The sequence below is a fragment of the Rhinopithecus roxellana genome, chromosome 13 (genome assembly GCF_007565055.1).
Source record: "Rhinopithecus roxellana isolate Shanxi Qingling chromosome 13, ASM756505v1, whole genome shotgun sequence".
Lineage (NCBI taxonomy): Eukaryota > Metazoa > Chordata > Mammalia > Primates > Cercopithecidae > Rhinopithecus > Rhinopithecus roxellana.
The window spans coordinates 46,949,068-47,093,246 of record NC_044561.1 but is presented as its reverse complement, the minus strand read 5'-3'; the positions used below and the strand labels follow the sequence as shown (position 1 = coordinate 47,093,246).

General features: G+C 41.5%; 2 protein-coding genes and 1 non-coding gene across 6 annotated transcripts; 1 reads left to right on the top strand and 2 right to left on the bottom strand.

Moving 5' to 3' along the window:
• Window positions 1-54,913: 54,913 nt before the first annotated feature.
• Window positions 54,914-117,593, top strand: SCAF4 (SR-related CTD associated factor 4). 4 transcript variants are annotated; one of them, XM_010366178.2, is made up of 20 exons: window positions 54,914-55,406; window positions 80,900-80,983; window positions 81,789-81,833; window positions 83,647-83,808; window positions 85,222-85,357; window positions 85,682-85,824; window positions 86,400-86,576; window positions 91,090-91,271; window positions 91,625-91,733; window positions 92,864-93,031; window positions 93,558-93,643; window positions 94,378-94,568; window positions 95,324-95,424; window positions 95,841-95,954; window positions 96,830-96,986; window positions 99,284-99,441; window positions 101,975-102,140; window positions 102,228-102,314; window positions 102,472-102,663; window positions 116,273-117,593. In XM_010366178.2, the coding sequence occupies exons 1-20, from the start codon at window positions 55,377-55,379 to the stop codon at window positions 117,229-117,231; spliced, it is 3,447 nt and encodes a 1,148-aa protein (XP_010364480.2). In that variant the 5' UTR covers window positions 54,914-55,376; the 3' UTR covers window positions 117,232-117,593. The 4 variants fall into 4 exon arrangements, with proteins under 4 accessions (XP_010364480.2, XP_010364489.2, XP_030771589.1 ...); XM_010366187.2 differs by having other exon boundaries at window positions 54,948-55,406; window positions 102,538-102,663; XM_030915729.1 differs by having other exon boundaries at window positions 55,102-55,406; window positions 86,406-86,576.
• A 2,053-nt stretch (window positions 117,594-119,646) lies between these two features.
• SOD1 (superoxide dismutase 1) lies at window positions 119,647-129,481 on the bottom strand. Its single transcript, XM_010366207.2, has 5 exons — window positions 129,242-129,481; window positions 125,263-125,359; window positions 122,027-122,096; window positions 121,174-121,291; window positions 119,647-120,095 (listed from the first exon to the last, which is right to left on the bottom strand). The coding sequence occupies exons 1-5, from the start codon at window positions 129,311-129,313 to the stop codon at window positions 119,988-119,990; spliced, it is 465 nt and encodes a 154-aa protein (XP_010364509.1). The 5' UTR covers window positions 129,314-129,481; the 3' UTR covers window positions 119,647-119,987.
• LOC115893097 lies at window positions 124,674-124,851 on the bottom strand. Its single transcript, XR_004053048.1, has one exon. It is a non-coding gene; the product is annotated as a small nucleolar RNA SNORA81 (small nucleolar RNA).
• Window positions 129,482-144,179: the final 14,698 nt, after the last annotated feature.

Genomic DNA, 144,179 nt, shown 5'->3' with positions numbered 1-144,179 from the left:
TTTTTCCCCAACATTCTTTTTTGTTTGTTTGTTTGTTTTTTGTTTTTTGAGACAGAGTTTCACTCTTGTTGACCAGGCTAGAGTGCAATGGCGCAATCTCTGCTCACTGCAACCTTCACCTCCCAGGTTCAAGTGATTCTCCTGCCTCAGCCTCCCGAGTAGCTGAGATTACAAGTGCCCGTTGCCATGCCTGGCTAATTTTTTGTATTTTTGGTAGAGACAGGGCTTCACCATGTTGGCCAAGCTGGTCTCAAACTCCTGACCTCGGGTGATCTGCCTGCCTTGGACTCCCAGATTGCTGGAATTACAGACATGAGTCACCCACACCTGGCCTTTTCCCCTAACATTCTAAAGTCACTGATTCTCTGAGTGGAGGGGGAACACTAACAGGTTGTGGCTATCTCTATTACAACACATGTCATTGCTTATTTTTTAAAGCATTTTCTGTATTATTTTCTTGTATTCTGAAATCCCAAAGAGGTATGATACACCATCTCAATGATCTCATTACTGAAATTATGTCACTAGATGAAATATGAATGTAAATGGTTTATTAAGGACATGATGCGGTTGGTGTGTAATACCAACTACTGGGAAATGTTTCATAGAGCATTCAGGTAGGGTGAATGAAGAAAGAGAGAATGGGTCACTGCTTTAGATTGGTGGACGAGGGAGAACCTATCTGAGGAGGTGACATTTAAGCTAAGAATGGGATGCATCAAAGAAATCAGTCATGAAAAGATGAGGAATCCATGCTGCTGCTGCTGTGTCCACAACATGGACAGAGGGGCTGGAGTAGGGTGGAGGACAGAGCATGGTGGGAGATGAGTCTGCAAATGTAGGAAAGGTCTTGACCAGGTGGGACCTTCTTAGCCAAGGAAAGGATGGTGGTTTTAATTTTAAGTGCAATGGAGAAGACCCGGAAGGGTTTTAAGCAAGGGAGTGGCATGATGTGATTTGTTTTGAAAGAACACCCTGCTGCGTTTGAGGAACGGATTGGAGGAGGAAGAGAGAACCATTAGGAGGCTCTTGGCAGGAGTCCAGATGAGCAACTGTGGCGCCTTGTGCTAGCTGGAAGCACAGAGGACGAAGAGAGAGGGCAGAGTTGAGATGTGCCTCAGAATGAGAGTGGGCAAGACCTACCCTGGATTCAGCAAAATGAGAAAAACAGTGGAATTAAAAATTTGATGCGTGTCCTGAGCAGCTGGGTGCCATTGACGGAGACAGGGAAGACCGGGGATGGAGTAATTGATTTTTTTTTTCTTTTTGAGGTAGGGTAGGGAGTGGATCAAGAGTTCAGTTTCAGCTCCATTAATTTTGAGATATCTATTAGACATTAAGAAGGGATTCCAAGCAGAACATTATCGATGCAGCTCTGGAATTTTAGAGAGAGCCCAGGCCCAGAAACAGAGCTGAGAGCCCCTTGCAAGCAGGCAACAAACAACAAGCATTTGTACCAGGTGTGGTGGCGCGTGCCTGTAGTTCCAGCTACTTGGGAGGCTGAAGTGGGAAAATCACTTGAGCCCAGGAGTTTGAGACTGCAGTTAAAAAAGCAGTAAAATAAATAAGCATTTGAGCAGCAGCTTACAGCTTACAGACACCTCTGTGTGCCTTAGCTCATTCATCTTACAGCAATCTTGTGAAGTTGTTATTACTTCCGTAGTTTTACTGATTAATATTTACCATTTGGATCTCGGTTTAAAGTTGCTACAATACTTCCCTACAGGCTGTTTGTCTCATTTTGCTCTTTCTAACAACACTGAGAAATAGAAAGGTATGAGTGATGGTGGCCGTGAGCGGTCATTACACCTGTTGACACTCGTACCTATAGAGGCACACAGATGAGAACATATGATTTGCACACCTGTGCTGATGCTCTTTCAAAGCAGTCAGATTTTTTTGTGTACATAAGAGCCCTCTGCTGTTCAGAGTGGGTTTATCCATTACTCGAGATTTTTCAACTCAACAGTATGAAAGTTATTGAATCAGACTTCTCTTTCACTTTTGTAAAATGCTCTTGGGGTAGATATCTTACATAATGACCAACAATTTAAAAAATAGTTTAACTTGTCATAATTAAAAATAACTCCAGCATGGTGGCTCATGCCTATAATCCCAACACTTGGGGAGGCCAAGGTAGAAGGATTACTTGAGTCCAGGAGTTCGAAACCAGCCAAGGCAACATAGCAAGACCCCCATCTCTACCAAAAATAAAAAATTAGCCGGGCATGGTAGCACATCCTGTAGTCCCAGCTACTCGGGAGGCTGAGGTGGGAGGATCAATTCAGCCTGGGCAGTGGAGACTGCAGTGAGCTCTGATCACAGCACTGCACTTCAGCCTGGGTGACAGGACAAATGAGACTCTGTCTCAAAAAAAAAAAAAAAAAAAAAAAAAAAAAACAGAAAAAAATACCACCTTCATATTAGAAAACTCAATATTTTATTTTTGAAGAAAACAGCATTGAGAGAAAGAAACAAAATGGTTTCATATTTGAGACTTAGTTTTTTCCACCTCTAACTACCCAAATCTAGATATGGTCCTTGCATCAACGTGGATGCCATTTCATGGCTAAAAGAAGGTGGAAGCATCTAAACCTTTATAATGTCTATTCATAGGAACACCACATAAAATCAGTAATTAATACTTTTTAAAAATTTTTGAGGCTGGGCGCAGTGGCTCATGCCTGTAATCCCAGCACTTTGGGAGGCCGAGGAGGGCGGATCACGAGGTCAGGAGATCAAGACCATCCTGGCCAACATGGTGAAACCCTGTGCCTCCCAAAAATACAAAAATTAGCCAGGCATGGTGGCACATGCCTGTAGTCCCAGCTACTTGGGAGGCTGAGGCAGGAGAATTGTTTGAACCTGGGAGGTGGAGGCTGCAGTGAGCTGAGATTATGCCACTGCACTCCAGCCTGGCTGCAGAGTGAGACTCCATCTCAAAAAAAAAAAAAAAAATTTTTTTTGAGAACCCTTATCATATCTATTAGTGTGCTTTACTGGCTCATGGATAGGGTGGCATTTGAATCAGTCCTTAAAGGATGGAGATGCACTAAGGGAAAGATAGGGGTAGGTCGTTGATGATATAGAGGTTGTGGAAGCAAATGGCCAAGGGTGTGCCGGGGGAATGAAGACCTTGAAACCAAAAGAATCATAGATTCTAGAGCTGGTACATAAAGCTGGAAGACCACCCAGCACGACTGGCTGAGGGTCTTCAGTACCAGCCAAGTTTGGCCTTCACTGGGCTGGCAATGGGGACCCCAAAAGACTCATTAACTGGACAATGACACACATGATCAGATCCGAGCTTGAAAGAATGTTCCAGAAGGCAAATGTAGAGCAGCTGATGCAATGAAGGGACAGGATAAAGAATAGTCATTTAGGGGCTTCTTACAACCATCCATGGACACAACAAGGACCCCAGCTAGGGTAGTCACCATGGAAAAGAAAAAATAATAATATTGCTAGTAGGAAGGGGAAAAAAGGAAGATGGTTGACAGAACCGAGGAAGCAGAACATAAATTACTACAAAAAGCCTTGAAAAATAAGTTCCATTGCATCAACACAAAACAACAACAGCGTCTCTCATACTTATGAGGCCTACCTCTATATACACATTTGCTTACTCCTAGGGCTGGCGGGTTATTCCCCAGGCTCACAGCTGCCCCTAGTCCTGGGATCCATTCCAACCTTAGGCTGGTCATATTTCAGTATGACCTGAGAGCATTACCACCCGCTAGGGAGACATTTGAAAATGTCTTAGGGCACTATCCCAAAATGATTGATAAAATGACTTAGGGTGATTACCAGTATTTAGTGGGTGGGAACCAGGGATACCAAACATCCTGCAATATTCAGGAAATAGCCACACAATGCAGAATTGAACCATCTGTAACCCCGCAGACCCACCACTGAGGAACGTTGCCACAATCTCCCCTGGATCCCAGTCTGAAAAATGGGCTGCTGCTGTGTTCTCTGTGCCCAAGTTCGTGTCTCAGCCAAGGGCCTTATAGCAACGTCCCTGTAGGTCTTGGGTGCCGTCTTGGTTTACTCCCTTTTGTCCTAAGGACCAGAGTCCTTCTCCACAGGCTTCTCCATGGCCTGTTGCCTGACTGCCCACCTGCTGGGCACTCAGTGCTCCCAGTGGCCCATCAGATACGCCAATCCCTGTATCATACTCCATGACCCATCTGCTGGCATTGACCACAGACTACTCTGCGCTACCCTTTGGCATTCTGGCCAGCCCCAAATACAGACCCTTCCTTAGCATCCATCAGAGAACTGCCTCCATCCAGACACTTCCGGTCTGCCCCACTCAGTGACAGTTAACTAGGCAAATTTCCTAGTTAACAAGTTAACAATACAAATTTCCAAATACTTTGAATGTACAGACCAACATTTCCCCTGAAAGAACAAACCTTCCATACTTAATGAGGCATCCGCAAACCAAGACAAGAGGAACAGGGCTCCTCCAAAATTCTGCTTTCCAACTGTATTAGTCTGTTCTCACGCTGCTAATAAAGACATACCTGAGACTAGGTAATTTATAAAGGAAAGAGGTTTAATGGACAGTTCCACAGGGCTGGGGAGGCCTCACAATCATAGCAGAAGGCGAAGGGGAAGCAAGACACGTCTTATGTGGCACCAGGCAAGAAGGTGTGTGCAGAGGAATTGCCCTTTTATAAAACCATCAGATCTCATGAGATTTATTCACTATCGCGAGAACAGCATGGGAAATACCCGCCCCCATGATTCAATTACCTCCCACCAGGTCCCTCCCATGACATGTAGGGATTATTACAATTCAGGGGGAGATTTGGGTGGGAACACAGAACCTAAACCATATCACGAACACTCCCCATGGATTTCCTTGGACTTAGGATTTTCAGGGTCTCAGAGTGAGCTTGAGGAACACAGCTGACTCTGCACCAAATTATGTTCCCTGGTCACACAAGGACTTCTGCTCACTCCTCAAAGTCTTCCTGAAAGTTGGGGTAATGTGGTAGACAGACTAATGGATCCCAAAAATACGGATGCCCTAATCCTCAGAGCCTGTGAATAGTTTCCCTTACACTGCAGAAGTGACTTTGCAGACGTGATTAAGGTAAAGGATGTTGAGATGGGGAGATTATCCCAGACTATCCAGGTGGACCCAATCTAATCCCATAAGCTTTTAAAGAAAGATGGCAGCATCAGGAATTGACTGGTCATTGCTGGCTTTGAAACCAGAGAAAGGGGCCAGGAGCCAAGGTCCCCAGGAGGCCTCCAGAGACTAGAAAAAGCAAAGGGGCACAGCCCCTCCTGGAACCTCCTGGAAGGAACACAGACCCGCCGACCCTTTGATTTTAGTTTCTGGAGGCCTGTGTCAGACTTCTGGCCTCTAGAACTGTCAGATAATAAATTGGTATTTTTTTAAGTCACGACATTTGTGGCAATTTGTTACAGTGGCAATAGAAGATGAATATAAGGAATCAGAACAGAGGAATGAATTATATTTTTGCACTGAGCATAAATTTGGTAGACATAGGAAAATCTTAGAGGGTGTAAAGAAATGAAGTTGAAGAAGTGTATTAGGGTTCTCTAGAGGGACAGAACTAACAGGGTAAATGTATCTATAAAGGGGAGTTTATTAAGGAGCATTGACTCACTTGATCACAAGGTGAGGCTCCGGTAGGCTGTCTGCAAGCTAAAGAGCAAAGAAGCCAGTCCTGGTCCCAAAACTGAAGCACCTGGAGTCTGACGTGCGAGGGCAGGAAGCATCCAGCGTGGGAGAAAGATGGAGGCCAGAAGACTCAGCAAGCCTAGTCTCTCCACATTCTTCTGCCTGCTTTTATTCCGGCCGTGCTGGCAGCTGATTAGACGGTGCCCACCCAGATTGAGGGTGGGTCTGCCTTTCCCAGTCCACTGACTCAAATGTTAATCTCCTTTGGCAACACCCGTCACAGACACACCCAGGAATAATACTTTCCATCTTTCAATCCAGTCAAGTTGACACTCAATATTAACCATCATGAGAAGGAAGATTTTTTCCCCTCACATTAGAAATCCAAGGAAGGGGGAGAGCAAATAGAGCACAATATTCAGTATTTCACCAAACCAAAATCTTTTCCTCACATATACTCTCTCTCTCTCTCTCTCTCTCTCTCTGTGTGTGTGTGTGTGTGTGTGTGTGTGTGTGTGTGTGTGTGTTTATTCTGCATGCCATTTTCTTTTCTTTTGTTTGTTTTCTGAAACAGGATCTCTCTCTGTCACCCAGGATGGAGTGCAGTGGTGCAGTCATAGCTTATTGCAGCCTCTAACTCCTGGGCTCAAATGATTCTCCCACCTCAGCCTCCTAAGTAGCTGGGACTACAGGTGTGCATGACCACACCTGGCTAATTTTTTAAATTTTTTTTTGTAGAGAGTGGGGGTCTCGCTATGTTGCCCAGGCTGGTCTAGAACTCCAAGTGATCCTCCTGCCTTGGATTCCTAAAGTGCTGGGATTAGAGGCATGAGCCACTGGGGCCAGCCATGCCATTGTCTCCTGTTGGGAGCAAGCCTCCCAAAAACTGGCCATAAACAAAATCTCTGCAGCACTATAACATGTTCTTAACAGCCCTAACACCCAAGCTGAAAGGTTGTGAGTTGACGGGAATGAGAACAAGGAACAACTGGCCCGCCCAGGTGAGAAAACCGCTTAAAGGCATTCTTAAGCCACAAACAAAAGCCTGAGCGATCTGTGTCTTATGGGCGTGTTCCTGCTGCAATGAATTCGGCCTGTCCCCTGGTTTCCCTTAAGGGATACTTTTATGAATTTAATATCTATAGAAACAATGCTAATGACTGTTAATAAATACGTGGTTAAAATATGTGGGTAATGCTGTTAATAAATATGTGGGTAAATCTCTGTTGGGGCTCTCAGCTCTGAAGGCTGTGAGACCCCTGATTTCCCACTTCACACCTCTATATTTCTGTGTGTGTGTCTTTAATTCCTCTAGCGCCGCTGGGTTAGGGTCTCCCCGACTGAGCTGGTCTCAGCAGTCTCCTGGGCTCGTTAGTGGAGAACATAGTGAGTTCACAGAAGCAGACAAGGCAGTAACAGGTGAGGTCTGTGTATCCACAAGAGGCTAAAGTTAAATACCATCTTCCACTGGGGCAATGCAATGTGTGGAACACGCCATTGGAGGAGGAGGGAGGCGGAGGTGTGACCCTAAAACACCAAAGGTATTTTTGTCTGACCCAGGTAGGTGTTCCGAATCTGTCTCCTTCAAGTGATGGGAAAGCATTTTCTACAAAGTGCTGTGTCTCTTGGATGTGTCCAGACACCCCTTAACACAAGGCTTTGAATGGTCAAGTTCCTTCACTAAACAGGCGATTTTCTGTCTTTGTTACTCAAGTCACTCCCATCTTTTTTCATGCTTTAAGAGTTTACCAGCCAAGTGCAGTAGCTCACGCCTGTAATCCCAACACTTTGTGAGGCTGAGGTGGACAGGGTCACGAGGTCAAGAGATCAAGACCATCCTGGCCAACATGGTGAAACCCCGTCTCTACTGAAAATTCAAAAATTAGCCAGGCGTGGTGGCAGGCACCTGTAATCTCAGAAACTCGGGAGGCTGAGGCAAGAGAATCACTTGAACCCAGGAGGTGGAGGTTGCAGTGAGCCAAGATCGCGCCACTGCACTCCAGCCTGGCAACAGAGCAAGACTCTGTTTCAAAAAACAAAAAAGAGTTTCCCAAGTGCCCAGCACTGTGGTCACGCCTAGTGGCAGAGAGAGGCAGAGAAGGAGCCCAAAATCTAGTCCCTGCCCACAAGGAATTTAATGTTTCATTGAGGAATAAGAGGCTGGTCTACCAGAGAAATCCTGAAACCAAACTGAACACTAGATAGATCAGAGCCAAGTTGCTTTATAATACAAACTAGAAGGGGTGTAGGATTTCAGAGGAGACAGGAATAAAGGAGGACTGGAAAAGAAGAGGGATGACTGGATAAAAGAGAGTGATGAAGACGCTTGCCAATATTTTCCAAAGTGGGTTCCTTGGAGCACTGGTTCAATATCAAATACTGTGGGGGGTGAGGGTGGTGAGGAGGAGTTTTCCATGATCAAACAAGTCTGGAAAATGCTGGGTTAAGCAAAGTTCATCAGGTGTCTTTACTCCAGAACATCTTAGAAGATCTAATCGCTGATGACCGCTGTAATTTTCTGAGAGTGGGTTTTACTTTTCAGTGTTTGCTCCATTTATCTGACTGTGACACTCCCATTTTTTCAAACAGAGGAGATCTCACGGTTGTGATGTTTTGTGGCATATACTTGAGAAAGACCATTCTGATCAAAGAGAACCAGGCCCTTGCAAGTATGGGTGGGAAAGGTGGGAATGTGCATGAAATAGTAAGAAGAAAGGCAAAACCAGAGAGGAGGGGAAAGCTAGAGGGAAATAATCAGCAGTATTCCTACTCTTCCATCAGACCATATAGGTTCCAATACTTTCTCTGCCATGAACTAACCATGTTAACTCGGACTGGTGACTTCACCTCTCTGGGCCTCAGCTTCCTCATGTATAAAATGCGGATAATAATGGCGCCTGTCCTGTAGAGTTGTTAGGATTGAATATGGCAATATGACATAGAGCACATAAGACAGGTCCTGGCACAATATAATACTAGCGTTGGCTGATGTTACAAGGCCGGAGCTGCCAGACTGGGAAGGATCTTCCAGTCAGACAGAGAAACGTAGGTGCTATGGGAAAAGGTAAGATTTCCTAGAGGTGGTTTATTTGTGTATTTTTTCATTACTAACTATGTCATGCAAAGTGAAGAATACTTATGTGTGCAGGTGTGTGTGTGTGTGTGTAGTCAGATGCAAGATTTGCAGGATAATAATAAAATGAATCCTTAGGGACCCATTACCCAGCTTAGGAAACTGAACATCACCAAAGCAGTAACCTCTTGCAGACCCCTCCCTGGTCTCTCTTCCTCCCATAATCTCAAAGGAACCCATCCAGTCTGATCTAGACACTCATCATTCTCTTGTTTATTTTGATTTGTGTATTTATTTTGCATTTGTCTGTTCCCCACAGATACTGTTTAGTTCACCTATTTCCAAACCTTATACAAATAGGATCATACTGTGCATATTTTTCCATGACTTTCCTTATTCATTCAACTTTGTGTTCTAGAGATTCACCCACGGTGAGGTGTTGGTTCAGGTTCATTCATCTCCATTGTTCTCCAGCACCACTAGAGAACATATCTCATACTTTTTCATACTGTTCAAAGTTAATGAAACTTTGGATTGATTTCCAAATTTCTGCTCTAATAAAAATGCTGCCAGGACATTCTTATGTGTGTTGTCTGTTGCGAATGTGCAAGGGCTTCTGGATAGCAGGGCACCTCCAGTTTTCCTAGGTTCTCTGAAATTGTTTTCTGAAATGACTGAATGGACTCACTGTCCCCCTCGTTGTGTACACATGTTCCCTTTATTCATATTTCTTACTCTGGAAACTTCCAAGCAAAGGACTGACCAGATAAAAGCTAGGTTTAAGGAAGGCCGGGCGCGGTGGCTGAAGCCTGTAATCCCAGCACTTTGGGAGGCCGAGATGGGTGGATCACGAGGTCAGGAGATCGAGAACATCCTGGCTAACTCGGTGAAACCCCGTCTCTACTAAAAAAAAATACAAAATAACTAGCCGGGCGATGTGGCGGGCGCCTGTAGTCCCAGTTACTCAGGAGGCTGAGGCAGGAGAATGGCGTAAACCCGGGAGGCGGAGCTTGCAGTGAGCTGAGATTCGGCCACTGCACTCCAGCCTGGGCGACAGAGCGAGACTCCGTCTCAAAAAAAAAAAAAAAAAAAAGCTAGGTTTAAGGAAGATCCATTAGGTGCGGGGGGGTGGGGTGTTGGAGGAGAAGCCCCTTACCAGGTAAGATGGACAAGAGGCCCGAAGACGTCAACAGGTGCATCCCTACAGAGACCCGAGGGCCTAGCAAGACACTGGCTCCTTTTTGGACAGAACTCCTATAGTTTCTCTTTTGTGTATGAGTTGGTATCCACCAATAGAATCTGCAATCTTTGGAATGCACCCAACAGGATGCATGGCTTGCAGAAAAGCAAAGAGTTACACACTTGAAAATTCTAACAGAGTTCCCTGTGTCTGGTAAAAGGATCTGGCCCCAGGAAGAATACTGTGCATCTTCAAATCTAATCCTCTTTGTCTATAAATTGGACATCATTATCTGCCTCCACAGAACTGTTGTCTGGCTTGGCAGATCATTAATGGTAATGGGTCCTTGGTCCCTATAAAACCAGATGTAACTGCTGAGTGCTGCTTGTAAGTAGGGACAGGTTATGCATATGGTAGGGTGGAAGCACGATCCAATGTGACCAGCCTAAATGCTACTTTTCCAAGACAACGCGAATCTCACTAAATTTTATTAAACAGGTTAGTTTTGTATCAACATTTCCCAAGCCATCAGATTCCTTTCCTCCTGCACAACCAAACAGGACTGACGCAGGGGAGGAAGGCAGAAATCATAGGCAAGTTTCCTGAGAGGCCACATCTGCCTGTTCAGGCCTTGCCACCCCACTGCACGAAGGGACATGGTTTCATGTGCATCAGCTGTCATATCTTGGGTTTCCTGGTATTCAGGAAATGCTTTCTTTTCTTTTCTTTTATTTGTTTGTTTGTTTGTTTTTTGATACAGTGTCTCTCTCTGTCACCCAGGCTGGAGTGCAGTGGCGCAGTCTCGGCTCACTGTAGCCTGTACCTTCCAGGATCAAGCCATCCTCCCACCCCAGCCTCCCAAGTAGCTGGGACTACAGACCCATGACACCACACCTGGCTAATTCGTAGAGATGGGGTGTCCCTATATTGCCCAAGCTGGTCTTGAACTCCTGGGCTCAAGTAATCTGCCTACTTCAGCCTCCCAAATTGTTGGGATTAAAGATGTGAGCCACCATGCCTGGTGTAAGAAATGGATCTACCAAAGTCAGGCTATTTTGTAGTAATTTTTAGTTGTGTATGTGTGGTTTTTGTTTTTTGTTTTGTTTTTGTTTTTTGAGTTTGGGTTTTGTTTTTTTTTTTTTTTTTTTGAGTCAGAGTCTTGCTCTGTTGCCCAGGCTGGAGTCCAGTGACACAATCATAGCTCACTGCAACCTCAAACTCCTGGGCTTAAGCAATTCTCCCACCTCAGCCTCCCAAGTAGCTGGGACTACAAGTGTGCACCACCATGTCCAGCTAATTTTAAACTTTTTTTGTAGAAGTTGGGGGTGGGAGTCTCACTGTGTTGCTCAGGTTGGTCTTGAACTTCTGGCCTCAAGTAATCCTCCTGCCTCAGCCTCCCAAAGCCCTGAGATAACAAGCATGAGCCACCACACCTGGCTAATTTTTAGTTGTTTAGACTGTCTGGTCCTGAAGGCAACAATCTATTGCAGCTGATTCATGAGACTCACACCTTTGTAAGTTTTGTGGTAAAAAGTGAGGGCCAGGTTGCAGCCTGAGGCTTCTTGGGTCTGGCTTCCTGTCCTTTCTACAGGTCCTAGGTGCCTCTCCCACCATGCACAAGGCCCTGATCCAGTCCCAGGACAGTTAGCTAAAGAGCCTGTCAGCTAATGCTCAGCCTTTTCCAGCTGTTTACCCATTTTTCTCGTGTGTTGACTAACACTTCCTGCCCCTCGAACCTGTCAGCTCCACGATGTACTCCACAACAGTTCTGTCTCCCATTTGTCCATCTGGGGCCCAGGAGACATAGCAAGAGTCTCAAAGGGCCCATTTGCATCTCACCCACATCAGTAGAGCAAAAAGGGGGCATGGCTGTAATAAAGAAATAATTGAAGGTAGGAAGCACTAAAGCAAAAGGGGAAGGGAAGATTATCCAAATGCAACTACATATAGATTCCACTGTGGGTCATGTTGCTGAGGTGCAGACATTTACAGCAGGTGTTCAGTTTTGCTTAACACAAGACTCTTTGCAATCATGTTTAAGTAGTACACTGAAAGGGCCCTTAGGGAAAGAGAGCTCCTTGTTCTCACTTTGCAGATGCAGAGGCCTGAGAAGCAGGGAGGTGAAGTAGCTCACCCACGGTCCCACAGCTGCTAAGTGCCAGGGCTAGGACTCCCTCCCAGGGCTTGTGACAGCCAATCAGGGCCTCTTTCAATAAACCCGTATTGTCTCTCAGCGAAGATCTATAAAAAGCTGGATAATAATAAAATAAGATTATACAACACTTTTGCCTAATGCAAATTAAGAAATTGATTTCGGGAACTGAAACTTGGGTAGGGTTTGCCCACATACAAACAGCACTGAAGAGAAAGTTGACTACTTAGAAGACACTGGTCTCTCATGGGACTAAGAGCATTATTTCTATTCTGAAAAAGTGAGAGGTTGCCTGTCATAAAGTCATATCCTCAAATTCAGAAACTTTAAAGTTTAATGTGGCCCAACGCATTGGCTCACACCTGTAATCCCAGCACTGGGAGCCCAAGGTGGGAGCTTGAGCCCAGAAGTTCGAGACCAGCCTAGGCAATATGGCAAGACACCGTCTCTACAAAAAAAAAAAAAAGAGAGATTTTAATAGCTGGGCATGGTGGTACATGCCTGTAGTCCAAGCTATTTGAGAGGCTAAGGCAAGAGGATCCCTTGAGCCCAAAAAATCAAGATTGCAGTAAGCCACAATCACGCCACTGCACCCCAGCATTGGTGACAGAGTGAGACCCTATCTCAAAAATTAAAGTTTAAAAATGAAGTTTTTTAAATAAAAATTTAAAAAACTCTGACGAGGAGCGGTGGCTCACACCTGTAATCCTAGCACTTTGTGAGGCCGTGGTGGATGGATCACTTGAGCTTAGGAGTTCAAGATTAGCCTGAGTAACATGGCGAGACCTCATCGCTACAAAAAAAAAAAAAAAAATAGCCAGGCATGGTGGCACACACCTGTAGTCCCAGCTACTCGGGAGGCTGAGTTGGGAGGATCTGACCTCTTGAGTCCAGTCTAGGCTGCAGTGAGCCAAGATTGCACCACTGCAGGTCCAGCCTGGGTGACAAAGCAAGATGCTGTATAAAAAAAAATATATATATATATATATATATATATATATATATAAATTTTTAAAAGTCTAATGTAAGTGTCTCCAGTATACTGTAAGTAAAGTGACTTGTGTTTGCAAAATTTCATCGCTTGCAAAACACATAGTCATCCTCTCATTTGTCTTCACAATAACCCTGTGAGGAGCTGAGAATCAATCGTGCCATCATTATCTCCATTCCACAAATAAGGAGATGGTGGCTCAGAGAAACTAAATGAATTCTCAGTATCATGCAGCTGAACTTTGAACCTCAGGCTGCTGAATTCTTTTTATAAGGTATGGTAGAAGGCAATTCAAGCTAGAAATCAGGAAGACAGATTGGGGTTCTGACTTGGCCACTTACTTGGTCTCTGTTGTTGAACAACTTATTTACTGCACAGAGCCTCAGTTGATGCATATGTAAAACAGGGAGATTCAACCTATGTGGTAGCTGTTACGAGCATTCAATAAGCAATGTGTGAAAAGCATTAAGGTCAGTGCCTGGTAGAAACCAGGTTCTCAGACAAGTGGTCCTTGCTATTGCTGATATATACAGCTTCTGTCTATTATACTATTTAGGAGCTTTTCCAGCTACTCAAGGCACAATACGTGACTTAAAGACAAAAAAGGGAGACTTCTTTTCCTCTGATCTCACTCCCTGATTCACTGGTCTGGCTCCTTATAAAGAAAGGTCTTGGCCTGGTTTAAGCAGAAATTCGTTTACCAAAAGAATTAGTTGATGAAGGCCAGGCACAGTGGCTCATGCCTGTAATCCCAGCACTTTGGGAGGCCAAGGCAGGCGGATCACGAGGTCAGGAGATAAAGACCATCCTGGCTAACATGGTGAAAACCTCGTCTCTACTAAAAATACAAAAAATTAGCCGGGCGTGGTGGCAGGCACCTGTAGTCCCAGCTATTTGGGAGGCTGAGGCAGGAGAATGGCGTGAACCCAGGAGGTGGAGCTTGCAGTGAGCCAAGATCACGCCACTGTACTCCAGCCTGGGTGACAGAGCGAGTCTCCGTCTCAAAAAAAAAAAAAGAATTAGTTGATGAGGTCACCAGAAAGTAAATGTAAAGCATTTCATTTATTCATACAATAAATGTTAATAAAGTGTCTACTATAACCCAAGCTTTAGGGAGACTATGCAGCACTTGGTGGGCACAGTCCCAGGCCTCAGGGAGCTTAAGTGAAGGGGAAGGCAAACATCAAGCAAGTTGGTGGCACCACCAACATGATTCAGACACCTCTGATCACCTGGCATTTTGAGGGCTTAGAATCAATAAACAAATAGAAACTCCTTACTTCCCTCTGCTTTCTCCACTTCTCTGTAAATCATCACCAATTAAATGAGCATTCAATCAAAGCAGAGAAAAAAATTAAGTCCTTAGTGATTCCCATCACTGTTGCCCACATTTCATTGCTGAGAACATGACCATAACTGGGCATGAGGAGGGTTGAGAAAATAGCCTTTGACTGGGTTGTCACTTTCCATGCTAGGAAAGGGAGGATGCATTGTTGGTAGCCAAATGGCATATACTTGGGAAAGACCATTCTGACCTTTCTGCCACAGCCAGAAAGAAGGCCAAACATATGAGCAATCCTAACACCTAATGAAAAGAACACAGGAAAGATGGAAACGACATTGAAAAAGCCATGCTAGGCCAGGCACAGTGGCTCACACCTATAATCCCAGCACTTTGGGAGGCTGAGGTGGGCGGATCACCTGAGGTCAGGAGTTCAAGACCAGCCTGACCAACATGGTGAAACCCCGTCTCTACTAAAAATACAAAAGTTATGTAATCCCAGCTACTCGGGAGACTGAGGCAGGAAAATCGCTTGAACCCGTGAGACGGAGGTTGCATTGAGCTGAGATCGCACCATTGCACTCACTCCAGCCCAGGTAACAGTACAAGACTCCGTCTCAAAAAAAAAAAAAAAAAAAAAAAAAAAAAAAAAAAAAAAAAAAAGGCCGGGCGCGGTGGCTCACGCCTGTAATCCCAGCACTTTGGGAGGCCAAGGCGGGCGGATCACGAGGTCAGGAGATCCAGACCATCCTGGCTAACACAGTGAAACCCCGTCTCTATCGAAAATACAAAAAATTAGCTGGGTGTGGTGGTGGGCGCCTGTAGTCCCAGCTAGTCAGGAGGCTGAGGCAGGAGAATGGCGTGAACCGGAAGGCGGCGCTTGCAGTGAGCTGAGATCGCGCCACTGCACTCCAGCCTGGGAGACAGAGCGAGACTCCATCTCAAAAAATATATATATATATTTAAAAAAAGAAAAAAAAATTAGGCCAGGCGCAGTGGCTCACGCCTGTAATCCCAGCACTTTGGGAGGCAGAGGCGGGCAGATCACCCGAGGTCAGGAGTTTCAGACCAGCCTGACCAACATGGAGAAACCCCGTCGCTACTAAAAATACAAAATTAGCTGGGGGTGGTGGTGCATGCCTGTAATCTCAGCTACTTGGGAGGCTGAGGCAGAAGAATCGCTTGAACCCAGGAGGCAGAGGTTGCAGTGAGCCAAGATCATGCCATCGCACTCCAGCCTGGGCAGCAAGAGCAAAACTCTGTCTCAAAAAGAAAAAAAAAAAAAGCAAAAGTTAGCCAGGCATGCTGGTGCAGTCCTGTAGTCGCAGCTACTCAGGAGGCTGAGGTGGGAGGATCACTTGGGCCTGGGAGGCAGGGAGGTTGCAGTGAACCATGATTGTGACAGTGCACTCCAGCCTGGATGACAGAGTGAGACCCTGTCTCAAAAAAAGAAAAGAAAAGAAAAAGGCATGCCAGGAATATATTAATAGTAGTCATCTCACACAAAATAAAATTCAAAATGAAAAGCATTAAAAGAATGTATCATAATCATAATATTATAATCCACAAAATATAAGTCATAAATCTTTATGTACGTACAACCTTGGCTTCAAAATCTGTAAATAAGGCAAGCCCTGATAGAAATGCAAGGAATCAATCACTGGTAAGTCCCTATCACGGGTGGCTTTAAACACATTTCTCAAAAACAGGCTGATCAACTACTACCCAAATGAATATAGCTCGAGAAGTCCTGGCTGACAAAACTAACATTTATAACCTCATAGGCATATGGAGAAAAACAAGTTTTTATCCAACAGACATTGCACATTTTTTTCCAACTCTCATGAGACATTCTCTGAATGTATTAAACCACAAAGAAAATCACAACAAATCCCCAAAAGTAAAACTGTGACAGCACACATTCATGAACTATAATGTAATAAAATTAGAAAATAATAAAAGATGGATAACCAACAAAGACCTATCCTCTTGCGTATTTTAAAACATTCCACTAAATAAGTCTTAGGTTTGACAGGAAATAAATGCAGAAATTACAAGCCATTTAGAACTGAATCACAGTAAGAGCAGTCTGTGAATATCAAAGCCCATGGGACACGCTAAGACAGCATTCACAGGGAAAATACATAGCCTTATGTGCGTATGGCAGAAAATAAGAAATGTTGAAAATAAATGAATCAACCAAGCTTTCAACTCAAGAAGCTTGGCAGGGGATAGAGAGAGACAAAATAAATCTGAAGAAAGTTGAAGGAATGAATTAAGAAAGATAAGAGTAGAAATTAATAAAAATAGAAAATAAAGAGGAGATAGCATTGGTGACTGGTTTTTCCAGATGCTGGCAAGGATGCAGAGAAAAGGGAATTCTTATACACTGTTGGTGGGAGTGTAAATTAGTTCAACCACTGTGGAAGACAGTGTAGCGATTCCTCAAAGGCCTAAAAACAGAAATACCAATTGACCCAGGAATCCCATTACTGGGTATATACCCAAAGGAATATAAATTGTTCTATTATAAAGACACATGCATGTGTATGTTCATTGCAGCACTACTCATAATAGCAAAGATATGAAATCTTAGCCAAAGGCTGAGAAGCCATACTACACTTAAAGATATGAAATCAACCTAAATGCCCATCAATGATACACTGGAAAAAGAAAATGTGCATAGATATACATATACACCATGAAATACTATGCAGCCATGAAAAAGAATGAGATCATGTTTTTTGCGGGAACATGGATGGCGCTAGAGGCCAATATCCTTAGCAAACTAACACAGAAACAGGAAACCAAAACCGCATGTTTTCATTTTTAAGTGGGAGCTACATGATGAGAACACATGGAAGCTAAATGATGAGAACACACGGACACATAGAGGGGAACAATACACACGGGGTCCTATCAGAGGCTGGAGATGAGGATCAGGAAAAATAACTAATAGGTACTAGGCTTAATACCTGGGTGATGAAATAATCTGTACAGCAAATCCCCATGACACAAGTTTACCTATATAACAAATCTACACATATACCCCTGAACTTAAAATAAAAGTTAAAAAATAAAAATAAACTTGTTTTTTGAGAAAAGTAATAGAAAGGCAAACCTTTGGCATACCTTTCAAGAAAAAAATCACAAGTCAAACACTAAGAATGTTTATCTTCATGGCCAGCATTTTGAAAAATACTGGATAAAGAGACTAATATCCTAGAAAATATTAATTACAAAGATTCATTCAAGGAAAATTAGGAATGTTGAATAGAATCATAACTATCAAGGAACTCAAAGAGATACTCAAAGATCTATCCCTAAAACAGACACTGAGTCCAGAAGGCTTTTCAGGTAGATTCTGACAAAGCTTTAAGGAAGAGATAATTCTATATAAACTATCTCTGAGCCTAGGAAAACATAGGAAGCTTACCTAACCCATTTTCTCATTTTAGAGGTTCAGTATAAAACTGATATCTGGCCAGGCATGGTGGCTCACACCTGTAATCCCAGTGGTTTAGGAGGCCAAAGGAGGAGAATCATTTGAGGCTAGACATTTGAGACCAGCCTGGGCAACAAAGTGAGACCCCTATCGCTACAGAAATTAAAAAACAAATAGCCAGGAATGTGCGGTGCATGCCTGTAGTCCTAGCTACTCAGGAGGCTGAGGTGAGAGGATCATTTGAGCTCAGTAATTCAAGGTTACAGTGAGCTGTGATTGTGCCATCATGCCACTGCACTCCAGCCTTGCTGGTAAGAGTGAGATTCTGTCTCTGAAAAAGAGAAACACTGATACTTTAGTATTAGTCCATTCTTATGCTGCTATAAGGACATACCCACAGGGCTGGGGAGGCCTCAGGAAACTTACAATCAAAGTGGAAGGCAAACACATCCTTCTTCATATGGTGGCAGGAAGAAGAAGTGTTGAGAAAAGGAGTGGGGGGAAGCCCCTTATACAACCATCAGATCTCGTGAGAACTCACTATCACGAGAACAGCACGGAGGTAACCACCCCCATGATGCAATTCTCCCACCGAGTCCCTCTGACCGCATGTGGGAATTATGGGAACTACAGTTCAAGATGAGATTTGAGTGGGGACACACAGCAAAATCATGTAATTCCACCTCTGGCCCCTCCCAAATCTCATGTCCTCACATTTCAAAAACACAATCATTCCCTTCCAACAGTCCCCTAAAGTCTTAAGTCATTCCAGCATTAACTCAAAAGTCCAAGTACAAAGTGTCATCTGAGACAAGGCAAGTCCCTTCTGCCTAAGAGCCTGTAAAATCAAAAACAAGTTAGTTACTTCCTAGATACAATGGGGGTACAGGCATTGGGTAAATACACCCATTCCAAATGGGAGAAATTGGCCAAAACAAAGGAACTACAGGCCCCATGCAAGTCCAAAATCCAATAGGGCAGTCATTAAACCTTAAAGTTCCAAAATGATATCCTTTGACTATATGTCTCACATCCAGGTCACGCTGATGCAAGAGGTGGGTTCCTACACCATTGGGCAGCTCTGTTCTTGTGGCTTTTCAGGGTACACCCCCACTCCAGTCTGCTTTCACAGCTGGCGTTGAGTGCCTTTGGCTTTTCCAGGTGCACCATGCAAGCTGTTGGTGGATGTACCATTCTGGGACCTGGAGGTCGGTGGCTTTCTTCTCACGGCTCCACAAGGCAGTGCCCAAGTGGGGACTCTGTGTGAGGCTCCAACCCCACATTTCCCTGCTGCACTCCCCAAGCAGAGGTTCTCCATGAGGGCCCTGCCTCTGCAGCAAACTTCTGCCTGGACATCCAGGCATTTCCATACATCCTCTGAAATCTAGGTGGAGGTTCCCAAACCTCAATTCTTGACTTATATGCACCCCCAGGCTCAATACCACATGGAAGCTGCCAAGGCCCAAGGCTTGCACCCCCTGAAGCCGTGACCCGAGCTGTACCTTGGCCCCTTTTAGCCACGGTTGGAGTGGCTAGGACACAGGGCACCAAGTCCCTTGGCTGCACACAGCAGGGGGTCCCTGGACCCAGCTCACAAAACCATTTTTTCCTCTCAGGTCTCCAAGCTGCCGTGAAGGTCTCTGACATGTCCCGGAGACATGTTCCCCGTTGTCTTGGTGATTAACATTCAGCTCCTCGTTACTTATGCAAATTTCTGCAGCTGGGTTGAATCTCTCCCCAGAAAATGGGATTTTCTTTTCTATTGCATTGTCAGGCTGCAAATTTTTCAAACTTTTATGCTCTGCTTCTTCTTGAACACTTTGCCCCTTAGAAATGTCTTCTACCAGACACCCTAAATCATCTCTCTCAAGTTCAAAGTTCCACAAATCTCTAAGGCAGGAGCAAAATGCCACCAGTCTCTTTGCATAGAAAGAGTGACGTTTATTCCAGTTCCCAACAAGTGCTTCATATCCATTTGAGACCACCTCAGCCTGGGCTTTATTGTCCATATCACTATCAGCTTTTTGGTCAAAGCCATTCAACAAATCTCTAGGAAGTTCCAAACTTTCCCACATTTTCCTATCTTCTTCTGACCCCTCCAAACTGTTCCAACCTCTGCCTGTTACCCAGTTGCAAAAGTGCTTCCACATTTTCAGGTATCTTTACAGCACTACCCACTACCTGGTACCAACTTATTGTATTAGTCCATTCTCATGCTGCTATAAAGACATACCCAAGACTGGATAATTTATAAAGGAAACAGGTTTAATTGACTCACAGTTCCACAGGTTCTGGGAGGCCTCAGGAAACTTACAATTATGGCAGAAGGGGACACAAACATGTCCTTCTTCACATGGTAGCAGCAAGAAGTCCAGAATGAAGAGATGGAAAGCTCCTTATAAAACTATCAGATCTCATGAGAACTCACTCAGTATCATGAGAACAACATGGAGGTACCTGCCCCACCAGGTCCCTCCCACCACACTTGGGGATTATGGGAACTACAGTTCAAGATAAGATTTGGGTGGGGACACAACCAAACCATATCAACCTTATATCTATCTGTATCTATCAATCAGCACACACACACATACATATATACACACAACATATATGGTGTATATATGCATGTGTACAAATATAGATATTTACGTATCAGTGAAAATAAAGATACTAAATTTCATATCCAGCAGTGTATTAAAGGTACAAAAAGATCATTCTGGGAATGCTAAGATGTTTCCATATTAAGAGTCTATTAAAAAGTTCAAAGTAGTGGCTGGGCATGGTGGCTCACGCCTATAATCCCAGCACTTTGGGAGGCTGAGGCGGGTGGATCACTTGAGGTCAGGAGTTTGAGAGCAGCCTGGCCAACATGGTGAAACCTTGCCTCTACTAATAATACAAAACTTAGCCAGGCCTGGTGGTGCATGCCTGTAGTCCCAGCTACTAGGGAGGCTAAGGCAGGCGAATCTCTTGAACCCGGGAGGCGGAGGTTGCAGTGAGCTGAGATCACACCACTGCCCTGCAGCCTGGGTAACAAGAGCAAAACTCCATCTCAAAAAAAAAAAAAAGTCAAAGTGGAAACACCATGTGGTGGTATTAACAGATCTTTTAGAAGCATTTGCTAAAATAGAACATCCATTCATGATAGCAACCCAGGAAAAGAAATGTCTTAAACCTAATCAAGCATGTTAGTAATCTAAGCAAGCATAATTTTATAAGTCAGATATTACAAATCCCTCCCATAAAAGTCAGGACTAAGACAAGATTTCTATTTGACATTCTATGGCAGGTACTCAATAATACATTAAGACCAAGAAAAGCTAATGCTATTCATTGACAAGTGTTTGGGTGAATGAAAACAGTCCTATATATCTATTTGCACTTTACAGTTTACAAAAGATTTCCATAAGCAGTATTCTCCTGTGACCTTCAAGAGGACCAAGGGGGATGAGGATAATTATTATCATCACAACTTTAAGAATGAGGAAACTGAGGGCCATAGGCATTTTAGATTTTCCTAAAGCTGGTAAGCAGTGATGGAGGAATAGACGTAGGATTTCTTTATATATATATATGTATATATATTTTAAGTTCTAGGGTACATGTGTACAACGTGCAGGTTTGTTATATATGTATACATGTGCCATGTTGGTTTGCTGCACCCATCAACTCATCATTTGCATTAGGTATATCTCCAAATGCTATCCCTCCCACATCCCCCCACCCCACAACAGGCCCCGATGTGTGACGTTCCCCGCCCTGTGTCCAGGTGTTCTCATTGTCCAATTCCCACCTATGAGTGAGAACATGCAGTGTTTGGTTTTCTGTCCTTGCGATAGTTTGCTCAGAATGATGGTTTCCAGCTTCATCCACGTCCCTACAAAGGACATGAACTCATCCTTTTTTATGGCTGCAGACCTAGGATTTCTTCTTATTTCCTCTTTGCCAGGCATCAACACATAACACATCTCATTACTACCAAGGACTGATACTGCCCAGGCCACTTCTCCTCTGAACAAATTAAGTGTGAGCCCCAGGAGCTAACTGGGGTGAGGATAGGGGGGTACGCACTGAACGGTGATTAAGAGAGTGGGGAAAAGAAGGAAGAGGGAGAGTACTGAAGATCGGTGCTCTTGCTGCTCTGAGCATGTGTCCCTAGATGCTGTTTGAGAGATGAGACTGGCCAAACTCAAGCTGTACTAGCATGTGCCAGGTACTCTTACAAGCACCTGTATATGTTCAATTCGTTCAATCCTCACAAAAAGCTTATGAAGTTGGTACTGTTATTAATACCCCCATTTTACAGATGAGAAAGCTGAGACGTAGCCATGTTGAGTAACTCATCCCAGTGAATAGTTAAGTAGTAGTGCCAGGATTCAAATCCAGGCGGCTTGGCTCCAGGGACTCTCCTCACAGCCACTGCATTAGAGAGAGGTTAAGCAAATAACTCAGTTCTGGGTGTGAGAGAGGAGAAGCCAACCTGCCACAGGTGCACGCTGGAGATAAAAATAATATCACTGCCAGCCTGGGCGACGTGGCAAAACCCCGTTTCTACTAAAAATACAAAAAAATTAGCCAGGTGTGGTGGTGCACACCTGTAGTCCCAGCTATTTGGGAGGCTGAGATGGGAGGATCACTTGAACCCAGGAAGTTGAGGCTGCAGTGAGCCGAGATCACACCATTGCACTCCAGCCTGGGTGACAAAGTGAGACCCTATCTCAAATAATAATAATCACTACAAGAAGAAAGTGTCAATTTGCTCACTTACTTTTTTTGACATTGCATGAGGCCAGGATGGGGTAGGAAAAGCTTTAAAGGACACACACACACACACACACACACAAATCTACTTAGAAACATCCATTTTTTATTATTTGTTGCACTGCTTCCTAAAATTAGACATAACCCACAGAAACAGAGGAAGCAGTGTTCTCCTTGGCTTGTTTCTTTCTGTCTGCAGACCTGTACACTAAATAAGGATCTTACCCAATAGAGCCATAGACGAAAATTAGAGAAAATTCTGATGGCCCTGTTAGAAACCTTGATGGGAGGCCGGGCGCCGTGGCTCACACCTGTAATCCCAGCATTTTGGGAGGCTGAGGCAGGTGGATCACCTGAGGTCAGGAGTTCTAGACCAGCCTGGCCAACACGGTGAAACCTCATGTCTACTAAAAATACAAAAAAAAAAAATTAGCCAGGCATGGTGGTACATGCCTGTAATCCTAGCTACTCAGGAGGCTGAGGCAGGAGAATTGCTTGAACCTGGGAGATGGAGGTTGCAGAGAGTCAAGATGGTACTACTACGCTTCAGCCTGGGTGACAGAGCAAGATTCCATCTCAAATAAATAAAATAAGATAAAATAAAATAAAATAAAATAAAATAAAATAAAATAAAATAAAATAAAATAAAATAAACCAAACCTAAATGGGAACCATACAGATAGTGCCAAACTACTTTTATCTGCAGCTGTGTTCATTGCTTACATCAGAGGTTTTTTTTTTTTCTTAATCTCTTCTAGTCCTTCTAACCTGCTTCTAGACCCATTGCATTGTCCAGACAAAGCCTGTTAACACTGGCTTAGTTCAGCTTTTCCCAAGCACCTACAGTTATGAGTATAGAGGTAGACCATCTCGACTGTGTCCTCGTGTGAACCTGCTGGAGCTTCCCCAAACAAAATTACCTTACTTTGTACAACCTGTTCCTTCCTCCTGGAATATCTTTCCCAAGCCAGTGACATCTGATGCTTCCTTTAAGACCTAGTTTACCTCTTCCAGGAAGCCCTCCCAGATGATGCCATCATATTTGCTCCAGTAAAGTATGGAGCAAGGGGACCCACCCAGAACCCGCCCAGAGCAGTACCTCCCTTAGCATTTCCCACATTGCGATACTTTTTAAAGTGTGTCGGACTCTCACCTGAAATTGCAAACCTCATGAGGGCAGGAACCCTGCATCATTCTGATGTACATCCCACTGCCTTTGAATTAAGACACAAATTAATATTTCAAGTTTAATAATTTGTCATCAAAATTGAAGATGCTTTCAAGGCTGTTAAAAATCGTCTCTTTTAAAATAGAGTTTAAGATTTTAAATTTCCATAAACATTAAACTTTAAATAGAAGCAACTTAGAAACCACTTATAATGTTTCTAATAGAGACATTATAAATAATATTTGTAAGGAATTTGTCAAACAATGGTCCTTTGTCTTCAGCAATATATTTGGATAATACCTTAGAAGTTTGGTTTAGTGGCCAGGCGTGGTGGCTCATGCCTGTAACCCCAGCACTTTGGGAGGCCGAGGCAGATGGATCACTTGATGTCAGGAGTTTGAGACCTGCCTGGCCAACATGGTGGAAACCCATCTCTACTAAAAACACAAAAATTAGCCAGGCATGGTGGTGCACACCTGTAGTCCCAACTGCTGGGGAGACTGAGGCAGGAGAATCACTTGAACCCGGGAGGCAGAGGTTGCAGTGAGCTGAGATTGTACCGCTGCACTCCAGCCTTGGTGACAGAGAGAGACTCATCTCAAAAGGAAAGAGGAGAGAGAGAGAGAGAGAGAAGGAAGGAAGGAAGGAAGGAAGGAGGAAGGAAGGAAGGAAGGAAGGAAGGAAGGAAGGAAGGAAGGAAGGAAGGAAGGAAGGAAGGAAGGAAGGAAGGAAGGAAGGAAGGAAGGAAGGAAGAAGAAGGAAGAAGAAAGAAAGAAAGAAAGAAAGAAAGAAAGAAAGAAAGAAAGAAAGAAAGAAAGAAAGAAAGAAAGAGGGAAAGAAAGAGAAGGGAGGGAGGGAGGAAGGGAGAGAGAGAGAAAGGGAGAGAGAGAGAGAAAGAGAGGAGAGAGAGGGAGAGAGGGAGGGAGGGAGGGAGGGAGGGAGGAAGGAAGGAAGGAAGGAAGGTAGGAAGAAAGGAAGGAAGAAAGGAAGGTAGGAAGGAAGGAAGGAAAAATATGGAAGGAAGGCCGGGCGCGGTGGCTCAAGCCTGTAATCCCAGCACTTTGGGAGGCCGAGACGGGCGGATCACGAGGTCAGGAGATCGAGACCATCCTGGCTAATATGGTGAAACCCCGTCTCTACTAAAAATACAAAAAACTAGCCGGGCGAGGTGGCGGGCGCCTGTAGTCCCAGCTACTCGGGAGGCTGAGGCAGGAGAATGGTGTAAACCCGGGAGGCGGAGCTTGCAGTGAGCTGAGATCCGGCCACTGCACTCCAGCCCGGGTGACAGAGCGAGACTCCGTCTCAATAAAAAAAAAAAAAAAAAAAAAAAAAAATATGGAAGGAAAACTAAGAATGATCATCTTTTCAGGGTATTCTCTGACTTGGACTGTGATATTTGTTATTTATGAAAGAGACATTTAAATACCCTTTCTGCAGTTGGAAGGTTTTCTTTATACACTATTCCCACCATGGGGAATGAAAACAAAAATGTTAAAATCACAAGCAATTGACCAATCTAAGCAGACTTTGCCTTTTTTCAAGAGTGGAGCATGAATAACAGAAGGATCCAGGATTCAGTCACTTAAATGAAGTCTTTTGGTCAGAAATTACCTTTTCAACACAAGCCTATTGAATGCTGTTTATATATTTATATATGAATATATATCTATTGAGTGAAACCTTGTAAGCTCTTTAATTAGAGTATTCTTGTATAGTGGCAAAGATGTATATTTCTGCATCAAAAGGTGTAATGATGTACTTATTCATGCTCAACTTTTTATAATAGTTTAGTTGTAGGCCGGGCGTGGTGGCTCACACCTGTAATCCCAGCACTTTGGGAGGCCGAGGTGGGCAGATCAGGAGGTCAGGAGATCGAGACCATCCTGGCTTACACGGTGAAACCCCGTCTCTACTAAAAATATAAAAAATTAGCCAGGCATGGTGGCGGGTGCCTGTAGTCCCAGCTACTTGGGAGGCTGAGGCGGGAGAATGGTGTGAACCTAGGAGGTGGAAATTGTGGTGAGCCGAGATCGCGCCACTGCACTCCAGCCTGGGCGACAGAGCGAGACTCCGTCTCAATAAATAAATAAATAAAAATGTAGTTGTAAACTTGGCCCTTCTATACAAAATCAATCAAGTGTATTTATTGAATGGTGATTGCCTGCTTTCTTTCAAAGGACCAGTGCTTTGTTTTTTTGTTGCTTTTTTTTTTAACTTTTATTTTATTTATTTGTTTGTTTGTTTTTGAGATGGAGTTTTTCTCTGTCACTCAGGCTGGAGTGCAGTGGCGCCATCTGGGCTCACTGCAGCCTCCGCCTCCCAGGTTCTAGCAATATTTGCTGCCTCAGCCTTCGGAGTAGCTGGGATTACAGGTGTGCACCACCATACCTCGCTAATTTTTTCTGTATTTTTAGTAGAGACAGGCTTTCACCATGTTGACCAGGTTGGTCACGAACTCCCGACCTCAAGTGATCCTGCCTGCCTCGGCCTCCCAAAGTGTTGGGATTACAGGTGTGAGCCACCTCGCCCGGCCTTAACTTTTATTTTAGGTTTGGAATACATGTGAAGGTTAGTTACATAAGTAAACACATGTCAAGGGGATTTTTTGTACATATTATTTCATCACCCAATTGTACAAATATTTGTACATATTGTACAAATATGTACAAGAAAAAATGGTACATATTTAATTTTTATTATGCTATGTTATAACTGAACCCAAATAAATACAAGTAGGCTGTGTAAGATTATAATAAAACATGTCTGAAGTAAAAAAAGAAAGAAAGAAAAAAAGGAAAGGAAGAAAGGAAGGAAGGAAGGGAGGGAGGGAGAGAGAGAGAGGGGAGGGGAGGGGAGGGGAAAGGAGGGAAGGGGAAGGGAGGGGAGGGGAGGGGAAGGGAGGGGAGTGGAGGGGAGGGGAGGGGAAGGGAGGGGAGGGGAGGGGAGGGGAAGGGAGGAGAGAAAAAAGAAAAGAAATAAATTTGGTTTTAAAAGCCTATAAACTGGCCAGGCACGGTGGTTCACACCTGTAATCCCAGCACTTTGGGAGGCCGAGATGGGCAGATCACCTGAGGTGGGGGTTTGAGACCAGCCTGACCAACATAGAGAAACCCCGTCTCTACTAAACATTCAAAATTAGCCAGGGATGGTGGCGCACGCCTGTAGTCCCAGCTATGCGGGAGGCTGAGGCAGGAGAATTGCTTGAACCTGGGAGACAGAGGTTACAGTGAGCCAAGATCGCGCCATTGCACTCCAGCCTGGGCAACAAGAGTGAAACTCCATCTGAAAAAAATAAATCTTCATAAATCAGGATGCAGACAGGGACTGGGAAAGTGGCTGCCCTTTAGGTAGTAATATCTCTTTAACAAAGTGATTACTAGAGAAAAATATCTAAGGAAATAGGTTTGAAAGAAAAATCTTTGAATTCATGCTCTGAGGCGGGAGGGAAAAAAGAAGGAGTTCTGAATGACTCTGATAAATGGATGGAGGAAGAATCAGGTATTAAATCTTTCCCAGACTGGGATGGCAATAATGTCACTTCGCAAAAGAAGTCAATGAAAATGTCATACATAATAAGTATACAATCTGTCAATCTGAATAGTAACATACATTAAGGATTTATTAAGCAATATCATTGCATTATAAAATGATAGGGATTATGTCTAGAGGAGACAGATTCTTAAAGCAGTGAGAATTGCAGGAGAATATTAGGATCATTTCAAGAAGCTTTAAAGACAAATTGCTCAAAGTGATCTGTATAGGCAGAGGCCCTGAGAAAAAGCAATTCCACTGCAAGAACTAGATGGGAGAGAACCGAGGCAGCCACTGTGTAAAACATCAGTTGTGTAAAAGAGCAGTTTAAAATATAAAACATCAGAACAGTAAAAATATACAATGATACAGTCCCATGCCAGGCATTTGATCTGGTCTTGTTTATGCAGCGGGTGCTTGTCATGTGCCCTGAAATGTTTTCCCAGGGAAGAAACATAATGGATTTGGTCTGATCCATCCCAATTCTTCTCCTGGAATTTCTCATCAGCTTAGGAGACAAATATTCAAGATTAAGGGGGTGACCAGCAGTCATGGCAATGTAGAAAGCTGCCTGGTGTAACCCAGGATCAAACTTAGAAGAAACTGCCCTCCTCCAGGAAGTATCTGTGAGGTGATGGGGGTTGGTCGGAGGACGACAGCACAAGACCTAGCGCTCCCAAGCTGGCTTTGATCTGATCTCAGGGGGAAATAAATCACTGCTTTGATCGCAAGGGACAGTCTGTAGTTGTAAATCATGTTTGAGGAGGGAAATGAGCCTCTTTAAAAGAGGCGAATCCACAAGCTTCTTGGCAGGCATGGGACTGGGCAAGAGCAATTTGCAATTGTTATAATGGTAACAGATTAATAATGATAATAGTAATTGCCCCTTGTCTGTGATGTAGGTAAGGTAAGTGGATGGTTTTGCAGGAATTATCTACATTTGTCCTTTGTTATTCAGTAGGAACCAGAAAGGAAATATTAATTGTCTTTGAATTTTTTTAAGTGTACAATTTCCTTTCTCTTGAAGAACTTAAAACTCCAAGTATTTCTCTAAAAAATAAGTATTTTAGGGCCAAGCACGGTGGCTCACATCCATAATCCCAGCACTCTGGAAGGCTGAGGCAGGCGGATCACTTGAGGTCAGGAGTTGGAGACCAGCCTGGCCAACATGGTGAAGCCCTGTTTCTGCTAAAAATACAAAAATTAGCCAGGCATGATGGTGCACGCCTGTAGTACCAGCTACTCAGGAGGCTGAGGCAGGAGGATCACTTGAACCTGGGAGGCAGAGGTTGCAGCAAGCCAGGATTGTGCCACTGCACTCTAGTCTGCGTGATGGAGTGAGACTCTGTCTAAAATATATATATGTATTTTTCTTGGGGGGGGGGGTGGGCTGGGCACAGTGACTCACGCCTGTAATCTCAGCACTTTGGGAGGCCGAGGCAGGCAGATCACAAAGTCAGGAGTTCGAGACTAGCCTGGTGAGTATGGTGAAACCCCATTTCTACTAAAAATACAAAAAATTAGTTGGGCATGGTGGTGTGTGCCTGTAGTTCCAGCTACTCAAGAGGCTGAGGCAAGAGAATTCCTTGAACCCAGGAGGCAGAGGTTGCAGGGAGCCAAGACTGTGCCACTGCACTCCAGCCTGGGCAACAAGAGCAAAACTCCATTTCAAAAAAAAAAAAGATAAGAAAAGATATATATCTCTTAAATAAGGGTTGGCAAACTGTGTTAACAGCTAGATAATATTTTAGGCTTTGAGGGCCATACGTTCTTTGCTGTAATTACACAACCCTGCCAATCGTAGCATATGAAAATATGTAAATGATGGCAGTGGCTGGGTTCCAATAAAACTTTATTTATAAAAGCAGATGGTGGGCTGGATTTGGCCATAATTCTGCCAACCCTGATCTAAATCCCCGTGTGAAAAGTAACAACACACTATAATGTAAAACATTATTTAATGCATAGTAGGCAAAAACCAACTAGATCAAGATAACACAAGTATTTGAGGAGAAATACTTGAAGGTGGGAATTAACCATGGTGATGATGTAGTAGCAGGGGATAAAAACAAATATTTATATATTATTTAAAAACACTTTCATGGTGCTTACTAAGTGCAAAGTTCTAGTCCAAACACTTTGCTCACTTAATTCTCATAACAACCCTATGCTATTATTATCCCCATTTTACAGATAAGAAAACCAAGGCATGAAGAGGTTACGTAACTTGTCCAAGGTCACAAAGCTAGTAGTCAGGGAAAAACATAAATGTGAAATTAGACTCTCATAGAAATATTACCAGAAGATAGGATTAAAATTTTACTTCTACCACTAACTAGCTATACAAATTGAGACACAAAGTTGTGATCATAACACTGTCCTCTTTCCCGACTGCAGAGTTCCTGCATATCTCAAATGCGATTATGTATTTGAAAGTGCTCTGTTACTTCTGCCCACTCTCATAAATCGTTATTTATTAATACTCAATTGTCTATCAAATATATGTGGAATACTAATTATGATGCCATGGGAAATGAAGATATACACCAACTGATTTGTTTTTTGTTGTTCTTGTTTTGTTTTTTGAGATATAGTCTTGCTCTGTTGCCAGGCTGGAATGCAGTGGGGTGATCTCAGCTCACTACAACCTCCACCTCCCAGCTCCAAGCAATTCTCCCGCCTCAGCCTCCTAAGTAGCTAGGATTACAGGCACCCGCCATGATGCCCAGCTCATTTTTGTATTTTTAGTAGAGATGGGGTTTCACCATGTTGGCCAGGCTGGTCTCGAACTCCTGACCTCAAGTGATCTGCCCGCCTTGGTCTCCCAAAGTGCTGGGATTATAAGTGTGAGCCACGGTGCCCAGCCTTGTTATTTTTTTCAAATACAAAAATCAGCAACCAAAATAGGAAACAAAGTATGTACACGAGAACTAAAATTGATTCATGATCAATGTGACCATCTCATTCCTCTTCTCTGCACTGTCCTCTTCTCTGCACTGGCCTTTATGATGATTTTTCACACATATGAACTAATCTGACACTAACAGAAATTGTTTTGCAGACTAGAAGCCTAAGATTGAGAAAAGCAGATTCACCTGCCTAAGGACATATTACAAACCAGCTCCCCTGACTTGCAATGCCTCAGAATAATGAAGCAGCTCAATGGGAGGGGAAGGGTGAAGAGAGATGAAAATAGGTTTATAATTTTACTTGTATAAGTATTTTCTAAACACTTAATGGTGCCTCATTTATTTGTATTATGTGGAATTGAATGGTCCGTATGTTTAAAAAGTTGGGGTCTGGGTGCAGTTGTTCATGCCTGTAATCCCAGTACTTTGGGAGGCCGAGGTAGGCAGATCACCTGAGGTCAGGAGTTCGAGACCAGCCTGGCCAACATGGTGAAACCCCATCTCTACTAAAAATACAAAAAGTAGCTGGGCGTCGTGGCGGGTGCCTGTAATCCCAGCTATGCGGGAGGCTAAGGCAGGAGAATCTCTTGAACCCAGGAGGCGGAGGTTGTAGTGAGCCGAGATTGAGCCACTGCACTCCAGCCTGGGTGACAGAGTGAGAGTCCATCTCAAAAAAAGAAAAATTTGGGTAACTAAAACTTATTTCTTTTATTATAAAAACTATACATTTTAATCATTTTCATTTAATTGATATGTATTTCCTTTCATATCAATATTTACATTTGTTATACTGCCATTTTAGTCCAGATTCCAGCCACTCCGATCTATCAGGACAGTAGTGATTATTATAAAGGAATACTAGTTCTGGAAGATGCCACTAGGAGCTATCAACACAGACAATTTTATATGAATCAAATTAGGATGCTTTCAATCACAAATACCAGAAAACCCAACTCAACTTGGCTTAAACAATGAGGAAATGTGTAGAAGTAAATCTAGCAATTCTTGAAGGAAATCAGGCTTCAGGGTTGGCTTAAACCAGAAGATCCAGTCTGGGCAGGGTGGCTTATGCCTGTAAATCCCCTCACTTTGGGAAGCCAAGGAAGGAGGATAGCTTGAGGCCAGGAGTTTGAGACCAGCCCGGGCAGTAAAGCAAGACCTTACTTCTACAAAAAATTTAAAAATAAAAAAGTTAGCAGAGTGTGATGGCATACGCCATTACTCTCATCTCCTCCGGAGGCTGAGGCGGGAGGGACTGAGGCCAGAGGGCCGCTTGAGCCCACGAGTTCGAGGCTGCAGTGAGCTATGATTGCTCCACTACACTCCAGCCTGGGCAGAGTGAGACCCTGTCTCTAAAAAAATAAATTAAAATAATACATAAATAAACCCCAGCAGATCCAGCTCAGTTCCTCTAGGATTCTCTCAGCTCTGCCCGCTGTCCTGCAGGAGCTCCATGCTGCTATCAAGATGCCTGAAGGGATCAAGTACAGAAGATACTATGGTCTTTCTCTGGCTCTCTGGAACGTGAGAAACTTTTTCCCAGAATCTCCCAGAACATGTCTTCTGGCGTCTCATTAGACCACAGTGTGTCAGATGCCTATTCCTGAACCCCTGAACCAACCCCCGAAGTCGGAGGCATGCCATGTGCCTAACTAGCTTAGGTCTGATTTTCTGAACAAATCACTGGCAAAGAGAATTGCATTATTCAACTTGGTTTGAATAAAACATGAGCTACCTTTGAAGCTGAGATTAATCTTCTAAACCTTACAGTTGTTAAATGACAGAAGAAGGTGAGATGAATTGTGGAAACGCATTTGTCATCATTTTTGGCTGAGCAACCTCTGAACCTTCTTCCTATGTTTAGAATGAAAATCTGAATTTATTTCCCCAGACTATAAATTCTGCTGAAAGGCAGACTATTTCCCGCAGTTGAAACTGAAAATCCCAGTTTCACAACTTCCCAGGATCTTCTGTTGCAAGGGTGTGGATAAGTGACCTACACTTGGCTAACTAGAAACCACCACCATCCCCAAACCACCCCCAGATAGCAAATACAAATCTGTATTTATTTCCGCAGCCCATCCTGAAACCACTCCCTAGTGCACAAGAAAGTAGGGCCAGAATAGAATCCAACTGGTCTGCCTAGCAGGGGTCTTTCACCATGATAACTGACCAAGGAATTTCTAGGACCAAGAGCATTAAGGAGCTCTCTCAGGCCTGATTAGCAAGAGGCATGGACTGAGCTTCTGGGGTAGACATTCTCAATTCCAAGACCTGAATTGTATCATAGACCCAGAGCCTCTTGAATGAAAAGAGACCAGGTGTTCTTGATGAAGAACCTTACAGTAAGATCACAGATATATACTCTAAATCAAGCCTGTGCAATCTGCGACCAGTGGGCCACATGTGGCCCAGGATGGCTTTGAATGCCACCCAACACAATTCTTAAAGTTTCTTAAAACATTATGAGATTTTAATTATTTTTTTTTAGCTCATCAGCTATTGTTAATGTTAAGTGTATTTTACGTATGGCCCAAGACAATTCTTCTTCTTCCAATGTGGCCCAAGGAAGTCAAAAGATTGGACACTCCTGCTGTACATCTTCATCCTCATCTGCCCCCCAAATCACTGCCACCATTAATCAAGGCAAATGTGTACTAGAGAAATGGAAAACCTAGATCTTTGAAGGATTATTGAAAACTGCATCCATTACTAATGCTAATTCCTATGGACCCAGATACCACTGTTGACCACCAGTCAGAGGAGGGATTTATGGTGAGTTAGGTAAGAAACTAAGTTTTAAGTTTGTCACTAGGCCCAAAGAGTCCCCAAATCTGTCTTTATTTCCCCAGCTCATAAGGGTGTAAGTGGAACATATACATGTAACAATAGCAAATCCCCACATTGATTCAAATGGCCAAGTGTAAACTCAAAGAGCTCTTCATGTACAAAATGGCACATCACAAGCGATACCACATGCCTCAGAGAATTTCAGAGATTAATAGACACGAAAGATCCAGAGGTGATGATTGCTATCACATTCCCTTTTAACTCTCTAGTTTGACTAGTGAAGAAAACCAGATGGGGCTGGGAGAATGACAGTGCATTATCATAAACTTAATCAGTTACATCTGCTGTTCCAGGTGGCTTCATTTGACCAAAACAGATACACAGAGACTCTGGCACTTGGTAAGAATCCGTGGATTTGCCAAATGTTTCTCTATTATGACACACGAAGAACACTAGAAGCAGGTGAGTTGTTCATTCATTTGTTCGTTCATTTGTTTGCTGTACCTGGCAAGGACAGTAGTACATCTTTTCCTTACTTGCCTCAGTATTGTTACCTCTCTGGTGCTTCTGTGGGAACCTGAACCGTCTCACGGGACATCAAGTTGATAAAATCTAGGGAGCTGAAGTAGCAGACACCAAGGATGCCTGGGTAAGAACATTCACACCAATGGGTAGAAGAGAAATCTCCCAAAGCTACAGAAGATGTGGGACAGTGGATTTGGAGCAGAGGTCAGGGAAGGTGTTCAGTGATCTGGGGGACTAGGGCTCTTTCTCCAAAATGAAAAGCAAGTTGCTGTGCCTGCTGTGCTCTATCACTAGGACTCAGGTGCAATGTTTGTGGGCCTACACAGGATTTTAGACTTGTGCCATACATTTGAGTATGCCACCTGACTCAGTGGGTGACACAATTGACTCTTCGCTTTGACCATGAGAAGTTCCAGAGCTGGTCCAGGCTGCACTGCAAGCAACTTAGCGCTTGTGACTCAGCTGATTCAATGGGGTCTCAAGGGTCTCTGGCCAACTCAGATACGATAAGGAGTCTGTGGCAGGCTCTGATGGGAGAAGCAAAGTCAGCAACCCTGGGATTCTAGGGGAAGTCAAGACCTCTCAGCCGATAACAAGCCTTTAGAGAACCAAGTCTTGGGTGGCTGTGCTTCCAGTCAGCATGACATAGCGATTAAGAACTCAGGCTGGTCTTGGGTTGCCTGGGTTCGAATCTCATCTCCACCACTTAATAATGAGGCTCTAGACCAGGGTTGTCCAATCTTTTGGTTCCCCTGGGCTACATTAGAAGAGGAATTGTCTTGGGTCACATATAAAATACACTAATACTAACAAGAGTTAATGAGCTAAAACAACAACAACAACAACAACAACAAAACACACACAAAGAAAACTCGTAATGTTTGAAGAAAGTTTGCAAATTTGTGTTGGGCTGCATTCAAAGCTGTCCTGGGCCACAGGCAGCCTACAGGCTGTGTGTTGGACAAGTTTCCTCTAGACCATAGCCTATCTTTGCTTTGCTTCGGTTCCTCTTCTGTGAAATTGGCTTAATAGTAGAGGCTGGCTGGGAGGTTTCATGTGTAATGCATGTAAAGGACTTAGCATGATGTCTAGCATGTGCTTAATAATACAAGTTGAATATCTCTTATGTGAAATACTTGGGACCAGAAACGTTTCAGTTTCAGATGTTTTTCACTTTTTGGAATATTTGCACATATATACCTTGGAGTTGAAACTCAAGTCTACACACAAAATTCATTTATGGTTTTTTGTTTATTTGTTTGTTTGCTTTTTTTTTTTTTTTTTTTTTTGAGACAGAGTCTCACTCTATTGCCCAGTCTGGAGTGCAGTGGTGCAATCTCGGCTCACTATAACCTCCATCTCCTGGGTTCAAGTGATTCTTGTGCCTCAGTCTCTCAAGTAGCTGGGATTACAGACATGTGCCACCATGCCTGGCTAATTTTTGTATTTTTGGTAGAGACGGGGTTTTGCCATGTTGGCCAGGCTGGTCTCAAACTCCTGACCTCAGGTGACCCAACCGCTTCGGCCTCCTAAAGTGCTGGGATTATAGACGTGAGCCACCACACCTGGTCATTTATGTTTCATATACACCTTATGCACATAGCCTGAAGGAAATTTTATACAATATTTTAAACAGTTTTGTGCATGAAACAAAGTTCTGACTATGTTTTGCCTGCCACCCCTCACATGAGGTCAAATGAGAAATTTTGCACTTGTGATGTTGCAGCAGTTCTCAAAAAGTAGTAGATTTTGCAGCATTTCATATTTTGGATTTGGGGATTAGGGATGCTCATTCTGTATCAGTTATTGGATCCAGCATGGTGAACAAGCATGAGTCATGCCAGAAACCAAACCTTAGTTCAGTGTGTTCCTCTCATCCCCCTAAGCTCTCCTTAGTGGAGGTGTCCTTCTCATGAGCAGGGAAACTCTGGCAAGTCCCAAACCTTTTCCACTCATTCCTTGGAACAGATGAGTCATATTAGGTCACCAACAGTTTCAATTTAGTAGTTACAATGTCAGAATGGGTTGGGTGTGGTGGTTCATGCCCATAATCCCATCACATTGGGAGACTGAGGCTGGAGGATTTATTGAGGCCAGGAGTTTAAGACCAGCCTGGACAACACAGGAAGACCCTGTCTCTACAAAAAAAAGAAAAAAATTGGCCAGGCACGGTGGCTCACGCCTGTAATCCTGGCACTTTGGGAGGCCAAGGCGGGCAGATCACAAAGGCAGGAGTTCAAGACCAGCCTGACCAATATGGGGAAACCCCGTCTCTACTAAAAATACAAAAATTAGCCAGCCTTGGTGGCGTGCACCTGTAGTCCCAGCTACTTGGGAGGATGAGAAAGGAGAATCACTTGAACCTGGGAGGCGGAGGTTGCAGTGAGCCAAGATCATGCCACTGCACTCCAGCGTGGGTGATGGAGTGAGACCGTCTCAAAAAAAGAAAAGGAAAGAAAACATTAGCTGGTTGTGGTGGTGCATGCCTGCAGTCCTAGCTTCTTGGGAGGCTGAGGAGGGAACATCGCTTGAGCCCAGGAGATTGAGGCTGCAGTGAGCTGCTAGTATCATGCCACTGCACTACAGCCTGGGCAACAGAGTAAGACCCTCTCTCTCTCTCAAAAAGAAAAGAATGTCAGAATGCCAAACATGATGATGTTAAATCTCCCTCACTGTTTGGCTGGAAGCCTGAAGCTGGCAAGGTACCATGGCCTTCTGGTCTTCCTCTTCCCTTACTCATGTGTCCCCCAACTTGCCAGTTGTTGGTACAGTCCCACCAGGTGCAGCAGGAGCACTGGATAGGGAGAGGGAAGGGTCTAGTCCAGCACCAACTTGGCAGCTGGTTTCATGCTGTCTCAGGGCTACCAGATGGTTAGAGGAGGTTGTCTCTCACTTTAGCAAGCTCTTTAGAAATTTCTTTTTTCTTTTCTTTTCTTTTCTTTTTTTTTTTTTTTTTTTTGAGACACAGTTTCACTCTGTTGCCCAGGCTGGAGTGCAGTGGTGCAATCTTGGCTCACTGCAACCTCTGCCTCCCGGGTTTGAGCGATTCTCCTGCCTCAGCCTCCCAAGTAGCCAGGATTACAGGCACGTGCCACCACGCCCAACTAATTTTTGTATTTTTGGTAGAGACCAGGTTTCACTATGTTGGCCAGGCTGGTCTCGAACTCCTGACCTCAGGTGATCCACCTGCCTCGGCCTCCCAAAGTGCTGGGATTACAGGCGTGAGCCACCGAGCCCTGCAACCTTTTCTCCCCCACTTCCTTTGACTGCAAAGAATGCACCTCTTTTGGGTGGTCTCTTGCGATGTCTTTAAGTCCACTCCAGCCTCTATCTGCTGAGGTCTCCAGGTGGCTACTCTCTCTCCCACTCAATCCTGAGTGTGGTCCTTGGGAAACACTCGGCGTCACACTATCCCAGAGTCCCAGCACGGGGCATGCCACCAAAGCAGGTCTTCACCCTTCCCTCTCCGTTGGGAGAGTCAGAGCCTAGCCCGTGGCCGCCTTAGATACAGTCTAGGTACTCGTCCTCTCTGTTGCCCACCTAGCAGGGACATATTTTAATACTCTCCTGGGGACCCCTGTGGTCTTCCTCATGAGGCATAAGGTTCAGGGATGGCAGACTTTTTCTGGAAAGAGCCAAGCAGCAAATATTTTAGGCTTTATGGGCTTTAGCCTGTCACAACCTTCCCACTGATACTTGAAAACAGCCAGAGGCCGGGCACGGTGGCTCACGGCTATAATCCCAGCACTTTAGGAGGACGAGGAGGGTGAATCACTTGAGGCCAGGGGTTCGGGATCAGCCTGGCTAACATGGCGAAACCCCATCTCTACTAAAACTACAAAAATTAGCCGAGCGTGGTGGCACATGCCTGTTATCCCAGCTATTCCAGAGGCTAAGGCACGAGAATCACTTGAGCTTGGGAGGTGGAGGTTCAGTGAGCTGAGATCAAGCCACTGCACTCCAACCTGGGTGACAGAGCAAGACTCTGTCTCAAAAAAAAAAAAAAAAGAAATGAAATGAAATGAAAAGAAAATAGCCAGAGACAATACTCAAACAAATTATGGTGGCAGCGTGCCAATTAAACTTTATTTGTGCAAATAGGCTGTGACCAGATTTGGCTCATAGGACAAAAGCTTGCTGGCCTCTTACTCCAAATAGAGGGGAGTTGGAAGCCTGAAACAGTCAACTCCTTTTCCCCAAAACTCTCACTACCAATTTCCTTGTCCCAAATTCTCTCTCTCTGCACCCTGATCAGGTTTATTATCTCCAAGTAGGGAAGGGTGAGGAAGAGCTGAGAAACACTTTCTCAGACATTTCCCTTGAAAATCTCAACACACGGATTTGCCTATCGCTTTGGTAGCCAATGACAACTTGGCACCTAAATTGGAAATGAGGCAGGAAGAGTTTAAAACGTGCTGAGCTTGAGAAGGCTGTGGAGTCCAGATGTGGCATCCAGCTGAGAGCTGAAAGTTGTGTCTTGAAAGTCACAAGGATGAACTGGGCATAGCCCTCACCCTCTGTTCTATCACACACCGCCTTGTCTTCTTAAACAGAGAATGTGGCGCATACTCTCCCATTCCTCGTTCACTGGGGCCTGATGTGTATATAGCCTTGTTGTGATTTGCTGTAAAACCAGTGCCACCGGGGGTTATGGAGGTGCCTGGAACGAGTTCCTCCTAAACAGAATGGGCTGACAGTGTTGTCTTTGTGTGTTCTTGCGTCTGCTTCCTATAGATTGCTGTCTATACATTGTGTGTGTTCTTGTGTATGTTCTTTGTGTGTTCTTGCGTCTGCTTCCTATAGATTGCTGTCTATACATTGTGTGTGTTCTTGTGTATGTTCTTTGTGTGTTCTTGTGTCTGCTTCCTATAGATTGCTGTCTATACATTGTGTGTGTTCTTGTATATGTTCTTTGTGTGTTCTTGTGTCTGCTTCCTATAGATGGCTGTCTTCTCCTTCACTGTCAACCTGTCAGCTGTTATCTCTAGTTGCTTGCATTTTCCCTACCTCCAGCAGCCTCCTTAACTGTTTTTCTACTTTTCGTGTGCTAGGACTTTAAAACAAAAAGAAGAAGATTCAAGATGTTAGAATTTCACTAGATAACTACACTAGGGAGTGAGTGCAGAGTGGCTGTCCCTCTAGCTGGTGGCATGCACGATTTTAATGCATGGACAATGGGATATCTATTGTGGCTGCTATGGACTTATTCATTTATTCATGTACTCATCATTCATTGATTTAGTTTTTTTTGCTTGAATGCAGGGGCTCAGCCAGGGTGCTGATGTAATGCAAAAAACTACCTGTATTTAGGATGGGATCAGGGTTATTTTAAACATTTTTCAAATTTATTTAGATATTCACATAAGTACATAATTGGACATAAATGCATAAACGTGATCACCATACTTTTAGGCCACTTTTTCTTTTCAGTTTTGCGTGCTTCCCCTCCTGCCTTCACCTGTATCCATGCCCCTTTTCCCACTGTGATGTGGCATGTGCTAACAACCGAGTAAACATCCTTCCACACTTCCTGCATGCTTACACAATCACACAGCCCACACTCACACTCACAATGTCCTGTCTGTGTGGCCGTTAGTCTTTGTTCTCGCTCATTAGCCATATGTTAGCTCCCTTCTTCCCTGTTCTTCCTTGCTAATAGAACTTACTTGTTCAGATAGAAGGCAAAGATCCCTTGTTCTAAAGGAAAGTTGCTCATATTCTAGTCCTAGCAGATGAATTCTGACTGGTGTTCATCCAATTCCTTTCTTCTTTCCATTGGTTTAGAAATGAGCACATGGCTCATTTCTGGTCAATAAAGAGGTAAGGAGACCTGTGGGGAGACATTTCCGGAATAGCCTCCTTTCTGATTTTTAAATTTTTGTTATTTTAGTTTAGTTTTTTTGAGGCAGAGTCTTGCTCTGTTGCCCAGGCTGGAATGCAATGGCATGATCTTGGTGGAATAACCTCCTTTCTTTATGTAAGTAAGGAGCAGACCCAGCAGATACCACCCTCTCTCCTGATTCACACTTTGAAATAGGTGTGATGGGCTGGGCACGGTGGCTCACACCTGTAATCCCAGCACTTTGGGAAGCCAAGGTGGGTGAACCACCTGAGGGGTTGGGAATTTGAGACCAGCCTGACCAACATGGAGAAACACCATCTCTACTAAAAGAAAAAAAAAAAAAAAATACAAAAAATTAGCCAGGCATGGTGGCACATGGCTGTAATCCCAGAGACTCGGGGGACTGAAGCAGGAGAATCATTTGAATCCAGGAGATGGAGGTTGTGGTAAGCTGAGATCATGCCCTTGTACTCCAGCCTGGGCAACAAGAGCAAAACTCTATCTCAAAAAAAAAAAAAAAGAGAGAGAGAGAAAGAAAAAGAAAAGAAAGAAATAGATGCGATGGCTGGAACTATAGCAATCATCTGGTAACCACAAAATAACAAAGAAGTCAAAAAGCCAACATGTTAAGAAAAGTCAAGCAGAATGAAAGAAAGAGTCTTAGTCCTCGGCTGCAGCATCGGAACCAATGCCAGAAACCACCTACTCAAGACTTTTTATGTAATGAGAAAAGTAAACCCCTTTTTAAGCTATTGATCAGGTTTTCTTTACTTGCAGCCATAAGCATTCCTACTTGAGGCAGAATTTTATGTTTTGAAGTGGTTTGCTATGAGGAATAGACTCTAAAATATTAATTGGCTGAGCAGAAGAGGTAGGATAGAAGGCAGTAAGATTAAATTGTTCGGCCGGGCGCGGTGGCTCAAGCCTGTAATCCCAGCACTTTGGGAGGCCGAGACGGGCGGATCACGAGGTCAGGAGATCGAGACCATCCTGGCTAACACGGTGAAACCCCGTCTCTACTAAAAATACAAAAAAATAGCCGGGCGAGGTGGCGGGCGCCTGTAGTCCCAGCTACTCCGGAGGCTGAGGCAGGAGAATGGCATAAACCCGGGAGGCGGAGCTTGCAGTGAGCTGAGATCCGGCCACTGCACTCCAGCCCGGGCGACAGAGCAAGACTCCGTCTCAAAAAAAAAAAAAAAAAAAAAAAAAAGATTAAATTGTTCCAGGTCAGTAATTTGGTGATGGCAAAAGATTTAGGTACAATGTGGCCAACTCTACATGCTATGCTATTGGAAGGAATGGTATGAAATTTCAGAACGTTGATTTTTTTTATTCATTGTTATAGCTCTGTATTAGTCTGTTCTCATACTGCTGATAAAGACATACCCAAGACTGGGTGATTTACAAGAGAAAGAGATTTAATGGACTCATAGTTCCACATGGCTGAGGAGGCCTCACAATCATGGCAGAAGGTGAAAGGCACATCTCACATGGTGGCAGACAAGAGAAGAGAGCTTGTGCAGGGAAACTCCCCTTTATAAAACCATCAAATCTTGTGAGACTTATTCACTATCACAAGAATAGCATGGAAAAGACCTGCCCGCATGATTCAATTATCTCCCACCAGGTCCCTTCCACAGCATGTGGGAATTATAGGAGCTACAATTCAAGATGAGATTTGGGTGGGGACACAGCCAAACCTTATTGGGCTCTTAGCAAAAGAGAGCCATGGTGAAGATGAGTGATTTTCCTCCCATATCCATTCAGACTTTACTCCCTTTAATGATAGAAGTTTTCTGAGATTCAGCAAGATACATGGTCAGTCAGTCCAAAAATACCTTTCCTAGCTTCCCCTGCACCTTGCATGGCCCTGTGACCAAGCTCTGACCAATGGGATATGAGTGAACACGAAGTACGTAACATCCTAAAACGGAAACTGCAGGCCTTCTACTTCCTCTTTCTCCATCCTGTGGCTAGAAAATCATGACAAATGGCAAAGTCACCCTGGAGTTCACCTGTGGGGGATGGCAGAATCACCTCACCAGCTCTGGACTGCTCACTTCTGAAGCATTACTTGAGAGAGAAATAAATTTTTTAAAACACAGTATTTGTGTTAGAGGGTGGGGGATCCCTTTGTTTCAGCAGCTTGTCTTATACCCTAATTTATCAAAAGAGTTTTCTTTTTTTTTTTTTTTTTTTTTTTTTTTTTTGAGACAGAGTCTCGCTCTGTGGCCCAGGCTGGAGTGCAGGGGCGTGATCTCAGTTCACTGCAAGCTGTGTCTTGCAGGTTCACGCCATTCTCCTGCCTCAGCCTCCCAAGTAGCTGGGACTACAGGCACCCAGCTAAGTTTTTGTGTTTTTAGTAGAGACGGGGTTTCACCATGTTAGCCAGGATGGTCTCGATCTCCTGACCTCGTGATCCACCTGCCTCGGCCTCCTAAAGTGCTGGGATTACAGGTGTGAGCCACCACGCCCGGCGGAGAGGAGATCTTAACTTAGAGACACCTGGTTTGAGAGGTGAGTGGGGGGAAAATCAGTTTTACTAAATGTGAAGTTCTTTTCCAATCCAACTTAACAGAGAGTCCCATAATTTTAAGCTTGGCAGGGTTAATAAAGGCAATTTTTCCTCTACTTCAGTTGAAGCTAATACAAGGGCATGCAGGAAAGTGACTATCTACGCAGAGGAGTTTGGGCACTTAGGCACCAAAGAGGTGACTAAGGGTAGTGTTCCCCATGTAACTCTTTTCTATCCAATTGTCTCATGCAATGGCCACTGAACCTATGGGAGAGGGGACTGGACAGGGCACGATGATCAGAAGCTTGGAGCCAAGAATTCTTAGGCTTAAAGGCCATTTCTCCACAACGCTTTTGGATGTGGTTACTTACACATGAAATTGTTCAGAAGCAAATAGACTATAAACATACTGTCCTGAAGGAAATGTGTTGAAAACACAAAACCACAAAACCACAAACCCAGTGGGAAGAGCCTAGGACTCCTCAACCCCTAAGACAGTACTTCTTAACCTTGGCTTCACACTGGGATCACCCGAGGAGCTTTAAAAATTACTGCCACCTGGGTCCTTGCGGCAAGATAACCTCAAAGAAGAGCAAAGTTGGAAGACTTCCTGATTTCAAAACTTACTATAAAGTTACAGCAATCAAGACAGTGTGGTATTAGTGATGAAAGGAACAGAATAATGAGGTCAGAAATAGGCCCACACATATGTAGCCACTTAATTTTTGACAGAAGTTCCAATGCAATTCAATGGAGGGAAGATGATGGATGATAAAGGATGATGAAATAACTTTTTAAAAAATGAACCTTTATTCCTGTCTCACGCACATACAAAAAAATTTACTTGAGATAGGCCATGGACCTAAAATCTGCGCATTAAAACTGTAAAGCTTTTAAAATAAACATAGAGGATATCCTCATGATCTTAGGACAGGCAAATAATTCTTAATTCTTAGAACACTAAAAGGCTCTAAATATAAAAGAAAAAAAACTAATAGATTTTACTCCATAACAATTAAAAACTTCTGGAAACTTCTGTCTCTCATCATGAGGTAGTAACAGGGTGCAGAATTACCATTTCGCCATAAAAAAAGAAACCAGAAAACTGGAAAAAATACAGGAAATAACAATTTTCAGACATTGGACAAAAGGCAATTATTTACAAATATAAGAATTATCTCACAGATTTCTCGCGAGAAACTATGCAAACCAGAAAACAATGGAATGACACATTTTAAAGTGCTAGGTAGGGGGCAAACCCTGTAAATGTAGAATTCTATACCCAGAGAAAACCCCTTTCAGAATTTAGGTAAAATATAGACTTTTTCAGATCAACAAGAACAGAGAGGTTTCACTGACAGCAGATGTGCACTAAAACGAATTTTTTTTGTTTTTTTTTGAGACGGAGTCTCACCCTGTTGCCCAGACTGGAGTGCAGTGGCGTGATCTTGGTTCACTGTAACCTCCCCCTCCTGGGTTCAAGCAATTCTCCTGCCTCAGCCTCCCGAGTAGCTGGGATTACAGGTGTGAGCCACCTTGCCCAGACAAATTTTTATATTTTTAGTAGAGACAGGGTTTCGCCATGGTGACCAGGGTGGTCTCGAACTCCTGACCTCTAGTGATCCACCCGCCTCGGCCTCCCAAAGTGCTGGGATTACAGATGTAAGGCACTGCGCCCGGCCTAAAACAAATACGAAAGAAACTTCCCTATGAGAAAGAAAATTGACAACAGATGGAAACTGTAATCTATACACAGGAATGAAGAGTGTGGAAAATGTTAAATATGTGGGAAAATATAAAAAGTATCTTCTTGTTTTCCAAATAATGGCTAAAGTAAAAACAACACTAATGTATTGTAGGCTTATAATATATACATGTAGAAGTAAAATGTAAAACTACAATAAGCACAGGATTGGAGAGGAAATAGAGGCATATAATAAGAATCACACATTATATGTCGAGTGGCATAAGTTTATTTGACAGTGGACTGTTATAACTTAAAGATGCATATCGTAGGCTGGGCACGGTGGCTCATGCCTGTAACCCCAGCACTTTGGGAGGCTTAGGCAGGCGGATCACAAGGTCAGGAGATCGAGACCATCCTGGCTAACATGGTGTGAAACCCCCGTCTCTATAAAAATACAAAAAATTAGCCGGGCGTGGTGGCGGGCGCCTGTAGTCCCAGCTACTCAGGAGGCTGAGGCAGGAGAATGGCATGAACCTGGGAGGCGGAGCTTGCAGTGAGCTGAGATCGCGCCACTGCACTCCAGCCTGGGCAACAGAGCAAGACTCCATCTCAAAAAAAAAAAAGATGCATACTGTAAACCTTAGACCAATCACTAAAGAAGAAGAGGTACAAATAGTAAGTTAACTAGTAGAGATCAGATAAAATACTTTACTATGCCAAAAGAAGCCAAACGAAGAGAAAAACAGTAGAGCAGATGGGACCAACCAAAAACAGACAGCAAAATGGTAGAATGAAACTCAACCCTATTGACAACTACATTAAATGTGAATGGTCTAAACAATTCAGTTAAGTCAGACATGTCAGAACGGACTGAAATGCAAGGCCCAACTATATGTTGTCTACAAAAAAATCCACTTTAAAAATAAAGACGCAGATAGATTAAAGGCAAAAGGATGGAAAAAATATACCAAGCAAGCATTAACCACAAGAAAGCCAGAGTGGTTTTATCAATATCAGATAAAAGAGAATTCAGGGCAAGGAATGTTACCAGAGAGAAAGAGAAAATTTTCCAATTGATAAGGAGTCTATTCATCAAGGAGAAATAATAATGCTAAATTTTTACATACCTAGTAACAAAGCTTCAAAATACATGAGTCAGCCAGGCGCGGTGGCTCACACCTGTAATCCCAACACTTTGGGAGGCTGAGGTGGGTGGACCACTTGAGGTCAGGAGTTTGAGAGCACCCTGGCCAACATATGAAATCCTGTCTCTACTAAAAATACAAAAATTAGCTGGGCATGGTGGCGCATGCCTGTAATCCCAGCTACTCAGGAGGCTAAGGCACAAGAACTGATTAAAACCGGAAGGTGGAGGCTGCAGAAAGGCAAGATCACACCAATGCACTCCAGCCTGGGGAACAAAGGGAGACTCCATCTCAAAAACCAACCAACCAAACAAAAAAATACATGAAGCTATTGAAAGGAGAAATAACTACATGCACAATCACATCAGGAGACATTAAATCTCCTCTCTAATTGACATTATAATAAGGAGGTAGAAAAAGAATAGAAATCTAGAAGACTTAAATAATACTATTAACCAACTTGATCCAAGAGACATTAACAGAACCTAACAAGAGCGGAATATATATTATTATCCTATCTAACAAGAGCGGAATATATATTATTTTCAAGTGCACATGGAACAATCATCTAGGTAGACCATGAGTTGAGCCACAAAACAAGTCTCAATAATTTAAAAAAACTGAAATCATATGAAGTATGATATGTGACTATAATGGAATTCAAATAGTATAATCAATCACAGAAAGATAACTGAGAAATTCCCAAATATTTGGAATTTAAACAATATTTCTGTACATAAGGACTTAGGCAAAAGAAAAACTCCCAAGGGAAATTACAAAATGTTTTGAACTAAATATTTAGGAAATACAACACACCAAAATTTGAGAAGTAAATTTAAAGTTTTAAATGCTTACAATACCAAAAGAAGAAAAAGTCTCGGCTGGGCATGTTGGCTCATGCCTAAGGTCAGGAGTTCGAGACCAGTCTGGCCAACATAGTAAAACCCCCGTCTCGACTAAAAATACAAAAAAATTAGCCGGGTGTGGTGGCATGTGCCTGTAATCCCAGCTACCCAGGAGGCTGAGGCAGGGGAACTGCTTGAACCAGGAAGGTGGAGCTTGCAGTGAGCCGAGATGGTGCCACTGCACTGCAGCCTGGGTGACAGAGCAAGACTCCATCTCAAAAAAAAAAAAAAAAAAAAAGCTCAGATCGATGACCTAAGCCTCCACTTTAAGAAACTGGAAAAGAGGCCAGGCGTGGTGGCTCATGCCTGTAATCCCAGCACTTAGGGAGGCCGAGGCCGGCAGATTATAAGGTCAGGAGTTCGAGACCAGCCTGACCAAAATGGTGAAACCCCCCCCCCCCCCAACTAAAAATACAAAAATTAGCCAGGCATGGTGGCATACACCTGTAGTCCCAGCTACTCAGGAGGCTGAAGCAGGAAAATCGCTTGAACCCGTGAGGCAGAGGTTGTGGTGAGCCGGTATCACCCCACTGCACTCCAGCCTGGGCAACAGAGACTCCATCTCAAAAAAGAAAAAAACAAAAAGACAAAAAACTTGAAAAGAGCAAATTACATATAAAGCAAGTAGAAGAAAGGAAATAAATAAGAGTGAAAATCAATGAACTAGAAAGTCCACAAACAATAGAGCCAATCAATGAAACCAAAAACTGTTTCTTTGAAAAGAACAACAAAATAGATGAATCTCTAACCTCACTGAACAAGAAAAGAAAAAAAAGAAGATAGAAATTATCAATATCAGGAATGAAAGAGGAAATATCGCTACAGACATTAAAAGGGTAATAAGAGAATATCATGAAAAAACTTTATGCAATAAACTGACAACCTTTAAATGGACGATTTTCTGAAAAAAATACAAATTATCAAAACTCACTCAAGAAACAGAAGACCTGAAGAATACTTTATCAATTTTAAAAATTGAATTATTAATATAAAACCCTCTCATAAAGAAAACTTTAGGCCCAAGTGGCTTCACTGGTGAATTCTAACAAATCTTAAGAAAGAAATATCAATTCTACACAAGCTATTTTAGAAAATAGAGAAGGAGGTTGGGTGTGGTGGTTCACGCCTGTAATCCAGCACTTTGGGAGGCTGAGACGGGTGGATCACCTGAGGTCGGGAGTTCGAGACCAGCCTGGCCAACATGGTGAAACCCCATCTCTACTAAAAATACAAAAATTAGCTGGGCATGGTGGCAGCCACCTGTAATCCCAGCTACTTGGGAGACTAAGGCAGGAGAATCACTTGAACCCAGGAGGTTGCAGTGAGCCGAGATCATACCACTGCACTCCAGCCGGGTGACAAGAGCAAAACTCTGTCTTAAAAAAAAAAAAAAAAAAAGGTAACAGAGAAGGAAAGAAGCACTTATCAAATAATTTGATGACAGCAAGCTACCCCGACACCAAAACCATTACAAGAAAAGGAAAACACAGACCACCAATACCACTCATGAATATAGAAGGAAATATTTTGGCAGAATCTTTGCAAATTGAACCCAGCAACATATAAAAACAGTAATATCCCATAACCAAGTGGATTTTATTACAGGAATGCCAGGTTGGTTTCACAGTCAAAATCCAATCACAGTAATTCATTAATATAACAGAATAAAATAGACAAAAATCACATAATGATCTCAGTGAATATAGCAACGGCATCTGACAACATTCAACACCCACTTGTGATTTTTTGTTTGTTTGTTTGTTTGGCTGGTTTTTGAGACGGAGTTTTGCCTTGTTGCCCGGGCTGGAGTGCAATGGCGTGATCTCAGCTCACTGCAACCTCTGCCTCCCGGGTTCAATCAATTCTCCTGCCCCAGCCTCCCAAGCAGCTGGGATTACAGGCGTGCGCCACCACGCCCAGCTAATTTTTTGTATTTTTAATAAAGACAGGGATTCACCATGTTGGCCAGGCTGGTCTCAAACTCCTGACCTCGTGATCTGCCCACCTCGGGCTCCCAAAGTGTTGGGATCACAGGCGTGAGCCATCGCGCCTGGCCAGCATACTTCCTATTTTGTCTTGTTTTCAGTTGTGTGAGTTTCTTTTTTTTTGGAAATTAACAAGTTGATTTAAAAATTTATATAGAAATACAAAGATCACAGCATAATGAAAACAATTTTTAAAAGAACTATGTTGGAGATTTTAACTGATTTACTTGAATTACTGGAGAAATTAAGACAGTGGGCTATGTATATGTAAGACAGGTATTTAGATATATATAAAGAAACAGAGTACACATATGTGGAACTGGATCCACACACATATGGTCAACTGATTTTTAACAAAGGAGCCAAATTAATTCAATTGGGGAAATCATCGTTTTTTTTTCAACAAATAGTGCTGGAACAACTAGATATCTTAACGTAAAAAAATGAAGCTTGACATTTACCTTATCTCATACACATATATTAATTCAAAATGGATCACAGTAAACATAAGTGCTAAACTATAAAGAGTCAAGAAGAAAATGGAGGAGAACATTTCCATATCCTGGGGATAAGCAAAAATTCTTCAATATGACAGAAAAGCACAAGCCATAAAAGAAAAAAAGTAATAAATTATATCCGTCAAAATTAAAAACATCTGCTTTTCAAAAGAAACTGAAAAGGAAAGCCACAGACTGTGAGGAAATGTTTACAACACACATATCTGACAAAGGACTCATATCATTCAATAGCTTCCTATTGAAGCTTCCAAATGATCCATTTTTTTAAAGGGCAAATGATTTGAACACTTTACTAAAGAAAGTATACATGACTGGGTGCGGTGGTTCACGCCTGTAATCCCAACACTTTGGGAGGTCGAGGTGGGGGGATCACGAGGTCAGGAGTTCAAGACTAGCTTGGTCAACATGGTGAAACTCTGTCTCTACTAAAAATACAAAAATTAGCTGGGCGTGGTGGCATGTGCCTGTAATCCTAGCTACTCGGGAGGCTGAGGCGGGAGAATCACTGGAATCTGGGAGGCAGAGGTTGCAATGAGCCGAGATCCAGCCACTGCACTCCAGCCTGGATGACAGAGCGAGACACCATCTCAAAAAAAAAAAAAAGAAAGTATACATATGGCCAATATACACATGGAAAATACTCAACATCAGGGCAAGGTGGCAGACTCTGGAGGAATAGTTCCTCAGGGAAGGAACTTATCTGTGTTTGGGCTTATCACAGTATTCCACACACCTAGCACAGTGCCTGTCCACAAGAGATGTACACATTTATTTTGTGAATGAATGAAACAGCAAATGTTGGATTGGCGTGGCCCAGTCCTAAAAGGTGACATTTCACTTCAGATGAGGCTGGTTTTTAATACCTTCCACTTTGGAAAGAGAATCTTGGATTCCTATTCCTAAGTAAGATAGGAAGTGATGAAGAGAAATTGTTTTCCTTTATTAGTTACTCATATGCTCACTGTTGCAATCATAGCTAAGATGACAAATACAGAACATTTTAGGTTTGCTGCATACTTACTTGTATGTTTTCTTTTTTTTTTAAGGAGCTTACTCTTTCTGACAATAAAACTGGCCTGGTGTGGTGGCTCATGCCTGTAACCCAGTACTTTGAGAGGCCGAGGCAGGTGGATCACCTGAGGTCGGGAGTTCAAGACCAGCCTGGCCAACATGGCAAAACCCCATCTCTACTAAAAATACAAAAAACAAAACAAAACAAACAAACAAAGCAGTTAGCCAGGCACGATGGCGGACACCTGTAATCTCAGCTGCTCAGGAGGCTGAGGCAGGAGAATCGCTTGAACCCAGGAGGTGGAGGTTGCAGTGAGCCGAGATCATTCCACTGCACTCCAGCCAGGGCAACAGAGTGAGACTGCGTTTCAAAAAAAAAAAAAAAAAAAAGGCCGGGCGCGGTGGCTCAAGCCTGTAATCCCAGCACTTTGGGAGGCCGAGATGGGTGGATCACGAGGTCAGGAGATCGAGACCATCCTGGTCTACATGGTGAAACCCCGTCTCTACTAAAAAATACAAAAAACTAGCCAGGCGAGGTGGCGGGCGCCTGTAGTCCCAGCTACTTGGGAGGCTGAGGCAGGAGAATGGCGGGAACCTGGGAGGCGGAGCTTGCAGTGAGCCGAGATCGCGCCACTGCACTCCAGCCTGGGCTACAGAGCGAGACTCCGTCTCAAAAAAAAAAAAAAAAAAAAAAAAAAAGAAAAGGAAAGAAAAGTGATACAGGCCTTCTGTAAGGAGTATGAAAAATGCTGAAAAATTAAGAAGAAAATGAAAATTCCCAAAAATTCCATTGCCCGACTGCTGTTGGGCTCTTCCTTCTTGGAGTTCCTGCTTTCCACACATTTCATTCCATTGTTTTGGCCCCAACAGCATAACGGGCATGAAGACAGAGGATGCACAAAAAGGAGTCAGGTGGGTCCCTTGGGGATGGAGGGATACCCATGTGGAATTCCCCAGCGGGCAGTTGCAATGCAGTTCTAAACCAGGAGAGAGTTCAGTCACATCCCTAAGTGGGGAGGAAGGATCATAGAGGTGTCAGGGAAAGCTTCAGAGAGAGGAGCAGGCAAGACAATGAAAAGGCAAGCCATAGACTGGGAGGAAGTATTTACAATACACGTATCTGACAAATGACTTGAATCCAGGAGGCTGGCCAGAGAAGGAAAGCAGACCAAGGAGCAAGAAGTCTCAAATCATACAGCCAGTTCATACTCGCTCCAGAAAGTAGATGGCATAAAGCATTAGAAAGAACTCATTTTCAAGTCTGGGTGCAGTGGCTCATATTCACACCCATATTCCCAACACTTGGGGAGGCCGAGGCAGGAGGACCGCTTAAGAACAGGAGTTGAAGACCAGCCTGGACAACACAGGAAGACCCTGTCCACAAACAAATTTAAAATTAGGCCAGGTGTGGTGGCTCATGCCTGTAATCCTAGAACTCTGGGAGGCTGAGATGGAAGAATTGCTTGAGCCCAGGAGTTCAAGACCAGCCTGGGCAACATAGGGAGATTAGTTGGGCATGGAGGCTTGTTCCTGTAGTCCCAGCTATTCGGGAGGCTGACATGCAAGGATCATTTGAACCCAGGAGGTCAAGGCTGCAGTAAGCCATGATCACACCACTGCATTCCAGCCTGGGTGACACAGCAAGACCCTGTCTCAAAAACAAACAAACAAAAAAAAACAGAAAGAACCCATATTCTCTTAGATTCTTATCTATAAATGTTTCATTAGACCCTTCAGGCGTGAGATGCTTTCTCTCCATATTCTCTATACCTATGGATAGTAGCCGGCATTCCTTTCAAGTAAATGAGTTGGCTTTCGAAGAACACAGAATTAACCAGCATATTGCTTCCTGAATGTCATCTTTTCCTTCCCCTACAAACAGATTTCATCTACTCTTTCTAAAAACATAAGTTTGTTTAGAATGGCTTTTCAAAACTATTTTCATACCCACATTATGAACAAACGAATCTGTTTCAATCAATGTTCTTTGAAAGGCAAGTTTGCAGATGTATTAAATGTCTTGCTGATTTTTATCCATCACATTTATTTCTGAACCTCTGGCCATCTTTTCAATAGGCTACATTCCTACTGCTTCAAAGTCTGCTCACAAAGGACAACCCTCATGACTTTTTGTCATTTACCCAAAATTTCCTATTGGAAGGTTTGACTGGTCTGCCTGAAGAGATAAAGATGGAAGTCCAGCAGTAGCTGTGCAAATGGCCACCAGATGTTCCAGAACAGATACAGGTGCTGCTGTCTTCAGAACAGGAAAATGCTAGAAAATGCTACCAAGGCACCCAAAGTCTAGCTGATAGCATATATTCCCCAACTACTTTTAAAAGACCTCTCAAACACTCTCAACATAAAAACCAAACAATCCTATCCAGGAAAGAACCTCCAAAATCTGTTAACTACCTCAAGCACATGGATCTTAGAAGCCAAATCTTGCTTCTTGTGCATTCAAATCTCAGCAGGATAGTACAAAGAAAATACCCCCTTTGGACAATCACTCCCTCATTCGACAACCATTATAGGCCCCAATAGCTGTAAAGCACTGAGTCCCAAAAGGCAACCTGTCTAAAGCTCAACTCACCACCCTCGTCCCAAGTCCCCCTTTCCAACCCCAGCTTAAGACTTTATCCTTCCTTGGACAAATCTATTTCCCTGAATCACAAGAGGAAAGCAGACTGTGTATGAATTGGGGAAGGGGGATCCCGTTTGGCTTTGTGGATCCATTTTTAAGTTCTGCCACTCTTCACAGAAACACAGACAGGGTGGGAGCACATCATGTCAGAATAATGCAGACTCTTTTTTTTTTTTTTTTTTTTTTTTTCAGATAATAGCAATACAAGGTAAGAGGTGCTATGGTGGAGTCATAGAAGCATATGGTGGAAGATGCTGAGACTAGCTGAAAGGGGAGTGGGGAAGCTTTTCCGCACAGTGCCTGGCACAAAGTACATGCTCAATACATGATTAATGAATGAAAAGGCAGTGACATCTCAATATCAACTAGATGTTAAATGGCACTGCCTATATAGAGGAGCAGAGAGGGCTTTTCTATGAGAGCAAAGGCCCAGCTGTGTCAATTCCCAGATGTGTCCAGGGAATGACAACACATGGGTTGTGCCCTGGCAATAGGCTGGAAACATAGTGTGGGGATCTTGGACAGAATTTGGTAGACAGTAGATCTCCAGAAATGCCAAATGCCAAAGGGTAGGAAACAGAGATCTACTCACATCTGTACTTTTCCTTTTTTTTTTTTTTTTTTTTTTTTTTGAGATGGAGTGTTGCTCCCCTGCCCAGGCTAGAGTGCAGCGGCACCATGTCGGCTCACTGCAATCTCTGCCTCCCGGGTTCAAGCGATTCTTCTGCCTCAGCCTCCAGAGTAGCTGGGATTACAGGCACATGCCACCACACCTGGCTAATTTTTTATGTTTTTGGTAGAGAACAGGTTTCACCCTTTTGGCAAGGCTGGTCTCGAACTCCTGATGTCAAGTGATCTGCCTGCCTTGACCTCCAAAAATGCTGGGATTACAGGCGTGAGCCACCGCACCGGCCTCACGTCTGTACTTTCTAATGCAATGTTAGTGATCTTGTGGATGACAGCTGTTACAGAAGCAACATGGATTTGGAAAATATAATGGTAGTTCAGCTGGAAAATTAAAAAGTAGTGATAGGAAGTGGTAATGAAGTAGAAGATGAGTGGACCCGAAAATAAAATTTGAAATCTACTTTGTTTGTTCCTTTAACAAGTAATTAAGAGTACATTACCCTCATCTCAAAACAAAACAACACACAAGCAAACACTCTCACTTCCTCCTGCAAGTTTTTTCTGTTGTCTTCACAGCTTGCCTTCACAGTCAAGTTTCTATAAACTTTCTCCTGCCTGCCTTCCCCTCTTTGATACACATCAGTCTAGCTTTTTGCCCTCACCACGCCAGCCTACACGCAGGACAAGCTCCCTGCATGTAGCACCCATCAGGCACTTTCCAATTCTTATCTTGCTGGACTTTTACTTCCAGCACCACATAGAGCTGATCACTTCAGAGCTCTTTCTTCACCTCTTCTTACCTCCAACTTATCCCTTACATACCTGTGTTCCTGGGCTTTTTTCCCCCTATTTCTGCTCCTTCCACCACTAGCTGTGCACTAATGACTCCCAGATTTCTATCATCTCAGCCATCACTCCTGACTCTGCACGTGTTTATCCAACTGCCTCCTAGACATCCTCACTTATTTGTCCCAGGGACAGCTCAAACTCCACAGGCCCCAGACGGAAATGATCCAGCTGTATCACCTTGGACACATTAGTTAACTCACTCCCTGAATTATAAAATGAGGGCATTACTAATAGACACCTCACCGAGAAGCCTGTTACGGGGATTAAATGAAACAGTACAGAATAGCACGTCAGGAGACTCTGGCACATGGTAAGCGACAAGTGTTAACTATCATCCCGTCTTCCCTCAAACCCACGCCTTCTTCCCCATAAATTCCCTACGTTGACTCATAAACCCACCACCCATGTCATTCATCAAGTCAGGCTCTGGGCATCCTCCTTGACACCCCCTTTATTAACCTCACAGTTACTCTGCCTCAGCCCTTCCACTCCACTTCCTAAACATCTGTCCTTCCTTTTCCATCGCCACCACCTTCAGTCCTCATTTTCCCGGAGGGTTAGGGCCATTCTTTCCCTGTCCCCTCTTACTACTTTGCACCATCCTTCTGAGAGAACACTGCAACCATCACTCCACCTTCCCCTTTCAGGGGCTCCCCTCTGCCTTAAAGGGGCAAAATCCAAACTCTGGAAGAGCAAAGCCTCTTTAGGATCTGGTCTCACTTTCCTCTCTCAGTTCACCTTGCTCCTAAGCTCCAGCTGGTCCTCCTTCGGGGGAGGTGATGGTGGCAGTCCTCATCAGGCTCCGTATGCCTCTCCTCCCTCCAGATGTAGCTCAGGTGCCACTTTCTCTAGGAAGCTTTCCTGGACTTCCTGTCGGAGGCGCATCTTTCTTGTTTCCCAGGGCCTCTGCCCTAACACTAAGCATGCTTTGATAATATCTGCTCCGTTGCCTGTCCTCTCCACTAAACTGTGGTGTTTTCAGGCAAAACAATGATCTTTTATTCCCTGTCCCCAACACCAGGCAGACAGCAGGTACTCAAGGAAAGTGACCAGCACAAACAGTTTTGGCCAAAAATGAAACAACTTGGTTTGAGGAATCAGTGTGAAAGTTAGTGAATCCACTCCTCTCGTGGCACAAGGCTGCACAGGCGTTCCTTAAGGCCTGCGTGGATATCCAGTGCCTGAACGTCTTTCTCGGTGTTTTACCTCGCGCAGAATTAACCTGCACAACTACAGCGGGCACACAGCTGCACAGGCATTGGCTGAAGCTTTTTTTTCTTTTCCCCAGCAGAGCGCACGAGGGCCTGCAAAGGCACGCCCAGAGGGCCGAGGTTAAATCCTGCGCCCTTTGTTCGCGGCAGCGGAGAGCAAGCGGCTCCATGCCCGCCGCCCCCGCCGGGTGCAGGGCCGGTTAGGGCCGAACATTTCGCAGAGACGCACCCGGGAGCACCGCGTCGAGCGGAGCGCGCGTGCGCCAGGGCTTGCTCTAGGTCACCCTCGCAGCCCTAGGATCCCGCGCTCTGCGGCGCCCTCCGCCCGGGCCTGGCCTCGGTGCCAGGCCGTCTCCCCGGCCCGCGGCCGCCGCTGGCGGGAAAGCGCCCGGCGTCCCGGCGTCCCGGCGTCACGCGCCAGCAGCCCGGCACGCGGAGCGGCGCAGGGCGGGACGAGGCGGGGCGGGGGCGGGGTCAGCGCAACGGGGCGGGGCGGACGCCGGGCACAGGAAGCGCCGGGAGGCCTGAGCCGTCCCAGGGTGCCCCGCGCGGCGTGGACTCGGGCCGCTGCCGCCATCCCGCTGGAAAGAGGGAGAGAGAGGCCCGCCCGCTCGCCGGCCGGGCCAGTGTGAGCCATTGCGTGAGGGCGCGGGGGGCCGTGTCAGCGAGACGCAGAGCGCAGCCGCCACCACCAAACGGACATGTTGAAGACCGGCGCTGCCGCCGCCTCCTTTTCCTCATCCTGCGAACGGGACTGAGAGGGGGCCCGCCACCTCTCCGCCTCTGCCTCGGCCGCCCGCCTCGCCGCTTCGGCAGCAGCCTCTTCCTGCCCGGGCCTCGGGCTCCGCCGCTCGTCGCCTCCCCCCAGCCACCAGGCCCGGCTGGTTTCCCCGCCCCGCTCCGCCGCGGCGCGAGGTCTATGTGACCGGCGGGCCCGGAACAGCCGCCGCCGCCGCAGCGCGAACATGGACGCCGTCAACGCCTTCAACCAGGAGGTAAGGGGTGCTCGGGGCAGGGGGGTGCCGGGCCTGCTGCGGGAGCCGGGGCCCGTTTCTCCCGTCGCCTGAGGTTTAACGCTTTGGTCCGGGTGGGGACGCTTCCTGCCCCGGTTCCGGGGCGGCGGGGCCTGCCCGGAGCGGGGCCTGTGGCCCGGGAGAGGTCGCGGCGACCACGGGAACTGACCCCGCACCCCTCCCCCCACTGCCCACCCCCGGACGGCGACCTCGGGCTTCCCCCCTCGCCCCCTTGCGGCCTCCCCTAGCCCAAGTCTGTGCCCGTTCCTCTAACTTATCCCTTTTTTGGGTCCGGGCGCCCTCGCTGTCTGCTCCGCGAGCCCCGTTGTTGGGTTCGCAGTGCCGGGAGCCCGCAAGGGGCTAAGAAAGAAGCGCGGGCGGGCGCGTGGGGTTGGGGGCGGGGGAACGGGAGCATCTGCCGGTCGTGGGGCTGGCGGAGCGGTGGCTTCAGCTCTCCTGTTGCTCAGGCCGCGGCGCGTCGACGACTGGACTCTGATCCCGGGTCTGGGAGGAGTTGGAGAGGGTGTTCATTCCCCCTTCTCCGAGATTCACGCACTTGGGAAATAGGGCTAATAAACGGAGAGGGGGTGGCTCGTTATAATAATTTAAAGTCGTGAACATAACCCTCTTACAGGCTCTATGGCCCCAACGTGACGCCTAAAAAGTTGAATGGGAGAGAAGAGTATTCGCTCCGCCTTAGTCCGCTAGAAGGCTGGCGTTGTCCTCCAGTTCCCTACCCTCGCACCCCCTCCCGAGGTAGTTAATCCTCGGCTCCCTTCTACGAGGACATTTACATGTGAAAACCTCTCCAAACCGGGAACAAAGCTGCCTGCGGCCTTAAAGTTCTCTAGTTGTTTCTCTGATCATTCCAGGTGTTGCTTTTGGAGTGTAGAGTCCATACATCCTATTTGTCAGAATCGATTTGGGAGGAGGAGACTTGGCTATTGATGATTTAAAATGCGGTTACAGAATGGGAACTATTGTCATGGGTTGAGCTGTATTGTCTTCTCTTTCCAAGTACCAAAGATAAAGCAACATTGAAAAATCAAATGTTCGAGATGTGTGGATGTGGCATTAAAAACGTGCTGCATCTCACAGATTTTGTAGGTTTACTTGTAACAATTATGGTGCGATAACTTTCCTTTAGATTTGCGGTGCTATGATATATGGGACTCTCCAATTACACTGCAGTTGAGACAATTTATTGCCATATAAGTTACTCTAAAAATGATTTTCTTCAATTGATGGGTAAATAAAATGCCCTAACTGCAGTATTTGCAACTGGTAATGGACAGTGTCTTGTAAAAGTTCAGTAGTGATGATTTTCAAAACAATAAAAATAATATGTCCTAGTTTTTGATCGCCAGAGAATTTGTGATAATGCTCCTACTATGTCAGGGTTGGAAGTTGATTGTTTTCTGAAGGAAAAATTCACTGGAGTGTTGACTCCAGGCTCCATGAGGGCAGGAAGTTTCTGTTCTTTTCTCTCTCCTCTCCCAATCAAAACAGGTGCCTTGCAAATAATTTTGAATGAGAATTAAAACAAATGGCACAACAATAGTTAAAATATTTCAAGTACATTTTTCTGCCAACAGTGAATGTGTATTTTAAAAATTTATTTCAGAATCGGAAGAATGAATGTTTTTGATGAAAGAAGAGGATTTTTAGTTTATTCTTAAGATCAGAAGTATTCTGATTCAGGCATTATGGAAGTTGACATCAAGCACATTGTTAAGCAAAGTATTTTCTATTAATCCTGAAAAGGCACCATCAGTAATTTTTACTTTGAAAAACCAAAGTTAGGAATGGTATTGATTCCTTGAAAAAGGGAAGTGATATTTGACCTTTTTAGATGTGCAAAATGAGCATTTTCTTATCATTGTTCATTTTCCAGTTCATTTCAGTTCTATTCCTAGTCTTTATGAACTGCAAAGAATGCCAACTCTCTTCTGCTAAATTAAAACTCTTCTAGAGAAATTAATCTGACTTTAAAATTCATCTTACTGTGCCTACTTGATTTGTAGTGCTTCTCAGCTATTTCTCCCCATTCATGAAATGTTCTTGATTCATTCCCCATATAATCTTGAATCTCTCAAATCTGATCTTCACTTAAACTTCTGAGTGCCTGCTCACCTGCACAGCCACGTCCTGAGTACTTTAGGGCTACCAAGCATCTCAGTCACCTAAAAGTCTAATCCAATAGAGGACATAAGACTTAGACAAATAACTTTAATATGATGTGGTAGAACAGCTTCCTTTGGGATCCTTCCATTGCAGTGTGGCATAGCCTTTGGAGATCAGTGAAGGCTTGGGAAGAGGAGCAGGTATCAGTTTTAGGATTTCAGGAGATGCAGAAAGCAGTGATCGAAGGGCAGTAGTGCTGAAAAGTGAGTTATTTTGATTCTGAAGGCTACTGGAAAGTAAGGATGCTAAGGTAGTTTGGGCCTGACAAGTTTCATGTTTGCCTCATGTGTTTGAATTTCATTTTTAGGCTGTAGGTAAACATTGAAGGTTTTAAGCAGTGGGATAATGTAATCAAAACGGTTTTGTTCATAGTGGCATGTATTATAGAAGGCAGAGACTTAGTAGGAAATATAAGTAAAACCTGAACTTGGCAAGTGTATAGTGGGAATGGAGAGTAGAGAAAGGATGTGGGCCAAAAGAATCCATGGACCTTGGCATCTGATAGGTTTATAAGCACCTTTTGTCCCCACATCCTAAGGGCTGAGAGAGTGGTGATAACCCTTAACACAAGTCATCAAAAGCCTACTTAGTAGAGAAGAAAATGTGTTTGATTTTTGAACAGGTTGAGTTTGAGTTAATTGTGGAACAATCGTGGAAATTTTTGACAAGCAGTTGGGCTTATAGGACTTAAACTTGGAAGCAACTAGGAGATAGAGGGAGACATCTAGGAGTTCAGATGGGAAAGGTGGGGGAAAATTGAAAGGGGGAACAAAAGGAATTAATATAAGACCAATGGCATGTCAGGCACCTTATATGTACACATGTCTAATTTAATATGTATTCCCACAACCCTGCATAGAGTCCAATTACAGATGAGGAAACTGATTTTCCAAGAAATTATAATAAATAATAGCTCCCCCAAGGGCATATTGCTAGTTAATGGCAGAACTAGGATTTGAACTCGGATCTCTCCACTGAAGATAATATTTTGTATAGTATGAGGGGACTTGGCCACTGAAATGTTTGAGGGTAACAGGATTTGAAATTTAGGGTTGAATGGTGATGGGAGATAAGGAAATAAGAGGTAGCTAGTGTGAAGTAGTCTTTAGAGATTTGGTTTTGAGGGATTAGAGGGAAACATTGCTTAAGGATGAGGGAAGGGTGGTTAACAATGTACTAGGCACTGGTGACAGGCAGTACATTCGTTTATAATACATATAAGGCTTTAGCTTTAGTTAGTAGTGTTGAATCCCTAGTCTCTTAGATGGGAGTAGAGGCTTTAGCATTTTCAAGGAAGGGGGTGTAGAAAAGCATAGTTTACCAGCAAGAGTGGGAATGGCTAACTTGAAGCAAAATTATGGATAAGAGACATGGGACAAATCAGAAGCACAGGTAAAAGACGTCCATCTCAAAGAAGGAAAGGAAGATAAAGATGAGGTTATTAAAGATACCCATTTAACAGAATATATGGAGAACTTTTATGGCAAGACATGTATTAAGTGTTGTGAAAGATGAAAAGATGAGTGAAAAAGATTCAGTTATCAATTATGGCTAATACTTAGTGGTGTCTGTTGTATAGTTTATACACTTCTGAATTATGAAGAATTTGCTAAAGTTTGTGGAATAGAAAAAAGAGTAAGGTTTTTGTTGTTGTTTTTGTTGGGTTTTTTTTTGTTTTTTTTTGTTTTTGTTGTTTTTTTTTTTTGAGACGGAGACTCGCTCTATCGCCAGGCTAGAGTGCAGTGGCGCAATCTCAGCTCACTGCAACCTCTGCCTCCTGGGTTCAAGTGATTCTCCTACCTCAGCCTTCCGAGTAGCTGGGACTACAGGAGTGTACCACCACGCCCAGCTAATTTTTGTATTTTTAGTAGAGATGGGGTTTCACCATGTTGGCCAGGATGGCCTTGATCTCTTGACCTCCTGATCTGCCCTCCTGGCCTCCCAAAGTGCTGGGATTACACGCGTGAGCCACTGCGCCCAGCCGAATTGTATTTTTTAACCCATTGACTGTATTTTTAGTCTTTAACCCATCTTGCCTACCTCCTGAAGAATTATATCTTGCCCCCCCACTTTTTTTTGCATCATCTGCAGTTTTAAGACATTTAAAGTACAAAAATAGTCCAGGCACAGTGGCATACACCTGTAATTCCAGCACTTTGGGAGGCCAAGGTGGGTGAATCACGAGGTCGGGAGTTAGAGACCAGCCTGGTCCACATGGTGAAACCCTGTCTCTACTAAAAATACGAAAAATTAGGTGGGCCTCGTGGTAGGCGCCTGTAATCCCAGCTACTCAGGAGGCTGAGGTAGGAGAATCGCTTGAACCCTGGAGGCGGAGGTTGCAGTGAACCAAGATTAGGCCACTGCACTCCAGCTCAGGCAACAGTGCGAGAGTCCATCTCAAAAAAAAAGTACAAAAATAGTGCAGAGAAAATAAAACAGTTAAGAATATACAGTTGTTACTATTTTGTGTTTTTAATTTAAAAATAAAATATAAAGTCTTCCTTCTATCCTCACTCCAACCCCAACTCTCCTCCCATTTGCAGGAGAGACAGATAATTTAGTATTAATCTCTGTGGTCCATAAACAATATGTAATATTCTGTATTTGATACTGGAGTGTAGTGGCGCCAGCACAGCTTACTGTAGCTTTGACCTGCTTTTTTTGTTTGCTCAAATATTAATACTATTAAGATTTAGTTAACATTTTGCTGACAGGCTGAAATGAACTTTTCAAACATGTCTCTCTGTACACATGTGTAGGAATTTCTGTGGGACAGCTATTCTCAAACTTTTTGGTTTTAGACCCATTTATTTGTTTTATGAGACGGTGTCTGGCTCTGTGGCCCAGACTAGAGGGCAGTGGCACGAACTCCACCCATTGCAACCTCCACCTCCTGGGCTTAAGCCATCCTCCTGTCTCAGCCTCCCAAGTAGCTGGGACTACAAACCTCTGTCACCATGCCTGGCTGATTTTTCTATTTTTTATGTAGACATGGGGTTTGCTCTGTTGCCCAAGCTGGTCTTGAGCCTCTGAGCTCAAGTGATTAGCCCACCTTAGCCTCCTAAAAGTGCTGGGATTGCAGGCGTGAGCCACCACGCCTGGCTAGATCCTTTTAAATTCTTAAAAGTTAAGGACCACAGAGAGCTTTTGTATCTGTTGGTTATTATATTTATTGATATTTACCATATTAGAAATTTAAACTGAGAAATGCAAGTGTTTATTAATTTACTAAAAATAAACTTATTACAATATGTTAGCATAAATAACATTTTTAATGAGAAAAGTAACGTTTCTAAAACAAATTAGTAAGAGTCACATCATTTTACATTTTTGCACATCTCATTTAAACTTTGGTTTAATAAAACCTGGATCCTCATTCCACTTTTTCATTCAGTCTGTTGCAATAACACACATCGGGTAGCCTCTGGAATATACTGCTACATACTTCTGAGAAAACGAACAAAAAGGTAAGAAATATCTTAGTATTCATATGAAAACAGTTCTGACGAAAGGGACTCAGACCTATCAAAGGTCCTTAGATTACTTTTTGAGAACTGCAGTGCTGAGGCGCTATGCATATAATGCTACTTTGCGGCATAGAAAAAAATGCGAATACTTGTATATTCATGGTTATCTTTAAAGTTGGACATAAATTAAGCTTTATGAATACTTAATGTACGAATTGACATTGGTACACTTAGCCTGTTGGGCTGTCAGTCATGTTCTGAAGGAAGAGTTGAGTTTTGCATCTTAGTGGGGAGCTTGCTACTTCTTATTCTCACTGCAAATTGTTCTGTATGACTATTGTTGATTACGAGGGATGATTGTCTTCTAGAATTTAGTTCACCTGATGGGGATGCCTTATTAAGTATTTTTTTCACCTGTAGTATTAATGTTTGGGGTTTGATCATTTCTGAGACGTTTATGTAAAGATATATAGAGGGGTCAAAGTTCTTTACTGTATGGAAAAGATGTAGAGAACCAGGTCGATTATTGGCAGTAAAGTTGGAGATTTCCCTTGCCAAAGTTGACCGTGTTGTGCTGTTAATCCCAGGAGTTTTTGAATGTTGGAAGTTGGTTATACATAGTTTTTTTTCTCTACTTTCTTTACCCAGGGAATTCTTAGTCTCTGACAAGGGTATTGGTCTGGCTTTATAGTGATTGCAATAAAGTGATTCTTCAGAGCTTTCTGTAGTGGGGTTTATCATTGATGTTCTTGTTGTAAGTATTTCCCTCCCTAGTCTATCATTTTGTCTAGTATTTTGTTTCAGAAAAAATTACATGAACACCTAAGGAATTGATTCAGAGAACAAGTAGAATAATGGAAAGGTTGGTTTCTAAACCTTGTGAAACAGAATTCGGGTTAAAACTGTACCTACTAGAGAGATGACACAATTGGTAGTGTTTTTCTGGTTTTTTTTGTTTGTTTTATTTACCACATAGGAAGCCACTGTAAAAATTGTAGGTTGTTCTGTGTCATGGAGCACAAGCAAATATAATTTACTTCAGAATTCAAAGTAACTTTTCTGTATATATCTGCACACATTCAAATCTCATTTGAAATACACCTTGATAACATAGTAGGGAAAAAAATGTTACGTAAGTAATGAACCTTTACTGTTATTCATAACATTTGTTGAGACAATATGCCAAATCCTTTTTTAGCACACTTCAGAGCAACAGCATACAACTTTCATAAGCTGAAACTACACTGTGTTGTCAGGTATATAGCAGAATAAGCAGCTTACCTATTAACAGTTCAAAATTTTGGTAACATTGGTTATTTCTTAGTATTATGTTTCTGTCAAACCACAGAAAATATAGAGGTGGGTAATAGTTAAATTTGATTTAGAATAGTCCTTACCAGGATCTGTTGAGAGCTTAGGAGAGACATGTCTACATTTCTGTGTTACTATTAAGAGTAATTAATACTGTGCTGCTGTGATTTTGAGAACTACAAGAGATTTTACAAACAATATTATAATTTATTATAGCCTGATCGCCTTCATCCTGTTCAATATTTGCATGGTTTTTTGATTACATTTCATTGCTGAGTAGTTTGAGCTTTTTATTGGTGCTTTTGAAGACGTAGATAAGTATACAGAAACCTGATATTCCAGTACCAGATTAGTAAATTCAGGAAGAAAACCAATGTAACTCAGGAGTGGAGTTAAGAATTAGAAGCCTGGGTTTTTACTAGGGGGTAAAGGAGAATAGCAGGGCTCAGTGAAAGGTGGATGGCCGTCCAAATACCTCTTGAAAGTTATAATTTATGCTTGGATAATTGGTGATTCTTGGTATAAATCCATGTGGGTCAGTGATCCCAGTTGGAAGAGACCAGAGAGCAGTGGTGTAGCTAGCATATTTGACATCCAGAGCAGACTTTTTTTAGACACACCTTTTTTTGTGTAGCAAAATTATTTTCAGAAATAATCATGAAATGAATAATGGAAATGGCCAGAAAGGAAACTTGAACTGTATGTGCGCACGCACACACACACATCACATATAAATCATACCAGACTTTTAAATTGCGTTAATATATGTTTTTTGAAATAGTGGAAAAACTTACCTGCATACTGATATGTCACAACAATGAATACGAATATTATAGGTTTTTTTTGTTTTTGTTTTGTTTTTGAGGTGGAGTATTGCTCGTCACCCAGGCTGGAGTGCAGTGGCACGATCTCGGCACATTGCAACCTCCATTTCCTGGGTTCAAGCAGTTCTCCTGCCTCAGCCCTGCCTAGTAGCTGAAATTACGGGCACACGCTACCAGGCCCAGCCAATTTTTGCATTTTTAGTAGGGACGGCGTTTCACCATGATGGCCACACTGGCCAGTTTCTTTAAAAGTCTTAGGCAGATTTGTCAGTGACTGTTAAAATTGATGTTCACATATTTGTGTTCAGTAGACAGTTACAACCAGATTTATTTATCTGTTTTCACCCACAGTTAAGAGCACTTTTAATTAATTTTAATTACAAAATGTTGTATATACAGCAACACATACACAAATACGAAGTTTTAAACATAATACTGTGTTTGGCAGTGATTTATAAACACACTTCACAATAAATTCTAGAAATCACAATACTATCCACGTATTTTTTTCAGCATTGAGTGTAATGACTTTCTTGTTTTTTAGATGGAGTCTTGCTCTGTCGCCCAGACTGGAGTACAGTGGCACAATCTCAGCTCACTGCAACCTCCTCCTCCTGGGTTCAAGTGGTTTCCCTGCCTCAGCTTCCTGAGTAGCTGGGATTATAGGCACGCGCCACCACACCTGGCTAATTTTTGTATTTTTAGTAGAGACGGGGTTTCACCATGTTGGTCAGGCTGGGTCTTAAACTCCTGACCTCATGATCCACCTGCCTCAGCCTCCCAAAGTGCTGGAATTACAGGTGTGAGCCACCGCACCCGGCCTTGAGTGTAATAACTTTGAAATGCCTCAGTCAAAATTTTACTGAAATGGTTATCATCTAAAAATTCAATGTAAATGTCTATTATATTTGATAACCACTTTTGATATTCACGTACAAGGAAATACAGCTTCCTTGTACTTTGTTCCTTAGTGATGGCATCTCTATGATTCTTGTTCATGGGTCTTCACTTTTAAAGTTTTATTATATTTATCTTTATATTTGTTTGAGGCTGATTCTGGTTGTTTGTAAATATTTATGCCAGAAAAAATACATCTCAGGAAAGAAAAACATGACACAGCTGTAATTTTGAATATACTATTTAAACACAGGAATGTATATAGGTACAATAGGATTGGAGTCATGCTGAGCCTGAGGGGAGCTGAAGCTATCCTGAACGTTTTTGTACTTACTCTCCAAATGAACAGGTATATCAAATCTGCAAAAACTGACTTTGTGACTGGGGAATTTCCTAATAAACTTCCAATTAAGATGGATTGCCTGTTAAAGGGTATGTAATAAAAATGTGCAGATTTGATATTTTTATGTTGTTAGAACTCAGCAGTAACCACAGCAACCCCTTAAGAGTATTGCCAAAATATTTTGGGGGTGATATATTTTATCCCTGGTGTTACTTAGAATTGCCTGTGCTCAGGCTAGGCGTGGTGGCTCACACCTGTAATCCCAGCACTTTGGGAGGCCAAACATTGAGAAACCCTCTCTGTACTAAAAATAAAAAATTAACTGGGTGTGGTAGTTCATGTCTGTAATCCCAGCTACTCAGGAGGCAGGAGGATCACTTGAACCCGGGAGGTGGAGGTTGCAAGGAGGCTCAGATCATGCCATTGCACTCCAGCCTGGGCTGGGCAATAGAGCAAGATTCCATCTTAAAAAAAAAAAAATTTTTCGTGCTTGATGGTGATAAAAGAACAAAATCAAAGTCTTGCTATGTTATTTAGTCTTGATGGTTCACCCACTTACTGCCTGCACCTGGGTGGACTGCTCCCCTTGCCTCACTCTAGGTATGCAGTTCCATTAAAGAGCAATAGTTGACCAATCCACTAGTCTATGAAGTCTCCCTCTGCAATATGCCCAATATATCTTAATGCATTCTGTCATGAGTGTTCCTCTATGTTTCTTCCTTTTGACTTTCAGTTAAAGAAGAATTATAATTCCCTGCTTAAAGGAAACCTTTAGTACCAAAAATTACTGTGATATCCCTTTTAAACCCTTTAAGAAATATATAACAGTCTTTAAACTTTAATGGCCATATGTGACTTAGTTTACCTTAATTAAGAGATGCTGAATGATAAATCACTTTAGATAGGGCAGCCAAGTTTGGGGATCAGTTGAAATAAGTCCAGATAGGGATATATTTTATAAAGCAAACCCGTAGAGATGGAAAGTAGATTATTGGCTGGCAGAGAGCAAAAGGAGCAATGGAGAGTGACTGGTAATGGGGATGGGATTTGTTTTGGTGGTGATGAAAATACTCTATCAAGTATTGATGGGTGCACAACTCTTGAATGTACCAAAAACCACTGAACTGTACATTTTAAATGGATGGGTTTTATGGTATATGATTTATATTGCAAAGCTGTTGTAAAATACACAAAAAATGTCGGGTTGTATCATAACCATTTTGTTGTTTACTTGCCTTATCTAATTTTCTATCAAGATGAAAATAATATCCAGTAGCCTCTGCATGGCTCTGTAAATTATTTTGTTGATCCCGAATCCTAAGTTTGTTCAAAGGATAGGTTTAGTTTTGACATACTATTTTAAGGAGTGATCCAGTAGGAACAGTTCAAGGGAAGGACAAAAAGAATCCTGCATTTGCCCATTAAATAACCAGGTGCTGGCTAATGAGTTAGGTGTTGTTTACATGTCTTTGCATTCTTTCCATTTTAAAGGTAAGGAAACTAGAGAAGTCTGGTGAATAGTCTGAGGTCACACAGTGTCAAAGTAACAGTTCTGAGATTTGACTCAGTTCTTTTCAGAGCCCATCTGAGTCTAGTCCACAGCCCCACATGGCTGCTGTGAAGTTTTTGAGCAGTGAATCCTTATCTAATGGACTATTTATATGGGAAGAAGACTCAGTGAACAGCTTTTGTACATCTGAAGCATGGTAGCAAGTGATAACTATCAAAATAATGTATACTTTTGAAAAGACTTGTCACAGTTAAGAATAACAAGGTTTGGTTAAATTTTTGAGCCACCCACAGTAATGCAGTAAATGTAATCAATGTTTAAAACTGAAGGTGTCTATTCTTTTAACCAGTTTATACTCAATTAAAAATTTTAACTCATTAAGGATTTTATAAATGCTAAGATTAAAATTGTTTTCCAATTAAATGATTTTATATCCTGGAATCAATTTTTATTTCTTGTATTGATGACTAGGAAGAAGTATTTAATTCACAAAAATGTTTAGTAGCTAACTGTGAAGGGAGGGAGACCAGAAGTTCATTAGTGAGACACAATAAATGTGATGTTGAAATATGGCACCTGTGCTGCTAAAATAGAGCAACGGCATGGATAAAAAACATTTGGCATTTCCTAAAATCACCTCCTGACCTGTCTTTCAAGGTAGTGAAAAGGAAGAAGTTGTGGATTGATTTGGGAAGTACATTTGGAAAATGACCTAATGTGATAAGCTGGAACCAGTAGGGTTAAAAGCCTTGGTGAGGTATATAGCCTTGATTCAAAAAGTGGAAAGTCTGAGTGAAGGGTAAACCCTGGGAAATTGTAAGGGAGGCAGTGTAAAATTAAGAATACATGGCCGGGCGCGGTGGCTCACGCCTGTAATCCCAGCACTTTGAGGGCCGAGAAGGGCGGATCACCTGAGGTCAGGAGTTTGAGACCAACCTGACCAACATGGAGAAACCCTGTCTCTACTAAAAATCCAAAATTAGCCGGGCATGGTGTCACATGCTTATAATCCCAGCTACTTGGGAGGCTGAAGCGGGAGAATCGCTTAGACCCATGAAGAGGAGGCTGTGGTGAGCCGAGATCGCGCCATTGCATTCCAGCCTGGACAACAAGAGCGAAACTCTCTTAAAAAAAAAGAAAAAAGAATACATTAGGGCATACTTCATAGAGTAAGTCTTCAGAAACTAACTATTAATACATAGAAAATTAGTTCTGCCGGGAGTAAATGATAATAGAATAAAGGTTCGATGATACAATTGAATAGTGAAAAATAATGCAGATGAAGTTTAAACCGTTGTCTATTATATTCTGTTTTCTTTTCTTTTCCTTTTTTTTTTTGAGACAGAGTTTTGTTCTTGTTACCCAGGCTGGAGTGCAATGGCGCAATCTTGGCTCACCGCAGTCGCCACCTCCCGGGTTCAAGTGATTCTCCTGGCTTAGCCTCCTGAGTAGCTGGCATTACAAGCATGTGCCACCATGCCTGGCTAGTTTTGTATGTTTAGTAAAGATGGGGTTTCTCCATGTTGGTCAGGCTGGTCTCAAACTCCCGACCTCAGGTGATCCGCCCACCTCGGCCTCCCAAAGTGCTGAGATTACAGGTGTGAGCCACTGTTCCTGGCCTATATTCTATTTTCTTAATGTTCTTAGTACACATAGAAATATAAGTAGTTAACCTATAAATGATGTTATGTTTATTATTAAATGTAATTTAGCAGTTCCATGTGTTTATTTGGTAAAACATTTCTTTAAATTCTGGAATAGAAGAAAAGTCAACAAGATTGTGGGAGAATATGGTATAGTAAAATTTAGGAAGAAGTAAGTATGAACATTTTTTTAACCCTTTGAATTTGAATATTATGTGGTTTTGTTGCTTATGAAAGTACCTGATTTGGAATCTCTTGAAATCTGAAGAGTAAATTTTGTGCAGAAGTAGATGGAACTGTTTTGTAATGTTTACATTCTTTTTTTTTTTTTTTTCTTTTTGAGACAGTCTCGCTCTGTCGCCCAGCCTGGAGTGCAGTGGCCAGATCTCAGCTCACTGCAAGCTCCGCCTCCCGGGTTTACACCATTCTCCTGCCTCAGCCTCCCGAGTAGCTGGGACTACAGGCGCCTGCCACCTCGCCCGGCTAATTTTTTGTGTTTTTTTTGTAGAGACGGGGTTTTACCAGGTTAGCCAGGATGGTCTCGATCTCCTGACCTCGTGATCCGTCCGTCTCGGCCTCCCAAAGTGCTGGGATTGCAGGCTTGAGCCACCGCGCCCGGCCGTAATGTTTACATTCAAACAAGACTCTGCTCAGTTGGAGCAGGAAAATGGTATCGCATCTTTCCCCTATTTGTTTTAAAAAGCTTTTCGGGGCAGGATGAGGTGGCTCACGCCTGTAATCTCAGCACTTTAGGAGGCTGAGACTGGCAGATTCCTTGAGGCCAGGAGTTTGAAACCATCCTGGCTAACATGGCAAAACCCCATCTGTACCTAAAAAAAAAAAAAAAACTTTGTAAATTTTCTCTACCTTAGGAATATTTCATATTGACAATGCCAAATTTATCTTGTTTTCGTACCTTCCTCTAAGCAAGTGGAAAAGTGGTTAAATGTTTAGGTTTCAAAAGGTTTGAGTCTGTGACAAGCAAATGGAATTTATATGGGAGTAAGCTATATATCAGTAATTAAAGGGACACTTTCTTTAATGAAGATGTTTTAAATATATATATATAGGCCAGGCGCAGTGGCTCACGCCTGTAATCGCAGCACTTTGGGAGGCTGAGGTGGGCGGAGCACCTGAGGTCAGGCATTCGAGACCAGCCTGACTAACATGGAGAAACCCCATCTCTACTAAAAATACAAAAAAGCCGGGCGTGGTGGCACATGCCTGTAATCCAGCTACTCGGGAGGCTGAGGCAGGAGAATCACTTGAATCTGGGAGGCATAAGTTGCCGTGAGCCGAGATCGCACCATTGCACTCCAGCCTGGGCAATGAGAGTGAAACTGTCTCAAAAATGTGTGTGTGTGTGTGTGTGTGTGTGTGTGTGTGTGTGTGTGTATGTATGTAGCAGCAATTTCCCAGATTTTTTTTTTTTTTTGACACAGTGTATGTTGTTCATTTTCTCCACAGGGCTTCAGTTATTGTAAGGGTATGTGTTGGGAGGGGTGTTTTTTAATTTAATTTTTTAATTTAAAAATGTAGTAATTTTGAAAGGCTTTATTAAAGATTTGCAAGTTACTGATTTAAACAGTAGTAACTCAACTTCAAAGACAAGATTTACTCTGTGGACAAGTTATGTGATAATGGTGATTCTATATAACCATGTTCCTTTATCATTTAGTTATATTTATAATCAAAAGTTGAACAAAGATGTATCTCAAACGGATACAAATTAATTTTTAAATCCATGAATTTAATTTTTTTCATTTAAAAACTAATGCAAGTTAGATAAATTTAAATTAGAAAATAAAATAATCCCTTCAAACACCGTTAACATTTTAGTCCTTTGTCTTTTTTTCTCCGCCACTTGCGTTTGGAAATTTTTGTATAGTTACCAGATCTTTTTAATAGCATGAAGTTCTCTATTATTTTCTCAATAGTCATTGTGGAAAATTTGAGAATATCTAATAATTGCCTTACATAAATTTCTAGAAGTAGAATTACTGGTTTGAAAGGTATGGACATTTTTTAGTCCTTGTTTTATAGTTTTAAATTTCTCTTCGGAATTAAAACTCGTCCATTAGGTCTCACCAGCCCAGTACTCTTTTTGCTTTATGCTAATCCACATGCATGTCCATTAGATAATTGAAGAATTTTATCTCCTTGTGTTAATTTGTACTTTGATTATTGATTGGTATGGTTGAACACTTTTTCCTGTGTTTGTTAATTAGATATTGGGATTTTCTTTGTTAAATGAGTTGCTTCTGTACATTTTTCAGTTTCATTGTATCTCTTACAGTGTGTATGTACTGTTGATTAACTCATACACATTAACTTATACACAGTATTCTGCTGTCAGGTAGAGTGACATAGTAGTACTTGTTTAACATGTGATTGGATTTCTTTCCTCGCCTCGTTATATTACCTGGTATTAAAAAAGTATTAACCCAGACACACATTTAGTACATTATATATTAAAGGCATAAGATGAAATACCAGGGAAGAAAAGGACTGTACATGATCCCTTACCTAGTTGTTCTAGCAGTAGTGTTTTATGGAGTTGTCTTCAGGTTTAAATTAGATGGATAAAGCATCTTTATAGGATAGATGATTTTAAAACTTTTTAAAAATTATCTTTTGTTAAGAAATTTAACATGTACTTTGTTATACAGTGTTTATATGTTGCTAATAAACATAAAAGTGTGGATTTGACTGTTTGGTTTAAGACTGTCTTTGATTTATTAAGTTGAGAATGAAAGAGGAGGAAAGACTGTAGAATTAAATGCTTTGATACTTGCATCTAACAGGAAGGAGATTTGAATACTAGCCTGTCATTGTGAGTATATATATATTTATTTTAGGAAACGTTTCCAGTTTTTCTTTAAATTCAACTTTACATAGTAATAGGAGCTTAAGGGAAAATTGCTTTGTCATCTTGGAGGTCATACTACCAAAGGAAGGAGTACTGGAAATAATCAGTGTAATCCGTTACAAGGTAATTTTAGGAAAATACATTTTTTAAAGTTTAGGTTTCGAAAAGAAAGGGATAAATACCCCATTGAGAAAGATTCAGAAAGAAATATTGCTTGAGAGATTTAAGTTTAAAAAAAAAGATTTAGGTTGGTATATAGTCTTCTAATTCTTACTGCCGTGACAACTTTATTTCAAAAAGTAGGGAAAAGCATACTTTGGAAATTGTAGACTCTGTGCCAGTTTACTTTTGTCTGCCAGTTTTTATTAATTTTTAGAAATTGCTAGTCACTAAGAGCCAGAACAGATTGACTAACAATTTATAACAGACTAAACATTTTTCATTTGTAAAGTATGTTATGTCTAGTGAAAACTATATACCGAATATTTCAGAAAGGTATTGGATATGATTGCATTATGAATGAATTAGAAAAATATGGGCAGGATGACAGTATTGCTAAGTGGATTGTAGCTGACTGGTTATAAATACCCAAGGAATATCAGTTAAGGTCATCTTTCAAATAGGTCCTATTTTAATTTTTAGAAAACATTGACTTGGAGGAAAGCATACAAAATGAATTCATGAAATTTACAATCTGATTGGAATAGCTGGAGCTACATCAGGTAGCAGAAAATGACTTCTGGACTTCCTAAAGAGGTTGAACGGTCTGTTAGAAACCAACACAAAGTCAACGTGAAGATCTAGTTTTGATGGGAATCCTGGTGAAAGCAGCCTGAGGATTTCAGTTGATTACAAATTGGAGTTAATGATTTAAGCCCTATTTTTTTTTAGGTAATAAATAATGCCCCCTTCTCCAAAGATGTTCATAATCTAATTCCTAAAACCTGTAAGTATGTTACCTTACAAGGCAAAAGAGACCGGGGATGTGAATAAGGTTAAGGATGTTGATGGGTTAATTATCCTGGATTATTTGGGTGGGCCCAATGTAATCATAAGTGTCCTTATACTAGAGAGGTAGGAGTCAAAGAAGGAAGTAAAACAACAGAAGAGATAGAAGGAGAAGACGCTATACCGCTGGCTCTGAAGATGGAAGAAGAGGCCATGAGCCAAAAGAATGTAGGCACCCTGTAGAAGTTAGAATAGGCAAGAAATAGATTCTTCCCTAGAGCCTCTACAAGGAATGTCGCCTTGCTGATGCTGGTGAGATTCTGACCTCAAAAGTGTAATTTGTGTTGCTCTAAGCCAGTAAATTTGTGGTAATTTCTTACTGCAGAAATAGGAAACTAATAAAAAAGCCAATTCACAATGCAGGACTACATCCGGACCCTGTCCATTTGAGGATACCATACTTAAAGGGAATTAACCAGGATCATTTAGAAACCTTATCATTTGGCTAATAGAGAAGAAATACTAGTTATCTTCACATTGTTTTGCTCCATTTACTGAGCACTTATGTGTTAGTTACTGGGCTAAGAGATTTATGTACATTATCCTGTTTAATCCTAACAATGTGGTGAGGTGAGCCAGTTAATCCCTGTTTTTCAGATTTTAAAAAGTCTTGAAGTTTAGAACGGTTGACTAAACTTCTTAAGGTTTATGCCATTGGTAAATAGCAGAGTACCCATGTTACTTTGATTCATCCCTAAACATTGTGAATTCTGCAGGTATCACAGGCCAGATAGCCTCGTTCTTCTTTATCTTCACTTGAAACTCTTTACTGGTATTAGGGATCAGGATGAATTATTCTTCATAATTTTTAGAGGATTTTGTATCTCAGGCTTCTATATGTCATGCATCCGGGCAGTGGCATGTTTAGACATTTTCATGGTCATTCTGCTAGTGACAGAGCAAAGAGCCAAACTCGTATCTACTGCTGACAAGTAGCATGTTTTTCCACTATGCTTATCCCTTCTAAAGAAGTCTTGTATTTGGAGGGGCTGTTGTTATTTTTATGCAGGAGGATTTCATGGTTTTCTCTGGCTGCTCTGACACTTTTTATTCGTTCACAGATAACATTAATTGTGAATACAGGCTATAATGTTGGGGGAGCTCTGCACCTAGTGATGTTTATTGAATACTTGTCCTCTGCCGGGTGACATAGTCCAAGTCATTCATTTCATATACAGAAACTCATTTCGTTCTAACTGAAACTGATACCTATCAAGCAGACATCGGTATATCCTTTTTACAAATGAGGACGTTATGGCTCAGATAAATTAATTTGCCCAGAATCATCTGCATGGCCAGACCCAGATTCAAAACCAAATCTTTCTCACTCTCTATAGAATACCACAATTTCTGGTTTTTCTCAGTAGTAGATTTCATTGGAATTATATTAAATCTTGTGGCTTTCAGACTTGGTATATAAAGCTGATAGCTTTTTTTCCTGAGGTTTGTTGACTGAAATTGGATGTTGGTCATAAGTAACTGAATTATCTTTGAATCTCTTGTCTACTCTGTGTATAATACTTACGTGTATCTAAACTTGATTGAAAAACATGAAGTTTTTTTCCCACATGGCAGTGCTGCTTTTCCCCACCCTCCCCCCGTTTGTCCATAAGAAATTTATTAATGGTTTGAAGGAACCTATACATTTTTGAAAGGTGACTAGCAGTTAGTTTGGGCCTTATTCTCCTCATTTCTAAAAACAAAATACTTTTTCCCTGGGCTGTTGTCCTTCATATTTTTTGACCACAATACACACAGTAGGAATTACATAATTCATTCATGGATCTCAACCCACAGTTTGAAAAACACTGCTCTGGATTAACTCCAGGATTCTGTCTTTTTCTCAAAAAAATTACGAGTAGTGGTAATACTCATTAATGTCTGTTTTGTATTTACTCTGTGCTAGATGTTGCTCTAAGTGCTTTTGTATGTATTGTTTGTGTTTAATTCTTAGACTTCATTAATTGAGTAGGAAGTACTATTATCCCCATTTTACAGATGGTGAAATAAATTCTCATAGGTAGCAAGTGGTAGAGCCAAGATTTCTCAGGCAGTTGATTATTGAGCCCATGCATTTAACCATTATTCTAACAAATTATTGTGGAAAATCAGTGATTTTCTGATTGATTGGAAAATCAGTCAAAATCTTAGATCATCACAAGATTATATGCTTCTCTTGAGAGATTCCTCAAACAATATTGGTGACCATGACAATTAACTCTTATTTAAGATTAATAAATTGCAAGTTTGCTTTAGACACAAGTAAGGACTCAGTAATAAATCATTTACAACTAACAAGTTCATTCTGTTTTAGAATCAGAAAAATATACCATGTGTAAATGTAAAATAAAACAGATATAACAATGAGCAATATAATTGATTTTAATTAAGGGAAACAAAAGTCAGGGATCGGTGTATGTGAGGGGGGTAGGAGTTAGAGACCAAGACATTTATTAAGCACTGGTTATTTTAGGTGCTTTCATTTCATTTCATGCTATTAACAGTTTTATAAGAAGGCCATCAGTGTTTATTTTAAAAATGGGAGAATCAGGCCGGGCACAGTGGCTCAAACGCCTGTAATCCCAGCACTTTGGGAGGCTGAGGTGGGTAGATCACCTGAGGTCAGGAGTTTGAGACCAGCCTGGCCAACATGGTGAAAACCCCATCTCTACTAAAAATACAAAAATTAGCCAGGCATGGTGGCAGGCGCCTGTAATCCCAGCTTGGGAGACTAAGGCAGGTGAGTCGCTTGAACCCGGGAGGTGGAGGTTGCAGTGAGCCAATATCTCACCATTGCACTCCAGCCTGGGAGACAATAGTGAGACTTCATCTCAAAAAAAAAAAAAAGAATCAGGACATGCCTGTAATGCCAGCGCTTTGGGAGGCCGAGGTGGGCAGATCACACAAGGCCAGGAGTTAAAGACCAGCCTGGGCAACAAGGTGAAACCACATCTCTACTAAAAAGGCAAAAATTAGCTGGGTGTGGTGATGCACATCTGTAATCCCAGCTACAGCTACTCAGGAGGCTGAGGCAGGAGAATCGCTTGAACCCGGGAGGCAAAGGTTGCAGTGAGCCAAGATCCCGCCACTGCACTCCAGTGTGGGAGACAGACTTTCAAAAAAAAAAAAAAAAAAAAAAAGCAACAAACAAATGGGAGAATTAAACTCAGCAGAACTGGCAACAGTAGAGGGCCCATGTCTTACCTGGAAATATTTGCATGAGTCAATATTCAGAAATAGGAATTTCTGAATGTATAACATGCTGTCTATTTAAAGCTGTCCCTCATGCCCTAAGATAAAATTGAGCTCTAAAACATAAAAACAGTGTATTGATCTTTTAGTCTTGAGAAATTGAAATTTGATCATCTAAATAAATTATGCTGACACTTTCCTCGTAAGTCACCACATTCAATATTGTAGGGTCTTTTAAAGCATCAAAAAATTGACACTATTTTAGTAATTTATATCGCCTCTAACTTGTTGCTTGGGTGGGCACGTCACTTTATACCTCTGTGCCACTTAAATTTTTTAATTAAAAAGTTCTTGGGTTCAACTCCTCATAACAATTATATGTTAGTATATTACTTTCTAGTTTGGGTCTACATTGCAATTTTTTCCCACTTAATGTAACTGTACAGTCCTTTTTATCTTTACTATCTGTACACTATTTTTCTGGGCTAATATATTTGAAATAATTTTGTTATTGTTAGTTACTAGTTAAAAGAATTAGAATTTTGGGAAATGGTTGATTACAGATTGAATTACGCCACTTAATTAACTTTATATCTGAGCAGACTGTTGAGCCTCAGTGCTGTCATCTGTAAAATGGAATTAAAACGTCTGCCTCGCCGGGCGCGGTGGCTCAAGCCTGTAATCCCAGCACTTTGGGAGGCCGAGACGGGCGGATCACGAGGTCAGGAGATCGAGACCATCCTGGCTAACACGGTGAAACCCCGTCTCTACTAAAAATACAAAAAACTAGCCGGGCGTGGTGGCGGGCGCCTGTAGTCCCAGCTACTCGGGAGGCTGAGGCAGGAGAATGGCGGGAACCCGGGAGATGGAGCTTGCAGTGAGCCGAGATTGCGCCACTGCACTCCAGCCTGGGCAACAGAGCCAGACTCCGTCTCAAAAAAAAAAAAAAAAAAAAAACGTCTGCCTCACCATAAAGGCTGTTACTATTTCTGTCCAAATGGACAGTGTCAGTGTACATGCCTACCAGGAAAGTATATCAATTTATATCCTTTATGTCAAAGTACATCAGCATAATTTCTGGATTTCTGTATCTGTCGAGTGAAGGCATTGCTGTAGGTATCAGGGAGCTTTTTTGTCTTGCAAAAGGTGGAGACTGATGAATTTGCGCATTAAATAAGTCAATAAAATATTAACAGCATTCATTGAGTGTTAAAAGGTGATTTTGCACACCTCCAAGTTTGAAAAATCTGTATTCGCCTGTAGTGTTTCTCTTTATAAATTATGTCAAATGCAAATGCACAGCTTGAAATTTTAAGAAAAATGTTGGTAAAGGAGAATAGAAGTAGTCTGAAAAGAAACTTCTCTGGTGGGGTGGCACATGCCTATAGTTCCAGCTGCTGGGGAGGCTGAGATGGGAGGATCACTTGAACTCCCGAGAAGTAAGTAGGGGTGCTCACTTATAAAAAAGCCTTGAAACATGGTCCTGTCTCCTTCTCAGCTTGCCATTTACTAAGCTCTCAGATATTTGTTGAATTAATGAAAAATGAACCAAAAATGCATTTGTTTCCTTGCCTGCCACTCATTCCTTAACCAGTTGGAATTTGGAATCACTTTCAAAAACTGATGTCACTTGCATTCACCTAATTGCCAAACTAAATGAACAAGATTTGCTTTGCATCCTGATGAACCTCTTGTAGCATTTGGCTATGCCAGATGTCTTTAATTTCTGGGATTCTACTTTGTCCTGGTGTTCATTTTTGCAGGTTTTTTTCTCTGCTGCATTGAAATTTTTGGTATATATGTTGTTGTTCTGTTTTGTGATTTTTTTGTTTGTTTTTTGTTTTTGTTTTTGGAGAGTCTTGCTCTGTATCCTAGGCTGGAGTGCAGTGGCACCATCTTGGCTCACTGCAACCTTCGCCACCTAAGTTCAAGAGATTCTCGTGCCTCAGCGTCCTGAGTAGCTGGGACTACAGGCACGTGCCGCCACACCCAATTAATTTTTGTATTTTTAGTAGAGATGGGGTTTCACCATGTTGGCCAGGCCGGTCTCAAACTCCTGACCTCAGGTGATCCGCCAGCCTCGGCCTCCCAAAGTGCTGGCATTACAGTTGTGAACCACCACACCAGCCTGGTATGTATGTTCTTGGGTCCCTTCTTACTCCAGGCTCCTTCTAACCCGTCCTCATAGTTCTATAACCTTTCAGTTTCTAGCCTGGATCTCTTATACATTCAAGATCCATATTCCTTTCTCTGCCTGGTATTTAGTAGGCATCCCAAATTAAATTCAGTATGTTTCATTGTTATCCCTGAATCCAAACGGTATACAGGCAGGCACAAAGGCCCTCCTGGATTTTTCCCCCCCCTATATTCCCTATCATAGTTGATGGTCTCTGCACAAATTTAGTCTGTATGCAGCATTGTATCGGGTATGGGTATGTTTTGAGGGAGTGTGAACTTTAGAATCAGAAAATTTTAGTTCAGATCGTGGCCTAGGCATCATCTAAAACAGATGTAACCCTTTTTGAGTATTATCTCAAAACAGATGTAACAGATCTGCCTTAGTTAACATGATTAAGTAAAAAGTACAACATGTCATATCACTTAAACTCATTGCTGCCTGATAACCACTCAAATGTTGATTTCCTCTTCTCTTTCCAAATAATATTTTCTTTATGGAATGTAATAATACTCTGCAACTGTCTCAAGATTATGGTACCTGATGGTTCTCTTGCTGGTCTTTTGCCTGAATGATGGTTATACTGTTATGTGGTATAGTCTTTAATTTTTTAAATACATTATGATGCTTTAAGTAGAGACTATGGAGCGTTTTCTTAGAAGCTACACTAGTCTGTCTTGTGTGTTCATTTAGCTGTTAATTTAGTGAGTCGCTTACTGCTGAAATGATTAAGAAGTGCTTTTTGGAGGGATTAGATGAATATTAACTCTGGGTTAGGCTTCCTTAAAATTTACTCTTAAGCTTTCAGTGATCAGAGAAGTAGTTCTTACTGTTGCTCATTTCTTTCTTTCTTTTTTTTTTTTTTTTTTTGACAGTTTCAGTACCAATAAGTCTTTATTCATTGTATTTTCCCAGGGAAAGGAGAAGGGAAGGGAAAACAGTGAGTTTGTATGTTAGAAAATCATTAGAAAATGGGAAAGCAAGCCGGGCGCGGTGGTTCAAGCCTGTAATCCCAGCACTTTGGGAGGCCGAGACGGGCGGATCACGAGGTCAGGAGATCAAGACCATCCTGGCTAACACGGTGAAACCCCATCTCTACTAAAAATACAAAAACTAGCCGGGCGAAGTGGCGGGCGCCTGTAGTCCCAGCTACTCGGGAGGCTGAGGCAGGAGAATGGTGTAAACCCGGGAGGCGGAGCTTGCAGTGAGCTGAGATCCGGCCACTGCACTCCAGCCCCGGCGACAGAGTGAGACTCTGCCTCAAAAAAAAAAAAAAAAGAAAAGAAAATGGGAAAGGAAGTACCTGGTTCAGCAAAATCAATCATGAAATAGTTGCCCACCCCCCAGTGATGGGGAAACCAGTGCCCGATGGGCCTCAGTCTCCTACAGTTCAGGAATGAGGAGAAGGGATCAGGAAAAGAACAGACAGGTGAAGGCTTTCTTACCCACCCTCCGCATAGAGATTTCACACAAAGCTTTGGTTTGTAGCAGTAAACAGGGAGTCACATTTGTTCATCTCCTATAAAATAATCTTGTGGCTATTTTGACATAAGTTTCTTGTACCTGCATGAAAGTTCCAGACTGCCTTGGATATACATTTAGATTCCTTTTCTTGGCCTCCTGACCATCCTGACCCTCTTGACTTTCTACAGGGAAAGGCCCTTTATTGCTTCTACTTTATTATTAAAGATTTAATCTATTCAAAATATAGTAGTGTATTAAGTGTTTGGCATGAATCACATTAAGAAGTGGTCTTGGCTCAGGAGGTTGAGAACAAGGAAGAGAGGGTTCCTAGTTTCGTCGGGATTTTTGCAGAAATCATTTAAGAGTTGTGGAGACAACCCAAGAATTAAATGTGTGTGAGCGTGTTCATTCTTAAAACCCATGGGTTTTTTGTTTGTTTGTTTTTTGGTTTTTGGTTTTTTTTTTGCATGCCCTTTTGCTGTGTTAAGGTATAGAAAATAGAACAATAATAAGCAACTGTCTTATAAATAGATTTTGTAACATAGAATATACCTTTTATAAATGTATGCTACATATTTATGAATCATGCAGTGTTGTTTTTTTAGAATTTGTATTTAAGTTGAAATATGTTAAATCGTTTCTTACTGGTTTATATAATTTTAAGGATTTACTATTTCTTCTCTTTTCTTTTTTTTTTTTTTTTTTTAAAGACAAAGAGTCTCGCTCTGTCGCCCAGCCTGGAGTGCAGTGGCGCGATCATGGCTTATTGCAACCTCCTCCTGGGTTCAAGCGGGTCTCCTGCCTCAGCCTCCCAGGTAGCTGGGACTACAGGCACCTGCCACCATTTTGTATTTATAGTAGAGATGGAGTTTTGCCTTGCTGGCCTGGCTGGTCTCAAACTCCTGTCGTCAGGTGAGCTACTGCACCTGGCCTTACTATTTCTTTTCTAATTGCCTTTCAGTTAGCATTTTATTCTCAAAGAGAATTTTTTTATTACATTGGCAAATGGAGTAATACAATGAAGAATCACAACCTTATTTAGAGAATCTTTTTATTAAAATGAATTCCTGTGTTCATATATTAGTGTTTTCTCCATTTTCTGTATCTTATGGAAAATATTATTATTTTCTGCTTAAGTAGTTATCTGGTTTTTTATTGATTATATTTGGCATTCCATACCTTTTCTAAAATTGTTACTGATGTCTATAGTTTTGAAAAGGTGTGAAAGCTGTCTGAATTTTTAGGATACACTGCTAGGTGGGGCTGTTTACTCTCAGAAAACACTCGTGTTTTAGGCTAGCCTCTTAGCTAGTGGTCTGGTAAAGGTTCATACCCTAGGGCTCCATATTTGGAATACTGACATAAATTGAAAGAATGGAAATGTGATTCGTATGAGTTTCATAATGTTGGGAATCTCTGAAACTTCACAATATCTTTTGGAAGTCCCAGGTAAGTGTATGCTTATGGTTAAACCAAACAAAAATAATAAGCTAGATATGTTTCTTAATGTCAGGATTTTATCTTTATAACCCTCTATGGACTCTCCTTATGTTTTGGTTGGATTTAACCCTTTGAGAGAAGTATGTGGTTAAGTTTCATGGAAGCACCTGACGGCTGTAGATTTACTGTTGTGAGATTTGTTAAATTTGGTTTTTATTTGTTTGTGCTTTTTGGAAACAAAATCTTGCTGTGTTGCCGAAGCTGGAGTGCAGTGACGCAGCCTTGTCTCACTGCAACCTCCACCTCCTGAGTAGCTGGGATTACAGGCGCATGCCACCACGGCCGGCTAATTTTTGTATATTTAGTAGAGACATAGGATATAAAAAGTAATCCCCCCATCTGTGGAATGTTAAGCAGACATCCAAGACAGTCAAAGCCTCCTGTAATACAACATCCCACACTCTCTTCTGGTTGTACCAAAAAATAACCAGTGAATGATTTTACCTCTTTAAAAAATAAAGCATTTATACATTAAAAAGTGGGATGAAGGGACCACTGATAAGACATGGTATGTACTGAGTAGAGTTGGCTTCTTTCTCTGGCGTCATCAGAGGCTGGACCCTCATTGGTTTTAGTTTCTCCATTTTCTGCAGGTAAATCTTTAGTTTCTTGGTTAGTCACTTGAGCCTGTTTTCTCGTTGCTCCCCCTCCCTTTCCCTTTTGTGTGCACTTTTTTGTCTAAGGATTTATCCTTCTCTGCTGCTGTTTTTCAGCTTCATTTCCTCTTTGGCAGAAACAGGTTTAGCTGACAGCCATGCCAATTGCCTCTTGGGCTGTTTCTTCACTACCCCTTCACCACCCCTTTGGCAGAGCTGACCTTCTTCTTGGGTATCATGGCAGTGGGGGTGTGTGTGTTGGGTACCTGCACACCAAGAGCCTTCACAAAGCTGGGCTGCCTGGCCACCAAAGCTCTTCCTGCTGCCCTAGCTGCTAAGACCTCCCTCCCCCCCCACCCCATTTGTATTTTCCAGGTGGTGATGCAGATATGTAGGAAAGGTGGTTATTTACTAGCCAAATAGTTAAACTTTATGTTTCAAAAGATTTTTTAAAGTGTTGTTTTGTGGTTTTTTTTTTTTTGTCTTTTAAGCTCTTTTCACTTATGGATATGAAACCTCCCATCTCTAGAGCCAAGATGATTCTCATCACTAAAGCTGCTATTAAAGCTATTAAGGTAATGACAAAATAAATCAATTTGAGAAATGTTTTTGAAATTTTGAAAATATTTTTTACTTTTAAACATGAGAAGTCAACTTGTGAATTAGTTCAGGCCTAAATCAAAGAGCTCTAACCAGCCTTTGCTGAAGGTACATGATAAGCATACATTGGCATTGTAACATATTGTTTCAAAGCAGTTTGGTTTTTGGCAGGGATAGGGGGATGGAGTCTCACTGTGTCGCCCAGGCTGGAATGCAGTGGTGGGATCTCGGCTCACTGCAACTTCCCCCTCCCGGGTTCAAGTGATTCTCATGCCTGAGCCACCCGAGTAGCTGGGATTACAGGTGTGCACCACCATGCCCAGCCTCAAAGCAGTTTTTTTAAATTTTCATGTATTCCTTATCATAAACCAACTATTTAGCTTCATTTTTAAAGAGAAAAAATTCAAGCTCTGTGAAATGAAATGTCTTACCCAGTATCACACTTTAAAATGTGACTTGTTTTAGAAACTACATTGTTTAGCTCTAATCCATTGGTTTTGTCCCATAAGGTTGCCAAATATTCTGCTTCATGAAGGTTTATTGATTTAAAATTTAAGAAAAAGGACCTTCTGTTTGGGGAATTTTTGTAATTTTCTGTTTTTAGTTTGTTTTTCTCTGATTTGTTTTTAAGGTTTTTTTTAATTTTTGATTATGTATTTCTCATGGTTCATTCAGTATTGATAATTAAATTGTATAGATTTCAGAGTTTTAAGTATTTTCTAATTACAGGAAATGCAGAAATATGTAAACTGAACAGTAATTTTCTCTTAATTCTTTCAGCTTTATAAGCATGTAGTTCAAATAGTAGAAAAGTTCATCAAAAAGGTAACTATCTCTCATTATTACCTCATTTTAGTTACATTATGATTTGTAATTGACTTTGTAAATTTAACCTGGATGCTTGTTTCTAAAGCCACTTCATAAAAATGTAGTCACTAGAGGTTCTTTTTAATCACTAGAAGTTTATAAAAACAAATTTTTTAGCGGTACCATTAATTGGTACTTCACTTACTGTGAACTTAGCACTCAACTCACAGCAGTTTCTTATATGTTGGTCATGACCCTTCCCTAAACCTGAAGTGCTTACTCTACCCCTTGCATTGACTGCTATTGACGTTTAGGCGTTTAACTCAGCTTTGAGTATTTCAAATGAAACTACTTTGTAAAATTTTCCCAATTTTTCCCTTTTCCCATCAGAATAAAATTTTCAGTTCAGTTGTCTGTTGTTTTACAACTGTGTGATTAGCATACATCTGTCTCAGTAGAAAATAGAGAACAGAGACTTAGTTCTTAACCCCTGACCTGGAGCTATGACATGTAGTACCTACTAATCAGTGTTTATAAAAATGTCTCTAATCCATGGCCCTTGTATACTGGCTTAGGTACAAAAGTTAAAGCTCCAACAGGCAAAAAAAAAAAAAAAAAAAAAAGGTTAGTAAACGCTTTGCATATAGCACATCAAAGTACAAATAAATAAAGTGGAAAAAATTACCTAGAGGCACTGTCACCAAATTACTGCAATATTTATTAATACATTTGGATTTATTTTTTATTTATGTACGTGTACATTTATAAAAGTAAAAATGGGTATAATACTGGTCGTTAGCCTGCTTTTCCCACAGAGTTTATCATAAACATTTGCAAAATACTCTCTGCGGTTGTTACCATGATGCACGTGGCCATTTTCTGAATTGTTCGACCTAATTTTTTTTTTTTTTGGCATAAATTCCTAGATGTAGAATTGGTGGATGAAATAAGACTTTGCTTTTATTGCTAAATTGTCTTCCTTAAAGGGTTATACCTGTTTCCACTACCACCAGAAATATATATAGGTGTCTGTTTCTCTGCTTTTCTCTGCTGTTGTCAGTTTGGTAAGCCAAAAACAACTTCTCCTTTTAATTTTTTTTTTTTTTTTTTTTTTGAGACGGAGTCTTGCTTTGTCGCCCAGGCTGGAGTGCAGTGGCACCATCTCGGCTCACTACAAGCTCCACCTCCTGGGTTCACGCCATTCTCCTGCCTCAGCCTCCGAGTAGCTGGGACTACAGGCACGCACCACCACGCCCGGCTAATTTTTTGTATTTTTAGTAGAGATGGGGTTTCACCGTGTTAGCCAGGATGGTCTCGATCTCCTGACCTCATGATCCGCCCAACTTGGCCTCCCAAAGTGCTGGGATTACAGGCGTGAGCCACGGCGCCCAGCACTGTTTAATTTTTATTTGGTACTGTACTTTAATAGAATTAAAATTGATACATTTTAAAATGTTTTGTTAATTTTGAAAGGTAAAAATTACCTTTTTGAGCAGGATGAATTGTAGAGACTACCATAATAGGTGAATTTGTATGGAACTGGCTTAAGGATTGGTAAAGTAATGTTGATTTTGGGACATTGGGTGTAGGGAAGCAGAGAAATCAAAGAAGGGTAAAACCTTGGGGGTCAGTAGTATCAAGAGAATAATGGTAGTTCCATATAGACATAGGCAGTTTGACAAGTTAGCCATTTAGAGAGCTGAAGCATTCACGTAGTTTTTTAAAAACAACCTTTGGATGGATATAGAAAAGTTTCATGAATGTGAAAATAGTAGGTGTCAGATTGTGACTTTGCTTTTTCTGTACTGATTTTACATCTTTATCCTTGCAGTGTAAACCAGAATACAAGGTTCCAGGATTATATGTAATTGACTCAATTGTGCGACAGTCTCGTCATCAGTTTGGAACCGATAAAGATGTTTTTGGGCCAAGATTCTCTAAAAACATAACCGCCACATTCCAATATTTATATCTTTGTCCATCTGAAGATAAGGTATAGTTAATTTTTAAACTAAAACTTGTATTTTTAAAAAAAATTATTTTAAATGTATATTAGATATTTGGAGCCTACTGTATTACTAGATAAGATTTTCATATAGCGATGTCTGTGAGGTTGAAACATAACACAGTTTTTTCTTCAGTGGTCGTTTCATATTTATCTGTTTTCTTATGAGTTCTTTAGGATTCTCAGTCATACTGTTGAAATATGACAGGAACAAAATTTATAGAATCAAAGAGTGTAATAGTGGTTGCCAGGGACGGGGGTAAGGGAAACATTAGGAGCTGCTAATCAATGGTTTGACATTTCATTTAAGCAAGATGAATAGGTTGTAGAGATCTGCTGAACAACCTTGTACCTATAGTTAACAATTCTGCATTGTACACTTAAAAATGTGCTAAGTGAGTGGATCTCAGTTAAGTGTTGTTACCACAGTAAAGTAAAATTTTTAAAAAATAACAAGAAAAGAACATCATCTTTAAAGAAGGTATCGTTGGAAAGATGTGCTTGTGTAGTTGAGTAAGGAAGAAATTGTGCAGTAGAAAAAGACAGCTATCATCTGATTGTTGGTTATTCCAGAAAGAAAGGGCCAATAACTGATGTTCTTCCCCAACATATAGAGATGCTGATGCTTAAGTGGTATTCATTAGCAATCAGACTACAGTATTTAATTCCTTATGTATACAGTTGGCTTTACAACATACTATATAAAAGTAGAAAAACATTACAGATACAGTAGCTGACTATAAGTAGGAGGGGGAATTATACTAGTAAACATACTCAGAATAATGAAGAACAGAGACATTTACAATAAACAGCATATAAATTTGAGTGTCATAGATGCTGTTTTTATATTCTTGGAAGAATGCTGTTATGGGAAAAATACACCCAAAACCAAGATGATTCCTTAAGTAAAGATAAAAGTTGTGCCCATGAATAACATCTTCTCTGGATCTCCTTCATATTTACTTGGCCACATAATTTTAATTTTGATTACAGGCCAGTTTCTTAAATATTTTAGCTGTTATAATTACTCTCAAGAAGTTCTCCTTCATTTACTTCTTTAAGATAGCTTTTTTTTTTTTTTTTTGTCAGTAATAGAGTTTCTTTGTAACCATAAGTAAAATAAAATGAAAATGTCAAATAAATTTCTTTTTATTGTCTGGATCTATTGTCCCTCTCTGTTCCTTACTCTAGATGATACCACTGAAGAAAGACTAATTAGAGTAGTTTAACCAAGTTGTATTTCTGATTTTTTTCCCCCCCCGTTTATGAAACACACATAGTATGGAAATATTAGCCTAGGGGGTTTTCCTCTCTCTTTTTTTTTTTTTTTTTTTTTGTAAGAGTATAATAAGTTATTTATGCAAATATTCATTGTATATTTGTGTTCCCCATGCATAACAGAGTAAAATAGTTCGTGTGCTGAACCTTTGGCAAAAAAATGGAGTGTTCAAAATTGAAATTATTCAACCTCTTTTGGACATGGCAGCAGGAACCAGTAATGCAGCCCCAGTAGCAGAAAATGTTACCAATAATGAAGGTATGGTCAAATGTATCTGTGAGCTCACACAATGGCATAATTTTTTGCACATGAGACAGTCAGAGTTTATCTGTATTGATGGAATTTTTCTATAAGAAGGAAACTTGAGTTTACATCTTGGAAGGTACGATTTTCTTTCCATAATTTCTATTTATAATAAAGGTCTACTTTTCTGGTAGTTGTTACAGTATGAACTATAGTGCCACAATCTATATATTTTATACTGTGTTAAATTGGATAAAACGTTATTTTAGCGAAGAAGCTTAATTAGGAAAACTTGTAGATTAACTTGTTTTTAGGCCTTAATGCCCTTTTCTTTTTTAGGCTCACCTCCACCTCCAGTAAAAGTTTCTTCTGAACCTCCCGCACAAGCCACTCCAAACTCCGTCCCAACTGTACCACAGTTGCCCAGCTCTGATGCTTTTGCTGCTGTGGCTCAGCTATTTCAGACAACTCAAGGCCAACAGGTAAACTGTCTACTCAAAGGTGAAATTGTTTGCAGGACTAGGTACTGTTGTCACTTCTTGTTTTCTGTTCTTCGTTAATAAGCACATTCAAAGGAGAAAATACATCTGCTTTTCAACTAGAAAAGCCTTCACGAGAAGTAATGTAGGAGTAATAGGGAAAATGTAGAAGTGATAAACAAGGGAACAACACACAACTTCAGAACTGCTAAGTGGCTCATGTTGCTCACAATTCTAGCATTTCTGATGGATTTCAAAATTATTTGTAACGGAGAGGATTTTTCCATTTTTCTAGAAAACTTATGCTTGTTCACAATTTAGTGTATTTTCTTTTCTCTTTGACCATCATCTTATATCATTGACATTGTCAGCATACATTTTTAACCTTAAGCAGTGCCCATTGTATCTCTATATATTCATTCACAACAAATTTAACCATTAGTAAAAGAATTTTTTCCCAATTTATTCTGTGCCTGTGCTACTTTGAATCACCTTTAAGACATCTTTTTAATTAAATTAACTTTTGATAGTATGATTATACTTTGTTCTGTGATTTATTGGTTTTCCCATTCTTTAAGCTTCAGCAGATCCTTCAGACTTTTCAACAGCCTCCAAAACCACAGTCTCCTGCCCTTGACAATGCTGTGATGGCTCAGGTTCAGGCTATCACAGCTCAGTTAAAGACAACTCCTACACAACCATCTGAACAAAAAGCTGCTTTCCCCCCACCTGAACAGAAAACTGCATTTGACAAGGTATATTTCTCTCACATAACCCACTCCACCATTTATATCACTCAACTTGAATTATGGAAGTTATCCCTTCTGTGGATTGTTCATTATGTTGTTTTGTAATTTGGGAGATTTTCCCCCTCAACATCAAAACATCGATTATTTTCCCTGGTTTTAAATGCGATGTGTGCTCACTGCAAAAATTTCCAGGGTTTGAAGCTGAATTTGCTAGTGTAAAATGAAAAAAGTGAAAAAAAAAAAATTAGGGAGTAAAGGAAACAGAAAATTCTTCATTAACCCCAGTACTTGGGGATTACTGTGTAACATTTTGCCTTATATCTTTTCAGAATTAATTTCCTACAGATACATGCTTTTCTTTAATTGATTATAATACATACCCACTTGTTTTGGTGTTAATACTATTATATCTTTTTTGTTGTTGTTAACGTTAATAGTGGATTTAGATCTACATTTTTACTGAATTCATGTAATACATAGTATTCCACTACATGAGCACATTACAGTTCAGCCATTGCACTACTAATAGACATTCAAATTGCTTTCGGTTTTTTGCTGTTAAAAAAACCTGACAGCCAAGTGTGGTGACTCATGCCTATAGTCCCAACACTTTGGGAGGTCGAGAAGGGAGGATCTCATGAACCCAGGAGTTTGAGACCAGCCTGGGCAACATAGTGAGACCCCGTCTGTGTTTATTTTTAATATATGTGTGTGTGTATTAATAATGTATGGGTATTTTTAATAATATATAAAAAATATATAAAATATATTATTTTTAATATGTGTGTGTGTGTGCATTTTAACCTTAGTTACCATATATATATTATATGAGGGTTTGGGAACCAGCTGGACATGGTCGCATCTGTAGCCCTAGCCACCCAGGATGCTGAGGTGGGAGGATTGCTTGGCCCCAGGAATTCAAAGCTGCAGTAAGCCATGATTGTGCCGCTATCCTGGGCAACAGAATGAGATCCTGTCTCTAAAAAACAAGCAACAACAAAAAAGAGGATTTGAGTTAGGTCAGTGTCTTTCAGCTGCTCTATCGGGCCTGTGGTTTCTTAGGCGTCTTTAAGAAGCTGCCACTAAGGATATGGATATGCTGAACAGCTTAGAGCTTCTCATTGAAATTTAACCCTAACAGCTTCACTCTTGTTTGTTTTATTTGGTTTATGACTTTGTAAAACATCATATGACATTTCAGTTTTCACTGCAAAAAAACTCAAAAGTTTGAAAATCAGGACTGATGCCTTTGGTTTCATCATCTTTAAAATTTCTGATTCTTTCCAACATCCTAACTATAAAAACAGAAGGACTTTATTGCCAATAGTCTAAATTAAAAATGCACGTAGTAAATAACAGTTTTCATTATATCTTAGTGATTTATGAGTGATGACTGATTAAACAAAAGTTGGATACATTTTTTTGAGTAAAAAAGAAATATATACGTGTAGAAAAAAAAAACAAAACAGGTAATAGAGAAAGTTATAAAATAAGGGAAGAATTCCACGCTGTAGATTTGAACAGATTTGTTTGTGTATATTCTTGCATACCTGTTTGCATGCGCATATGAACATAAATTCATATATTTGGTTTTACTAGTTTTTTGTTTTATGTTGTGATTAGGAAAATCATTTGTATTAAAAAAGAATTCTATATTCTAGTAAGGTTTTTTTTTATGATTGTCTGTTTAGTCCCTCTGGAATCTGTTTTAGAATATGGTTCAAGATAGTTAAACCTTTATATTTTTGAAAATAGCCAGTTCTCCCTCACTACTTTTTTATACACTAAATTCCAATATGTTTCTGTGTCTTACCTCTGGACACTGTTCTGTCCCACTAATATATTTGTTTATTTCTGCATCATCATTATTCTTGTAACAGACTGTCTTTCATTTCCTAGTGTCCCGTCTCTCCCCCTCCCACTTAACTGTTTTTCAAACTCCCCCTCATACTTTTTCCAACTTTCTTCATTTATCATGAAATGTATTAGTCAGGACTTCGAGAGAAACAAAACCAGTAATTGTATCTACATCTGCATCTGTCTATCTAGATTGTTGAATGAAAGATAGGTTTACCTGACGAAACTGGCTCACGCAATTGTAGGGGCTAGCAATTTTGAAATTTGTAGGGCAGGTCTGCAGGCTGGAAATTCAGGAGGCGTTAACATTGTAGGCCTGAGTCTGAATTTGCAGGATAGCAGACTAAAAACTCAGGCCAGGGTTTCTCTGTTGCACTGTTGAGGATAATTCCTTCTACCTCAGTTCTTATTTTTAATGCCTTCAACTGATTGATTGAGGCCCACTCATTATCGAGAGTAGTCTGCTTTACTCAGAGTCTACTGATTTAAATGTTACTCTCATCTAAAAAACAGCTTCACAGCAACATCTAGATTAGTGTTTGATCATACAGCTGAGCACTACATAACTTAGACAGGTTGATACAAAATTAACCATCACAGCATACTTTTCCAGATAAACTGGAAAAAACTATACATTTCTATGTCGGTGTATAGAATTCCTTTGAATTTATAGGTAAATTTAGGAAAAGCCATGATAGTGAGCATCTTTCTCTTATTAATGTGAATTCTAATTGCTCTAGTATTTAACCTTAAGTGGATTGGCCCATAAGTTTAGAAAAAGGAATTCTGTGCTTTTCCTTTGACTAAAAAGGTCTATTTCAGGCTTCTCACTGGAAATAATTTGTTTCAGCTGGTTTATAGATCTTCAGTTTCCTAAAAAGCAACTAAAATTTCTTTTTGGATAGACCCCATTTAAATTTTTTAATTGCTTTAAGTATTTTTTTCAAAGCAGTATTCTTCAAACTTTAAAGAACATATTAATATGTAATAAACTGTGAAGATCGTAGGTTTTGTTTTTTGTAGGCAACTTTGACCAGATTTTAATTTTGGCTCCAATTACTTACAGACTATCCTGTTGTTAAATTAATGTTTAGTGTTCAGTAGTGTAAAATAAAGATGGTAGTAAAAATATTTTATTGTTACCATGAGGGTTAAATAAAAATGTGTGTAAGACAGCAAGGCACCTGGGCTATGATGGTTCCTGTACAGAAAATACTAACTTGCTCATTTGTAAGAACTTTACTCACTTGGCCTAGAACTACAAAGAAAGAAACATAAGTTAGCTCTATCCCAAAACACTCATTACACTTAGTTTAGTCCTATATACTATGTTGTCTAAGGACGGAACTTTCATTACTGATTCAGAAATCTGTTGTTCAATAAAGCAAAACCAGAATCTCTAGGCAGAACTATTTTTTCTTTTTCTTTTCTTTTTTTTTTTTTTTAGGTGGAGTCTCGTTCTGTCACCCTGGCTGGAGTGCAGTGGTGCAATCTCGGCTCACTGCAAGCTCCGCCTCCCGGGTTCATGCCTTTCTCCTGCCTCAGCCTCCCAAGTAGCTGGGACTACAGGCGTCTGCCACCTCGTTTGGCTAATTTTTTAATTTTTATTTTTAGTAGAGACGGGGTTTCACCGTGTTAGCCAGGATGGTCTCGATCTCCTGACCTCATGATCCGCCCGCCTCGGCCTCCCAAAGTGCTGGAATTACAGGCATGAGCCACCGCGCCCGCCAGACAGAACTGTTATAGAATGACACAGGTTTAGGAATTTAAGGAGCACAACTTGAAAGGAAAGATTGCTTATTGAAAGCCAGAGACTGAGGGCTTTCAAGTTGAAAGGACTAGTGTCCGTATCCTGATTCTGCCATTCACTGACTGTACAATCTTAATCATGTTTCTTAATCACCCGAGCCTTTGTTTTCTTGTAAAAAAGAAGAAGCTATCTACATTGCAGTGTTTTTGTGATGATGAAGTCTTTATGATCTGATACACATTAGTAGGTATTTAATGCATTACCTTTTTTCTGAATAAATCTTACTTAAAATTGTTCTTCTAGATATGTGATCTCATTAAGTCTCCTGAATTTTTTTTTAAATGAAAGTTTCTGGTAAGCTGTGAAGTTAAGATAAAGAAGCAAGTGAACCTCTTAGTGGACGGCTAGTGACCTTTTTGTGTCCCTGCCGTTTTTCTCTTTCTTTATATTAGTATATTTTTGAGGAAGCAGTATATGGACACTTTTCTATATGCATTTATGGTGATTGGATAAGACAGTCTTTTTGTACATTTTATATTGACTGAAAATGTATACCCATTTTCATGTGCACGAAGTTCCAAACATTTTTAGTCTAGGAAAATGAGTATTTTAGAAAAACATGTATGCTGCTAAATTACTTGTGAAATACACCAATAGAAAATAGAAAGAAAGCACTGTACTCCAATTGAGGAAGGAAAACAGAATGAAAACATTGTGTGTTTTCCAAACCGGCATCTGTGTAAAAATTGTTTATATCTACAAACCAAGGTCCTTAGGGGCATGAGGGAAAATAAGATTGTGCTTGACAATGTGGGTTTCTAGATGGTGGTAAACATCCTTTGTTTTCATAAAGTTTTTTGTGCAATGAATCAGTCTAAATTTTAAAATGAAATATTGACATAATTATTCCAGAAGTTGCTTGATAGATTTGACTATGATGATGAGCCAGAAGCTGTGGAAGAATCAAAGAAAGAGGATACCACTGCCGTTGCCACAACAGTACCTGCTGCCTCTGTGCCCCCTGCACCCACCGCCACCGTGCCTGCTGCTGCTGCACCCGCTGCTGCCTCTCCTCCTCCTCCACAGGCACCATTGTTAGTTTTTTTTTTATTCCTCAGCAGATAGAAAATTGGTAATAGTTGTAAGTTGTAAGGCATAATCTAAGTAACATTTAGCAATGAAAACATTTTTCAGTGAAGTTGTTTTGTAAAATTTGTGGTATTAGTTTTCTCTTGAATGAGGAAGGGATCCTCTAAGATTTAAAACAAAAAATGTCTTTTATGTTGGGAATAATACTGAGTTTATAAATTAAATGTAATATATAGGTAAATATGTGGTTCAGTAAAATGTTGATTAATGACTCATGAACAACACTGTTTCTGTAGTTTAAGTGTGGCTGAGAAGCTTGTGCTTCTGATTGTGTAAAAGATTATCCACCTTTTTTTAGTGGCTTTCCTGGAGATGGCATGCAGCAGCCAGCATACACACAGCATCAAAATATGGATCAGTTTCAGCCACGAATGATGGGAATACAACAGGATCCAATGCACCATCAGGTACAAGCATTTTTCTTGCAGTTGAAAGAAAGATCTATTCGTTATAGAGTATATGGTTTACATTCCACAGAGCACTATGCAGCTATGTGATTGGCTGAGTCGTACTATAGCTCTGATAAAAGCTGTTGAACACATAACTGTTTTGAGTTGCTTTTTTTCTGTAATTAAAACAAGGATGCCAAAATCACATGCTCATATTTTAATAGTAGGCATTTTAGTTAAAAGAATTTAGAGATTACAGTTATATTTGAAGAAACCAACCTGTTTAGGTAGACAACTTTTTCCCTTGGAAGGGCCTTTTCTTCTGTAGTTTGTGTGGTTAGGTACTTTAGAGGGCTCTGAACTCTGAACATTCAGGAATATAGTTTGAAATCCGCAATAAAAGGAGCATACATAACACACTGGAGAGTTGCAGGAAGTTAGTAGAGATAAATTTGTTCCAGTAAATTCTCTTATTGAGTGTTTTCTTAAATTTGGCTCTGTATCTAAATTATGAGGATGGGGTGGGAAACATTTTTGTTATTTCAAGTGTTTAACAATTACTGAAAGTTCATAAATAATTTAGAAAGAATACTTAAAGCATTATATTTATAGTTTTATTTGTATTTAAATTGACATGCAGAAATATGTCAGACTGTAGTTTACTTTCATTATTATTATGATACTTTATTTGAAACTCTAAAAGTTGGGTATGTTAGTTGAAATTCTCCCTTGGTAAATTTTTTTTAAAGTAAACCTAGGAGTCATTGCTTCTAGAAAGCCAGTTTTCCTCCCAAAAGGCTTAATTGTCTTTAAAGCTGAAAAAAAGACCATTTGCAATAGAGTACTTCTGACTTGAAGTTCAGTTTATCACATTGCTTCCTTATGTAAATGAAGGTATTTCTTTAAATATTTAAAACTAAACCTGCGTGTTCGTAATTTTAAAAAGTTACAGGATTTTTAACCTATATACTTGGTATGTAACAATCCTTGCATGAAAATTGTACATAGGGAAATTGTTAAACAATGTTGAATGTCATTGTAACTTTTCCTTGATCAAAGTTTATTGAAGATATTTTAGTTTTATATAATAAAGGTTTTCCAAATTATTTTGATAGCTATTACTCATACACTTTCTTTAAAAATGAAAGGTTCCACTTCCTCCTAATGGACAAATGCCAGGATTTGGACTTCTTCCTACACCTCCATTTCCTCCCATGGCTCAGCCTGTGATTCCTCCAACTCCACCAGTGCAGCAGCCTTTCCAAGCTTCTTTTCAGGCACAGAATGAACCACTTACACAGAAGCCACATCAGCAGGTAAAATTTTATTCTCAGATAGTTGTATCTTTTTTTGTTGCCTTGACTTATATGCAGATTTCTCCTTATTTGCTTGCTGTCTTCATTTCTGAATATGAAGAAAGACCTGGGTACATATTAAACCCTCCCAGTGCTCCAAGTTTTTCATCTGGAAAGTGAACTTCTAATATTACCAACTTCCATAGGATTCTGTGAGGTTTGATATAGAGTGTTGAAGGCTTAACTAGTGCCTACTTCACTGCATTAGATGATGGTTTATTAAAATGGTATGTAATTTAAGCAAAGTAACTTTACCAGAAGTAGAGAAATACTTCTTTTAATCTTTTAAACAATATAAAAGTGGTTTTTGGTTTTTTGTTTTTTTTTTCTAGTGATGGCCAGTTGTTAAACTAGTAATTTGGTCCCAGGCAACCAAAAGAGAATTGCTTAAGGGCAGGACATTTTTAATGTAGCTTTTGTTAGATTTTGTCCTCTTGCCTTTATATTTTTTAAATTTCTCATTTTATCATGGTTTTTGTTTTTTGAGGAAATGGAAGTAGAACAACCTTGTATTCAAGACGTTAAGCGACATATGTCTGATAACAGAAAGTCAAGATCTAGGTCAGCATCCAGGTAATTTATAGAAAATGTTTTTTCCAACCCTGTATGTCTTAGGGGACACAGAAATTAAAATTAGATTGGGTTATTTTCAGATATTCAGAATGTTAGTAAAATAACAGTTGGTATGTTTGTATTTGTATATGTGTGTAGAAGGGGACAGGTGAAGTATTGATTTAAAAAAAAAAACTACATCATTTGTCCTACATTTTTTTCCCTATATTTGAATGTTGCTCAGATGTAATGGAACTTTGAAAATACAATTCTGTACCATAGATATACAGTATGTGGTATTAGAAGAACTGTATTTTCAAAATTCCATTACAACTTCGTCAGCCAGCAAAAGTGGAAAGATCACAGTAATGATGTCATTAGATAATGTTTTTAATTGCTGCAGAAAAGACTTTACTGAGAAGATAGGTAACAGTAGTAGCAGTATATCTCAACGATGAAAATTAGCTACTTAAATTACAAGGATGTAATTTTGTATAGTACCAGAGGCACTGAAGATGACAGATAACTTTTATTATATAAGCTGTCAACATTGTTTATTTTATTTAAATAATGTGCATGATTTCTAATTTGGAAGATACTAAAATCTGTAAAATGAATTCTCGGCTATTGTATTCTTACATATCCAAACATTAAATTACCTAGTTGTATTTTTTTTTTTTTTTAGTTAGTATGTGCTTATGTTTTCTGGTTTTTGTCTACGTGCTATGTGTTCTCTCTTCTCTTGAAAACATTAGGTCACCAAAAAGGAGGCGATCTAGATCTGGTTCTAGATCTCGAAGGTCGCGTCATCGACGTTCTCGATCTCGGTCCAGGGATAGACGCCGACATTCTCCTCGATCTCGATCCCAAGAAAGACGGGATCGAGAAAAAGAGAGAGAACGTCGACAAAAAGGCCTCCCGCAAGTGAAACCAGAAACTGCAAGTGGTAACTCAACCTTTATATTCAAACCTCATGTACTGTTTTTTCGTGTCTTGGGTTTAAAGTGTTTATAACTGTTAGCAAAGCTATAAAAGAAATGTTACCACTGTGTTTTTATTTGAAATACTGCTTTATTGTGCCTTGTTTATGCATTGATGTATCCCTTAGATTTGCTTTTGTACCTTAAACCAGCTATAAAGCAGCAGTAAGGAGTGAACCAAAAATTTACAGAATATATTAACTTGCATTATTTTCTGAATCTCATCAGATATCTTCAGAATACATTTAGTAAGGTGTACTAGACATATATTTGATATAAATCAGTAACTATTAAGATGACTAAGATTTTAATTTATAATGTGACTAGGGCATGTGTAAGATTTCTGATTCCATAAGGCTTATCACCTAGGACACAACGTAAAAGAAAAACCATGAACACTTAAGGGTGGAGAAAGGACAGTTACATGTAACAAAGCACTGAGCTGGTTGGTAATCAAGAGAGTTGATGAAATCGTTAGATCCATCTACAGAAAAGCCAGTTTTTTCCAGCTTTTATGTATACCTTTCACTATCCCAGTTCTCTTTCTGGAAGTACAAATGCAGTTTTCTAGAATTTTTTAAATGTATGTGAGATTTACTATTTAAACTTGCGGTGTTGTAATATAGTTCATGAATATTTTGTGTAATGATTTTTTTATGTAAGCTACAGTGCTACTCATTATCAAATGTGAATCTCTTTATGATTGTACTTTTATTTTAAGTTTGCAGTACTACCCTCTGGGTGGGACAGCTGGACAAAAGAACTACTCAGCAGGATGTTGCCAGTCTCTTGGAAGAGTTTGGTCCAATTGAATCAATTAATGTGAGTGTTTATTCAGTTATTTAAGTATGATGGACAGTGTGATTAATGTCATTTTATGAAATGAAGGACTTGAGACCAAAGTTATAATTTGCCCAGGTTTATAGATGTGACTAGGTTTAGGTGCTTTGAGTCCACGTTTAGAACTCTCTGTATTTAACATTTCTTAGAATTCTTTGTATTTAACATTTCTTGGATAATCAAGTTTAATTTCAAACATTTCTACGTAAGTCTTTATTTAACAAAGCTTAGAGGACTCAGTTGAGACCAAACTTGAATTGCCAACTTAGAAATGAATTTAACCTTACATTATAGAACGTGGGGTGAGGGATGGGATTGTTGGAACTGCTTACTTGGTATTGTATCTTATTGCTTTTCAATTTTGTTATCTTTTATAATATTAAAATGTTTTGGAGCAGATGATTCCTCCCAGGGGTTGTGCCTATATTGTTATGGTTCATAGGCAAGATGCCTATCGTGCCCTGCAGAAACTGAGCCGAGGAAACTATAAAGTGAACCAGAAATCCATAAAGGTACAGTCTTATATGTTATAATTCATTTTTTAAAAATAGGCAGAGGCAGAAGGGGGAAAATATGTGGCCTATGAAAACTAATTTGGGTCTTAGAAATTATTTTCAACACTGAGGCATTTCATGTGCATCTCTCTCTCCTTTTTTTTTTTTTTTTTTTTTTTTTTTTTTTTTTTGCTTAGAATATCTCCTAAAGGACTCCAATGTTTTAACATAAAATTGTAAATGTTACATGCATGATAGAATTTGTTTGTTTTTTTCCTAAATGTAGATGGGTTCATCAAGGTAAATTAGTGCTTTAAATATAATGTCCTTTAGCAATATGTTTTGTCCTGTTCAAAAAAAATTGGATACTGTATTTTTAAAGTTTACCATATTAACCAAAGGTGGAGAAAAACATACAGGTACATGGGTGTATTTCCCCTAAGGAGCTGAAGTCAGTGTTTCCTCAGTGTCTTAACACCCGGTTCTACCACTGGATTGCACTGCAAAAAGATTTTGTCTGATGTTAAGTAATTACAAGGCACCCCTAGACTTAGAAAAGTAGTCCCCAGTATACTACTAGGCTATTCAGGGAACTTCAGCCTTTCCCTGATAAACTTTTTCCTTTTCTCTTAGTTTTATGTTGGCTGGTTTGGGTGAGAGTTGGTAAGGAAAATATGCGAGTGAAATTTCCATCCTAGGACAAAGTGAGAATTAAAGGGTAACCAGTTCTGTAGTGAGAATAAGACTTTGAATGAGATCCAAGCCTAGCTGGTCCAGATTGCTCCCTTGCTGCCCAAGTCGGAATGGATAGAATGATAGAGAATAGTACTCTGAAGACTTACGATCTTGTTTTTCTTTCTTTTCTTTTTATATTTTCACTAATGGTGAAATAGATTGCCTGGGCCTTAAACAAAGGAATAAAGGCAGATTATAAGCAGTATTGGGATGTAGAACTTGGTGTTACTTATATTCCATGGGACAAAGTCAAGCCTGAGGAACTGGAGAGTTTTTGTGAAGGAGGAATGTTGGACAGTGACACACTTAACCCAGGTAAAGCAGTATTTAATTTCTCTTACAGTTCACTTATTTGCTTGATAGTACATATGACAAATTGAGTGTCCTGTTCCTTGCATTAGGACGTGATTTTTGAGATTTTTTAGTATCCCTCCTGTGTCAGTATCTCCTTATAAACAGGGTTAAATAGTGAATGAGACAAAAAGAGATGCAAGCACAAGTGAAATACTTATTTATTATGGAGTTTATGAATTACAGAATTAAGTAGAACTTTTCCTGTGAAACTTAACAGATCATATAGGTCTTAACTGAGCGTCTTTGGTATTACGTTTTATTTATTTTTTTGAGTTGGAGTCTCACTCTGTTGCCCAGGCTGGAGTGTAGTGACACCATCTTGGCTCACTGCAACCTCTGCCTCCCAGGTTCAAGCCACTTTCCTCCTTCAGTCTCCCGAGTAGCTGGGACTACAGGCGTGTGCCACCTTGCCCGGCTAATTTTTGCATTTTCAAAAGAGATGAGGTTTCACCATGTTGGCCAGGCTGGTCTGGAACTCGTGACCTCAGAAGATCCACCTGCCTCGACCTCCCTCTGGCATTACAGGCGTGAGCCACTGCACCCAGCTTGGTATTGTGTTGTAATCCAGTGCTTCATAATAATTACCTTGGAAAGTTTTAGATGTCCAGAGAAACAATCTAAAGTAAACGTGTAAGACAAGGAGTTGCAGTTATTTGTGGGCATAAATATTTAAAATGCCAGATTGACAGTGAGATTGCAGTGGGGAAAATCGCAGAATGCATGGGCATGACCTGGAGATTGCTAGACAGAGGAACAAGGAGGAGAATAGGATGGCATGGCAACACAGAACTTTTTTTGTTGTTGTTGTGTTTTGAAATGGAGTCTCATTCTGTCACCCAGGCTGGAGTGCAGTGGCATGATCTTGGCTCATTACAACCTCTTCCGGGTTCCAGTGATTCTCCTGCCTCAGCCTCCCAAGTGGCTGGGACTACAGGCACGTACCACTGTGCCCTGCTAATTTTTTTGGTATTTTTTAGTAGAGACGGGGTTTCACCATGTTGGCCAGGCTGGTCTCGAACTCCTGACCTCAGGTGATCTGCCTACTGTCTCAGCCTCCCAAAGTGCTAGGATTACAGGCGTGAGCCACCATGCTTGCCCTCACTGCCCTCAGAAAGAACATTTAAAGGAAGCTTCAAGGCCAGACACAGTGGCTCATGCCTGTAATCCCAGCACTTTGGGAGGCTGAGGTGAGCAGGTCACTTGAGGTCAGGAGTTCGAGACCAGCCTGGCCAACATGGTAAAACCCCATCTTTACTAAAAGTACAAAAAAAAAATAGCTGGATGTGGTGGCGGGTGTCTGTAATCCCAACTACTTGGGACACTGAGGCTGGAGAATTGCTGGAACCCAGGAGATAGAAGTTTCAGTGAGTTGAGATTGCGCCACTGCACTCCATCCTGGGAGACAGAGCAAGACTCCGTCTCCAAAAATAAAAATAAAGGAAGCTTCAAGCAGGAGTGATGGTTTGAGAACCAAAAAGAGCTGAAACAATGCTGTACTATTCCCATATCCCACTCCCTCCCTCTGTTACTGTACAACGCCTTCATCTAAGGATAGAGCTAGATTTGTGTTAAGGCAATCAGGTATTAAGAGCCTGCTATGTGCCAGACATCTGGCAGGCTCTGGAAAATGGTAAAAAGAAGATGGTGTAATCTTGGAGCTTATGGTCCAGTGGAGAATGTATTGAAAAGGTCAAGAATATAGGAGAATCTCTGATGGAGCCAGAGGCTCAGAGGACAGAGCAGAAAGATAGTTTTGTTTTCACTTGACTAGAAGATACATGGAAATAGGTGGAAGGTTTAAGTTATTCTTTAATACTAGTGAAAATCTGTTCAGGAAATACTGGGTGTTTCATGATCCTTTATTTTTAATACATTCCTGTGGTTAAGAACATGGACTCTAGAACCAAATGTGTCTGAGTTGAATCCATCCCTGCCGTTTACCAAGAATGTGATCTTGGGCAAGCTGTCTTTGCTTTTCTCATTTGTAAAATGGGAATAATAATAGTATTTACTTGTAAATGGTTGTGAGAACTACATAAGCTAGTATAAATAGAGTGCTTCTGACAGTGCCTGGCACACAGTGTGCATTCTTTTACATGTTTCTATTGTTGTTAATTTAAATAATTACTATTTCTAAAATTAGCATAGGAATTTCTTTAATAACTGCTAGGTTTTTATAATCAACATTTTTCGTTTCTAGATTTGAAGTTACAAACTGAAAATGGTAAACTCTTGTTAAATTTCTTTCACTCTCACAGATTGGAAAGGAATTCCTAAGAAGCCTGAAAATGAAGTTGCTCAAAATGGAGGTGCTGAAACCTCACACACAGAACCAGTATCACCCATACCTAAACCGTTACCTGTGCCTGTCCCTCCTATTCCTGTTCCTGCACCTATAACAGTGCCCCCTCCACAGGTGAGGATGTTGGGACCTGACTTAAACTTGAGGTGCCTGAAAGGTCCCTTTGTAGATATATGTCTGAATTCAGAGTAAAAACATGAGTACATATATGTGCATATTAATTTTTCATGTTTTGTCAGATTTAAAGTTTATATTCTTTTCATGATTTTTGTTTTTGTTTTTGGAGACAATCTCTCTCTCTGTTCCCCTAGCTGGAGTGTGGTGGCACGGTCTCGGCTCACTGCACCCTCCGCCTCCCAGGTTCAAGCCGACCCTCTTGCCTCAGCCACCTGAGTAACTGAGATTACAGGCGTGTGCCACCACACCCGGCTAATTTTTGTATTTTTAGTAGAGGCGGGGCTTCACCATGCTGGCCAGGCTGGTATCAAACTCCTGACCTCAAGTGATCTGCCTGCCTTGGCCTCCCAAAGTGCTGGGATTACAGGCGTGAGCCACAGTGCCTGGCCCGTAAATGTTTATACAACCAAAGTAAATGTATGTTGTCTTACATCTATCCATCCAGATTATTCAGTATCAAGTTTCATAGGTTCTGCCTACTTTTTCTCTGAGTCTTCATTCTTCAGGGACTTTATGTTCTGAAGAAACTTGGATATGTACCCAATAAGTTGCTGCTTTGGGGGAAAGGAATTTTCCTAATTTTCACCTTGGGTGCTATCATTATGAAATTTTCAAATGGATTGAAAACTTTATAATAAATTAAATGCCATTTTTAACATGAAGATCTGTTCTTACTCTAAAATATTTGCTGTCTACTCAACCAACCTGCTACTTGAAAAGAATACTAGATTCTGGTAAAACTGGGTTTAATTCTCAACTCTATTGTTTATATTCAGCAGTACGGTATTTGGCATGTAACCTAACCTCTAAGGTTCAGTTTCCTATTTGTAAATGTGCAAATTCTCTTTCCTGGCCTTGGCATTCCTCATATGTTAGAGTTGTTTTGACGGTTAAATGAGATAATACGTGTTAAGTACTCAGTATGTTTTTTTGTCACGTCATAAGAGCTGAAAAATGAAAAACCCTTTGAAAATTATAAGAACTTGACCCATAGTTATATGTGTGATCTACTAGATTTTTATTTTCTTCCTTCCTCAGTTTCTCACATTAAATCTGAATCAGATAAATCTGAGCTATCACAAAAATCTGAATTGTGTCTTCATTTTCTCAATATGAGGGGAAAACTGTATGCTTTGCTACATTCTTAGCTGTGATTTAAATGGACTCCCCTAGTTGGCAAACCCTTCAGTTGACCTTCTGGATATGCCCTTCCAGTGTAGGTTCTAAACAAAATTCAATGTGTGTCAGCACTCATTTACAGAAACCTGCCTACTCTGTCAAATAGCGGTCCCCAACCTTTCCGGCACCAGGGACTGATTTCTTGGAAGGCAGTTTTTCCATGGGGGGATGGAGGATGGTTTCAGGATGAAGCTGCTCCACCTCAGATCATGAGACATTAGTTAGATTCTCATAAGAAGTGCCCAAGCTAGATCCCTCACATGTGCATTTCACGATAGGGTCCATGCTCCTATGACAATCTCATGCTACCACTGATCTGACAGGAGGCAGAGCTTAGGCAGTGGTACTTGCTTGCCCACTGCTGTGCGGCCCATTTCCTAACAGGCCATAGACTGATACCCTGGCTGGGGTTGTTAAAATTTATCTTTAAAAAAAGAAAAAATAGCTAACATTTGTTGGGTATTTAAGTGCCAGGCACCAGCGCTTAGTATGTATTAACTCATGTAATCTGCATAATTGTGGTTGGCACTTTCCCATTTTAGAGAGTTTAAATAGCTTGCTCTCGAGGTCACACAGCTAACTAAAGTGGGTGGGAGAAGCAGGCAATTTGGCTCCAGGACCTGTAATCTTAGCCATTGTGTAAATTGCCAAGTAGCCTGTCTTAAAGCTGTGTTGCTGAGAGTACCATGGAACATTTTTAAATGTATTATATAATGTCAGAACACTGATGAAATATAGTGTGAATTTACTGTCATAAAGTAGAGAGCACGACTTTGATTTCTTTCTTTTCTTTTTCTTTTTTTTTTTTTTTTTTTGAGATGGAGTCACGCTCTGTCGCCCAGGCTGGAGTGCAGTGGCTCAATCTCGGTTCACTGCAACCTCCACCTCCCGGGTTCAGGCGATTCTCCTGCCTCAGCCTTCAGTGTAGCTGGGATTACAGGCGCCCGCCACCACACCCAGCTAGCTAATTTTTGTATTTTTAGTATAGACAGGATTTCACCATGTTGGCCTGGCTGGTCTGGAACGCCTGACCTTAGGTGATCCACCTGCCTCGGATTCCCAGAGTGCTGGGATTACAGGTGTGAGCCACCACACCTGGCCCACAGCTTTGATTTCTATCAGTTGGTACGAATAGAAGTTACCACCTGTTATTTAATGAATTTACTGGTCTATAATAAGCACAAATTAAGAAACATCTATTTTTTTCACCAGTATGCTCTTTTACCTGTGCTTACTATATGGACAGGAGGGTGTCTGGATAGGTAGTTTATTCTTCTGTCTTTCTTTCTAGGTCCCACCACATCAACCAGGTCCACCTGTAGTTGGTGCTCTCCAGCCACCTGCTTTCACGCCTCCTCTGGGAATTCCACCTCCAGGCTTTGGTCCTGGTGTTCCTCCTCCCCCTCCTCCTCCACCATTTTTGCGCCCAGGATTCAACCCAATGCATTTACCACCAGGTACACTAAATTGTCTGTGAACCTACTTACTTTAGAGCCTGCGATGAAGTGATACAGCATAAGTTGACATTATTTTTCTTATTCTAGGTTTTCTTCCTCCTGGACCCCCACCTCCTATAACTCCACCAGTATCCATTCCTCCTCCTCACACTCCACCAATAAGCATCCCAAACTGTAAGCATGTTTTTTTCTTTGTGTTTGCTTATCCTCTTGGAGCTGGGTGTAGGAGGGAGAGTGAACCGGTAATAGGGTCTATAGTATAGCAGAAGAATGTTGACCGGGAGATAATTAATTATTCAGCTTCACATGTTGATATAATTATATTCCTTAGCTACTATCGCTGGTATAAATGAAGACACTACAAAAGACTTATCTATTGGAAATCCCATTCCAACAGTGGTGTCTGGGGCTAGAGGAAACGCCGAGTCTGGTGACAGTGTGAAAATGTATGGCTCTGCTGTGCCACCTGCTGCACCCACGAATCTGCCCACCCCTCCTGTAACCCAGCCTGTTTCACTTCTTGGTAAGTTATTTTTTTTTATCATTAGTTTTCCTTGCCCCACCCCCCCTCACCCCCCACCCGTCCCCAAGTTAGGTTTTTTAAAAAACAATGTTAATTTTGGTAAAATTTTCTCCAAGACTGGCTTTTTTTGGTTGTTTCTTTGTTTGTTTTTGAGGAAGATCTTCCTCTTAAAGTCACATATGTGTACTTGATCTTTACCAAGAGATACTCTCAAAGACAAAATCATGTTTGTCTGTCTTGAATAAAAGTTTGGATCTTCACATCCTTATTTGGTATAGAAAAATGATTAAAGTAATCTCTGTGCAAAGGAATTGGTACAGAGTTCGTAATTCACTTAACCTTAGTCTCTTCCCAGCTTTTAAAGAGATATTTCTTTAAACAGCATAGGTTTTTCTCTGTCTGGACCAATTATTATCCATCTGAAACCCCAGGACTTGGGTAGCATTCTTTGTGGGCTAGCACAGAAATCATCTTTGATACATTCCAATAAAATGGCTTTGTTTTCTGAGTAACAGTTGCACAGCCTGAGGTACCACTTTCCCACTCACTCAGTTTACTTGGCTGGAGTTTATCTGTTTTACTTTTTACCCACAACTTCAATACTATGATCAAGGGCAATGTAACTTAGATCTTTTACATCTTTAAGAGGGCTTACTCTTGCCTGCTTAAGTTATGAATAAATACATCACATGCTTGTTATAGTAGACCATCTTTTAAATTAACAAATTGTTACATTTGAAGTGGTATTGCCAAATATAGTGAACACTTGAATCCCCTAATTGGAAGTTAATATCCTGAGAGTATTACAGTGTTCTAGTCCTGTGAGCCTATAGTATTTTTCAAAGGTAAATGCATATGCCTGTTTACTTTCATCATCTGAGTTGTTTCAGGAAAGAACCCATTGATTATTTCTGAGATGTAGGACTGTGAGACATTGGTTTGTAATGGAGGACTTTTACTTTTCACCTGTGCTATTCAGTACTGTTGGAATTTTTTATTTTTTGCATGTACTACATTTATAATAAAAAATCAATTTGCTTTTAAATGGTATACTGTATTCTGCCCTCCCCTAGACGAAGGTTGGGCTGATAATAGCCTTGATTTTATTTCCCTTAGTACACAGATTGGGTAATGGTAAAAGAGGATTTGGGATTAAAATTTATCACAAGTGATATAGGAGTGTAGTTACCATAATGATGGAAAATGATTTGTTTAATGAGGAAGTTGCTTAAGAGGTCTACCTTCCAATGGAAGTCATATCATAGAAGGAACATTGGACTAGGAACCAGGGAACATGTTTGCATCTGTTTTGTTATGCTTTTCTTCCATATTAACATGATTGCACAAGAATCACAGAATCTGGGTAGTTTTCTGTTCAACCCCTTCTCTTCACAGCCCACATGCCCACACACACACACACACCCCCGTGATGATGAATCCTAGTCTAAGGTCCATGGATGTTAGACTACCTGAAACTATTTACAAAATTGCTGCATTTCTGTTTTTTACTGGGCTTAATACATTTATTGAATGAGTGAAAAGATCTCTTGAACTCCAGAAGTTTAATAACCACTGCTTTCAAACAACCCTGAAGAGTAGTAAGTAACTTGCCTGTGATTTAACATTTAGGTCTTGAAGACCCTGCCTGTTATTTCTTTTCACTACTGAACATACAATTTAACTTCTGCATCCAACATGTGAAACCAAACACAGATGAGAAGTTGGTGAGCTTGGAAAAACATAGTAAGCTAGGCATGGCTAGAAAAGTAATTAAAATCTGAATCAGTCGTAGCGTTTATCATCACCTGACATACTGTTTGCGTGTCCATCTTCCTCCCACTAGATGGACCCATGAGAGGGGGAACATTTGTTACATGAGTGGGTGGTTCTCAATGCAGGACTGTTCATATTTTACCTCTGATGATTATCTTCATTCTAAAACAAAATTTTAAAATTGAAGGCTATTCTAAATCCAGAAGGGTTTAGAATTTGATACGAAAAGTGAAAACAGTTTGGTTAAAATAAGCACTTTGAACTAAAATGCAGCAGGTTAGTTCCAGTCATGAGAAAGAAAGCCTTCCATGTGCCTTCAGTCAGCAGTCTTGAAAAGAATATCACAGGAATTTTGACCTTATAGAGGAATGAGTTTTAAATGTGTATGCAAGCTGAGAAGGGTTCGTCCAAGACTAACCAGTTTTATCATTTTGATAAAGGAATGTGGTAACCACACTGCAGTATTGCAGTACTAAAGGATCAGTAATTAGGTTGGGATAATCAAGTGATGGAATCCCAGAACTAAGATGCTTTGGTATTTCCTCTTGGTGTTCTAATGTTTTAAGATAATAAAAGGAATTGTTATGCTCTTCAGAAAACTGTAAGTCTAGAAGTTGATACTAAACTTCAGTTTTCTCATCTGTAAAGGCGGATAAAAATGACAGACACAATGGTGTCATGATGATTTAATGGGCTAACATATATAAGACACTTGCTTTGGGGCCTGCTGTAGCGCAGGCACTTAGTGAATGGCGGGTGCTTATATTACACGTAAGAAATGTCATAATGGTATTTATAACACCTAGAGAAGAATATCTTTTGCAATTCTAAAATTATATTACTTCAGCTGTGATTCGTTTTAAATATTGGCAGACAGAGGAAGCAAACTTTTTCTTTTTGAGACGAGTCTCACTCTGTCGCCAGGTTGGAGTGCAGTGGCGCAGTCTCATCTCACTGCAGCCCCCGCCTCCCGAGTAGCTGGGACTGCAGGCGCGTGCCACCATGCCCAGCTAAGTTTTGTATTTTTAGTAGAGATGGGGTTTCACCATGTTGGCCAGGATGGTCTTGATCTCTTGACCTTGTGAGCGACTGCATCCAGCCTACTTTTTAGGAAAAAAAATTTATCTTGACATAGTTGCCTCACATATTTTCAAGATAGATTAGATCATAAATTTACACATATTAAAGTTCCATCATTTGGCTTAATGAGAAAATGTGTCAGTTTAGTGATAAATAGCACACCTACTAGATATCTATAGCTTTTCCAGTGAGTGAGACTTAACTGAGTTCTTGGACCTAAATTTGTGAAATGTGGCAATATTTTTAAAGTAGTAGGTGCCACACAGTTGTTCAGTGGGTCTCCAAAAATTCTGTAGTGAAGCCTGATTATACTGGAAAGAGGCAGTGGTGCCTTAAGGATGGTTTGGTTGTTGTATCATCAGACTTAAGTGCGGGTGTTAGTTTGGGAGTAATTAGTTGAGTTGTACTACTGAATTGGGAGGGAATAAAACCAACTTTTAGAGATTTTGATTCTTTCAGTAATACTGGTAATCTGAAAATATAAAATTACTTGATGCACAATAATTATTCATTATGACTTGATTTTAAAGAAATCTCACGCAGCAAAATAGCTACCATGGTGGGAGTTTCATAAAAGCTAAAGATAACATTCTACAGTTGTTGGTCCCTTAGGAGAGAAGTAATATTAAAAATGATAGCAATTCAGTTCATTCTCTTTACTGTATAAGTGTTTGTGTTTACTTTTCAAAAACTTTTGTATAACATGTATTTCTAATATGTACAGCCTATTTTTATTAAAAAGTTCATTGTAAATGTAAAGTTTGGGTTACTTTGGTGTTCCAAACAATAAAAAAGAATACACAAAAAAATGTTTGTTTGTGTTACCTATCTCTACTGTGTTACCAGTATATCCAAAATATCTTCTCAAGCAAAAACTGTTCTAGGTCGAACTCATTCCTTTTATGGGAAATTAAAGCCTCTTTCTTGACAAGTATATTTATTAATTAATTATCAATATGAAGAGATTACCGCCAGTTTTTGTCACACTACTGTAGCTGATGGTAAAATTTATAAATAAGAATTGGGTATTTGTAAGATCACTTCCTACTTGTAATTTTTGTTACCAAAGGTTTTAAAGCAAGAGTCACAAGCTGGTGGCCTGTGGCTGAATTACTAGGCAGTGGTGTGATGCACTGCAGTCCTGGCATGGCTTCAGTAGACATTTGAGTTGGTGATTCCAGATTTGGTCACCTCAGGAAATTGTGGGGACAGAATTGGTTTGTGAATTACATTTAAACAAGCATAAATGTTTTTATGCTATCGTTATGATCCCTGAAACTGCCTAGAAGATGAGTAACTTTGCCAGCAATATCAATATCCAGTATCAGTTGGAATTTGATTTTGATGATTTCACTTAAGTTTGGATTTCTTTGCATAGTTTCTGTCTAGAATTATAGATTTTTTAATAGCTCATTTTTAGCAATATTATTAGAATATTAAAGCACCAGTCTACTAGTAATGCACTAGTTAGCCACTGACATTAAAAGGAAGCCTGAAGAAAATTCTAGGAAGTAGAATTTTTAAAGTACTAACATAATATGTAATTTTTTAAAAAACAATTTTTGTGTTTTAATTTTGTTTGAACTTTAATGTTTGGTTACATTAAATTATAAGCTAGAGTGATATGTCAGGTATTTGATTTGGTACCCAAAAAGCCTGTTTACTTATCCTGTAAAAGTGTTCTTTGAAAGCTTTAAAATATTTGAATTGGCACTCTAATTATTGTATTATGTTATTCCACTAGTGTTATATAGTAGAAATGGTTCTTAAATACAAATTACAGTACCTTCAACTTAGTATATAACATTGTTCATTGGATACAGTGGATAATGCAAAATAGTGATTAATCTACAACAAATATTTGATATGGATATGAATTTACACGTGAACATACCATAGTTTCTCACAAGGCAAAGCACTTCAAATGAAACATGGAGAAAGTCTTGCAGAAAACCTTGAAATGTTTTAACACATGGTCTCCACTTCTCCTGGGCTGTCACTTCCTAGACTGCTCTAGAGTGCAAGTCTGAAGAATGTCTTAAATTTAAATCTCTCTGAGGGACCTCTTAGGAAGGTAGGAGCGGTAGTAACTCTGGGCTCTAGATTGATTTTGGTAGACAGTTAATTGCTGTAAAGAATTTCAGGTAAGATTTTCTTCTAGCTAATATTGAAAATAAAATTGCCTACAGATAATCTCATTCAGTGATAGAAAGTTAATTTTAGATTTCAAATTTATTGACTCTAACAGTGAAATTTTAGCTCATAGCTATTGTACTTTGTCAATTATAGTAATATACTTAGTAATTATTATTATACTAACTGAAATTCCAAAAAGCAAATCTGTAGGAAGTTGACCATACAGAGCCTGCTGTACATTATTTTGAAAAAACCAAGCATTTAAAAAAGATAATTATTCTCCAATTTTACTTGTAATTCTGTTTTTCATGTATTAGATGTTATCAAAACATAATGTACCCTTATGCCAAAAATAGATGAGTCACATCTCAGTATATCTGCACTATGTATTATTGAAAACTCAAATTTCTCTTAAGAATCTCTCGCTAATATTCTAAGCATCATTTTTAAAATATAATCTTAATGTATAATATGATCTGAAAGATGCTTTTTCTCATTCTTTGAAAATTAGCTCCTTATTCTTCCGTTTTCCCCAGCTCTCAGAACATAGTGCCTTCCATAAGAACAGCCTAGGAGTGTTTGCAGAATAAATAGGCCTAAATGTTATTGGTGAATCTAGGCAAAGGAAATAACATGTTGGTTGTACTGTGATTTCAGTTTTCTGCAGGTCTGAAATGAAAAAAGGAAAATACTTGATGATTTAAAAAATACCTAGGGATATATGCTTAGGGATCTTCAGGCATTGATGAAAGAGATAAGAGTGGTTGATACATCTTTTTCTTCATGTGGGAAAATTTTCATTTTGAGTTCATGCAAAATGCTACAGTGACACTCATTCTGTAGAGATCAAATCAAAACGGTGGAACTGCAACAAGGAACAGAAAAGGAGGTTGAAAGAAAACTGCATCCTTTCTCAAAGTTCAAGTCTTCCTAGGTTTATGCTGGAAAGATTCTTACCACCCTGGGAAAAGACCTGGACCTTGTAGCCTCTATTCTTAATCCCCTGCGAGGTATCTTCTCCTCGATGAGTTTGGTCATCACCTCTGCAAACACCATTCATATGTTCAATAAATATCTAATCAATAACCATTGTGTGCCAGGCACCCTTCTAGGTACTGGAAATACCAGAATGAACAAAACCTGTCTTTCTGGAGTTTATATTTTCGCAGACCTGGGCTAATAATTTAACATGGAGATGTTTCTGTGAAGAGAGTAAAACAGGACAGGCAATTTCAGGGTGTAACACGAATGTGTACAATTTTAAATATGATTGCTAGGGAAGGCATCTGAACCAGCGGTGAAGAGAATACCCTCATGTAAATACAGAGGAAAGGAATGTAGAGTGAGGACCAAAGGAAAGGGCCTGAATTGAGATGGAGCATGGGTTGTTGAAGGACCACAGTGGGAAGGGAAAGCAAAGGGAAGAAAGTGGCAGGAGATGAGCTTAGAAAAGGTTGTTGAGCACTAGGCCTTGAGTGCAGTGGGAAATGGTGTAGTCTTTTACCTACGCCATGATCTGATTTACCGTTTTTAAAGTATTACTGTGGCTGTTAGAGAAACAGACTCTAGAAGATGGTAAGAGTGGAAAGGAGACCCGTTCTGATGCTGTTGCAGCAGGTGAGATGGGAGCTAGCCCACGTTGGGCTGGTGCAGCGGTAGGTGATAAGTGGTTAGGGCCTGAATATATTTTGAAGATAGAGCCTTCAGAATTGCCATATTATGTAAATACGAATGTGAAAGAGAGTCAAGAATAACCCAAGTTTTTTATGTGAGCAACTGGTAGATGTAATTGCCATTCCTGTGATGCACAAATCTGTAGGAGTGGGTTTGAGGGGAGCCTATCAAATTAAAATGTTGGATATTCTAACTTTGATACCCAGGTACAGAGGTCAGGTAAACTACTGGTAACATCTAATAGAGATGTAAATTCTGGCATCTTTAGCAGATAGAGATAATATTTAAAGCCACAGGAGCCTGTAAGATTACCTAAGGAGAGAATGTAAATAGAGAAGTGGTGAGAGGTCTGAGGACAAGAATTCTTCAGCATTTGGCAGCTAAGAATATGATGCTGAGAGCTAAGACGTAGTTCCACGTGCCAGAAACTCTTCAGCAGTTTGTATATATTAATCATTTAAGCCTTGCAGCCCTCAGGGTTATCTTCATTCTATAGATGGGGAAACTGAAACACTTGGAGATGAAATAACCTTACAAGGGTCATGTAGCTGCAAGTAGCAATGTTAGAATTTGAGGTAGTCTCACTCCAACAGGAGCCTGTGCTTTTCACCACTCTCTATACTGTATTCTCCAGCAAAGGACACTGAGAAGATACAGCCCATGGGCTAGGATACAAATGTAGAGGGAGATGAATCTGGAAGCCAAGTATAGTTTCTAGGCAGGAAAGAGGGAGAGAGAGGTGAATTATCAGATGATGCTGATGGATGAAGAAAGAGGGCTGCGACTTGGCAGCTGGATTTAGCAAAGTGAAGGCTCCTGGTGACCTTGAGAAAAGTGCTTTCATTGGATTGATGAATTCAAATCCCAGTTATATAGGGTCGTCAGAGAATGGGAGATGAAGGATACAATTAGGATTTTGAACATCTCAGGAGATTCGCTATAGAGGAGAACAGCAAAATGGGGTGATATCTGAAAGGAGATGCAGGGTGAGGGAGTTTCTCGTTTTTGTTCTTGTTTCTGAAAGATGGACAAAAACTACGGCATACTTACTATTGGGAAGCCCAGTAGAGGGGAACGTATTGGTGCAAGCAAGAAGGGCTGTGTGCTAGGTTGTGCTGTAGGTGAGAGGGGATAGATCCAGGATATGAACAGTGGGTGTAACCGTTGGAGCACGGGCGGTCACAGACAGTAGGACTAATGTGGATTCAGGTGCAAGTAAATTGGTAGATTTGGTGGTATGTGGGTGGATGAAAAAGTCTTTCTAAAGACCTTTTTTTTAAAAATGATAAGCCAACTAGGGTAACTAAAATATGGTATATTCATGTAATGGAATATTAGTAATAAAAAATGAAGGACTTAAACATGCAACGTGGGTGAACCTTGAGAAGATACACCAAACGAAAGTCAGTCACACAGGACCACATATTTTATGATTCCATTTATACAAAATGTTAATAGGCAAATCCACAGAGACAGAAAACATTATGTGGTTGCTTGGGGCTGGGACAGATGAGGGGAAAGCTGGGAAACAGATGGCCTATGGTTGCAGGATTTCCTTTTAGGGTAATAAAAATGTTCTAAAGTTGATTGTGATAGTTGCCCAATTCTGTGAATATACTAAACCCATTGAATTGTACATTTATGTGGGTAAATTACAGGCTGTGTGAATTTTACCTTACTAAAATTACCAAACAACTAAGAGTAGACAGGATTAAGGAGAAACTTGAACATGTGTCCTCATCCAGGACATGAGAATGTGGATTGACTAGGAAAATGTTAGATTACTGGCCAGAATGAAGGGTGCACTTGGGTTGTAGTTAGGAAAATTTGAAATGAGAGCGGTCAGCATACTTCACGTCCAGGTGGAGATTAGGCAGAAGAGTTGCATTTAAAACCAGTGTTGGGGATTTTCCAGGCAGATATGGTGAGGGAGAGCCATGGACTCCAAAGCAGGTAAGGAGGAAAATAAAAACATGAAGGGCCTTGGCGGTGGGGGGCATGAGCCTGGTGGGATTGAAGATTGTTTGGGGAAAGGAGATACGGAGAGAATAATCTGCAAAGAGGAGAAGCGGGTAAAGAGTAGGGTACTTGAAACTGGGAATTTGGAAGTAATGAAATTACTTTATTAGTGATCAAACATCTAGAGCTCCTAGAGGTGGTGGCTCTGGTAGAATGGAAGATAGGGTTGTTGACCAAAACAGGTAGAAGAACTGACTCGTTCCTCTTTCTGTAAAGATCTCACTGAAATTTTGCATCCTCTGCAACTGATGCAGTTGGTCACTCCCACAGTATTTAAATCAGACGTTATACATTTTATGTTTTATATCTGTCTCCCTGACTGCATACACTCTGGTCCTTGACAGACACCCTATTCATTTATATGCCTTTTGTATCCCTTATGCACATTTTCCTGAGATTTCAGGGTCCACATTGGACTCCAACTATGAAATCAACCTTCCTTTCTCCCACCTCCCCCATAGCCCTTTAATGTACTTGTTCTTTATTTCACACCATTTCAGGCATCTTTGCTGTAGATGGCAATGGTGTCTCCCCACCCCCTTTTTAAATTGTAAAACAACTTTTTGGGATCATCATAGGAAATATTTATAGATTCTTGGTTATTTTTAGTTAAATTCCAGTGTGTTTTCTATACTTCTCAAATTTGAATTTGGGCACTTAGAGCTGACACTCTTTTGGTCTGTCCTAATGCCTTACTGCATTAAAAAATTGTTTCCCAGGTCTGAGCCCTTTTTTTTTTTCACCTGTATTCCAAGGGAGTTAACACCATCACTCTTCTAATCTTGCGTTGACAGCTGCATCTGCTCAGTTAAGGCAGAGAGCTGTGTTCCTTCATCGCTTAAACCCCATCCTTCCTGTCCACTAAATGTCTTCTGTGTCCTCCATCTCTAGCACCTCTCTTTCACTTCAGTCTCTCGTCATTATCACTGTCACTGCTGGATTCTCCGAAATGGCATTCCCCTCTTGGCTATCCTGTACACTACTTGCCAGAAGCATCTATCAAAAACAGTCATAGAATCATTTATCCCTGCTAAAAATTCCTTGGTTTTCTGCACCACTAGAGGTCAAAGTCCAGGTTCCTCTATGGCATTATAGGGCCTCTGAATTGCCCTGACTTACCTCTTTCAAACCTCATCTGTATTTTCTCCTTAGTTTTCATCAAAAGTCATTTTGTTGTGGTTCTCTGAACCACACACACCACTGCTTTACCTTGCTATGCCTTTTCAAAAGCTGCTAGTAATGTCTTGATAGTAATGTCCTTCCTTAACTCACTAGCCTTGTCTCTTTTCCTTTGAGATCCAGTTCAGACACCCCCAATGACTGCCACTCGGATTCACACACCAGCTTTATGAGTCCCACCTCTATACCACCATGCTAGCTTGTGCCATCTCCTGCAGCAATTGAAATTTGTCTGTTTCTACCAAACTTTGTCCCTTTTTTGAAGAAAAGGACTATTAAATGACTTAATAGATAATTCAGATATTTAATACGTAATGTGAATGAATTGGGTTTTTAAACATTTACAACTTTAGAAAACTTGTCAGTGGTATCGCACATCATATTTCCAGATAAAATGAATAATTGCTTTGAATGCCCTTTTCACCTGGGTAACTCACAATATACTCCGATGGTTTATGCCTAATGCCAGCTTTCCTAATAAGGAGTTCCTAGCTAGCATGCTTGCCAAAGTCTTCTGCCACCTAATGTGTTTTTAATATACCTAATTATAAAAGCATTACATGTCCACTGCAAAAGGGAAAAAAAGGAACTACAGAAAAAAAAATGTTTTTTGTGGTCTGAAGGCCATCTGGGGCTATGGGCATATTCTATCAGAAATCGATCAATTTAGTTGGCTCTCAAAGGTTTAAAAGGAAACCCAGCTGGCCACATCTTTTTCGCTTTATTTACGAAGAAGGGAAGGGATTTGAGTGTATAATGTTTTAAGCAGATCCCACACAAATATCCACGTGTGTCAAATAGGCAATTCTTTATAAAAATTGTGCTTTTATATGAGGTTTATGATTATTGTAAATTTTAACCCTGTTAATTTATATCCTCAAATGAATGCTGTAAAGTACCTAAGAGATGTAGTCCTTCAGACTGGGGTTTGTATTTTATCATCAGGGCCCATTTTCTCTCTGTAAGTTGAGATGGCTTTGCATCCTTTGGCCACTGTCAGATACTTGAGGACGCCAGGTCATGGGGCAATCATGAGTAGGACCTTCCCATTGCCCTTCAGGAATCACTCTCCTTTTGAAGACTCATCTCAACTAAATTATCTTGTTATAATAAGATGCTTTGAAACTGTTTCTTCCGTTTTTCTGGTGTTATTTTAAAATTTGGCACGGCCACTTGAACCTATAGATAGGCACCAGAATGTGCTGCACTGACCTCTGTAACAGTAAACTTTAGTCATTTTAGTCCTGGAAAACAAGTCTTTCCTAATAAAAGGTGATCAGAAAGTAAAGTTCTGTTTGTTTCAGGTGTTTCTGTATAATGATCCCTCTATTAAAAGACTGTGCCTGGGCATATACATTTTATGTTTTGGACTAAATTCCACGGGTGTTGGAACTACACTATACCTTTACAAAGTGAAAGCAAGGACATATGCTTCTCTTACCCCAGTGTATGGTATATACTCAGTAAATATTTCCCAGATGATGTGAAGAATGTTTTATTTCTATCTGAGATAAGGTGTAGCTGGTGTCCTGTACGTGTTCATTGTCTGGGATTTTCCCAAAGAGTCTAAAGAGCCTGTGAAGAGTCATCACCTCATCCATTTCACAATTTCTGGCATTTTTGCTATGGTAGTCAGCATTTCCCAACTTTAGACCTGACGTGAAAGCTCAATGTATTTTTTTCCAGTTACCAAAGTACTTGAGTTTAAACTATAGCAGGTGTTGAAGAAGCAGGAGGAGTTGATTAAGATTTTAATTATTGGCCGGGCGGTGGCTCACGCCTGTAATCCCAGCACTTTGGGAGGCCGAGGCCGGCGGATCAGGAGGTCAGGAGATCGAGACCATTCTGGCTAACACAGTGAAACCCCCGTCTCTACTGAAAAAAAAAATACAAAAAATTAGCCGGGCGTGGTGGCGGGCGCCTGTAGTCCCAGCTACTCGGGAGGCTGAGGCAGGAGAATGGCGTGAACCCGGGAGGCGGAGCTTGTAGTGAGCCGAGATGGCGCCACTGCACTCCAGCCTGGGCGACATAGCGAGACTCCATCTCAAAAAAAAAAAAAAAAAAAAAAAAAAGATTTTAATTATCAGAAATGGAAAATGTTGTGTTTATTTTTTGCAAAATCAAATGTTTAGTATTAGGATTTATTACTTTTCTAAATAGATATGCAGAATAATAATTTCACAGCTACAGGAGCCAAACACTGAACTCACTCTTAAGTGTTCTATTTGATCTCAACAAGTGGCAGGTATTACTACTATGCCCATTTTATAAGCCAGAATACTGAGGCACATGTCCGAGATTATATTTCACCGAACATAATATATTCCTCTTTAAACATTTAGAAGAAGATATTTTTGTTTATGTAAATACCAAAGCTGGTGAGTCTTTGTGTTAAAAGAGTTACAAACTAGTTTACGTACCTTTTCAGGTCCACTTTAGTGCTAAAGTGTGACAAGTACTATTGGACAACACGTTGTGGGTAGCAAAAACTAAAGTAGAAGTTCTTGTTTAGCGTGATATAATTATTAGTACATAAAATCTAGAAACAGGACTTTTGCTAAATTTGCGGAAGTAGGTCGGAAGTTTATTCAAATTGTAAACCTAAATAACATGATGTTGGGGAAGAAAGAAAGTAACTAGTACTAAAGTATTGGTCATTTTTCTGTCAGTGTCACCCAAGTATTTTTCTTGCCATAACTTGCTCAAAGACCTTTCTGCAGCACATGGGTAAACGGCATATTCTTAACAGTATCTGGAACATTTTCCATTATCAGAATAACTCCTTTCAGTCATAGTAGTATGGTATTTGTCCTGTAATATTTATATTTGCAAAGGAATAAATTGAGAGATTCCAGTGCTTTTGTTACCTAAGTGGTGAACCCCAAGCAGAAAAAGATAGGTAGTTGAACTTATGTGACTCTTATATCAGTATGAGCAAACCCTCATGTAGATGGGAAAATAAAACCCAAGAAGTCACTGTTACTTCAGCAGCACCAACCTTACCAGACTTGCCACCTTTGGAAGAATGAATAGAAGCCGAACAGCTGAACATTGAGCATTATTCAGGTCATGATGACCTCGCAGGTTAGATATTGTGCTGTGCCTTGAAAAAGGAACTGTAACAATAAACTTCACATTTGCGTATGGATCTTTGTTTTGTAGACATTAGTGTTTAATTGATGCACAGTGCATAGTAACTGCATGAGGCATTTTAATAATATGGACTAAGTGTAGCATGGAATCAAAGAGATCTTCCTCTTTACTGGGTTTTCTAGGTCAGTGATCTCATTTTTTTCTAGTAGTGAGAAGACCTAGGGTGTAAATTTTCTGTGTGCCCGTGCAGTCTGCTTAGTTAGTTAGCTTGAATAGTTACTGATGGTGAATGTTCATCTCATGAGGACTTAGCACATTGTGTTTCTGAAATGTATTTGGAGTGGGAAACAGCTTCTGATGAAAGCTACAGGAGATTTTGACATAGGCTTTGAAAATTGGTATTACCATTACTATTTTATTTTCCAGTTTATTCTGGCCCTTACCTGTATTAGATACTTTAAAAGTGTCTTTGCAGTTGCTTGCCTTAGGTTGTTACTAGGCCTCACACTGGGTTTGTGACGGGTAAACTGGCACACAGTATGAAATTTGAAGATTGTGGGTTGAATTTGATTTTGCTTTAAGCTCCACAGAACACAGCTGAAACTGGAGTGCCATCTTCTATGGTGTTGACATTTTTATTTTTGTCGTCTTTTAGGCACTCAAGGAGTTGCTCCTGGTCCTGTAATTGGACTTCAGGCACCATCTACTGGTCTTCTTGGCGCCCGGCCCGGTCTCATCCCGCTCCAGCGCCCTCCGGGAATGCCCCCACCTCACTTACAGCGGTTCCCTTTGATGCCGCCCCGTCCCATGCCACCGCACATGATGCACAGAGGCCCGCCGCCAGGACCAGGGGGCTTTGCGATGCCCCCACCTCATGGAATGAAAGGTCCCTTCCCACCGCATGGCCCCTTCGTTAGGCCTGGTGGAATGCCAGGGCTCGGGGGCCCAGGGCCAGGCCCAGGGGGTCCTGAAGACAGAGACGGAAGGCAACAGCCGCCGCAACAGCAACAGCAGCAACAGCAGCAGCCGCAGCCGCCCCAGCAGCAGCAGCAGCAGCAGCAACAGCAGCCGCCGCCATCACAACAGCCTCCACCAACACAGCAGCAGCCACAGCAGTTTAGAAATGATAACAGACAGCAGTTCAATTCAGGTAGAGACCAAGAAAGGTTTGGAAGAAGATCTTTTGGAAATAGGGTGGAAAATGACCGGGAACGGTATGGGAACCGTAATGATGATAGAGATAATAGTAACCGTGACAGGAGAGAGTGGGGAAGGAGGAGCCCTGACCGGGACAGGCACAGAGACTTGGAAGAGAGAAATAGACGCTCTAGTGGGCATCGAGACAGAGAGAGAGATTCTAGAGATAGAGAGTCTCGTAGAGAGAAGGAAGAAGCACGAGGAAAGGAAAAGCCTGAGGTGACAGACAGGGCAGGTGGTAACAAAACCGTTGAACCTCCCATTAGCCAAGTGGGAAATGTAGACACTGCTTCAGAACTTGAGAAGGGGGAGTCTGAGGCTGCAGTCCTAAAGCCTTCTGAAGAGTTACCTGCTGAGGCTACCTCATCCGTTGAACCCGAAAAGGATTCTGGCTCAGCAGCAGAGGCTCCTCGTTAAGAGACTGGAATTTGTGAAAATGTGACAGTGACACTTCCTGGAGTGTAGAGCTTGAGGTGTACAGATGCTGTATTATATCCGCTCCCGCTGTACTGCAGCCCCGCGCCAGCTGGTGGGGAACTGTAAGCAATTTGATTGCTTCCCTTCTATTTAAAAATAGCCACAAAATAACAAAAAATACTGAAAATATGAATAAATATTACCCTTTTTGCTGTAACTTTTTAAAAGTTTTGACTTTAAAAAGTTTACAAATCGTAATTAGAAGTGCTCTCTATTTTTTTTTTTTAATTTAAGACAAGGTAACGGTGAAAGCTCCTCAAAACAATAGGGATGTTTTTAATAAACTCTATTTTCGTAACAAACTTTAATGTGTGCTATTCTTCCTACACTGCATTAAGGTGGAAAAGGATTGTTCACCATCAAAGTTTGAGCTGTTAATACTGTATTGGAGTCTAAATTAGACTTATTTGATGAAAATAGACATTTTATGTAGTTATTCTCACTTTCATATGTAATAGTTTTGATTTTTAGTGTTTCAGTCATAAGGTAAAGCTTAGTTGTTTTAATGTCAATTGAAAAGCTGTGTTTGCAATTCAATCGAGATTTTTTTTTTTTCCATTGGCTTTGTGGTATATGTTGCCCTAATTAATTTGTAAGATTTTGCTGGGGGGAAAGTTAATCCCAGTGTTACATGTTGTACTATAAATTATCTGACTGCTTGGGTATTACGTTAGAAGGTTGCATGTGTGTGTGTGTGTGTGTTTTTTTTTTTTCCAACCATCCCATTGAATTTTTCAAAAGGGTAAAAGAATCAAGGTTAACATTTGCAACCTAAAAGCTTTTTGTTGTTTGAGGACTTCAGTGCAACCTATTATTGTTTCCTTATATAGGCCTTGCCTGTTGCCTTTCTTTACCAGTTTTTTAATTTCCCTGCTGGGCAGCGGTAAACTGAACTTTTCCCCCACATACACTTTTCTTCTTTTGCTTCAAGTTGGTGGGTTAACTAGGAAAAATGGTTGTAGGTTATCCAAGAAATATCACATGAAGACATCCAAAGCCAAGTCAAGCCTTGATCTGAAATTGCAGGAAATCCAGTGCCAAGACCTGATGTCACACTATCTCAAGTATTTATGGCCTTGAAGTTGTTTTGAATTACTTTTTTAAACTCCTGGTTTCAGTATGCTGAGCAGTTAACTTTGCCTTTGCCTTCATCCTCAGGCAAAGCTGCTTTATTACTCTGGTTTTAAAATAATACTCAGCAGCAAGGCCTTTGGTTTGATGGGGAGAATATATCTAGGGCAATGTCCTTATATTCCTGCCTTTAGAAAATGAGAGAAAATTGTATCTGTAAATTTTAATTATAAAACTTGTCCTTAATTTTACACTGGCCCACTGTGTTTAAAAGTCCTAACAAATGGCTTCTGGAAGAAAACGTGATTACCCAACATCCAGACTTGAAGGACTTACAGCCTGTAGTTCCAACTTAGAAGTATTGAGAACATCCTATATGCACATGAAATGACTACTCCTAACTGGTAGCGTGATTATATTTGAAGTTTGAAAGGCGTGAGTCTCTAATTTTTAGAGTTATTCCACATAGGCAACAAACTACATTAGGGAAATGTGTTAAATACTGTTTTTTAAAAATTACCGAGATTTAAAGAATGGTTGTTTTAACCACTTACTGTAAGCATATTGTTCTTTAACATAATTTTAAAACTTTGGAAACACTACAGATTTGTCTTCCCAATTTAGCTTTTCCTCTCCTACATTTGATAAAGTACGTATTTATGAACAGATTGTCACTTATTCCTGGTTTATGAGAAATAATATTCTACAATTTCCAATTGAATAATTTAGTCAAACCTGAGTTAGGTTAACATTTAAAAGCATTCTCTCTCAGGTACGTAAATACATGAGAAAGTGACTCATTTCACTAATTCGGTGTGTAAATTATTAATAAACAGCCAGAACCCACAGTCAAACATTTCCTTGGTTCTTCTAATGCTATAGATTTCTTTAAAGGGCTAAACTGTCAAGTAGGTTGTGCCAACGTCCACCCTTGAATGTAGAATTTGTGCCATTCTGGCAGGTAATCTTACTAGCTAGCTGAGGCTGTAACTTGCCTTTTAAACTCACCAAAAGTTATCAAATGGCTCTCTTACACCATAACATCTTTTTAAAATGAGGTACTTTATGAATCAAAATGCTAAAATGACTAAGCAAGAACATTTCCCTAAAGCTTTCAAAGGACAGCGTATTTGTCTAAGCAGAGTTGTGTTCGTATTAGCTGAAAGACCTGCTGTTTTAAAAGTACGCATTTTGATGGTCTCAAAACACTTTCAAAGTAAAATGCTATCACTTAGTATTACTAAATCTGTTCCACTTATATAAATAAGTATCAGAGCTAATTTAGTTTGAACTTGGATTCTTTTAATAGGCTCAAAATGAGTGCCATACAGGGTTTTTATTCACAGGCTTGAATGAGAATTGAAGAAATTCTGACAAGTTTAATACCCATCTGTGATTAAGTCTGGCAAAATACAGGTCATTGAAACAGACATTTTAATTGAGTTTTATAAAACTATACAAATCTTCCAAGTGATCATAAACCAGTTTCTCATTACAGGTACTAAGCAAAAGTCACACAATTACACTTTTAAGATTACAGTGTTTAATGTTTATCAAGATACATTTCTACAGGTAGCAGGATAACAGATGAGTTAATGGGCCTCAGACTACATCCAAGGGAATGTTTATTGGGCAATCCCAATTACACCACAAGCCAGACGACTTCCAGCGTTTCCTGTCTTTTTACTTTCTTCATTTCCACCTTTGCCCAAGTCATCTGCTTTTTCATGGACCTGTAAAAAATTTTAAGAAGATAACTTTGGGCTGTCAAGTAATCACTACCTCCTCCCAACAATACCCAAAAGATGTTTAAGAACCTCATAATATTAGAAAAATAACATTAATCCTATAGTAGATATACTAATACTTAGTAGTTTAAAAGTGAAAACTACTATTCAAAGCTTTTTCTTGGTGTTGCAAAGACATTACCTTTAAACATTAGGTAAACATTAGGTTGCTATCTCTAAATGAAATATTAAAAACCCAAATAACTATGTCGTAGACCACCACACACTACCCTTAGTCCTCCATAAGTTACAGTAACTTTAGTTCAGCAGTCACTCTTACTTTGGCAATTTTTTTAATTGCTTTGGAAAAAAAGGAAAATGAAAGTGAGTAACGCTCAAAATTTCACACCAAATGAATGATAAGCCTATAAATAAGATATAATCCTAAAAAACCTTAATACTTTAGCAACAGTATTTTGAATTTTGTTCAACAAACCTTTGTAAACGAGTTTTCTGCTTCACAACTATGGCTGAAGAAAACCTTAAAAATAAAAGGGTTAACTGAATGGAAGTGACTAATGAATGTTAATGCCCTCAAAGGGAGGTAAAAGAGAGCCAGTCTACTTGGTGTTTTGCATGAACCAGATGCAGTTCCCCAGGATAACTTGGGGCAACAGCTTCCCACAAGTTAAACAAGTCATGATAACCTTGCAGTCCTGAATGAACATGAATACTGAAGTCCATCCCAGGTTTTAAACTTAACAAAATGTTCTGTTTAACAAGTAAGAAACCCAATCCTGGCAAGAAAATCTGGCCATTTTAAAACTAAAGACTGCTCTGTTTTCCAAACTCAGATCTAACATGGTCAAATGTAACCTGCTTTTTACTGCGTCTTAGCAGAACAGTGTTCTTAACTGACCTAGATAAAATAATTTTCACCATAATTGTCCAATAAAATTGCTTTTCCTAATTTGAACTGCAAGTACAATTTATCTGGATCTTTAGAAACCACAACAATCATAAAGTGAAAAGATACATGACTGTATGTTAGAAGTTTTATGTATATCCTTTTATGAAAACTCACCACCAATGTGCGGCCAATGATGGAATGGTCTCCTGAGAGTGAGATCACAGAATCTTCAAAAGACACATTGGCCACACCATCTTTGCCAGCAGTCACATTGCCCAGGTCTCCAACATGCCTAATAATGAAAAAGCATCAGATGGATTAGGGCTGACTCCACTAAACATCAAGGTAGTTCATGAGCTAAATTAAAACTCGACTGAGTAAACACAAATTTGCAAACAAGTAGCTAGGCATTCTAAACACAGCTCTTCAAGCAAGGCTTCAAGTTTACAAACTCATGCTCTGGGAAGAAAGATGGGAGTGCACCTCATTTCAGAAGTACCAAAGGGTAAACTCTCAGTTACTGAGTTCTGCCTGTTAATTACTGGCATAGCTAACAAAGCTATGTCCCAAGGCCTCTGATATAAAAATCTTGTCCTTAGATTTAGTATTTTCCTGAAAGGCTTTCAGAAAACATACAAATGGAGTCTCGACTAGTTTTCAGTATCAATTTTTTTTTTATCTACAGACGCTTCCTATGTTTCACGATGATTGATTCTGCTAGTGGTTGACATGACATTTGTACTCATGACATTTCCTGTATTAGTTCCCCTTTGGCACCTGTATTAGTTCAATATTCAATAAATGCTACAAAACCAAATCGTTTTAAGTGTCCCCATTTGTCAATTCCTTTAAGCCCAGGAAGCAAAAGCATTCCAGCATTTGGGAGCAGGGGTTTAGATGAGTCAGCAAGTTCAAAAACAAAGGTGGGGGAGAACACGGAATTATCTTAGCACATATTTACAAGTAGTATACCATATGAACTCCAGAAATCTATCGCCATTATTACAAGAGTTAAGCATCTTGTTACCTCTCTTCATCCTTTGGCCCACCATGTTGTCTGGATAGAGGATTAAAGTGAGGACCTGCACTGGTACAGCCTATTTACAAGAAAAAGGAAAAAGAAAAGCTAAATTATGAATTAAAGTTCCCAAATACATTCTAAAAAGAAACACTGCTAAAACTTCCCATGGAGAGAGCGGTGACCTGCATCACAACTACTGGGATAAGCAACACCTTGGTACAGGCACGGTGAGAAGGGAACAGAAACAAGTTTATGGCCGGGCATGGTGGCTAACACCTGGAATCCTAGCATTTTGGGAAGCTGAGGTGGGTGGATCATCTGGGGTCAGGAGTTTGAGACCAGCCTGGCCAACATGGCAAAACCCTGTCTCTACTGAAAAAATACAAAAATTAGCTAGGTGTGGTGGTGCGCACTTGTAGTCCCAGCTACTTGATAGGCAGAGGCAGGAGAATCGCCTGAACCTAGGAGGCAGAGATTGCAGTAAGCCGAGATTGCACCACTGTACTCCAGCCTAGGCAACAGAGCAAGGCTCCATCTCAAAAAAACAAAAAAAAACAAGTCGTAAAGTTAACATCCTTCTCTGGGCTTCGGCTTCTTCACTGTACAATAAGGGACCAGACTGATCTTCAACAGTTTTTCTATTATTAAAATCCCATGGTTAAGATCCAAATTTGTGAGAATGTAGTATACTTTAACTACAAAAAACTCATCTCCCCAGCAACATACTGCCAAGCAGTTCTACCTGTGCCCTTTACTTGGTGCAGGCAGAATATTCAACAGCATTTTATGTGCAAGGGCCAAGGCTGCTGCCTTACACAACTCCAGGGGGCGGCATTCTGACTGTACCCTGTGTAGAAGGTGCTCCTGTGCGCCAGGGGATGACATTCACAGAGCACAACCTCGACAGCACAGGAGGCCCTTTCATAACACGGCTGTCTTCAGCAGTCCTGTCACCCCCAGGAGTCCCACACAGGGAGAAAGGCAGCCAAGTTACAGGAAGCAGCAGTGCAATCACCTCCCAAACCAGAGGCGGTAAGCCAAAAAGCAACTTGGGGAATTTCAGCAATTACAGAAACGGATCAAATCTGATCACTACAAATCACTATTTGAAACTAAATTAGCAAGATGAATAAAGTTAATTTAAGAAGAAACCTATAAACAAAAAATTCAGATTACTCAAATATGGCAAAAGACCACTAAATGCAATTTAACTCATAAACTTTTGTTAACTTGCTTCCAATCCCAAATTAAGAAAATAAAACTTGGCAGTTTCTCTGAACCTACTCAGGTTCAGGGGCTGCCTGATTTTTTAAAAATACTAAAAAAAAAAAAAAAAATTTTAAGCATATTCCAAAGTACCAATGATCCTCTGCATTCCATCTCCAGGTTGTATCATACTTTTTTCCCACTATGGAGCCTGTGTGTGCAGTGTGGAGCTACTCTTACATGACATTATGCAAACGAATGCAGCCCCTTTGCTTGAGGCACCCACCCTCAACCCCCAGCTCAGACACTGGGATCATTACAAAAGTTAAGAACCCAAGTTCTTTTCTATTGCCTTCTTTAAAAAGCACCTTCTTCTGGGCTGGACACGGTGGCTCAAGCCTGTAATCCCAGCATTTTGGGAGGCCGAGACAGGCGGATCACGAGGTCAGGAGATCGAGACCATCCTGGCTAATACGGTGAAACCTTCTCTACTAAAAAATACAAAAAACTAGCCGGGTGACGAGGCGGGCGCCTGTAGTCCCAGCTACTCGGGAGGCTGAGGCAGGAGAATGGCATAAACCCGGGAGGCGGAGCTTGCAGTGAGCTGAGAACCGGCCACTGCACTCCAGCCTGGGCGGCAGAGCAAGACTCCGTCTCAGAAAAAAAAAAAAAAAACAACTTCTTCTGGCTGGGCACGGTGGCTCATGCCTGTAATCCCAACACTTTGGGAGGCCGAGATGGGCAGATCACGAGGTCAGGAGATCAAGACCATCTTGGCTAACACAGTGAAACCCCATCTCTACTAAAAATACAAAAAAATTAGCCAGGCGTGGTGGCGGGTGCCTGTAGTCCCAGCTACTCAGGAGTTTGAGGCAGGAGAATGGAGTGAACCTGGGAGGAGAGCTTGCAGCGAGCCAAGATGGCACCACTGCACTCCAGCCTGGACGACAGAGTAAGACTTGTCTCCAAAAAAAAAAAAAAAAATCCTCTTCTACAATGATGCCGTTAAGACAAAAAACATCAACTCTTTCCCTTTCTTTTCCACACCTAGGTGACAAAGACCAGTTTTGTGGCTAATCTTAAGGTTGATCTTCAAAGTTATTTTAACTCTTTTTTTTTTTTTTTGTTTCTAAAGATATACTACACCAAATCTTAAGACAAAGGGTTGGCCGGGCGCGGTGGCTCAAGCCTGTAATCCCAGCACTTTGGGAGGCCGAGACGGGCGGATCACGAGGTCAGGAGATCGAGACAATCCTGGCTAACACAGTGAAACCCCGTCTCTACTAAAAATACAAAAAACTAGCCGGGCGAGGTGGCGGGCGCCTGTAGTCCCAGCTACTCCGGAGGCTGAGGCAGGAGAATGGTGTAAACCCGGGAGGCAGAGCTTGCAGTGAGCTGAGATCCGGCCACTGCACTCCAGCCTGGGAGACAGAGCCAGACTCCATCTCAAAAAAAAAAAAAAAAAAGAGACAAAGGGCACTGGGCGTTAAGAAGCAGGTCCACCCCAGTCTTCACAATCTAATGCAGTTACTTTTCTTCTTGTGTATACTCTGCTGGCATTATTACAAAAACCAAGATATGGTCCTAGTTTCTGCAATTTTAGCACACTGTTTATACAAAAAAGTTGACCTCTTTTTTAAAAGAAAAGTTGAGGGTTTTGCCAGGCACAGTGGCTCATACCTGTAATCCCAGCACTTTGGGAGGTGGAGGAGGATAAACCACTTGAGCCCAGCAGTTCAAGACTAGCCTGGACAAGATGGAACCCCATAGCTAGAAAAAAATTAGCCAGGCGTGGTGGCGTATGCCTGTAGTCCCAGCTACAGGCCAAGGCATGATGAGGATCACTGGAGCCTGGGAGCTCGAGGCTAAGGTGAGCCGTGATCGCACAGCACCACTGCACTCCAGCCTGGGTGACAGAGCAAGACCCTGTCTCAAAAACAAAAACAAGTTGAGGGGTTTTAACATTTAGGGGCTACTCTACTGTTTATCTAACTAGGTTGAACAAGTATGGGTCACCAGCACAGCACAACACCCACCTTGTGTATTATCTCCAAACTGATGAACATGGAATCCATGCAGGCCTTCAGTCAATCCTGTAATGCTTCCCCACACCTTCACTGGTCCATTACTTTCCTTTAATCAAAGAAAAGTGCAAAGTTGGAGAGAGTTTCTGAACAAAGAAAACGGCTGATTTACCTTTACCCCTCACAGTAAAGTAAAAAGAAGCCAGACTTGGGAGTAGAAAAATCTGTGTCCAAATCCCAGGCCAACCACTTTCTAGCCAGTGAACCTCCAGCAAGCTGCTTAACTGCTCTAGGCCTGTGTCCTCAAAAGGGAGATGGTAATCTTGTTCCCAAACTCAATGCACAAGCGCCCTGTGGCCAGGCTTCGTGATTAAATAACATAAAAAGCACCAAATAGAGTGGTAAGCAAAGTGAGTACCTACACGTCAGAGTTAGATACTTCATAGGTTTGACTATTACGGTAAATATGGAATATAAGTACCTATTTAGTAAACACTTGAATAGGTCATATTTGTACATGTTGAATATACGTGTACATGTACATCTTTTTGGTTTGTTTTGAGACGGAGTCTCGCTCTGTCGCCCAGGCTGGAGGGCAGTGGTACGATCTCGGCTCACTGCAAGCTCCACCTCCCAGGTTCACGCCATTCTCCTGCCTCAGCCTTTTTAACCCAAAAGGTGTATGTCTCATCATACACTCTTTAACCCCTTGCTGCTTCTCCATATAGACACTCTTCCATATGGCATACACACTTTAAAAAAAAAGAAAAAGGCACCCTGGAAACGTCCAACAAGGTACCCTAGGACCCCTGCTCTCCACTCCCCACTCAGTGAGTGTTTTTAAGTTTCCATCATAGGTTTTTTTTTTTTTTTGAGATGGAGTCTAGCTCTGTCACCCAGGCTGAAGAGCAGTGGCATGATCTCGGCTCACTGCAAGCTCCGCCTCCCAGGTTCATGCCATTCTCCTGCCTCAGCCTCCTGAGTAGCTGGGACTACAGGCGCCAACCACCACCACGCCCAGTTAATTTTTTGTATTTTTAGCAGAGACGGGGTTTCACTGTGTTAGCCAGGATGGTCTCGATCTCATGACCTTGTGATCCGCCCCTTCGGCCTCCCAAACTTCTGGGATTACAGGCGTGAGCCACCGCGTCCGGCTATCGTAGGTATTTTTAATTAGCAGTCAGAAAATATCCTATTCCACTGCCCTCAGGAGAGGACTGATTGTAGTCTAACCAGAGGTACTACTGTTTTCTGAAATCTTTTCAAGCACTGAAACCTAGATAACCTTTCCACTCTACCAAAAAGAAAGCAAGCAGTATCGCCATGCAAGTAATGGTGACAGGTAATGGTGCTCTGTGGCTACAGAAATCAAGGACGTTACAAGTAGATCTCAGGACTAAAATAAACACAGCATCCACACCACACCGTCATACATGTTAGTGTCTCTTGTTTTTAGCTTGGTTTTCAAATAAGAACAACAGTTAAGGGGCATTAACCCATAAGACGTGACTTTCCACTGGAAAATACCACTGCTCAAACGAAGGATTCTGGCAATTGTGGCCTTTTAAAATTATTTTCTTTTTGAGAATAGATACTGTGACTCTTCTACAACCTCTAATTTTGGAAAAACTCAAATGTGAAAGTTGTCCCTCAAATATGCTATGTTATCAAGAGCATAGGGGCCAAAAAGAGCAGGTTCTTTCAAACCTCCATTTAACAGGTAATACATTGGGAACATGTAAGTAGCTGTGCTTAGGTACAACCCTACAGGGACCAGGCTGTGACCCAAGTGAGTAACATAGGCCTGGAAAGCTCCAGCAGTACTGTCCTGGGCTAATGAAGGCTCAGTATGAAGAGATCTCCAACAATACTTCAAGAGAAGCTAGGAAAACTGGATTAGGTGAAAAATTCTGATTTGTAAAAACTAGCAACGAGTCCAAGATTTTAAACACGGAATAGGCCACGCCAAGTAGTTTATAGCCAATTTATGATCTCTGCATATCTGGAAAGCTGGAATGCTCCACTATCCAAGGCTCTTTCTCAGGTACAACTGGCACCAACCAAAACGAAGTCAGGCGCTTAAAAGAAGGAACTATGCACGCTGCTCAGGGAAGGTGGAAAATGACAAAAACCTGGGTTCATGCGTGGATTCTCAAAGGCCAGGGAGAAGGAATTCCACAGAGGCGTCTTAAGACTAGTACTGGTGTCCGGGAGCGGTGGCTCACGCCTGTAATCCCAGCACTTTGGGAAGCCGAGCTGGGTGGATCACAAGGTCAAGAGATCGTGACCATTCTGGCCAACATGGTGAAACCCGGTCTCTACTAAAACACAAAAAATTAGCTGGGCGTGGCGGCACGAGCCTGTAATCCCAGCTACCCAGGAGGCTCAGGCAGGAGAACTGCTTGAACCCAGGAAGCGGAGGCTGCAGTGAGCCGAGATCACGCCACTCCACTCCAGCCTGGGCAACAGAGCGAGACTCGGTCTCAAAAACAAAACACAACACTAGTACTAGTGAATTATGTGGGGGGGAATAAAGAGGGACAAAACGAAGTCTGACAAATGAAACAGCAAAATGGAGTCAAATGCCAAAGAACCTTTTCCAGAAAATCTGGAGACGTATTAAAAGAGAAAAGCTAAACTCGTATCTCCCTCATATACATTCCAGACACTTGCACAGACTAACTGTTCCTGTCCTCTTACCTTTCTGTAAACCCCTTTAAAGACTGAATCTCATTCATATAATAAATATTCTCTCATGACTTTTAAGCCGAGTACGAGACAATTTTCCACCAGTTGGTAACTTCACTAAGGCTCTGGGGACAGCGTTATCACAAGCACCTTCCAACACGTTTTGCAATTTTACTGGTAACAGTTATGAAAATATTTCTGTACATTTTACAAGAGTCGTTCAGAAGTTTGTCTCTGACCATCTTAGCAACCTGCCTACTGGCAGAGCAATTTTAAAGCCACTTCACAGAAAATTTGGCTTAGGAAATGCTCCGACAAGAGTTATTAAGTACCAACTCGGTGTAATGGAAACTTCAGGTCTTCTAATTTCCAAATCCCAAACCCCACCCACTGTCCTCAAACAACAGTCCTCAATCGTAGGTGCACATCAAAATCACCTTTGGAAACTTAAAAAACAGCAATAATCACCTGCGCTAGGACAGGTTTTGATGTAATTGGTCTGAGGTTGGGCTCTGGTGTATTTTTAGTAAGATCTTCAAATAAGCTAACTGTGCACCCAAAGTTAAGAATTATTGCCCTCGAAAATCCCCAAAACGGTCAGTTAAACCTCTGGCTCTCGGGGCTTAGGAGGAGGAAAAGGACCTCTGTCCAAGGCTACTTTCTCTGCCTTTGCAGCCCAACCATATGACCTAGAACAGACGCCAGCAAACTCCTGCAAAGTGTCATACAGTCTCTGTTGCGTATTTTTGTTTACCAAAGGCTTTTAAAAATATAAAAACCATACTTAGCCTTAGAGCTGTACAAAAGCGGAGACTCCCTGACCCAGAGCGCTGAAGCCGGAACGCGGAGAGGGATGCTAAGACACCAGGCGGGCCCAGGCGCAGTCGCCATCCCCGGGCCGGGCCTGTCACTGCGCCACTCGGTGTCCGCGGGACCCTCAGGAACGAGAACACAGCCAAGCAAGGGAGGAGCACAGCTGCTCCAAGCACCACGACAGAGCCCGCGGCGGCGGCCCACTGACCCCGGAAGGCAGCACGCCCACGCCCGCCCCCGCGGCAATCCCTCCCCGCGCTCCCGCCACGCGCAGGCCCAGCCCCGCGGCGGCCTCGGTCCCACGCCCCGCACCCGGGCCCGCCCGATGACTCAGCACTTAGCGGGCACCGACCGGGCTGCACGGGCCGAAGCCGGGCGCGGGACCAGGGCGGTCCCGAGGCCTGGCGGGCGACCCGCTCCTAGCACAGGTGCGCGGGGCGACGAGCGGGCGGGAGCGGCCTCACAAACAAGCCTCCGCCCCGGCCCTTGCCTTCTGCTCGAAATTGATGGTGCCCTGCACTGGGCTGTCGCCCTTCAACACGCACACGGCCTTCATCGCCATGACTTGCTAGGCCACGCCGGGGTCCTGCTTCCGAGTATTGCGAGACAGACCCCCAACGCTGCAGGAGACTACGCCGCAAAGCGGGACCACAGCGCCGCGACTACTTTATAGGCCGGACCTCCGCGCCCCGCCCACTCTGGCCCCAAACCAGTCACAGCGCACGCGCTCAGCCCCCCCTCCCCCTCCCCGCGGCAGACTCGGGACGCGAGTGGCAGGAAATGACTGGGGGCGGGCCCAAGGGGCCGCGTGCGCCGCAGACTCCCCCCGCCCCGCAGCCGGGAAAGGTCCAGAACCCCGAAATGTGGAAAAAACACAGCCTTTTTTTCACGGGGGCGTGGCCCGACGGTTGCAGGACGCGAACTTGGCAAAATGATGTAAACAAGGTACGCCTTGAAAATCTGAAGTCATTTTGTCTAGAAATATCGTTAGTTATGACTGACTTTCGCCACAGCGTCTCATTTGTTACTCAGAAATTAGGACGCCCCAAGATGGATGCTTTTGTAGTTTTTTTTTTTTTGTCTTATTTTTTAATTTTCTGAAGATGTAGAAAGTCGCTACACCTCAATCCCCGGCCTAACCTTTTCTTCCCCTGCAATTGTTTTAGTCCTTAGCACAGAGTTTCTTATTTGGTTGGCAGAATTCGGTATTCTTTTTGTATTTTTCCTGTTTGGCAACGCTGCAACCCTACAGATAACCAAAAGGTAACTGGTTGGCTTCTAGGCATCTCCTGCGTTTTTGTCTGGCCCTAAGGCCACAACACTCAAGGAGGGTAGAATGGTGAAATAATTTATGATGTCTCCATACAACAGGAATGATAAATATGACTTACCTTTCAAGGGAAGTATTTCAAAAACATATGATGAAATGAGAAAATAATACAAACTACTTTTGTCTGGGGCGAAGGGGTTGTTTATTTGATTTTTGAGACAGGGTGTTGCTCTGTCACCCAGGCTGGAGTGCAGTGGCATGATCATAGCTCACTGCAGCCTCGACCTCCTGGGTTCAAAAGTCATCTTCCTGCCTCAGCCTCCCAAGTACCTGGGACCACAGGCATGTGCCACCACACCTGGCTGATTTTTATATTTTGGGTAGAGATGGGGTTTTACCTTGTTGCCCAGGCTGGTTTCAAACTCCTGAGCTCAAGCCAGCCATCTGCCCACTTCGGCCTCCCAAAGTGCTGGGATTACAGACATGAGCCACCAAGTCCAGCCTAGTATTTCATATTGAGCATGGCAAAATACTGAGACTTAATTCAAGTCCAGCGTGAAACAACAGTAGAAGCTATTCCAGCCTCGTTTGGAGTACACTACTATTTATTTATTTACTTATTCATTATTTATGTTATTTAGACCCTCAGACTCTAATGCATCCTCTATCAGAGAAAACACAAGTCACATTTTTTTATCATCCTCTAGGAAATATACATATTTGCAGTTTTGCGTGTTGTATTTGGTAGTAGTTTCCAGATAATTCGTATATTCTAAACGGTTGCATAAACAGTGCAAATGCTGGCCAAACGGCCTTTGCCCAAGGCTGAAGTTTCTCTGGGTTCCAGGAAGTTCGGCAGATTTCAGTTCATTGTAAACTTGCCAAGGGAGCTGCCCACAGACACAAGAGAGCTGCCTTGGGACAGTGAATTACTTTTCTTTTGAGACGGTCTAGTGATGCCTGGGTGGTGCCTTCCTAGGACGGTCCTCACACCTGAACAGGGGGTGCCAGGCCCTGGGCCCCATACTTTACAGGGCCTTATTCTGTCCCTCTTCTAGCATCATCTTCCATGGAGAAAAGAATGTGTTGAAGCCAAGAAGATGCTCCCATACTTTACAGGGCCTGTTCTGTCCCTCTTCTGGCATCATCTCCCATGGAGAAAAGAATGTGTCAAAGCCAAGAAGATGCTCCCACCAAGAACATCAGCTCTCCTAGAACAGGGGTAAGAAATTTAACTCTGTGATATTTAAGAGTATTTGTGCCTTCCTAATGCAGGGCATCGAATCTGGGCACTATGGACATTTTGGGCCAGACAATTCTTTGCTGTGGAGTCTGCCCTGTACACTATAGGATGTTTAGTAGAATCCCTAGCCCTTACTCACTAGATGCCAGTAATACCCTGTCCCTCCCTGCCGGGCTGGGATAACCAAAAATAATTTCAGACGATGCCAAATCACTCCCAGTTAAGAATCACTGTTTGTATTTATTTATTTATTTATTTATTTATTTAGATATGGAGTCTCACTCTGTCACCCAGGCTGGAGTGCAGTGGTGTGATCTCGGCTCACTGCAGCCTCCGCCTCCTAGATTCAAGTGATTCTCCTGCCTCAGCCTCCCAAGTAGCTGGGACTAGTGTGCGCACCATGCCTGGCTAAGTTTCTGTATTTTTAGTAGAGATGGGGTTTCACCATGTTGGCGAGGCTGGTCTCAAACTCCTGATCTCAAGTGATCTGCCTGCCTCGGCCTCCCAAAGTGCTGGGATTACAGGTATGAGCCACCACGCCCAGCCAAGAACCACTGTTTAGAACACCACTTGAGTACCAGGATCCTGGAATTTCCTGCCCAAAGAGCCCTGAGCCTGGGTATAGGATCCTGAACAGGCCACACAGGGACTGTCCTTTGTTGAGTACACTGCTAGCCTTAAACATAGGCCCCGCCCAGTGCCGCAAAGAGCAGGGGTGGGGAAAGGGGGAAGGGCCAGGGGCGGGCAGGCAGCCAGCTCTCCACTGCTACCCTCCTACACAGAACTGAAAGAAGTCCAAGAATTCCACATTTGAACCTGCCTTCCAGGTCTTTATGAAGGTGTATTTGTTAAGACAGGATGCTAGAGCCTGGATTGTTTGGAACCCTGGAACATAGATTGAATCTGGCACATGTAATTAGCCGGGCATGGTGGTACACCCCTGTAGTCCAAGCTACTTGGGAGGCTGAGGTAGGAGGATTACGTGAGCCCAGGATGTTGAGGCTGCAGTGAGCCGTGATCGCACCATTGCACTCCAGCCTGGGCAACAGAATGAAACCCTGTCTCAACAATAATCATCATCATCATCCTGGGGTATCTAACTTAAAAAAAATAATAAATAAAATAAAATAAAATAGGGAAATAAGATGAGAGGGATCTTTGCGCTTGAACCCCAGGGTTTAAAGAAGCAGAACAGGCAAGACCTTGTCAGAAAGAAAGAAAGGAAAAAAGAACAAGAGAGAAAGAGAGAGGGAGGGAGGGAGGGAAAGAAAGAAAAGAAAGAAAGAGAAAAAAAGACATAAAAGAGAGAGAAAGGAGGGAGGGAAAGGAGGGAAGAGAGGGAAGGAAGGGAAGGAAGGGAAGGGAAGGGAGGGAGGGAGGGAGGAAGGAAGGAAGGAATTAATTAGAGAAAGAGGAGCATGTGGCACATGTAGACAATCCAGTTTTGTCAGGAAAGGTGAGGAGGAATAGATGCCTCAAATCAGATGGCACATGCAGATGACTAAACCTCTTGTAATGTGTCATCTCAGCCTCCCTAAGACTGAAAATTCATGTTTGGGGACCTCTGTGCATAAAAGGTGGGCAAAAAGGTAGACCAGAAATTTTTATTTTTATTTATTTATTTATTGAGATGGAGTGTCACTCTGTCGCCCAGGCTGGAGTGCAGTGGTGCAGTGTTGACTCGCTGCAGCCTCACCCTGCTGGGCTTAGGCGATTCTCCAACCTCAGCCTCGCAAGTAGCTGGGACTACAGTTTCAATAATTCTCTCTAGACCTCAGCTGCAAATCAAAGGCACTGGGCCTAGATGCAGTGTTTGTCAACCCTGGCTGCATGGTAGAATCACCTGGGCAGTTAAAAACAAAAACAAAAAACACTGTGCTTAGGCCCAATTTTATTAAAATTTAAAATGGCATATTTTTATACTGTAAATACATATTTCATTGCTGTAAGTCATAAGAAACCCTCAATGGTTATCAATGAAAGTGGGTTGCTTATCTGTGCCCTTTTCATCACATGAGAAAAACCTTTATTTGGTTAAATAGCATAGCCAGATTTCTGTTAACATGCAGTCAAAAGCGATTTCTAACTGATAGAGATGAGAAGCCACCAGAGGGGCGTCCGCAGGGAGTCGAAATGGTCTCTGGACTAGCTGAGTGGGTGGACTGAGAGCGGATGGGGTGAGACTCAAGGCAGAGAGACCATTTGGGAGACAGGATAAGAGCCCACCTAAGGCCATCACTGGAAGAAAGCTGGGAGATCATGGAAATGCAACCACAAGTCCAGCCACCCATTAGAGGTGCATGGTGAGAGAGGGAAGGTAAGGGCAGCCCCCAGGTTTCTAGCCCCCTTGGTGCTGTTTACCAAGGAAAGCAGGTTCAAGGACAAAGGGCTTAATTCAGGACAGGGTGCATCTGAGGTGCCTGAGGAACCTAGAAGTACCAGGCTGGAATCATCCTCTTGGATACGGGTCTAAGCCTCGGGATCATTCTTAAGCCTGGACGCCATCTCAGAATTAACACACATCCTATTCAGCGTTCTTGTTTCGTTTTGTTCTGTTTTTATGGCACTGGGTCTCACTCTGTCATTCAGGCTGGTGTGTAGTCGCGTGATCTCGGCTCACTTTACCCTCGACTTCCTAGACTCAGGCAATCCCCTCACCTCAGCCTCCCCAGTAGCTGGGACTGCAGGTGAACACCAACACATCTGGCTAATTTTGTATGTTTTGGTAGAGACAGGGTCTCCCTATGTTGCCCAAGCTCATCTACAACTCCTGGGCTCAAGCAGTCCACCTGCCTCAGCCTCCCCAAGTGTCATGAGCCACTGCACCCGGCCTCAAAGTTGTTTTTTAAAAATGCAATTATTCCCTTTAAGGGACATAATTTTCTTCATGATCCTCTACCCTACTAGATGGGTAGGAGTTGGGTGAGACTTAAACTCGACAATGCCTCAAGTTTGTGTGGTTTAAACCAGGGGTCCCCATCCACTGGGCCACGGACCAGTACTACACTGGCTATATTTGAAGAAGAAGAATTTTCTTGGGCCGCACATAAAATACATTAACGCTAACGGTAGCTGATGAATTAAAAAAAAAAATCACGAAGACAATCTCATCATGTTTTAAGAAAGTTTATGAATTTGTGTTGGGCTGCATCCAAAGCCGTCCTGGGCCACAGGCAGCCCATAGGCTGCAGGTTGGACAAGCTTGGTTTCTAGGCCTCAAGTGTGGTAGGACTGCTGTTTTAAAAGTTTCATCAGTGAAGATTTTACATAGTGCATGAAGACTGATATTTAAGTTGAGATAAAGGACATAAGAGGATATATTTTGTTTGAGATCATTACATTTCTGAACAGTTAATTGAGTTGCGTGTTTTTCACGTAAGTATTATTTAGTCATACCTTTATCATCACAGGATGATTCTGCTTCACAACTTCTTTCTGTTTATAAGGAAAGGGGCTGCGCGTGGTGGCTCAACCCTATAAACCCAGCACTTTTGGAGGCCAGGACAGGCATATCACTTGAGCCCAGGAGTTTGAGACCAGCCTGGGCAACATGGTAAAACCCCATCTCTACAAAAAATACAAAAACTAGCTGGGAATGGTAGCACACACTTATAGTCCCAGCTGCTCAGGAGACTGAGGTGGCAGAATTGCTTGAACTCAGGTGGCAGAGGTTGCAGTGAGCTGAGATCACGCCTCTGCACTCCAGCCTGGGCGACAGAGTGAGAAACTCCCTCAAAAAAAAAAAAAAAAAAAAGGCACTGGTTTATTGTTATTGTTCTTTTAAAAAAAATTGCTGCTCCCCAACCTGGGAGGTTTGGTTTGGTTTGGTTTTTTGTTTGTTTGTTTGTTTGTTTGTTTTTAACAGTTTTATTAAGATACAATTTATATACCATACACCATACAATTCACCCTTAGGAAGCACTTTAATGATTTTTAAAGTAAATTTATATAGTTGGCAGCTGCTAGCACAATGCAGTTTTCAAACATTTCCATCAGCCCAGCTTACCTCATGCTAGTTTTTGCTTAATCCCTTCCCCCACCGCAAGCTGCAAACAACCACTGACCTGCTTTCTGTCAATAAATTTGCCCTTTCTGGACACTTCATATAAATGGTATAATACAATGTGTAGTCTTTTGCATCTGGCCTATTGTCCTTAGTATGATGTTTTAGAGCTCAGTTCATGTTACAGCACCTATCTGTAGTTTGTGCCTTTGTATATCTGAATACTGTTCCGTTACATGGATAGACTGTATCTCAGATCGTTTTTCCGCTTACGGGCTGTGGGACATTTGGATGTGTTATGGGTTGAACTGTGCCCCATCCCCAAATACATATGTTGAAGTTTTAACCCCCAATAACTCAGAAGGTGACCATGTTTGGAAATGGGGTTTTACAGATGTAATTAGTTAAGATGAGGTCATACTGAGTAGGATGAACCCCTAAGTCCAGTATGACTGGTGTCCTTATAAAAGGGGAAATTTGGACATAAGCACACAGGTATTGTCAGCCTACCCCAAAAAGCTAGGGGAGAGGCATGGAGCAGATTCTTCACAGCCTCAGAAGGAACCAGCCTTGCTGACACCTTCATCTCTCCTAGCCTCTGGAACTATGAGACAATGTCTGTTATACAAGCCACTCAGTTTGTGGTAGTTGTTTTTCCGGTTTGTTCGTTTTTCTGAGACAGAGTCTCGCTCTGTCACCCAGGCTGGAGTGCAATGGCACGATCTCAGCTCACTGCAACCTCCACCCCCCCGCCCCGAGTTCAAGCAGTTCTCCTGCCTTAGCCTCCCAAGTAGCTGGGATTACAGGTACCTGCCACCACACCCAGCTCATTTTTTGTGTTTTCAGTAGGACAGTGTTTTGCCATGTTGGCCAGGCTGGTCTCAAACTCCTGACCTCAGGTGATCCACCCTCCTCGGCCTCCCAAAGGGCTGGGATTACAGGCATGAGCCACCGCATCCAGCCGTGTTCATGGTAGTTTGTTACAGCAGCCTTAGATAATGCATACAGAAGTATTTCCAGTTCTTGAATATTATGAATAATGCTGCTATAAACACTGACATTCATGCCTGTGAACACATATGGTTTTATTTCATTTTGGTTTATTTTTTAACTTTTGTTTAACTTTGTTTTAAAAAACTGCCAATTGGCTTTTCCAAATGTCTACATCATTTTACATTTCCATCAGCAATGTTTGGTGGTTCCACTTTCTCCCCATCCTCACCAACACTTGGTATTGCTTTTCTCTTTTGATTACAGCCATTCTAATAAATGTACAGTAGTATTTCATTGTAATTTTAATTTGCATTTTTCTAATGACTAATGATGTTGAGCACCTTATAATGCTTATTAGCAACTTGTATATCTTCTTTAATGAAATGTCCACTTAAGTCTTTTTTCATCTTTATGGTCTTATAATACTGTCTGGGACCCCCAGGGCAGTGTTGAATAGAAGTAGCAAGAACTGACATTTTGCATTGTTCCTGACATTTCAGGGAAATGTTCAGTCTTTTACTGTTAAGTATGATGTTGTGGGTATTTCATAGATGCACTTTATCCAGGTTGAGGAAGTTCCCATCTATTCCTAGTTTGTTCAGAGTTTTTAACGTGAAAGAGTGCTAGATTTTGTTAGAAGGTATTTCTGCATCTATTATTGAGAGGATCATGTAGTTTTTGTCCTTTGTTCTGTCAATATAATATATTACACTGGTCAAGTTTCAGACGTTAAACCAACCTTGAATTCCTACAATAAATCCCACTTGTTCAGAGTATATAATCCTTTATATATGTTGCAGAATTCAGTGTGTTAATATTTTGTTAAGGGATGTTGTTCTGTGATTTTATTTTCTAGTAATAAAAATGTCTTTATTAACTATTCTCATTGAATGAATTGGGACTCATTGCACATGTATCAATTAGGTCACATAGGTTAATCATGTTTTCTAAGTCTTATATCCTTGCTGATTTATTGTCTAATTTTTCCATCAATTAATGAGAATAGAATATTGATATCTTCAACTATTGTTGTTGAACTGTGCATATCTCCTTATATCTCTTTTAATTCTGCCAGTTTTGTTTCATGTTTTTGAGGCTTTGTTATTAGATATGTACATATTTATGACTTGTACATTCCTGACATATTGACTCTTTTATCATTACTAAATGTTCCTCATTGTCTCTAGTAATATTTCTTGACTTAAAGTTTATGTTAGCTGATAGCCACATAACTAATACTGCAACTCTCTTTTGGTTACTATATATATGTTTTTTTGAGACAGGGTCTCACTCTGTCTCTGTCACCCAGGCTGTAGTGCAGTGGCCCAATTATGGCTCACTGCAGCCCTGACCTCTAAGGCTCACGGATCATCTCACCTCAGTTTCCTAATAGCTGGGACTACAGACCCGCACCACCATGCCCTAATTTTTGTATTTTTTATAGAGATGGGGTTTTGCCATATTACTCAGGCTGATCTCAAACTCCTGAGCTCAAGCAATCTTCCCAGGTTGGCCTCCTAAAGTGCTAGGATTTTAGATTCATGTGCTGCCACATCCAGCCTACTATTTTCATACTATATCTTTTTCCATGTTTTTACTTTCCACCTATTTGTGTCTTTGAATCTAAGGTGTAACTCTTGCAGACTGCCTGTAGTTAGATTTTGCCTTTTTTATCCTATCCAAATATCTTGTTTTTTATTGGAATGTTGAGACCATTCACATTTAATGTGGTTAATGATAAGTTTGGATTTACATTTACCATTTGCTATTGGTTTTCTTTTGTTGTTGCTTAATTTGCTTTTCTTTGTTTTTTTATTTTTTATTATTTTAGAAACAGGGCCTCATTCTATAGCCCAGGCTAAAATGCATTGACATGATCACAGCTCACTGTAGCCTCAAACTCCTGGGCTCAAGAGATCCTCCCATCTTAGCTTCCCAAGTAGCTAGGACTACAGGCAAACACCACCACACCCCACTAATTTTTCTTTTTATAATTTTATAGAGATGGGGTCTCATTATTATGTTACCCAGGCTGGTCTTGAATTCCTGAGCTCAAGCAATCTTCCCACCTCAGCCTTCCATGGCATTAGCAATGCAGGCATGAGCCACCATACCCAACCTGCTGTTTGTTTTCAGTATGTCTCCTATTTTTGTTTCTCTGCCCCTCTTTCACTGCTTCCTATGTTAAATACTTTTTAGTACACAATTTAAATCCTTTTTTTAACTATTTAAAAATTTATTTTATTAGTCATTGCTGGATGGATTACAATATGTATTTTTTAATAAGAGCCATCTCAAAGTAATTTTTTCAGCTTTATTGAGGTATAATTGACAAAACTATTTAAGGGGTACAGCTTGATATTTTGATAACAATATGTATCTTATCTAAATATAATTCAGATTAATACTAATTTAATTCAGATGAAACAGAAGTTTTACTTTAATACAGCTCAATTCTCTTCCCTCTTTTTTGTATTATCATATGTATTACATTTATACATGCTATAAACCCAACAATACAATGTTATGATTATTGCTTTATACAATATTATGTTTTTTAAAAAAAGCAAAAGAAGAAATGAGAAAAATATATTTATGGAGTCTTTTCTATCAGCCCACATATTTAACATTTCCAATGGTTTTCTTTCTTTCTTTTTTTTTTTTTTGTGATGGAGTCTCGCTCTGTCGCCCAGACTAGAGTGCGGTGGCGTGATCTTGGCTCACTACAACCTCCACCTCCCGGATTCAAGCGATTCTCCTGCCTCAGCCTCCCGAGTAGCTGGGACTACAGGCATGCACCACCACACCCAGCTAATTTTTATATTTTTAGTAGAGACGGAGTTTCACCATGTTGGCCAGGATGGTCTTGATCTCTTTTTTTTTTTTTTTTTTTTTTGAGACGGAGTCTCACTCTGTCGCCCAGGCTGGAGTGCAGTGGCCGGATCTCAGCTCACTGCAAGCTCCACCTCCCGGGTTTACGCCATTCTCCTGCCTTGGCCTCCCGAGTAGCTGGGACTACAGGCGCCGCCACCTCGCCCGGCTAGTTTTTTTTTGTATTTTTTAGTAGAGACGGGGTTTCACCATGTTCGCCAGGATGGTCTCGAACTCCTGACCTCATGATCCGCCCGTCTCGGCCTCCCAAAGTGCTGGGATTACAGGCTTGAGCCACCGCGCCCGGCCGGTCTCGATCTCTTGACCTGGTGATCCACCCGCCTCGTCCTCCCAAAGTGCTGGGATTACAGACGTAAGCCAACGCGCCCAGCCTACTTTTGTCCTGTGCATTAAAGTTGCTCTCGGATGTTGCTTCCTTTCAGTCTAAAGGACTTCCTGTGGCGTTTCTCAAAAGGCAAGACTGTCATCACTTCCCCTGACAGTGCCATAGGTGTGGGCGTCACCTGCTACACCAAATCCAGTAAGCCCCCTCCAACCTGGCAGCACCACTGCAGGTTCTCATGCCTGGCCCTGCCCTGGCAAAACCTCCATACCCACTCGGCTAGAGGAGATGGGAGCAGTCCTAGGAAAGAACGCCTCAGACATCCACTGTTCTTACCCAATGTTCAGCATGTTTTCAAGCTTAAACATTTCTCAGATGGTTGTATGAGTTTTATTGATTTCCAGAGCACTGAAAGAGTTGTTCTTGTCAGTTTTGTTCAGACTTATAGTTGCTTTCTGGGGAGAGGATCTGCTGACTTTTCACATGGCTGTGGCTGGAAATACGCTTCCACCCCCAGTGTTTCTGACTCATTAGACCCAGGGTGCAATTGGAGAATTTGCATAGCCCAAAAAAGAAGTGTGTTACAGTTCCTCCCCCACTCTCTCTCTTGCCCCTGCTTTCACCATGTGAAATGCCTGCTCCCACTTTGCCTTCCGCCATGAATAAAAGCTCCCTGATGCCCTCCATGAAGCTGAGTTATGTTGGTGCCATGCTAATACAGCCTGCAGAACTGGGAGCCAATTAAACTTCTTTTCTTTATAAATTACCCAGTCTCAGGTATTTCTTTATAGCAATGCAAGAATGGCCTAATACAGCACACCCAAAATAGCAGTTCACATGTGCCCACAAACCAGAATGTCAACTGCAGTATCATATGGCCTCTGTAATTGTCCATTTTCACACTGCTGATAAAGATGTACCTGAAATTGAGCAATTTACAAAAGAAAGAAGTGTAATTGGATTTACAGTTAGTTCCATGTGGCTAAGGAGGCCTCACAGTCATGGCGGAAGGCAAGGGGGAGCAAGTCACAGCTTGAATGGCAGCAGGCAAAGAGAGAGAGCTTGTACAGGGAAACTCCCGTCTTTTTGTTTGTTTCTTTTTTTTTTTTTTTTTATAATTTGAGACGGAGTCTCACTCTGTTGCCCAGGATGGAGTGCGGTGGCGTGATCTCGGCTCGCTGCAACCTCCGCCTCCCAGGTTCAAGCGATTCTCCTGCCTTGGCCTCCTGAGTAGCTGGGACTACAGGGACGTGCCACCAGGCCCAGCTAATTTTTTTGTATTTTTAGTAGAGACGGGGTTTTGCCATGTTGGCCAGGCTGGTCTCAAATGCCTGACCTCAGGTAATCCATCCACCTCAGCCTCCCAAAGTGCTGGGATTACAGGCATGAGCCACTGTGCCCGGCTGGAAACTCCCATTTTTAAAACCACCAAATCTCATGAGACTTACGATCACAAGAACACCATGGGAAGGACCCGCCCCCACACCTCCTACCAGCTTTCTCCCATGACGTGGGAATTGTGGGAGTTGTAATTCAAGGTGAGATTTGGGTGGGGACACAGGCAAACCATATCAACCTCTGTCTTCTTCCTCTTCTCTTCTGGTTTCTTGTTCCTGTCCATCATTCACAGAGCCACATGAAGTTTTACCATTGCCACTGCCATCATGAGGACACCCAATTCCATGCCAAGGGTACTACCTCCAGATACCCCCTGTTTCTCTGGTACTGGAGCATGGCTGGGTTTCATGCTGAGGCAGAGAATTACAGCCTTCCCCCAACTCCCTACCACAGTTCCCTGGGCCCCAAGTTGGGTACAGTATTTCAAAGGCCATGCCAATCAGATTTGCTGATGGTTAAGATGTTGAATGCAAGAGGACAGGAGCCCAAGGTAACTCCAAGGTGCTGGTTCAACAGAACGAGTTGCTGTTAATTAATATGGCCAAGGAGGCTGCCAGTGGAGCAGGTGTGAGGAAAAAGACCAGTAGTTTCATTTTGGACACAGTTAAGTTCATGGTATCTCTTAGTTATCTGAGATAAGAAAAGTAATGATGGATGGATCTCTTTTTTAACTCATACACAGTTACTGTAGGCAAAGAGCAGAACTGAAATATCAAGATGATTTTCCAGTTCGCTGGCACTATTGATTGCCTCCCCACCAGCCCTTTTCCCTTTCTTCCACTCTGACAGACACGACTTTACTCTAGTGTCTATCATTCCTTATATGGCCAGAGGAAATCTCAGTTGTCTAAACCAGCCACGGTCATTCATTCTGCTTATCAATGATGAGTTTAGGGGTGAGCTGAAGACCCACCCAATTCTGATTATTGACCCAGAGGGGTACGCAGTTGGAAACTTCTGGGATATGTTCTTTTTCTTTTACAAAAGATATATAGGCCGGCTGCGGTGGCCCATGCCTGTACTCCCAGCACTTTGGAAGGTCAAGGTGGGCGAATCACGAGGTCAGGAGTTAAGACCAGCCTGGCCAACATGGTGAAACCCCATCTCTATTAAAAATACCAAAAATTAGCTGAGTGTGGTAGGAGGTGCCTGTAATCCCAGCTACTCAGGAGGCTGAGGCAGGAGAATCACTTGAACCCGGGAGACAGAGGTTGCAGTGAGCCAAGATCGTGCCACTGCACTCCAGCCCAGGCAACAGTGTGAAACTCTGTCTCAAAAAAAAAAAAAAAAAAAAGCCAGGCATGGTGGCACACCCCTGTAATCCCAGCTACTCCGGAGGCTAAGGTGGGAGAATTGCTTGAACCCGGGAGGTGGAGGTTATAGTGAGCCAAGATCGCGCCACTGCACTCCAGCCTGGGTGACAGAGCGAGACCCTATCTCAAAAAACAAACAACCAAAAAAGATATATAAGGCCAGGCATGGTGGATCACACCTTTAATCCCAGCACTTTGGGAGTCCGAGGTGGGCAGATCACCTGAGGCCAGGAGTTCGAGACCAGCCTGGCCAACGTGGCAGAAGCCTGTCTCCATTAAAACATACAAAAGTTAGTAGCTGAGCATGGTGGCAGGCACCTATATTCCCAGCTACTCGGAAAGCTGAGGCAGGAAGAACACTTGAACCTGGGAGACAGGTTTCAGTGAGCGGAGATGCCATTACTGCACTCCAACCTGGGTGACAGAGCAAGACACTGTCTCAAAAAACAGAACAAAAAAAGATACACAAAAAGAAGAATTGGTCTCACTTCTTCTCATGGATATCTAGAGCAATCATCTTGCAAACAAGTTAGACTGCATAAAATAAGCCAAAGGTGGTAGAGCTAACAGACATCATCTTCCAGCCCACGTGTTTGTTAACACAAAGCCACACTTTCTCTGGATTTCTTCTTCTGTGAAATAATACACCTCTACATTGGTGAAGGCATTTTGAGATGGAGTTTCTTCACTTGCTGGGGAGGGGGCCGAGGGGGAGGATTATCCTGAATATTTAACTAGCTTTAAACTGAAGAGGAAACCACTGAAAGTTCCGGGCAGTAGATTAGGATACCCAGCCTATTACTGGCAAGACCAGGACGGTGCCAGCAGCAGGACAATGTGCAGTGCAAGGGACTGACTTGGTGTATGACTTGAGTTAGAAGCTGCTTGTTTTGACACAGGTCTATCCTTTTTCTTTGCCAGAGAGGGCAGGAATTGCAACTGCACCTGTGGTCCTTATCACTAATGACTTCCTCTATGTTCTTCCTTCACACACAAGACTTTTTCTGGGCACTGAGAGTCAAAGTCCATGAATTGCTTTCTCCTTATTGCACTTTGTATTCACAAGCCCTTGTTATCAGACCAGGCAGATATTGTTATCCCTATTCATAAACTGGATATTTTAATTAAGGACTCAAGGAGGGAAGTAATCACAACCTAGAAATGGTAAGAACCCAGGCTCGAACCTAGGTTTTCTGAGTTCAAGGCCAGTACTCTTTCATCCCCACCATGGCATTCATTTTAGAATTTAAAAATGGTGTCTAATCATTGTTCTTACTTGATTATTCTAATTTTGCATATTACGTACAGTATGAGTAAACTATCATTAAGACACTCATGCATCTTGATTCAACAGAATGTATGCTAAGTACCCAGGCCTTCTAGGGTGTGCTTGCTTTTCTTATTTTCTCTTTCCTTGTTTTTTGAGAAAGGGTCTTGCTGTGTTGCCCAGGCTGGAGTGCAATGGCACAATCACAGCTCACTGCAGCCTCTCTCTCCCAGGCTTAAGAGATCCTCCCACCTCAGCCTCTGGAGTAGCTGGGACTACAGGCATGTGCCACCACACCTGGCTAACTTTTGTACTTTTTTGTAGAGATGGGGTTTCACCATGTTGTCCAGGCTGTTTTCTTATATTAACAAAAATAAAAATTCTTCTTCCTATGCTACTTGATCAGGACTCTCTTCCCCTTCCAGTTTTCTTACAACATGTGCTTTGAGTTAATCTTTTAGTGCTGCATAGAACAAGGCTCAGAATCACATTTAGTTAATTTTATTTATTCATTTATTTATTTTCAAGAGTTTCGCTCTTGTTGCCCAGGCTGGAATACAATGGCGCAATCTTGGCTCACTGCAACCTCCGCCTCTCAAGTTCAAGTGATTCTCTTGCCTCAGCCTCCTGAATAGCTAGGACTAGAGGAACATGCCACCACGTCAAGCTAATTTTTATATTTGTAGTAGAGATGGGGTTTCACCATGTTGGCCAGGCTGGTCTCGAA

Coding starts and splice junctions, on each gene's coding strand:
- SCAF4 (XM_010366178.2), top strand. CDS start 55,377: ATGGACGCCGTCAACGCCTTCAACCAGGAG. Junction 83,809..85,221: donor TTTGTCCATCTGAAGATAAG/GTATAGTTAATT, acceptor CATGCATAACAG/AGTAAAATAGTTCGTGTGCT. Junction 93,644..94,377: donor AGATCTAGGTCAGCATCCAG/GTAATTTATAGA, acceptor TGAAAACATTAG/GTCACCAAAAAGGAGGCGAT.
- SOD1 (XM_010366207.2), bottom strand. CDS start 129,313: ATGGCGATGAAGGCCGTGTGCGTGTTGAAGGGCGACAGCCCAGTGCAG. Junction 125,360..129,241: donor CCATCAATTTCGAGCAGAAG/GCAAGGGCCGGG, acceptor CTTTGATTAAAG/GAAAGTAATGGACCAGTGAA. Junction 122,097..125,262: donor GTTTGGAGATAATACACAAG/GTGGGTGTTGTG, acceptor TCTTGTAAATAG/GCTGTACCAGTGCAGGTCCT.